This window comes from Crinia signifera, chromosome 4 (assembly GCF_055691185.1).
Source record: "Crinia signifera chromosome 4, ASM5569118v1, whole genome shotgun sequence".
NCBI classification, from domain to species: domain Eukaryota; kingdom Metazoa; phylum Chordata; class Amphibia; order Anura; family Myobatrachidae; genus Crinia; species Crinia signifera.
The window spans coordinates 8,116,117-8,260,295 of NC_139220.1; the positions used below are offsets into that span (position 1 = coordinate 8,116,117).

General features: G+C 48.3%; 3 protein-coding genes across 6 annotated transcripts in view; all 3 read left to right on the forward strand.

Annotated features, from left to right (window-relative positions):
* The first annotated feature begins 10,073 nt into the window (after positions 1–10,073).
* On the forward strand, positions 10,074–61,281 carry LOC146072203 (uncharacterized). The gene is made up of 4 exons (XM_083179532.1): positions 10,074–10,157; positions 14,213–15,602; positions 59,654–59,926; positions 60,062–61,281. The coding sequence occupies exons 2-4, from the start codon at positions 14,285–14,287 to the stop codon at positions 61,279–61,281; spliced, it is 2,811 nt and encodes a 936-aa protein (XP_083035658.1). The 5' UTR covers positions 10,074–10,157; positions 14,213–14,284.
* Positions 61,282–82,827: 21,546 nt separating this feature from the next.
* On the forward strand, positions 82,828–86,382 carry LOC146072219 (E3 ubiquitin-protein ligase TRIM39-like). The gene has a single exon (XM_083179551.1). The coding sequence runs from the start codon at positions 82,828–82,830 to the stop codon at positions 84,391–84,393; it is 1,566 nt and encodes a 521-aa protein (XP_083035677.1). The 3' UTR covers positions 84,394–86,382.
* A 30,956-nt stretch (positions 86,383–117,338) lies between these two features.
* The window catches only part of ADIPOR2 (adiponectin receptor 2), a 54,269-nt gene continuing 27,428 nt past the window's right edge, over positions 117,339–144,179 (forward strand). For 2 of the 4 annotated variants that reach the window (XM_083180933.1, XM_083180934.1), the window contains exons 1-2: positions 128,566–128,884; positions 133,218–133,459. In XM_083180933.1, the coding sequence (XP_083037059.1) occupies positions 128,581–128,884; positions 133,218–133,459 (546 nt within the window). In that variant the 5' untranslated portion in view covers positions 128,566–128,580. Of the gene's footprint in view, positions 117,515–128,565; positions 128,885–129,062; positions 129,194–133,217; positions 133,460–144,179 lie in introns of those variants that run through there. The other 2 variants (XM_083180936.1, XM_083180935.1) reach the window with 2 other exon arrangements.

Sequence of the window (144,179 nt, forward strand, 5' to 3'; positions counted from 1 at the left end):
GGGCCCCCCCCGCCGCCGCCCTGCCAAGGCCCACCCCCCCCCCCCCCCCAATCCCCCGCAGCCTTACCTATCTCGCTGGTCCCGGCGGCTCCGTTCTTCTGCTGAGGACCACCACAAAATGGCCACCCCCATTCAGCAGACAGTTTCAGAGAACTGTGTGCTATGTGGGGGCGGCCATTTTGTGGTGGTCCTCAGCAGAAGAACGGAGCCGCCGGGACCAGCGAGATAGGTAAGTAAAAAAAAGAGGGTAGCAGCGCTGGCTAAAATAAAATGTAATCAAATTAAAATAACATAAAAATAGTAGGGATGTTCACCGGCCACTTTTCGGGTTTTGGGTTTTGGGTTTTGGGTTCTGATTACCTTGAGGTTTTGGGTTCTAATGGGTTTTGGCAAAACACCTCCTAAGTGTTTTGTGTTTGGATTTATTTGGGTTTTGGGTTCTGATTTTTTTGTTAAAAAAAGCCTAAAAACAGCTAAAATGGCAGAATTTGGTGGTTTTTTTGCTCCTACGCTATATTGACCTCAATAACATTCATTTACACTCATTTCCAGTGTATTCTGAACACCTCACACCTCACAATATTGTTTTTATTGCCAAAGTTTGCACTGAGGTAGCTGGATAACTATGCTAAGCCACACAAGTGTGCGGCACAAACACGTGGCTCATGTAAGAGTGGCACTGCAGCGGCAGACATGATGGCAGTTTAAAAAAATAGGCCCATAAAAGATACCTATCTGGCTTGATCATGCACTGTTTACCATGTGCAGCCAAGGAGCGGTGGGCATTTTGTGCAGCACAGAGTTTGTCTGCAAGTGTGTAACTGTTTCGATCACTTTAACATCCAACAAGACCCCTATCTGGCTTGATTGTGATTATGATTATTTATAATTAATTTCATCTGATTTTTAATTTGGTGATTAGTAATATTATTCATTTATTATTTATTATTACCATTCGTCTCGTCAATCATTGCCTAATGGGTGGAGGGGAGGGGGCTAATCAATGACTAGGTGGCAGCTGGAAGAGTTCTATCTGGCTGCGACTTCTGTAACTCTATTGATCGCTAGGGTGGATTCAGGTGATCTGGCTCGCTAGGCGGGTGTTCCCTTTGCTCACTGCTTCACATGCGTCCCTCGTGAAGCTGTGCGCTCTGTCGAGGAGGATGTCCTTTGCCGGTAGAGAAGTACTGATCTTCTCTCAAGGTGTTACGACTCGTAGCTGCACTCCCCTGCTACAACCTCAAAACAAGCACCAAGACCCCTATCTGGCTTGATTGTGCACTGTTTACACAGTGCAGCCGAGGAGCAGTGGGCGATTGGTGCAGCAATCAATTACTCTCATTAGTGGAATGCAATCAGTTGTATGCATTTAAAAGACAAGTCCCTCATACGAATGACTCTCAGCAGTGGGCACCAGACCAGACGGTACATACGGCAGTATAGCCAGTGAGCCCCAGACCACAAAGGTAGAGATATATGGCAGTATTTAATTATTTATTAGCCAGTGAGCCCCAGACCAGACGGTACATACGGCAGTATAGGCAGTGAGCCCCAGACCACAAAGGTAGAGATATACGGCAGTATTTAATTATTTATTAGGCAGGCAGTATTTAATTATTTATTAACCAGTGAGCCCCAGACCAGACGGTACATACGGCAGTATAGCCAGTGACCCCCAGACCACAAAGGTAGAGATATACGGCAGTATTTAATTATTTATTAGGCAGGCAGTATTTAATTATTTATTAGCCAGTGAGCCCCAGACCAGACGGTACATACGGCAGTATAGCCAGTGAGCCCCAGACCACAAAGGTAGAGATATACAGCAGTATTTAATTATTTATTAGCCAGTGAGCCCCAGACCAGACGGTACATACGGCAGTATAGGCAGTGAGCCCCAGACCACAAAGGTAGAGATATACGGCAGTATTTAATTATTTATTAGGCAGGCAGTATTTAATTATTTATTAGCCAGTGAGCCCCAGACCACAGACCGCCAGACTGGCAGATTCAGTGCAGGCAGCAGTGCAGCACCAGTGGACTATATATATATTTATATTTAATATAATTAATTAATAATTATATATATAATAAATGGCACAGCACAGCACCAGAGGTATGCCCCAGCACAGAGGAGACAGTACTACAGGCAGGTACACAGTTAGACTGTTCTCCTAAGCAGAGGAGAACATAGTACACAGCAGCACTGAGGGAGACAGCCCTAGCAAATAAAATAATTAATTACAGCACAGTTCACCAGAGGTAGACCGCACAGAGGAGACAGTAGTACTACAAGTACACAGTTAGACTGTTGTCCTAAGCTGAGAACAGAGTACACAGCAGCACTGAGGGAGACAGCCCCAGCAAATAAAATAATCAATTACAGGCAGCACAGCACACCAGAGGTAGACCGCACAGAGGAGACAGTAGTACTACAAGTACACAGTTAGACTACTACACAGCAGCACTGAGAGACAGCACCAGCGATTGCAAAAGCTCAAGGACAAGCTCAAGTTTAAGCCCCAGCAGCAGCACCAACACACCCTCTCCCAACCCACTACTTAACTGGAGTGAAGATGGCGGGGGCGCGGCAGCTGCTTATAAAGCCTCGCGAAATCCGACGCCGGGAGATGACGTTCTAATCACGCGGACGGACCGAGTCAGGCGGAAATCTCCGAGCGCTGCTCGGAATCGGGCTCGGAATGATGACGTCCGTGGGGGCTCGGATCTCTGATATCCGAGCCCGCACATCTCTAAAAAATAGTAAGGATTGGACTGATTGTACAGTTTAAAAGCAATACATTTTATTAAGTAGTGGGACCAAAAGAATGCTGGTAAAATATAGAGGGTTAGTCCTGGGGGATCAATTGCAATGTGGGACTGTCCGTTCCTATTATGCCTGGGATCAGGACCATATAAAGTGCAAGTGCAGTAAATGAAATAGGGTTACCGTCCACCTGTAGACACGTGGCTGGGGTGTATGTTGTTCTCTCCCTGGGACACCCGAAGCTGGGACTCCCAAAGATGGTACTGGGGTCCTTCAGGATGTTGTTAAGTGTCCACGGTTAGGTAGGTCCAAGGCTGGACTGGAACAGTCCAATTAAAATGGGGATGACGTAACAACTGACGCGTTTCGCCGTCTCAACGGCTTTATCAAAGGTGATATGCTGGTGTGGCTGAGGGCTTTTATACCAGACTAAACAGGAAGTGGGTTTGGTCACATGGTACACAATAAGCACATAATCAGTCCAATCCATATAAGAAACATAATAAAGGTATGTGGAGGAGGCAGAAAAAACATAGAATTCAATTCATAAAAGGCATTTTTGAAAAAGACATATTATAATACATAATAATAAAATAGGAAAATCGGGGGAATTAATTTATTGGTGCACAGTGGTCACATGGCTCAGAAAAGAGCCGTATTCCTATTGGTTGTATAGATGGTATTAACTTACTAACGTGTCCCCGTATTGGTTGGTGGTGAATGAATAGGAAGTAGGGCAAAAGTTCAGATAGTTGTGAGGGCGGAAGTGATGTGTCCATCTAGCTTGCTTGTATACTAGCGCTGGGCGGCTATAGGACACGGCCGGGCGTGTGCGTGATGACGTCATGCTTCCGGCTCTTTTAAAATAGATCGGTTGTGGAGCACGTCTAGTGAGGGCGGAAGTGGTGTATCCGTCTGGCTTATATAGCAGTACTGGGAGGTTATATGACACGGCCGGGCGTGTGCGTGATGACGTCACGCGTCCGACTCTTTTATCTGAACGTGCTGAGATAAATAGATGAATAAATGGAGTCGGCTGTGGAGCGTGTCTGGTCACATGGGCACGGAGTATACGTGCGTAGTGACGTCACACATCCATCCTTCTTGCATGGGAATGTAACCAGATGGTTATCTGTTGGGTCACGTGATCGGGCAAAAGAAATCACGTGATCAGAATCATTAAGTGTTTGTTGCTATGGCTATCCCTAACAAAGGGAATATGTACAGTATGTTTCTATAATAGACATGCAAGGAATATATGGAAAAAGGTATACACTTCTATGTTTATATTCAGCCAAGTTATACTTTAACTGATACTCTAATTATAACAGATGTATATTAATCACATATTCAGGAGAGACACACCCTGCAAAGAGAACATATAATGTCTTCATATACTTCAATTTGTCTAACAAAAAATTAAAAAATTAAAATTATAGATTTGTTCTTTTATATTGTTATTTTATATATGCATATACACATTATAGTAAAAATTATCCCTTGAATTTAGGCGGTATTAGTTCTGGATAGAATGTAATGGTTCCTTGATCATCAGTGGCTGTATTTTTATACTAGTCATCAATATAAATTCAGTACATAGTTTTTGACAGTATTGGACATAACATAAGGTATCATTAATAAAATATGGGTAAAAATAATTTTTGAGAGGAGAAACAAAAATTATTTTATATATATATATATATATATATATATATATATCCCAATTTTCTTAAGTCAAAACATTAAGCTCATGGAATGTCATAATATCAATAGGGTGAGGACGAGGGAATTTTTAGAAAAGGAGAGAGACAGTGAGGATATCAATTTTTGTTTAAATCAGAATGTTAAGCTCAACTGCCTCATTTAGGCCTTCCGGATGTATTGATCCAAACTGGTGCATCCAGACTACTTCCTGGAGGCAAAGACTTCTGTATCTATCACCACCTCTGGAGGTCGTATTAATATGTTCTATATAGAATTTTTAGACTCTGGGGTCTTTATTGTGGCAGGTAAAGAAGTGTTTAGACACACTGTGAGTCGCTAGGCCATTGATGATATTGCGTCTATGTTCTAAGAACCTTGTTCTCAGCTTTTGAGTTGTCCTGCCTACATAAAAGATGTTGCAGCTGCAGGTCAGGACATAGATGATATATTATGTATCACAGTTGATAAAGTTTTTAATCGTGTACACATTTTTAGTCGTTGGAATTGTATAGGTTTTGGTTTTAAGAATGTATGAGCAGGTTATGCACCTGTTCCCATTACAGCTAAAGCACCCTTTTGGTTTCTGGGATAGCCATGTATTACTGGCACCAGCGGTTAATTTTTCTTCTTTCAGAAAGCTTGGGGCTAGAATTTGCTTCAAGGAATTGCTTTTCTTAAAAATGAAAACAGGTTAGTTCGGGAGAGATTTAGCCAAAAGGGGATCTTGTTTTAAGATTGGAAAATTTTTCTTTATGATATTTCTGATTTCTTTGCTGGAACTATTGAAGGTTGAAATATACGCAACTTCTCTGTTGGGTGCTTCCTTTTGTTTGTTGGTATACACCAAAAGGTCTTTTCTCTCAACATTCATTACTTCATCGTAGGCTTTCTTCAATATATATTGTGGGTATCCTCTTTGTAGGAATGCGGATGACATATCTTGTGCTTGTTCCATAAAGTCATCAGTGTTAGAGCAATTTCGCCTTAACCTAGTAAACTGGCTTTTTAGAATTGCCCGCTTCCATGGGAAGTAGTGCTGGCTTTTGAAATGAAGGTAGGCATTTTTTCCTACTTCTTTTATATAATTTTTCGTGGTGATTTTATTATCAATTATCTCTAACGAGATGTCTAAAAAAGTGGTTTTGGTTGCGTGAAGGTGATGTGTAAAGGTTAAATTGAATTCATTGTGGTTTAGGTGATCAAAGAAAGATTGTGCTGAACATGCATTCCCATCCCAAATAATATAAAGATCGTCAATGTACCAACCGTAGAAGGACCAGGTTCGTGCCAAAGTCACTACCCCAAATTAGTTGTTCTTCTACCTGTCCCATATATAGGTTGGCGTAACTTGGCGCAAACCTGGTCCCCATGGCGGTACCCATGACTTGTAAATAAAAAGTGCCAAGAAATAGGAAATAATTGTGTTCTAAAAGAAATAAAATAGAATCCCGAATAATCTGTAATCACTTGGATACCTGTATGATGTGGAATATTTGAATAAAGGCTCTGTATGTCCAAAGTAAGAAATTGGTATGAATTTTTCCATGTGAAATCTGTAATCAAATTAAGAAAAGAAGTTGTGTCTTTGATATATGACCTGAGGGTGGGCACCCGTGTTTGTAAAAAATTATCAACATAAAAAGAAAGATTAGAGGTGAGTGAATTAATCCCCGAAATAATAGGTCTCCCAGAGGGTGCAGTGAGGGATTTGTGCACTTTGGGTAAATGATAATAAATAGGCACCACTGGGTGTTCAGAAAAAAGAAAGTGAAATTCATCTTTTGAGATGATTCCTTCAGTTTTTGCGTGTTCTAAAAGGGTGCGGAGTTCCGTGAGGAAGATGGTTGTCGGATTATTGGTCAGTTTCTTGTAGAATGTGGTGTCTCCGAGCTGTCTGAAGGCTTCGGACACGTAATCCTCTTGATTCTGGATCACGAGTCCTCCGCCTTTGTCGGCTTCTTTGATTACTATTGTTGTGTCGGATGTAAGTTTTTTGATGGCTTGTTTTTCCAGTTTTGATAGGTTAGGTTTGTTCTGAATCTGATGACCTTTTGAGGGGGGTTTGGTAAATAATGACCGAAAGTCCGATAGAGTAGTTTTATAGAATGTTTCGATAGTTGGACCTTTACATTTGATAGGGAAGAACTCGGAATTCAATTTAAATCTCCCTCTTGTAATATCGAAAATCTTCTCCATTGTTGGTTCTACTTCAGCTTAGGGGTTTGTTTGTTGGAGTTCTTCTAATATTCTCAAGGCCTGTTGGTCATCTAGGTCCAAGGTAATGGGGAAGGCTTGTTCATGTTCGTTCTGGATGTTCTTATTCGCAAAGAATCGGTTCCTACAAAGACTTCGTATGTACCTGTTTAGTTCCACAAACAATGTGAAAATATTGGTAGTGGAGGTGGGGGCAAATTTAAGACCGTGGCTTAGAAGAGAAATTTCGGGTTTAGTTAGTATCTTATTAGACAGATTTATGATATTAATTGTTTCTTTCTCATTTCGTTTATTTATTTGTTTCTTAAATGCCATTCTTCTTCCTCCTCTACATCCTCTATACTGTATCTTCTTTTTTTGGGGGGGGTCTGGTATTCTGTCCAGACGTGAGGTTCTCCTCTGGCTCTGCTCTAAAAAACCCAAGGGTTCGTTTGATCTAACTACATCCGAGTATAGTCTCTCCTTTCTCTTAGGTCTTGCTCCAAGCCTATTGGGGGTTTCGACTGTGTACAACGTTGATTCTATTCTCTGTCTGTGTGGTGGTGTTGGGTGATCAGGTCTTAGTGAATAGTTGTTTCTTCTTATAGGTTGTGGGTCTGGGTATACATTTTGTTGAAATCTGTCCCGATATTGTTTGGCATATTCATCTTCATTTCTTCTTTTATCATATACATTTTTATTATACTCTCTTGGATTTTGGTATTTCTTCTTTTATTCAAATTTTTTCTATTTATAAGTTTATATGTGCGTTCTTCTCCTCTTTTGTAATCCTCTAAGTCTCTCTTGAACTTTGAGCATTTGTTATTTAAAAGTTGTTGTTCGAATTTCTCTAGTTTCTCTGTAACTACTTTATCTCTCTCCTTAAATTCCTTATTGTTACTCAGTGGTTCCATTGAGATCTTGAGATCTACGATCTCTTTCGCTAGGGACTCTGCTCGTTCTTTTCTGTATTTTATCACCACCTCCATTAGGGAGAAGGAACAACGATCGAGGATGTTGTTCCATTCCTCCTGGAAGATGGTCTCCTCTTGAAACACAGAGGGCTTGAAGAGTCTCAGCCCTCTGGGTACCATTTTTTTGTCAACATACTTAAATTGGTACTGTCCAACCAATGTCTTAATTCAGATTTTAATAAATCCTCTCATTTAAAAAAAAACTCTCTTTAAGTCCATCATTCATATTTCCAATGGGGTCCTCTGTTGAGGGTTCCCATTGGGAAATATGGTTCTGCCTCCTCTTCATCCTATCTTAAAAAATGGGTGAAACAACTCATGTCAGCAGCCACCCAAAAACTAGCAAAGAGAAAAGAGTTCTACTCCTCCGCAAGGAAGGAGTATGGGGTGGGTGGCGCTGTGACTTGTGTTGGATCACTAGCAGCTGCTGGTTTATGTCGGGGTTGTCAGGCCCGAAAAATACACAAAAGGAAAAAAAGGGGGTAGCAGCGCTGGCTTAAATAAAATGTAATCAAATTAAAATAACATAAAAATAGTAATGATTGGACTGATTGTACAGTTTAAAAGCAATACATTTTATTAAGTAGTGGGACCAAAAGAATGCTGGTAAAATATAGAGGGTTAGTCCTGGGGGATTAATTGCAATGTGGGACTGTCCGTTCCTATTATGCCTGGGATCAGGACCATATAAAGTGCAAGTGCAGTAAATGAAATAGGGTTACCGTCCACCTGTAGGCACGTAGCTGGGGTGTATGTGGACGTGGATAGTGGGGGTGTGAAAAGGTCGTAGGACACGTACCGCCGCCCCTCGCTCCAAAATTGCCCGGGGATACAACCAATATCGTATACAGGTATTGTCCACTTATTGGTGAGTATCACTTTAAAGCAGCCTTTTTAGAAATATGTCACTTCCAAGTGGATATTCAATGAACCAATCTGTAGTTCAGGAAAATAATGTCTCCAGAATGATGCAGCATCTCTCTCTCTCGCTCTCTCTCTCTATATATATATATATATATGTATATATATTCTCTCCCCGTCTGAAATATAACAAAATAAAACAAAATCTACCGAGACAGTGGGCGACCACTGCACTTCTTACAGAAGTGTCTGAGGGAGATAACGGTGCCTATAAAACATAGTGTCCCAAACATTCGGGTACAAAGACACCTTAATAAAGATGGCCGCTTCACTGCATCCGCCCTCCCTGTGTATCTTATAACTAAAAACGGAAGCTCCATGCGTTCCATTGACAGGAAACACAGAGCTCCCGGAAGTCATGTGAATGCAAAAGGCGGACTTTTAAAATCTTTTGGGTTTTTAAAACATTTCTAACACTCGTTTTTAATTGTAATTATGTATGAATATTTCTCCACCGCCTCCTGCTCATGCTAAGTATGTTTGTGTTAGAAATGTATTTATTCTTTAGTTGATTGCATAATGAACATTGCAACTGGATGCGGTCAAAATCCCGGTGGTCGAAATCCCAACGCCGGAATGCCGGCACTTTGTCCCTCTATGGGTGTCCATGACACCCATAGAGGGAGAATAAAATAGTGTGCTACCGCCACCCCCCCCCCCCCTTATCGGCATTGCGGCGGTCGGTATTTCGACCGTCGGTATTCCGACCGCCGGGGTTTCATGCTGAATCCGTCGCAACCGGTGCACAACGTTATGTATATACCAGTGGTGATTAAACCCCAACTGTGGAACCAGCAAACACCACCTTGAAAAAGTTGCTGTTGCAACGAAACGCGTCGGTTTACATTGCAGGTGACCATCTCCACAATGACCCCCACAGCTCAGAGACTCCAGATGACCTAACCAGCCTCCTTGTGTAAGCATCTCTCTCCCGGGTGAGGATTCGGGAAGAAACTCATATACAGCACAGCGGAGTTTGACCAATTGTGTTGCTAAATTTTACCCCCGGGAAAATCGTTAAAATGGTCGAAAAACACTCAGTGAGTATGGATCTTGTGTTCCATGATTGACAGGAACAGGTGGAAGCAGTTTCAGAACCAACACTACTTTATACGAGCTCTCCTATGTTGCAGACAATACAATGTCCATGAAGTCACATCTTCTTCTTCTTCATATAAATAGTTAATCTTAACAATAGTCTATGTATATCTGTATGTCTGTATGTATGTGGTATTTAGTTTGTTTTATAGTGCAGCATATTCCATATTACCCCTAATCCCATAACATATAATGTAATCATTTGTGGTTAAAGTAAACATCTTAAAACTAAAAGCTGTGTTTTGCTATGTGACATAGTAATGTGATAGCAACATCATGTATAACTATAAATACATATGACTAGTAATACAAATACATAAATAGCTGCTGCTTGCAGAGGGTGTGGCGGCCGAATGTTCCAGGGGGAGGGGGACCCTGCAGTTCCAGACCATCATTTGGGAAGCACACCCCCCATGCTCCAGAGATCAATGTGTGGCCAGGGGACAGGTCCCATCAGGTCCTCTGCTGGATAGGGGATTGCAGTATTCCACAGCAGACTGGTAAGGTATTGTGAGCAGGTCACGGGTGGGAGGATGCAGTGCTGGTAACTACATTAGCAATAATTTGGTTTCTGTGCCTTTATATATAACAGTGTAACTGAGCCTGTGGGTCTAAATGATCTACTCAGCCTCTCCTCTCCCTGCCAGTGTGCCCAATGTGACCTCACTGGCATAGTTGCCAATTCCCTTTATAACAAGCAGAATTGGGTATCTTTTTTTTTCAAGTCGCGGGGAGCTTGTTTTCGGGCTTGTTCTTGCTGCATTATTTTCTGGGGGTTTATTTACGTGCCACAGCACCAGCCCCTACCCCCGGATACCCGTCTGCATGTAGTAGTACTGGCTGTCACTCATCTGCCACACAGCCAATCAGCAGGGATCACACAGCGCTCCAGCCACAAGGACTTCAGGTGAGCAGCTGCCAGGGGTATCGGATCACTTCCTGTGGCAGTGACATCCCGCTGTAGCTGGGGAAGAGGTGTGCCCTAGCTGTCACTAGTAAGGAGCTGGTAGTACTAGTCTGCGGGTGCAGGGGTGAGTGCTGTGCAGTGTCACTCTGCCCGCAGCTTATGCCTGGCTAATGTGTGTGTGTGTGTGCCATACTTGCCCACTTTAAGTGTCTTCTGTGGGAGAAGCCCGGAAAGAAGACTCTCTGCAGCCTTTCTCGGGGGCTGGGGTGGGACTTGCCATCATCAAGCCCTACCCCCTTTCCTGTAAATGATGTGATTTGCAGCTCTTTGGGGAGGGGAGGTAGTAAATGACCTGATTTGCATCATTATAGCCACGCCCCCTCCCCAAAGAGCTGCAAAAGCTGGTAACTGACTGGCAAAAGGAGGGGGTGTGGGGGCTGATGTGGGGGCCCCGCTAAATGTGGGAGGCTTACCCACCCTTCCAGGGGGCCTCCCACGCAGCCAGCTATGCACAGGCTGCACACATGGGTTATTTACACCAGGGGCAGGTCATGTGTGGGGCTGTCTGGAAAATTTGCTGTTAGAGGTGTAGATCATCAAAACAGATCATCAAAAAAGATAAGATAAGAACAATGAGCTAATTTGTGAGCCTTTGAGAAACCAGCATTGGTGGTTTTCGTCATATAAAAAGATTGTTCTCTATGGACCATCTTATCTTTTTTGATGATCTGTTTTGATGATCTACACCTCTGACAGCAAATTTGTGTAATCACTCAAACTGATTTATTTCTGCCCCTGATGAAGTCATGCTATTGACGAAACGCATTGGAATGCCTACACCAACTTGATGTATACCACTGTCAGTATCCTCAAAGGATTCCTTATTACTGTACCTTTTGATTTTATTGAAAGTTGTATACACAATTTGTTATTAAATACTTTTTTACTACAGTTGTTTTTCCATTAACTACTTCATAGTGCCCTCTGAACCTTTCTTTCTGTCATATATATATATATATATATATATATATATATATATATATATACACTAGGTGATTCATCGCGCCCTACGGGCACTCTTCACACCGGCGTAAGGGGCTGCGCGCCCTTAAATTGTGAACGTTTGTATATGAGAAATATGGTTAGAATTGCATGACAGATGCCTGTATTGCAACTTGAGTTATAGGTGAAATGTGTTAAATAGAGAGCATATGATGTGGAAGGGGGGTGTATTGTTTTGTTTAATTAAAAAGCGGTTACAGAGTAAGATGTACATTGATAGTGTGGATGGTACAGTGACATTTGTGTGTGGGGGGGGGCTGTGTGTGCGTGTTGTTTAGGTGTGTGTGTGCAATAGTATAGTTGGGTGTTTTTGAGTCAGCGGCTCCCCACTGGCGGAGGTCACGACACAGGCAAACAGGAGGCTGGTTAGTGATAGGGGTGTGTGGGCATTCGGGGGGACTAAAGAGGAGGGTGGGGGACACTGTGCAGCTTCTGCCAGTGGGTGAGGGTCCAGCGTGGCAGTACAGGAGTACAGGATTGTGCCCCTGAGTCAGTGTCTCCTCCTAGTGTGTGGGAGTTAGGGTGCATGAGAGCAGGAGGCTGGGTGGTAAAGCATGAGAGGAGAATGTGGGCAGCACAGGGTGAGTGGGTCCCCACTGGCGGAAGTTACGGGGCAGGAGAACAGGAGGCAGGGCAGTGATAGGGGTGTGTGGGCATTAGGGGGTAGTAAAGGTTTTTGCAGAGTAGGGATGGGCATTGGTGCAGACGCCATCAGTGGGGGAACCTGCAGCGCAGCAGCCAGGGCCGGATTTCCCACCTAGGGGCGGCACCTGCTTGTGGCGGTACAGGATACCCCATTCTCACGGGGGTACGTGCGGGTTCGCAGGGGTCCACTGGGGGGTGGAATTGCCAGAAGGTTGGGTTCGCAAATTGCGGGAGGGGGTTTGTGGGGGGTCAGTGAATTGTGGAAGGGGGGGTTGCGGGGGTCCGTGAATCGCGGGAGGTGGTGCGAGGGTGGCGTGAGTCACGGGAGGGGCACAGGGGGTGCTGTGAATCAATGGGGGGCGCAGGTGGGGATAGAATCGTGGGAGGGGGGCGCAGGGGTTTGCGAATCACTGGAGGGGGCAGGAGTTCGCGAATTGCGGGAGGGGGGCTCGGGGGGGGGGTTGGTGTGAATCGTGGGGCGTGAATCACGGATGGGGGCACGGGTGGGGGGGGTTATGGGGGGGTGCCGCGAATCACGGAAGGGGGGTAGCGGGGGGGGGGGTTGCCGGGAATTTCGGGAGGGGGTCGCGAATCGCGGGAGGGGGGTGGCGCGGGGCCCGCGATTCGCGGAGGGGGCGTGGGGGGACCGTGAATCGTGGGAGGGGGCCGCGAATCACGGGAGGGGGTTGCGGGGGTCCGGGGTGGGGTGCTGGCAGAGGGGGGGGTGCGGGCAGACCTGCCGCTCACCTGGTGGCTGTGGAGTAGCAGTGTCTTTGTCTGGCAGCATGGGGAGGCAGAGGGTGTCTGGCACTGTGGGCTGGTTCTCTGTCACTATGTGAGGCAGAGTCAGAGGCTCTGATAGGCTATTAGCCTATGACTCCACCCAGCATTATAGACACACTCACACATTGAGTGACAGATGTAGCCAAATATATAAGAGATACCCTCTCTAAAACATTCAATAGCAGTATCACTGGTTCCTGCTGTAGTGTGGCGATGTAAATCGGTACATATAAGTGGGGGTGTTGGAGTTCCTTTGAACTTGTAAAATAAATTTAGATTTGTGATAAATGATTCAACTAAAGCTGGGTGCTCCCTGTATCACGGGAGGGGGGGGGTCACGGTGGTGGGGTCGCGGGGGGGGGGGTGCCGCGAATCGCGGGAGGGTGGGGTCGCGGGGCTGCCGCGAATCATGCAGGGGTGGTGTTTTGACGGGAATCGCAGGTGGGGCGGTCGCGGGGGTGCCGCGAATCGTGGGAGGGGGGGTCTTTGGGGGGTGTTTTGCCGCGAATCGCGGGAGGGGGGGTCACGGAAGGGGGGGTTTGCCGCGAATCGCGGGAGGTGGGGTTTTTTTTTACGCGAATCGCTTGGGGGGGTGTGTTTTGCCGCGAATCGCGGGAGGGGGTGGCGCTCACCTGGTGGCTGTGGAGTAGCTGGGCAACATGGGGAGGCAGAGGGTGTCTGGCACTGTGGGCTCACTGGGCTGGTTCTCTGTCATGCGAGTCAGTCATGTGAGTCAGAGGCTCCACCCAGCGTTATACACACACTCACACACTTTGAGTGACAGAAATATATAAGAGATAAATAGGCTACTATCATTGACGATGTGTGCTCCCATGGGTTGCTAGCGAGATCACCTGTTAATGCAGCTAAATGTAATCAATGTCGTTGGCGATAAGGTTCAGTGTTTATGCTACAAACAAAAAATAGGGAAAAATTTACTAAGATGGGACTTCTATTTCACATGGGATGTTGCTACGGGCAACCAATCAGATCCTATCTATTATCTTCTAGAAGGTGCTAAATATATAAAAAGAAAATAAAACCTATTTGGTCATATTGGACGACTCCTGTGTATTGTTTTCCGTAGGTTTTTTGGGGGGCTTTTTAGGATTGGTTTTGGCTTGTTTTTCTCTGAATTGTTGTTTGTTTTTATTTCAGAGTTGGGAACACTGCTCACTGGTATCTGAGTGTTAGGGACGGTCACTTTCATTTCTCCCTCCTGCTGCAGCGATGGCGTCTGCTGATCTGAGACAGGAGCTGGTCTGTTCCATCTGCCTGAGCATTTATACAGATCCTGTAACCCTGAGATGTGGCCACAACTTCTGCCGGGTCTGTATTGATCGTGAGCTGGATGCACATGAAGAGTCTGGAGATTATACTTGTCCTGAGTGCAGAAAGGAATATCGGAGGCGTCCTGTACTGGAGAAAAACTGGACACTCTGCAACATAGTAGAACGCATCAGCTCAACTAACGAGGAGGGAACTGGGGTGTCCGGCAGGAAATGCTCCGTCCATAAGAAGGTCCTGGAGTATTACTGCACTGAAGATGCTGCCTGTATCTGTGCGTCCTGCTGCCTGATCGGGGAGCACAGAGGACATCAGGTGGAGTCGCTGGATGAGGCTTCTGAGAAGAAGAAGGAGAAGCTGAGGAATGTTCTGCAGAAACTGACCACAAAGAGAGCGGAGACTGAGAAAAGAGTCCAGAGACTGCAGGACCGCAGGAGTGAGGATCAGGGAAAAGCAGCGGGTGTAACAGAGACAGTCACTGCCCTGTTTAGAGACCTCAGGAGACAGCTGGAAGACCTGGAGAAGAGAGTTCTGAGTGAGATCTCCAGGCAGGAACAGCGCGTTTCACTCTCAGTCTCTGATCTGATCCAGCAGCTGGAAATAAAGAAGGACAAGCTGACCGGGAAGATGCGTCACATTGAGGAGCTGTGTAACATGTCTGACCCAGTGATTGTCTTACAGGAACCGGACACAGGGGACTTGTGTGACACTGAGGACACAGAGAGACATGATAACCAGGTCCGTGGTGCAGGAGATCTGGATGTGGGTCTCATCTCAGGGACATTACACACATTATCTGATGTAATAACAGGGATAAATACAGGGATCTATGTGCAGGAACCTACAGACCTATTACTGGATGTAGCCACAGCTGGTAATACAGAGTCTGATATAATAACAGGGATAAACACAGGGATCTATGTGCAGGAACCTACAGACCTATTACTGGATGTAGCCACAGCTGGTAATACAGAGTCTGATATAGTAACAGGGATAAATACAGGGATCTATGTGCAGGAACCTACAGACCTATTACTGGATGTAACCACAGCTGGTAATACAGAGTCTGATATAATAACAGGGATAAATTCAGGGATCACTGTGCAGGAACCTACAGAACAATTACAGAATATAGCCGCAGCTGATAATGCGTTAGATATGATGCTGAAGAATTTGTGGTTGCCGCCGCGTGTCGGGCGACGCGCCAGGGGCGCGCAAGGGCCTCGTGGACGAATGGGGCGCATGAGACGCCGTGGCAGGTTCTAAATAGTGCACCGGAAGCTGCTCAGATGAGCATGTCTCCATCTGTAATAACAGATATAACTACAGGGATCTATGTGCAGGAACCTACAGACCTATTACTGGATGTAGCTGGTCATTATATACAGATATTAGATGATAGGAAATCTGCACCTGGTCAGATATAAACACCCAGTAACACCAGAGAGATTTCAGTATAGTCAGGTAATAAGCACCAGGGGATTCTCCTCAGGGCGACATTACTGGGAGGTGGATGTCATTAAATCATTGTGCTGGAGGGTGTGGATGTGTTATCCAAGACAGACAGGAGAGGATGCCAGTCACACAATGGTGATAATAAAAAGTCTTGGGGTGACATGTAACAGGATGTGATTTTCTTACGTTTGTGAATTTTGGTAAAAAAAAACAGCTGAATTTGCCTGTTTTATGTAATTTGCAATAGTATATGAATTGCTGTATAAATTGCACATTTTGGCCTGTTGGATAATTTGCATACTTCAAATTGCATCCAGATGTTTTCCAATTATAAAGTATACAATTTGCAAATGTAATAGGATCCTATTTTTGGTCAACGTTACCAAAATGCGCAAACACAGTAGACCAGTTTCACTCTGTGCATGGTTGATAGCGTGAATAATTACCTTCGATATATTCAGTCACCTCTGCAACACCTTACCTTTACTGATCTGATCAGGAGAATACAAGAATAAGATACCACACAGTTGGATCATAATTGCAAGTATTCTAACGTTTATTTGCACGGACACATATATTTGTACAAAGTAAAAGAAGCATGTCCCTCCCTTCAGGGGTAGGGTCTTACAGGAAATTCATACATATTCATTATATGATCCTCCCCAATGGGGAGGATTTACAATCCAAAGTTAGGTTCAGACCATGATCTGCGTAACAAGCGTAAGCACGTTTGTCGTCCATCTTGTATCCTGGGGATGGGACTAAGTGATCTTGTGACACCCTGATGCTGACCTGTCTGGAATATTCCACTGAACTTGTTTACTGTCTCAAAGGAAGCTGCTCTAAGGGATTGATTCTGCTTTCTCAAACCACTAGGCCATAGCATCTGGACACACTTCCTCTTCCATACAGTTTGTGGTCGGCCATTTCCTTCGAGCACTCAGCTTGCTACTTCCTCAAACCTGGGTGTAACTCCTAATGTTTTAGCAAACGCTGCAGAAGCCAAATATCAGTTGACTGTCTTACAAATCACATTGTTTAACTTATTGTAAAACTCATTAGCTCATATGTGCTTTGTAATAATTCTTATCTATTACCCATATGAATATGCAGACCCCAGGGGGGTCTCTATCATTCCCTCATTTTGTACAATAATTAAACATGATGTCATGTTCATTCGCAAACTACATATTGCATACATGGTTTTAGCTGGACTAACTAGACCAGGAATACTCAGAATAGGTGATAACATCATACAGTAAAAATCTTCCTAACTGCAGAAGAAACAGTCTAACCTAATAGTGATAGTGGATATTTCTCTCACATCCATCAGGCCAGACTGATTCTCTGCTTTCTGTGCTCCACCATTCCTGAGTCTTCCAAACCGATCTGGTCATTGCTGATTTGCATTTCTTCTGGCAAACAGAGAACATACACATGAGTATATTGAAAGTGACATACTGTAAGCAAGTAACAATATTTCTATAATATTTAAAGCAAACATCGCTATACCTACTATATGTCCCATAATTCCTGTAATTCATGTTGCTGGATTTAGCTAAATTAACCATCCTGAATTCCCTTTTTTATGGTCTTTAATAATCTGCTTCTTCAAATCCTTGACTCTAGCTGTGTTCCTCTATAACAGGGCTCCTCAAACTATCTTTCTCTGGGATCCCATCAGGAAATAAAAATAATGACTGGACCCCAGCAAGTTACTGCAGAAGGTCATAACATCACATGTGTAGTCAGCAGACAGCACATGCATGTGCTTTGTAATAATTCTTATCTATTACCCATATGAATATGCAGACCCCAGGGGGGTCTTTATCATGGTTCAGTCCCAAAAAATGTGTGAAAGTTAAAATATAAACAAAATGGCGTGGGGTCCATTGGCATAAAAAGACAAAGTTTGAGATGCTTTGCGCTGCTGGAAAAAAATAAACTGCTGAATATATATCTGCTGAATAAACATGAGAACGGACACACTGCTTTAAATTATGACAACTTTATAACATTAAAATTAGATCACATATAAAACAATTATACATATAAATGAAAATAAGTAAATAAAAATATAAATTCTCTAAATATCATCAGTCCATATATATGGTATTTGAAGTATGGGGTCTCCGTTTATTTATAACGCAAGATGCGGCATCAGTTTAGCGGCAAATAATAATAGCAGTTCAGTGCATGGTACGAAGGTCCGCACAATCAAGGGTTATTAGACCAAAGTTAGTATGCCCAAATAGTAAAGTGTGCCAGTCCTTTAGCATGTAGGCATAACACGCAGGAAAATGTTGGTTGGCAGAAAGTCTGTTAGTATAAACAAAAATATAGATGGTTTGGACGGCCCTTGTAGAATAGAGCTAGGGAGCATAGAAGTTGGTAAAATGCTCACCCAATTTGTGCAGTAATTGGTCCCCGTTGGACAGAGGAGACCTCGCCGCTCGGCGGCTGCTCGTGTAGGAAAGCTGGCAATAGATGGTACGCACTGTCCGGTCCTGGAGTGACAAGCCGCAAGGTGCCGGGACGTGTGTGGAGACCGTGCGGCTGCTGTAATCTAGCAGATACTCCAATTGTGGGCACGGTCTGCGGCGTGGTCCGGCAGGGTTTGATTTGATCAAACAAACAGGAGACCACACGGAGGATGTAGTTTAACGTCAACGCGTTTCGTAACCAATTGTTTGCTGGAAGCTTTTTCAAGACGGATACAGCCTATCCATCAGGAGGCTATTTAAAGGCTGGTGTATCAGTCATGGCCCTTAATTACATAATTAATACAATAACACATAAAAAGAGAAAATCATATATATAAAAAGCAGTGTGTCCAATATACATAGAATATAACAATAGTCAGTTAAAAGTGGTAAATATAATTAGTTGGTATTATATAGATTATATATCTAGAATGATTATATATTTCATTATTTATTTAATTATGCAACAGATCGTCGAGTGTTCATTTAATTTATTAGCAATTAGCAGGGAAATGGTTGAAGACAATCATAGTGGAAGATGTAAGTGACACATTATATCAAACAACCATATCATAGGCCTTATTTTGGTTCATTCTTTCTGACAAAATCCTTCTTAGATGGGCAAAACCATGTGCACTGCAGGTGGGGCAGATGTAAAATGTGCAGAGAGAATTAGATTTGGGTGGGGTTTTACTTCAAAGTGAGATCTATATTGCAGTGTAAAAATAAAGCAGTCAGTATTTTCCCTGCACAGAAACAAAATTACTCACCCAAATCTAATTCTCTCTGCACATGTTACATCTGTCCCCCCTGCAGTGCATATTGTTTTGTCCATCTAAGAAGGATTTTGTCAGAAAGAATGAACCAAAATAAAGCCCCATATGATTTGTTTAGAATCGCTAGGCAGGAATTATCTTGCTGTAGTGGTTATCAGTATCTGATTTTCTTATGGAATTATTACATATAGATCAAAAAATTAATAGGTACTAAAAATAATAAATAGCATTAAGAGAGTCATAAGAAAAATGATAATCTAGTCAAATAAATATAAATACATATATATAAATACATATCACATAAAAGCAATCATATAACCAATACATTTATATAACTGAGGCAGGAATTTTCATTTTTAATTATAATAATTATTAAATATAAAGAAAGAAATGGGAATATATATTTATCAATAGATAACTGTAAGTCTATGTATAGATGTAAATAATAAAACGTCAATGCAATACTTGTTGAAGTAGTCGAGGCAAAAATAACATATATGCATATATATATATATATATATATACATAAATATATATACATACATGCACATATATATATATATATACATAATAAAAATAAATATATTTAAAATAAAAATAACATAATTGTAAAAAATAGTAAATCATCTAGAAAGTGGATATATGGTTCGCATCAGATCTACTAGAGGTCCATTGGGGGTGGGAGAGGAGGGAGCTGCAAACCATCGATGTCACTTAACTATGCATCGATGGTAGATCACAATTCCACCAACCCGCATGGAGTACAGAACTAATTCAACCCACAAGGCACTTTGTAATTAGATCAAAAAGGACAACATTCTTTTATATATATATAATAAAATGTTTACTTCTACAATAATAATAATTTTCATTAGTCCATGCCCACAAAGTCTAGGGGTTCATTAAGTCCCTGTGGTTTAAGGGTCTCTAGCCTGAAGATTCAGGATGTCTCAGCAGGGCCGCCGAGAGGGAGGGGGGGAGGGTACATTTTACCTGGGCCCGAACCTATCAGGGGGCCTGGGCCAGGGGACACAAAGACACACTTTAAAAAAAAAAAAAAAACTTTTTTAAAGGCAGCGGTTTAGCGGGGGTGCGGGTCAGCAGCGGCAGCCTGTGTCACACTCACTGTGTGCAGATCTGCAGTCTGGCATCCAGCTGCGGAGCGTCTGCAGAGAAACTGTGTCTGCTGCAGAGCACAGCTCTTGAGACGCGAGAGAGGAAGGTCAGAAGGTCAGGTGACGTGCAAGGACGCGCGGCATGTGACAGGGGAAGATGAAGTGCAGGCTGGAGCCAGAGGAGCTCCTGAAACTGGCTGCCTGCCTCCTGGTCATGCCCTGTAAGTACATTTTTTTCTGCCCTGCCTCTTAATACTTAATTATTCTCCTTATCTATCTCTCTCTCTCTCTCTCTCTCTCTCTATCTATCTATCTATCTATCTCTATAGATCTATCTATCTATATCTATCTTTCTATCTATCTCTATAGATCTATCTATCTATAGATCTATCTATCTATGTATCTCTATAGATCTATCTATCTATCTATCCATCTATCTATCTCTATAGATCAGGGGTGGGGAACCCCCGCACCCAGTATGTCCGGCCCGCCCACCTATATTACTTTTTAACCCCTTCCCGACATTGCCTTTTAAGGTAATTTTTTTTTTTTCCTCCTTGTGTTCAAATAAGCGTAACTTTTTTAATTTTCCGGCTATATAGACACATGAGGGCTTTTTTTTTGCGGGACAAGTTGTACTTTTTAATGGTACCATTTACTATACCGTATAATATTCTGGGGAATCAGGAAATAATTCAATGTGGGGTAAAAAAAAAAAAAAACGCCATTCCACAATTTTGCGCTGGTTACGTTTTTTTTGAAGTTCATATTTCGTTTAAAATGATGGGTTATCTTTATTCTATGGGTCGTTACGATTCCGGTGATACCAAACTTATATAGTTTTCGTTACATTTTACCACTAAAAAAAAAAATAGAAAATGTTACGGTTTTTCGAATTTGCGTCGCGTCGCCATGTTCTGCGGCTTATAACTTTTTTATTTTTCCACCTACGGACCTGGGTGAGGGCTCATTTTTTGCGGGCTGAAGTGTACTTTTTAATTAATACCATTATGGGATATGAGCGACTTTCTGATCTCTTTTAGCTATTTTTTTTTGGGTAGGCGATGCGACCAAAAAACGTAGTTTTGGCGTTGGGGATTATTTTCCGTTTACGCCTTTAACCGTGCGGGATAACTAATGTTATATTTTAATAGATCGGACTTTTAGGAAAGCGGCGATACCAAATATGTTTATTTTTTTTATTTTTTATTTATTTTTATTTGGGAAATGGGGAAAGGGGGGTGATTTGAACTTTTAATATTTTTTTATTTTTTTTTTATTTTTAAACTTTTTTTTTTTTTTTTTTTTTTACTTTTACTACAAGGCCCCCTAGTGTACTTGACCACTAGGGGGCGCGATCGCCTGTACTAGGTTCAGCCATAGAGCTCTATGGCTGAACGTAGTGATTTTATGCACTTCCTATTACATCCTGCCTGAGGCAGGATGTAATAGGTATGCATACACGGCCAGCACAGGGGTCTACATTAGACCCCTGGCTACCATGGCAACCGATCGGCACCCTCCGATCTCGCTGCAGGGGGCCCCGATCGGCGCCGGAGGGGGGCGCCCCCCCTCCGATCAGCTATTTAAGCACTGCGGTCGCTTTGCCCGCGGTGCTTAAAGGGTTAAACGGCCACGATGTATATGTCGCTGCCCGTGTGTATAATGCCCACATGTATATGCCACTGCCCGTGTGTATAATGCCCACATGTATATGCCGCTACCCTGTGTATAATGCCCACATGTATATGCCGCTGCCCTGTGTATAATTCCCACATGTATATGTCGCTGCCCGTGTGTATAATGCCCACATGTATATGCCGCTGCCCTGTGTATAATGCCCACATGTATATGCCGCTGCCCTGTGTATAATGCCCACATGTATATGCCGCTGCCAGTGTGTATAATGCCCACATGTATTTGTCGCTGTCAGTGTGTATAATGCCCACATGTATATGCCGCTGCCAGTGTGTATAATGCCCACATGTATATGCCGCTGCCAGTGTGTATAATGCCCACATGTATATGCCGCTGTCAGTGTGTATAATGCCCACATGTATATGCCGCTGCACTGTGTATAATGCCCACATTTATATACTGCTGCCCGTGTGTATAATGCCCACATGTATATGCCGCTGCCCTGTGTATAATGCCCACATGTATATGCCGCTGCCCTGTGTATAATGCCCACATGTATATGCCGCTGCCAGTGTGTATAATGCCCACATGTATTTGTCGCTGTCAGTGTGTATAATGCCCACATGTATATGCCGCTGCCAGTGTGTATAATGCCCACATGTATATGCCGCTGCCAGTGTGTATAATGCCCACATGTATATGCCGCTGTCAGTGTGTATAATGCCCACATGTATATGCCGCTGCACTGTGTATAATGCCCACATGTATATGCCGCTGCCCTGTGTATAATGCCCACATGTATATGCCGCTGCCCGTGTGTATAATGCCCACATGTATATGCCGCTGCCCTGTGTATAATGCCCACACGTATATGCCGCTGCCCGTGTGTATAATGCCCACATGTATATGCCGCTGCCCTGTGTATAATGCCCACACGTATATGCCGCTGCCCCTGTGTATAATGCCCACACGTATATGCCGCTGCCCGTGTGTATAATGCCCACATGTATATGCCGCTGCCCTGTGTATAATGCCCACATGTATATGCCGCTGCCCTGTGTATAATGCCCACATGTATATGCCGCTGCCCTGTGTATAATGCCCACATGTATATGCCGCTGCCCTGTGTATAATGCCCACATGTATATGCCGCTGCCCTGTGTATAATGCCCACATGTATATGCCGCTGCCCTGTGTATAATGCCCACATGTATATGCCGCTGCCAGTGTGTATAATGCCCACATGTATTTGCCACTGCCCTGTGTATAATTCCCACATGTATATGCCGCTGCCCGTGAGTATAATGCCCACATGTACATGCTGCTGCCAGTGCGTATAATGCCCACATGTATATGTCGCTGCCCGTGTGTATAATGCCCACATGTATATGCCGCTGCCCTGTGTATAATGGCCACATGTATATGCCGCTGCCAGTGTGTATAATGGCCACATGTATATGCCGCTGCTCTGTGTATAATGCCCACATGTATATGCCGCTACCCTGTGTATAATGTACACATGTATATGCCGCTGCCAGTGTGTATAATGCCCACATGTATATGCCGCTGCCCTGTGTATAATGCCCACATGTATATGCGCTACCCTGTGTATAATGCCCACATGTATATGTCGCTGCCAGTGTGTATAATGCCCACATGTATATGCCGCTGCCCGTGTGTATAATGCCCACATGTATATGCCGCTGCCCTGTGTATAATGCCCACATGTATATGCTGCTGCCCGTGTGTATAATGCCCACATGTATATGCCGCTGCCCTGTGTATAATGCTCACATGTATATGCCGCTGCCCTGTGTATAATGCCCACATGTATATGCTGCTGCCCGTGTGTATAATGCCCACATGTATATGCCGCTGCCCTGTGTATAATGCCCACATGTATATGCCGCTGCCCTGTGTATAATGCCCACACGTATATGCCGCTGCCCGTGTGTATAATGCCCACATGTATATGCCGCTGCCCTGTGTATAATGCCCACACGTATATGCCGCTGCCCCTGTGTATAATGCCCACACGTATATGCCGCTGCCCGTGTGTATAATGCCCACATGTATATGCCGCTGCCCTGTGTATAATGCCCACATGTATATGCCGCTGCCCTGTGTATAATGCCCACATGTATATGCCGCTGCCCTGTGTATAATGCCCACATGTATATGCCGCTGCCCTGTGTATAATGCCCACATGTATATGCCGCTGCCCTGTGTATAATGCCCACATGTATATGCCGCTGCCCTGTGTATAATGCCCACATGTATATGCCGCTGCCAGTGTGTATAATGCCCACATGTATTTGCCACTGCCCTGTGTATAATTCCCACATGTATATGCCGCTGCCCGTGTGTATAATGCCCACATGTACATGCTGCTGCCAGTGCGTATAATGCCCACATGTATATGTCGCTGCCCGTGTGTATAATGCCCACATGTATATGCCGCTGCCCTGTGTATAATGGCCACATGTATATGCCGCTGCCAGTGTGTATAATGGCCACATGTATATGCCGCTGCTCTGTGTATAATGCCCACATGTATATGCCGCTACCCTGTGTATAATGTACACATGTATATGCCGCTGCCAGTGTGTATAATGCCCACATGTATATGCCGCTGCCCTGTGTATAATGCCCACATGTATATGCGCTACCCTGTGTATAATGCCCACATGTATATGTCGCTGCCAGTGTGTATAATGCCCACATGTATATGCCGCTGCCCGTGTGTATAATGCCCACATGTATATGCCGCTGCCCTGTGTATAATGCCCACATGTATATGCTGCTGCCCGTGTGTATAATGCCCACATGTATATGCCGCTGCCCTGTGTATAATGCTCACATGTATATGCTGCTGCCCGTGTGTATAATGCCCACATGTATATGCCGCTGCCCTGTGTATAATGCCCACGCGTATATGCTGATAATTGATCATTTTTATATGGCCCCCGAAGGGTTTTCAAATTTTCCAAATGGCCCTCGGTAGAAAAAAGGTTCATACTTTTTGTACTGTACTTTTGTACTGTACTATGTGATGGGCGGGAGTGCTCATCGCATAGTACTAAACGGACGGCAGAAGAACGGAGCGTCTATGGGCTCCTTAACTCTGAACGGTCTTCTCCAAAGCATAAATATACACTCAAAAAGACATTCATTTTCCCATATAAATACCCCCACTGTAGTCACCGCCCGGATCCATCCTCCCAAAAGTGCTCGGCACCTTACTTCCCACTTATCCTGGAGCAGGATAAGTGGAACGCACGTGAGTGTGCCCTGACTTCCTACCGGAAGCCAAGCACCCGGCGGGGATGGAGAGATGGGTCTACAGTGGAGGTATTTATATGGGTAAGTGAATGTCTTTTTGTGTGTATATTTATGCTGCCATGCTCCTGGGAGTGGGTTCTTCTCATGTGCTAAACACGCCCTTAACATGCCGTGTCACCCCCATGGGGGCCCCTGGAAGTTGATGTACCGGGGCCCAGGATTTCTCTTGGCAGCCCTGTGTCTCAGCAAGGCAGAGTCTCCTGAATCGGTCCCCTCCTCTTTTTGTGTTGGTAATATGTTCAATTGCAGTAATTGATAGGCCACTAGGGTCACCATTATGTTTTTCAGAAAAGTGGCGCGGGATACTATGATTTTGTGCTTTTCTTAGTATGTTGTTCCTATGTTCCCTAAACCTTGTTTGGTACTCTTTACCTAGAACGGCGCCCACGATGTCCATCGCGGTCATCGGGGGTAAAAAATCGCGGGCATCGCATGCACAAAAAAACCGGGTGCGACGCGATGCCCGCGATTTTCCCATAGGGATCAATGTTAAAAGTGAGATTGGACGCGATTTTAGTGTTAAATGCCTCAATGCCCGCGATTTTTACATAGGATACAATGTTAAATGGGCCACAGAGCCCTAATAGTCCCCATGAAGTCTTAAATGGCCCCCACAATTTTTAACGCCACCCCACGTGGATAGTGGGGGTATTAAAAGGTCGGAGGACGCGTACCGCCGCCCCGCGGGCATTGAGGCATTGAACACTAAAACATTGATCCCTATGGGAAATCGCGGCCATCGCGGGCATCGCATCGCACCCGTTTTTTAGTGCATGCGATGGTCGCGATGGTCGCCGTTCTAGGTAAAGAGTACCCCTTGTTTTTATGCTTCGTGTTGTACGTCCAACATATTGTAGTTTGCAAGAACATTCTAAAACGTAAATACAATTAATTGTATCACAGTTCATGAACTGCTTTATGGAAAAAGATATTTTATTATGAGATGAAATTAATACACTCATCTTATTCTAAATATATTTACAGGTTAGGCAGATGTTTTTGTTACATTTAAAGCATCCACTCGGTTTTGGTGGGAGCCAAGTGGATTGTATTTCTGTTTTTAGTGATGGCAGTAAGCTTGGTGAAATCAAGTCTTTAATATTTGTATTCCTCCTAAATGTGATTTTGGTTTGTTAAGATGACCTTGAAGAATTTTATCATGATTAAGAATTTCAAAATTGTTAAGTATAATCCTTCTTATTTGGTTAGATTTTGTATTGAACTTAGATTCAAAATTAATTGTATTTTCTTTGACTGAAGTATCTCCTATGGATGGTTTTTTTGATCTCAATAGACTATTTCTTTGTATTTTTTCAACGGTATTTGCAGCTTCTGTCAAAATTATATCTGGGTAACCACGTCTTCTAAAATGGTCTATCATAGATTGTGATTGAGATTTGTAGTCTGTGTCTAGCGCACAGTTCCTACGTAATCTCAATAATTGATTTTTTGGTATGTTCTTAATCCATGGTTTATAATGACCACTATCGAAATGCAGGTAATTATTTGTACCTACCGGTTTTTGATAATTTGAAGATATTAGTAAGTCGTTCTGAATGGAGAATGCAATATCCAGGAAGTTAACAGTGGTATAACTAAAAGTGAGAGTGAATGTGAGATTGAAAGTGTTAGTGTTGAGGAAATTAACAAAATCCAGAGCTAATTCATGACCGCCTCTACATATGATGAAGAGGTCGTCAATGAAACGGCCATAGAGGACCAGATTCTCTCTATATGGACCGCCCCATATGAGTTGTTCTTCTAGGCGGCCCATATAGAGGTTTGCAAAGCTAGGTGCAAATCTGGTCCCCATGGCCGTTCCAAGTCGCTGTAAAAAGTGGGTGTCTTCAAAAAGAAAATAATTTTGAGTGAGTATAAAAAATATGGAATCCAAAATAAAGTGTTTTTTTTTGTAGGAGAAATATTTTCATCTGAATCTAAATAGTAATTGCTGGCTTCTAAGCCTTTGTCATGTGGGATATTTGTGTATAGTGCTTGGACATCGAGGGTGAGGAAACCCCACCCCTCTGTCCAAGATAAATCCAATGTCTTGTTCAAAATATGCGTAGTGTCTTTAATATGTGAGGGAAGTGAAGTGACAAATTTCTGAAGATGTGAATCAACAAAATGTGACAAATTGGAAGTAAGAGAACCAACACCAGAAATAATAGGTCTCCCAGGGTTCCACTCCATCCAAGATACAACACTTCTCTGTGTCCAGTGGCATAGCCTGAAATTTTGCGCCGCCCAATCAGCCTCCGACTCACTGAGCAGGTTCTAGTTCTAAAAATGTGGGGGACAAAAAGCATAGGGGTCCCCCATATTTCTGAAACCAGCCCTGGGCTCCAACAAATCCCCAAATCTATTTTTTATATGCATCAGGTGTCTGCCGCCCTGCAACGCCGGAGACAGCACCCGACTTCAGCTCTGGACGTTGGACTCCTTTTTAAGGGGGGTTCTGACTTCCCCACTCCAGGGTTGTCCAGCCACGGTGTTCATGGTACAGCCAGGGGAACTTGTTTAAAGTGTTCCCAGCTGTGGCATGACCCTGCTGACTGTTGGAGCTGGGAGTTGGTTCCAAAATACTTGGGACACCCAGTTTTTTGTCCCCAATATTTTTGGAACCAGGACCGGTCCACGAGCCTGGGGCTGTTTTCAGATATACAGGGGACCCGTACACTGTTTGTCCCCATATTGTTTGAACCAGGCACCAGCTCCATGAGTCCAGGGCTGGTTTGGCTCAGGAGGGGGAACATACGCCTTTTATTTTTTAAATTATGACACAAAAAAAATCGCACATCTCCATGAGCGCTTGAAATCGCATGCAAATTCAATTTCTACCCCTGAAACCGCATTGTATTACATTTGCATTTTCGGGGGGAAAAAACACAATTAATTAAACATGCGTTTTTTTATTTTTTATTATTGAGATCATTCAGTACGGCATGACATCAAACCCACTTGGAGAGACACATGCACTACACATCACAGATCTCTTTTTTTATTAGAAAAGAAAATTGAACAATTAAACTTTAAACTGTAAATGACACAAATTGAGTATCTCCAATAACCGCTACGCTTTTATGGGCAGGAAAAATGTGAAAATAACAATGCAGAATAGGGAAAAAAATTTTTTTGGGTTTAATAAACTTTTTTATTGAGACGTAGCTTTACACGGTAATCAGGGGTTAAAGTGAGGGGGAACTGGGTGGAACTGAGTTCCACCACCTCTAATGGTCAGGTGGAACATTTTAACCTACACATTGGCCCTGCACAGTAATTCTCACAAAAAAAGTATTCTAGTTTGATGGGGGATGCCAAATTCCCTACTTCTGGCCCTGTCTCTATCTAATGGGGCAGAGGGAAGGAGGGTAATTAGGTGGCATCGAGAAATGAGTTCCCCCACCTCTGCATGACCACTTAGGGGGCCTTATTCTGGTTGGAGCGGCCGGGCCGTACGCGTACGTCCCGGGGTTTTTTACGATCTGCGCATGTGCAGATACGCTAATGCGCCGGCGCGAACACTCCACAACGCTTACGGCCGGTGTCACAACGTGCGAAAAAACCTGTACGCGAGCGTACGGGTAATGGGGCGGCATAGGGGCGTGTTGATGGGAGCGGCCGAAATAATGAGGGAAAATGGGCGTAAATATGGGCGTACACGGGGGTGTGCACCCAAAATGAGCGGTGCTACTACCGCACGATCGACTAAGGCACCGTTCGTTTCGGACACCAAACAGGCGGCCGCCAACCGCCAGCTAAAACCACCCCTACAGATACCGCATGCCAGCGTGCGCCTGAGTTGGCTAATTAACGCTGATTAGTACTCAAACACATACACCTGAATGTAATAAGCAATGCTGCAGTCTATTAACTCCAAACCATGATTTCACTGCCTGCAAGCCACACATGCAGCACGCAAACACATTGGAAGCTTATGTTTCTATACTTCTCCACATTTAAAGGTTTGTTTAATTTAAGGTAAGAATCTTTTTATACGCTAAGGTAGGTATTTGCTAAACAGACACATTCACTACCTGCTTTCATAGACTTTACGCAGTAGCACACTCAATATAAACAAGTCGACATGTGTCAACGTGTTCACTCTAATACTAACATAGGTTTTGTATTTAGGATACAATAACATAAACCACATCTAACACCTACAAAGGATGTTTCAGCAATGTTTGAAGCCCATGACCACTATTTTCCACACAATCTTTGTATAGTACCCAAAATTATGACCTGTACCACTATCTCATCTGCTATGATTTGGATTTCACTACACTGGATGTAAGATGCCACCAATCACATTATTGCACTCTCATCTCTCTAACAAAGGATTCCTACATCTGCTTATGACACTGTCAAATCATATATATTTTAAAAGTTATGCATGTTTGTTCACAAGCTAATTTATCATGTTTGGCCCATTCACACATCTTTTTTTAGGGAGGACACATATGCATTCCTACACAAATGTACCTTTTGACCCTTGTTTGTCTGCCTCACCCACTCCATGAGGAAAGCATTGTTCTGGACCTGCTTTTACCTACTACTGTAGGAGCTACCTCACCTGCACACAAACTGCTTTCTCACCTATTAAGTTGCTCTGCACATGTGCTGACACAAACTAATTAGCAGGGAAAAGTTGGATAGGAACATGGGAATGGCCATGGAGAGGGTTACACATGGGAAACTTCCACCACACTTCCACAAATTTTCAAAAATACCCTGGTCAGTAAGTACACATAAATCTAGTATTTGTTTCACACAAGAAATTACACATACCACAATTTTGTTTTAATTTGGAAAATAAATTTATTTGCTGTTCAGCATCACAGCTTATTTCACACTTTAATGTCAGAAATCAAATAAACAAATAAAATAGACACACAAATAATAAAACAGCCAGAACAAGAGGTTGCATATCTCCAAACATGTGTTACCCTGCAAATGCAATGGTGAAAGAAATGGGGACACCAGAATACGTACTGCAACAACCAGGGTGAATACTAAGCAAGATACACACCACCAAAAAAAAAAATCCTGCATTTGTAGAGGTCAAAATACGAACTTTCATGCCCATGGCACGCAAATGGATCGATGGGCAACTCAGGAAGCGGATGTCCAGTGTAATTTAAACCTTTGGCCTCCAATCACAGAGGAAGTGAACCAGGTCTCATTTGGGCCCTTTTTTGCCCCTTTTAGATGGGGCCTTGGGGACAGGGGCCTTTGGCTCAGCTGGCTTTCGGCGTCTTCCCCTAGTCGACACAGGAGGGTCAGCCGAGGTGGAAGGTTGGGGAGCAGCTTGGGGTGGGGCAGCAGATGGGGGATTGTCCCTTAGGGACCTGGCGGTGGACAGCTGCTCCGCAATAAGTTCATTCTGGCGGCTGAGGTGTTGGCCAATGCTTAGCATGCCAGCCGCCAGAGTTTCATTAATGCGGTTCAACGCCTCAACCTGCATCTGGTTTGTGGCCTTCCACTCCGCCAGAAAATCCCCCACCTGCTGCTGACGGATCGCAGCATCCACCCCTTGCTGCTCGATCCTGTCCAGCGTCACCAACAGGCTCTCACTCAATGTCTCCTGTGGCTGGGGCTGGGGGCGACGTCTTGGTGGAGGCTGGACCACCTGCTCCACCTGTGGCTCTGCAGAGGAAGATGCTGCCGGTACATCCTGACTTTCTGCTTCTGCTAGGATAAGAATTGAAAACAATGTCACCATCACATACGCAATCAAAAATATCTTTCTAAATACAATGCATTACTGTGACTTACCATCAAAAGCAGCAGCAAAGACCTCCGCCGGGAGCTCACTGTCCATATTGGAGATCCCCCTGATCTCCCCCACATCGATGACATCACAGGAGTCCAGCTCCAGGGGGGTAAACTCCAAATGGTCAGGCATAGGACCGCTCCCGGTGGACATGCTGTGGTTGTACCGGTCAGTCATCTTCCTCTTCAGGCCACTTTTGAAGTCAGTCCACCTACAAGTTTAAAAATACAAATATCACCATGAGATATGTGCACCACTGTGCTACGTGTAGGGTTCCGGACACATGTTACTTACACAGGTTCTGTGGCAGTTTAAAATTAGGTGAAGTGGAGTCTTGAAGTCAGCCAGCCACAGAACCTGTGTAATTAATATGTGTCCGGAATTAAAGGGACTAGGTGGTACCCCTAGCTACGTGACATTTCCTAGTGTGGGTGATCTTCTGTTTTTTTGCCATGTGTGGCCAAATAATTCTTTGATGGACAAAACCATGTGCACTGCAGGTGAGGCAGGTGTAAAACCCCACCCAAATCGGATTATCTCTGCACAAGTAACACCTGCCTCACCTGCAGTGCACATGGTTTTGTCCATCTAAGAAATATTTGGGCAGAAAGAGTGAACTAGAATAAGGGCCTCAGTTCCTGCTGGAGACTGCTGAAAAATTGCCCTGACAAACACACTAACCTTTTCTTCACCGCGTCCCAAGTTCTGACCACTGGTGCCACCTGGTTCACTTCCTCTGTGATCTTGTCCCAAAGGTTTCTCCTTGCACTGGCACCCGGCCTCCTGGTTGCCAATTCAATCCATTTGCGTGCCCTGGGCACGAGAATTCGCATTTCGGCCTCTACAAATGCAGGGTTTCGCCTTCTGGTGGTGGTATCCTGCTCAGTCATCACCCTAGATGTTGCAGCACGTTTTCTGGTGGCCCCAGCTCTCTCACCATGCACCTGCTGGGTCACACCTGTTTGGAGAGATGCAACCTCTTGTTCTGGCTGGTTGCTTGGCCCTTGTGGAGCTGGTGGAGGTTCACCAGGGCCTGTTACTGAGGGGCCCGCTTGATCTTGCAGGCGACTCCTCTCTTGGGCCCTCCTTCTCCGCTCCTGTTCCCTCTTCTGTAATGCTTGAAGCAGGGATTCGGCTTGTGCTCTCTGCAGAGCGTCCTCTGCTGCTGAATCGTCAGAGTCAGACATGTTTGCAGCAATTGTGGGCTGCATCTGACTGAATATTTATATGTGAATCTCCCGCCACGAACAAGGGGGCGTATATTTTTCCCCGCAAGGTAGATGCAAATTTACGCCGATATTTCCCGCCGATAATTGCCGCTTAAATTACGCAGGTCTCAATGCACCTGATCAATCACCCGTATATGTATATACACAGGTTGTGGAGCATTGTGGGCTACATCGTGAAATGTGTTCACCTGTCATTCCAATGATGAGTGTTGTCAGCTGGTATCTGTTGGAGTTCGTGTATGCTTTGTGAGTCACATTTCAAAACATCACGTTATAATGCTTTCCTTACATATGTAATGTGTATGAAATTGTCATACAGCAACATGTTGCATTGTGGCCCTTTAGGCAGCGTAGTTATAAGTAGAGGGTTGCGTGTATTATTTTCCGCCTACTTCATATACAGTACTCCTCTCCATGCATATCGGTGTATCGTGCCCCCTTTAAGCAGCGTAGTTATAAGTAGAGGGTTGCGTGTATTATTTTCCGCACACTGTCAATACAGTACTTCTCTGTTCATTGAATGCATGCTGTTGGTTGTGGTGTGTGTGTGTATCGGAACGGTCCGCGTAAGTTTCTATTCGCATCCAGTTTGTTAATGTAAGAGGGATTAATAAAGTTAATACCAAACAAACAATTTTTACGACCAATCAGCAAGCACCAAAAGTGATATATGTACCTGCAATTAATAACTGCGCCATTGCCAATATGACTTTTCCAAGAGCTAGGCCCTTTTCCACGTCAGAGCTTTTGGCCCTGGTGGAAGTGATGGACCGTCACCTGGGGCCCAGGGGCCCTTATCTCAGTAATGGCGACAAGCGGCGGGCGTATACTGCTGCCCGCCGCCTCATCTTCTCTACGACCGGCGTCCGCAGAAGCCTGGGGCAGGTTCAGCGGCGCTGGTCAGACCTGCGCCGGCGGCAGCCGGTTTTACTCAGCAGCCTTCGCCGCCATATTGCCCGATGTAAGTTTTGATTACTAGTATGTCAGCGTTTTTTAGCAATGTTTTGTGTACTTTTTATAAATATGTTCCTGAGTATGGGGGTGTATATGGGGGGTATATGGGTGTATATGGGTGTATATGGGTGTATATGGGGGGTATATGGGTGTATATGGGTGTATATGGGTGTATATGGGGGGTATATGGGTGTATATGGGTGTATATGGGTGTATATGGGTGTATATGGGTGTATATGGGTGTATATGGGGGGTATATGGGTGTATATGGGTGTATATGGGTGTATATGGGGGGTATATGGGTGTATATGGGTGTATATGGGTGGTATATGGGTGTATATGGGTGTATATGGGGGGTATATGGGTGTATATGGGTGTATATGGGTGTATATGGTGTATATGGGGGGTATATGGGTGTATATGGGTGTATATGGGGGGTATATGGGTGTATATGGGTGTATATGGGGGGTATATGGGTGTATATGGGGGGTATATGGGTGTATATGGGGTGTATAGGGGGGGTTTAAGTAGTTGATCAGTTTTTGGGTGTAGGATATCAAATAGTTTGCATGATAAATGTCTGAAATTTCACAGCAATGATAATTTTGAAGGTTATGAGCATGACTAATGTGAATTTTTCTTTCACCCTTTTTTATGAAACCCAATCTTCGATTTCTATGCCATCAACATGAACATTTCAGCACGGGCAAGGGCACGCATTCAAGCCCGGGAGCAGGCAGCCCGGGACCAGGCAGCCGAGGAGGAGGAGGAAGAGGAGGAGGAAGAAGAGGAAGAGGAAGAGGAGGAGGAGGAAGAGGAGGAGGAGGAGGAGAAGAAAGAGGAGGAGGAAGAGGAGGATGAGGAAGAGGAGGAGGAGGAAGAAGAGGAGGAGGAAGAAGAGGAGGAGGAACAAGAGGAGACCCAGGGTGCAGTTTGGACCCACACAATTTCCCCATCCCCTTCCCCCTCCACAACCCCCACCCCCTCCACAACCCCCACCCCCTCCACAACCCCCACCCCCTCCACAACCCACACCCCCTCCCCAACACTGGAGACAATGGGTGCAGTTTGGACCCACACCATTTCCCCATCCCCTTCCACAACCCCCACCCCCTCCACAACCCCCACCCCCCCCTCCCCACCCCATTTCCTACCCCCCTACACCTCTCCACCACCCACCCCCAAACCTCTCCACTCCCCACTCACACCCACTACCTCGGGCCAAACTACAGGACCATCCACCTTGCTCCTGACCCCCCCAACCACTGCACAGCCAACCAACGGCAACCAGGATGGCTCAAGTAGCCGTAAGTAAATAATGTGTCTAATGTTGACCTACACATTTCTACACATAAACAATCACAACAACCACATATGTGTATCCAACATCAACATTAGTTGCAACATATCACTGCAGGCCGACCATGAGGTGTGTCCTATCCTTCTCCAGGAACAAGGCTCCCCTTGGTGGTTTTTTTGAGTGTGGCCATGCCTCACCCCTTGAATAATTGACATAACAGTACATCCAATGAGATATCCGACATTAGTGGTGTGGTAGTTATGTGGCTCCAGGTGTTGGGTAACTCCAGTTCCCAGCATGATGTGCAACACAGGGCCGGATTATAATGGAGGCGCAAGGGGTCAGTGCCCCTGGGCCCCCCTCTAGCTAGGGGCCCCCTGTGGTTGTCATGTATTTTTTAAAAATAACATGTTTAAGTTATGTTTTTTTTTTTAAGGTACATGTTTTGTGCATATATATATATATATCCCCTGCAGGTAACCATGGACCAAGTTTATTCTGCCTTTACTCTATGTTTGGACAGTATAATATTCGCCCATGCAGTGTGCGGCCAGTAATGACAAGTGCAAGGGGGCCCCCCGCTCTAAAGTACCCCGGGCCCCCCAAAGGCTTAATCTGCCACTGGTGCAACTTAAATGTAGAGATTGTTTTGGTAATAGTGTGTGAGGCCATGCGGATGCATGCTTTACAAACATAGCTGTAGGCCTATAATTTGTACAGCAATGTCCTAAATTTAAAATAGTAAGGAGTGCTTAAGCCACAACAATGTCATAACCCTTAAATAGCACAGGCTAATTGTGAGGTTAGAGGAGAGTCCCCCAAAACCAAAGTACCAATTGGGATACAGCATACATTCATTGATGAAGGAGTAATTGAATTAATGTTATTTACTATGTAGAGTATGTGTGTGTTAACATATTTTTTTTTAGTACTGTGTTTACAGCAGACCCATCTTCAATGTAGTTTCTAAATGTATGTGGCCTTCACACATAACTCTGAACTTTTTATTATGTACAAATACAACAAACATTTGTGTATATTAATTTTTTGTTTTATCCCTTCATTACAGACACTGAACAGCAGCAGGAGGAGGTGGCCGCAATAATGCGGGAAATAATGGTCACCATGGTGTACCTGCAGCTCCTTTTTGGGCTTCTGGTGGCCCGCCTTTAATTTTTTATTTATCCCCCCCCCCCTTTTTATTTTTGTATCCAATAAAAGTTTGATTACAGTTCGAAATTGCCTGTGTTTTTAATAATAAATATGTTAGAGGGCGTGTAAGGGTAGGTACATACAGATGTGTACTGTAAGTTATACTTGTCATTTGAGGTGAGGGGTAATGATTGATGTGTGAATGTGTGTGTTTTTGAGTAAAATAACACATAGTGAAAATGCATGAATGTTTAATGTTGTTCGATTAAAACATCACACATAACATCAGGGTAGGTATACATGTTACACATTTTGGACAAAGTAATTACGTACATAATTTAGTACATATCCAGAAACACCAACATAACTTGATTTAAAAGTAACAGCAATATGGGGACACATAGATAGTGATTAAAATGCCACATTAGAACATAACAAATATACATGTAATGTGGGTTCAAATGTAGTTTTATTAGGTCTTTATTAAGGTAGACAATTGAGTTAATAGAAAACAATAATTGAATAACAAATAGATTAATTAATCAATTGTCAGATTAGTAGTTGAGAGGCAAGATTTGCAGGTCCATATATGTGAAGGGTATGCCAGCGTGCACGGACGTACGCTCACTCTCACGAGCGGTGACATAAGCTGAGTTTTCCATTGAAAACAATAGGGACCCGTCCGTGCAAACTGGCGTACGCTCAGATCTCCGCAAGAAGTCGGTGGGGAGACGGAGGAAAGACGGCCGTACACGGCGCCGTACGCTCAGTTGTACGCCTGTTGTCGTGTGCAAGGGCTGGCCCGTCCGCGTACGTTGCCGTACGCTCATTTGTACGCCACTCCCCTTCTACGGTATTTCTGCCCGTACGTAAGCGGCTGATTTGTGGGTGGACCTAACCCTAACGGCCGCGTACGGCTAGCGTACGTTATTGGCGAACGTACGCACGTTTGGCCGCTCCGATCAGAATAACCTCCTAAGCCCTGACGGTAATAGATACATTTGAAGATGCAAAGTGTATAAACGGTATTTCAAGACTTAGGGCTATATTCTAGTTCACTCTTTCTGACAAAATCCTTCTTAGATGGACAAAACCATGTGCACTGCAGGGGGGCAGATGTAAAATGTGCAGAGAGAATTAGATTTGGGTGAGTTATTTTGTTTCTGTGCAGGGTAAATACTGGCTGCTTTATTTTTACACTGCAATATAGATCTCACTTTGAAGCAAAACCCCAACCAAATCTAATTCTCTCTGCACATTTTACATCTGCCCCCCTGCAGTGCACATGGTTTTGTCCATCTAAGAAGGATTTTGTCAGAACGAGTGAACTAGAATAAGGCCCTTAGTCTAAATGTTTTTTGAGTCCAGTCCAGTGTTGGACTCACCTGTACCCCAGCACAGATAAAGATCTGCAAAAATATAAATTAGAATGAAAGTAACAGGGAAATACATTCTCCCAGGAGCCTTAAAAGAAGAAGCTGGAAAATAAAGTACAGTAACAGGGCTTGTCCCTGTTCCTTTATTTTCCAACTTCTTTCATCAGCCTCGGCCATTACACTGACACAAAAGTGGTGCAGATACTAGGGGTGCTAGGTTACAACATTTATCAAACTTGTTTGTGCTCCAACAGTGGACTGTGGGTCCAGCGTAGCAGTCGGGAAGCTGATCTGGCAGCGTGTACCACGAGCCATCTGCTCCATGCTCACTGGGTAGCTAAGCGGGCGCAGGGCTGGTCTGGCATTTTACATCATGACGCCGCGGAGATCATGACAACGTGGGTCATGTGATGTCCGTCTGTCTGCCCGCTCGCTGTCCAGTGGTGTAGCTGGGTGCCACGGAGCAAGGGCATGTTTCGCGCGCCCCCCTCACATCTCAGTATATACCCCCGCATGCACATCCCAGGTCACGCACCCCAGTATATACCCCCGCACACAAATCTCGGGTCACGGGATATATACCCCAGCACGCACATCCCGGGTCACCCCAGTATATCCTCCTGCACGCACACCCTGGGTTGCCACATTACACACACCGCAGGGCAGTGGTCGAAGTGGAAATTTTGACGTGGGGGTATAGAAAAGGGAAGGGTTTAGTTATGTGCTTGCCGAAGGTGAAGGCGCACACTCTCTGAAAACAGGGGTGTGGCCTCTAGTGTAGTGTACCACCCCTTATACACATTATGCAACACATCAGTAGACCCCCTTATACTTGCCCATTAGACATTATGCCACATGGAATGAGCCAAAATGTACATTATGCCTACCCGGATTGAGACAAAATTTAGGTTATGCCACACTGATTGAGCCAAAATTCACATTATGCCACACGGAATAATGCAAAATTTACATTACGCCACCCAGAATAAGAAATTTACATTATGCCACCCTAAGCTAATATTTACGTTATGACCAGTGGTGGAAGTAGAAAAAATGTCTTAGTGCTATTGTGCCGCGCAAGCTGAAAATGGGCGTGGTCAGGGGCATGGTCATATGACACGGGGGAGTGGCTACATGACAAAAGTTTAAAACACAATGACATTTCTGTTTGGGCTTGTGCACATTTATGCCCCCACAGTGGCATATATCATTTACCCCCACGGTGCCACAAATATATGCCCCCAGTGCTAAGTATGCCCCCAGTGCCAGATATGCCCCCACAGTGCCACACATATGCCCCCAGTGCCAGATATATCCCCACAGTGCCACACATATGCCCACACAATGCCAGCCATATGCCCCTCACAGTGCCAGCCATATGCCCCCACAGTGCCAGCCATATGCCCCCACAGTACCAGCCATATGCCCCCCACAGTGCCAGGTATGGCCCCCACAGTGCCAGGCAGTACCAGATATGCCCCCACAGTGCCAAATATGCCCCCACAGTGCTAGGTATGCCCACACAGTGCCAGACATATGCCCCCACAGTGCCACAGATATGCCCCCACAGTGCCACACATATGCCCCCCACAGTGCCACACATATGCCCCCCATAGTGCCAGATATGCCCCCCACAGTGCCAGATATGACCCCCACAGTGCCAGCAGCAGCACAGCACAACTCACCGTTATCTCCTGCTGCAGCCTGGTCTCATTTTTGGGGAGTTGAGTTGCGCACTCGTGCAAAGATCAGTTGTCACAAACAATCCCTATTCGAAAAGAACTGTCGCCTCAGTTAGGTTTAAATGTTTGGAGATGCTTTGCGATAAGGTAGAGAGGGGTAAAGTGTCCTTAAAACGCTAAGCTGGTATTTATTGTGTGTGACACAAATTGTTTCTAACATGAAATTCCTATTTGCTGATACCAATGTGTTAAAGTGGGGAGAGATGCAGTATCCTAAAATTAATAAACTGTAATCAATTGTCTCCCAACCATGCAAAGTATATCACTGGTTATGGCATATGTGGGTGCATACAGAATGAAATGCATAGAGGTGAGAATATGCGCACATAAACATTTATTGTACACACTACAATGGCTTATGCATATACATGCAATGCTTGCAGTGTAGGGGGGGTGGGGTTACTGACATGGTGACCGCAGAGTATGGGATACAGATGGATATGTGCGCGGGGGAGGGGGGGATTTGGGGTTCGCACTCAGTACCGTTGGTGGTGACTGTGGGGAGCTTGGTTGTCTGGGCAAAAGTCATGGGCTGGAAGGGAAAATGTTAAAAGGTACAGGCTGGTGGTGCGGGGGGGGGTTGGCGTCCCGTCCCCTCCGCAGTGCACCTCTGACCTGTTTGCTGGGCGGTGATCCTCCAGTCGTTGCTGTAATGTTGCTGCTAGTGGCCTGGTCCTTTTTCAGCCGGGACTTGGTCGGTGTGGCGTCCGATTCCAAGACCGATCCACAGTGCTGGTGGTGCGCTACTTCCGGGTGTGCAGGATCGCGAGACCCTGCCGCCCGGTGCCACGCCCTCCGCTGGTTCTGTGGGATCCGTGGGCCTGGTCTCGCCTGGTCTCTCTCGCTCCAGCCGCACTGCCTCCCAACCGACACCACCACCGCTGCTGAGGGAGGGGAGAGATGCACTCCCCACCCCTCCATAAGGAATCTGCTGTGGCGGGGGACAGTAGACCTGTACAGGCCATGCCCCCCACCACTTCCGAATGCGCGCATGCGCAGAATGTTCCGGGGGGGGGGGGTAATTTGTTATGGCGGTATGGGGTACCGGCACACTATGTTTTAGTGGTACGCCATACCACCCCGTACCGCCTCACTTACAGCACTGGTTATGCCACACAGATTGAGCAAAATTCATGTTATGCCCCATGGATTGATCCATAAATCACGTTGTGTCACACAGATTGAGCTAAAATTCACATTATACCACCCGGAATAAGACATTTACATTATGCCACCCGGAATAACACAAAATTGACATTATGCCACCCAGATTTAGCAAATATTTACGTTATGCCACATGGATTGAGCCAAAATTCATGTTATGTCACATGGATTAAGATAAAATTCACATTATGCCACCTGTGTTGAGTTAAAAATTTACATTATGCCACACTAATTAAGCCTAAATTGACGTGTGGCAAACCGTGAATTTTGACACAGGGACAGAGATGGCAGGTGACAGAGAGGGCTGGGTGACACAGGGGCAGAGACAGCGGGAAGACGCAGGGACAGAGGCGGCTGGGTGATGCAGGGACAAGGGCAGGGGGAGACACAGGGACAGAGATGGCGGGGAGATGCAGGGACTAAGGCAGATGGGTGATGCAGGGACAAGGGCAGTCGGGGACAGGGACAGAGGCGGCGGGGCAATGCAGGGACAAGGGCAGGGAGAGATGCAGGGACAGAGGTGGAGGGATGACGCAGGGACAGAGGCAGAGGGGTGACACAGGGACAGAGATGGCGGGGAGATGCAGGGTCAGAGGCAGCAGGGAGATGCAGAGACAGAGGAGTCAGGGCAGCGCAGGGATAAGGGCGGGGGAGACGCAGGGACAGAGATGGCAGGGAGATGCAGGGACTAAGGCGGATGGGCGACGCAGGGACAGAGACTGCGGGGTGATGCAGGGACAAGGGCAGGGGGGGGGGACAGGGACAGTGGCGGCGGGGCAACGCAGGGACAAGGGCAGGGGGAGATGCAGGGACAGAGGTGGAGGGATGACGCAGGGACAGAGGCAGAGGGGTGATGCAGGGACAAGGGCAGGGGGGGACAGGGAGAGGCGGCGGGGCAACGCAGGGACAAGGGCAGGGAGAGATGCAGGGACAGAGGTGGAGGGATGACGCAGGGACAGAAGGGGAGGGGTGATGCAGGGACAGAGGCGGAGGGTGACACAGGGACAGAGGCGCGATGCAGGGACAGAGGCGCACTATAGTATATGTACTGTGCAAACCTACCTGGTGTGCAGGGGGTTCAGTGGTTCTCCAGCGGTGGTAGGGCTCTGGCAGCAACGGGGATAGTAGCCACGCGGCAGGTGTCCGGCGGCAGTGGGAAGAGAGCTGCACAGCAGGGATCTGGTGACAGAGATAGGAGCCAGGCAGGGGGCACTGTATTTCAATCATTCGCGATTACGAACGATTTGCGGTTAAAATCGGCTGATCGGCCCAAACATCACTGTAGTGTATGGGCACCTTAAGTCCTGTTGGTTGGCTATGCTATGGTCCTGTCCTGTGTCCTATCATAAGGACCTCTGTATGTCACAGCCAACTGGCATCATCCACTCCTGGAGATCAGCTAGATGCCATTTGGGGTTGTTAGTGGGTTCTTCTCAGTACACCGAGCACTGGACAGGTACAGTTGTTGTTGCTCTGCAGAGCAGCAGTAGACAAGACCATGATGTATAAATATGGGGCCCATTTAACCAACAATATTTGTCGGTGTTTTCGGGTGCTAGCTGCAAATATTATGTATCCCTAGAATGTAAGACAGAGGGATCACAGAAGGTATGTCCGATGCCTGCTGGGATTCCTCCACTGCAGCATCCCCATTAGGTGTCTATGGTGGATTTGATGCTGTCAGTTACCAATATCCGTCATTTGAAGCATTCCCGATATTGACCATCGCAGCCGATGTAGGTGTCTATGGGAATGCGATACTGCTAGATTTACCTATATTGGGAACGCAAAGCATTAAACCACTGAGTGCCTGATGCCTCTCACCACCTTGAACCCCATTACCTGTCTCCTCCCCTTCTTTCCCCTATTGTAACCTTCCCCTTGCACCTGAAATAACCAGTTGGAGTCGAGTAATTTTGGAGAATTAAATGGTCACAATTTATTAACTTGATTACAAATTTACTGTTACTTAATTTGGGTGGCAAAGATAGCACTGCGGTCCACCAGCCCTTATCAAAACTGAATCATGTAACCGCCTGGGGGGCCAGGATCCCCTTCTCGTAACTGACAACCTGTAACCGCGGGTGATCCCGTTTTGCCCCCCGACGCCAGGCCTGGCGCCCTACCTTTGCTGGCCCGCAGTACTTTCGCCAACGCTAGGTCCTAGAACTGTAGCCCGCCACCCTACCGTGACCCTGTCTCGCCCTGTACCCTAAACTATTCTGGTTTCCTGGCCCTGTTGTCTGCTGGTGTCCTAGTCCCCCGCTTACTCTCTGCCCATGCGTTTCTTGCTTGTTGCCGTGGTGACCCAGGTTGGGGGGGTGGGACCGGAAGGTTCGGTTATGAGATGCGCAGATGGGTGTTGTTCGTCCTTTGTTGATCGTATATACTTTTTGTAACTTGCCGATTGCCATCTGCCAATGTCTTTTATAGTTTTCTCCGAGCACCCTGCTTCGGATGCCGCAGTGGCTGCTCCAATTCTAAAAGAGTGCGTGCCATATTCCTTTTCTTTCCTGCCGCTTGCTACCACGCAGCGCTTGAACAATGTTCTGAACTGGTAAATGGTGAGTGGGGTTGTGTCTGCATGATCTAGGAATGATGTGCCCTCCCCCGTTCTGTGCGCCAAGAAATCTTTTACCCGGTTGACTGGGCATGTTGTTGGGTTGCTTCCTTCCTTCAGCATCACCCATTTTCCTTTCCCTTGCTGGTCCGTCTTGGACCTGTGAATCTTGCAGACCATCATTGTTTCGCTAATCAATACGTTGCTTGCTAACATGCCCGATGCCTTGCACCTATTTGACGCGGCCACCAGCTCGCTCACTCTAAAAGCCCTGTGAAAGGACATTGCAAAAGCCGCCCTCAGCAGCGCTGTTTCGTGTTCCCCCTTGCAAACTTCGCTCGCTGCCGTCATGAGCTGTTCTAACATGGGCTCCGTAATGGGCCATCTGGAGTCCGGTTCGGCTGGACTTCGCCTGCCCCATCCTTATGTCGGTTCTCCCTAACATCTTGGAGAAGAAGGCGATGCCTGCTAGTGCCACCCTTGCCTGCGCTCTGGATTTGCCGTCTTTATACATGTCCCTGTAGTTTCTCCATGTCACCGGCGCTAATGAATCCCTCACCATCTTGTTCACTCCATCTTCACAATCTGCCATAAGTGAGGAGGACAGGTTAGACCTTGCAGCTGAGCCTGTGGTGCCGCCTCCCTAAAGGCTTTGCATTTCCCCCTGGAGAGGGCATCGGCTATTGTGTTGTCTACCCCTGGCACGTGCTTGGCGCGAAAGTAAATGTTATGTTGCAGACATCTAAAAACAAGGTGCCTGATCAGGTTAATCGCTGGCGGGGAGGAGGCACTTTGCTTGTTTAGTGCATGCGATGGTCGCGATGGGCGCCGTTCGCGATGGGCGCCGTTCTAGGTAAAGAGTACCCCTTGTTTTTATGCTTCGTGTTGTACGTCCAACATATTGTAGTTTGCAAGAACATTCTAAAACGTAAATACAATAAATTGTATCACAGTTCATGAACTGCTTTATGGAAAAAGATCTTTTATTATGAGATGAAATTAATACACTCATCTTATTCTAAATATATTTACAGGTTAGGCAGATGTTTTTGTTACATTTAAAGCATCCACTTGGTTTTGGTGGGAGCCAAGTGGATTGTATTTCTGTTTTTAGCGATGGCAGTAAGCTTGGTGAAATCAAGTCTTTAATATTTCTATTCCTCCTAAATGTGATTTTTGGTTTGTTAAGATGACCTTGAAGAATTTTATCATGATAAAGAATTTCAAAATTGTTAAGTATAATCCTTCTTATTTGGTTAGATTTTGTATTGAATTTAGATACAAAATTAATTGTATTTTCTTTGACTGAAGTATCTCCTATGGATGGTTTTTTGATCTCAATAGACTATTTCTTTGTATTTTTTCAACGGTATTTGCAGCTTCTGTCAAAATTATATCTGGGTAACCACGTCTTCTAAAATGGTCTATCATAGATTGTGATTGAGATTTGTAGTCTGTGTCTAGCGCACAGTTCCTACGTAATCTCAATAATTGATTTTTTGGTATGTTCTTAATCCATGGTTTCTAATGACCACTATCGAAATGCAGGTAATTATTTGTACCTACCGGTTTTTGATAATTTGAAGATATTAGTAAGTCGTTCTGAATGGAGAATGCAATATCCAGGAAGTTAACAGTGGTATAACTAAAAGTGAGAGTGAATGTGAGATTGAAAGTGTTAGTGTTGAGGAAATTAACAAAATCCAGAGCTAATTCATGACCGCCTCTACATATGATGAAGAGGTCGTCAATGAAACGGCCATAGAGGACCAGATTCTCTCTATATGGACCGCCCCATATGAGTTGTTCTTCTAGGCGGCCCATATAGAGGTTTGCAAAGCTAGGTGCAAATCTGGTCCCCATGGCCGTTCCAAGTCGCTGTAAAAAGTGGGTGTCTTCAAAAAGAAAATAATTTTGAGTGAGTATAAAAAATATGGAATCCAAAATAAAGTGTTTTTTTTTGTAGGAGAAATATTTTCATCTGAATCTAAATAGTAATTGCTGGCTTCTAAGCCTTTGTCATGTGGGATATTTGTGTATAGTGCTTGGACATCGAGGGTGAGGAAACCCCACCCCTCTGTCCAAGATAAATCCAATGTCTTGTTCAAAATATGTGTAGTGTCTTTAATATGTGAGGGAAGTGAAGTGACAAATTTCTGAAGATGTGAATCAACAAAATGTGACAAATTGGAAGTAAGAGAACCAACACCAGAAATAATAGGTCTCCCAGGGTTCCACTCCATCCAAGATACAACACTTCTCTGTGTCCATGGTCCGCCACTCGCCCACTACTATGACCGCTGTACATGGCCCGCCGCCCGCACACTGCGTATCCTCCTGCTGGACTCTTGCACTGTCCTGTGTGCAGGGGCGCCAGTGAGCAGACACAGATACTGCTGTCTGTCTCCGGGTGAGCAGCCGCGGCGGCATTAGTTTAGATAAAGTCCTGAATGAGCAGGGCAGGGTACACTTGCTATGCTGTGCCCCACAGACCATGGCTCCTCCAAACGACCACAGTGGCTGGCACGGTGTAGTTACACCACTGGTGGGGTCCCTCCTCCTTAGCCAAATCAGCCTCCGACTCACTGAGCAGGTTCTAGTTCTAAAAATGTGGGGGACAAAAAGCATAGGGGTCCCCCATATTTCTGAAACCAGCCCTGGGCTCCAACAAATCCCCAAATCTATTTTTTATATGCATCAGGTGTCTGCCGCCCTGCAACACCGGGGACAGCACCCGACTTCAGCTCTGGACGTTGGACTCCTTTTTAAGGGGGGTTCTGACTTCCCCACTGACCCCGTCCAGGGTTGTCCAGCCACGGTGTTCATGGTACAGCCAGGGGAACTTGTTTAAAGTGTTCCCAGCTGTGGCATGACCCTGCTGACTGTTGGAGCTGGGTGTTGGTTCCAAAATACTTGGGACACCCAGTTTTTTGTCCCCAATATTTTTGGAACCAGGACCGGTCCACGAGCCCGGGGCTGTTTTCAGATATACAGGGGACCCCTACACTGTTTGTCCCCATATTGTTTGAACCAGGCACCAGCTCCATGAGTCCAGGGCTGGTTTGGCTCAGGAGGGGGAACATACGCCTTTTATTTTTTAAATTATGACACAAAAAAAATCGCACATCTCCATGAGCGCTTGAAATCGCATGCAAATTCAATTTCTACCCCTGAAACCGCATTGTATTACATTTGCATTTTCGGGGGGAAAAAACACAATTAATTAAACATGCGTTTTTTTTTTTTTAATTATTGAGATCATTCAGTACGGCATGACATCAAACCCACTTGGAGAGACACATGCACTACACATCACAGATCTCTTTTTTTATTAGAAAAGAAAATTGAACAATTAAACTTTAAACTGTAAATGACACAAATTGAGTATCTCCAATAACCGCTACACTTTTATGCGCAGGAAAAATGTGAAAATAACAATGCAGAATGGAAAAAAAAAAATAACTCACCCAAATCTAATTCTCTCTGCACATTTTACATCTGCCCCCCTGCAGTGCACATGGTTTTGTCCATCTAAGAAGGATTTTGTCAGAACGAGTGAACTAGAATAAGCATACCTCCCAACAGTCCCGATTTTATCGGGACAGTCCCGATTGTCAGGGGCTATCCCGCTGTCCCACCCGCGGGCGGCAGTGTCCCGCGGTGTGGGGGGGCTGTTGGGAGTCCCCCCTGTCAGCTGCTAAGCAGCGGGGAATAAACGCTGCGCGCATGCGCACAGCGTCTATTCCCGCAGCCAGGGGGCTGGGGGCATGGCTAGAGGCTCACAGAGCCTCTGGGTCATGCCCCCATAGCGGCAAAATGGGGGCGTGGCCTCGCGAAGGAGCCGCGAGTATAGGCCACGCCCCCAAATTAGGCCACGCCCGACTGATGAGCACCGCAAGTTGGGAGGTATGGAATAACGCCCTTAGTCTAAATGTTTTTTGAGTCCAGTCCAGTGTTGGACTCACCTGTACCCCAGCACAGATAAAGATCTGCAAAAATATAAATTAGAATGAAAGTAACAGGGAAATACATTCTTCCAGGAGCCTTAAAAGAAGAAGCTGGAAAATAAAGTACAGTAACAGGGCTTGTCCCTGTTCCTTTGTTTTCTAACTTCTTTCATCAGCCTCGGCCATTACACTGACACAAAAGTGGTGCAAATACTAGGGGTGCTAGGGTACAACATTTATCAAACTTGTTTGTGCTCCAACAGTGGACTGTGGGTCCAGCGTAGCAGCCGGGAAGCTGATCTGGCAGCGTGTACCACGAGCCATCTGCTCCATGCTCACTGGGTAGCTAAGCGGGCGCAGGGCTGGTCTGGCATTTTACATCATGACGCCGCGGAGATCGTGACAACGTGGGTCATGTGATGTCCGTCTGTCTGCCCGCTCGCTGTCCAGTGGTGTAGCTGGGTGCCACGGAGCAAGGGCATGTTTCACATCCCAGTATATACCCCCGCATGCACATCCCAGGTCACGCACCCCAGTATATACCCCCGCACACAAATCCCGGGTCAAGGGATATATACCCCAGCACGCACATCCCCAGTATATGCTCCTGCACGCACACCCTGGGTTGCCACATTACACACACCGCAGGGCAGTGGTCGAAGTGGAAATTTTGACGTGGGGGTATGGTGTAGTTATGTGCTTGCCGAAGGTGAAGGCGCACACGCTCTGAAAATGGGGGTGTGGCCTCTAGTGTAGTGTACCACCCCTTATACACATTATGCAACACATCAGTAGACCCCCTTATACTTGCCCATTAGACATTATGCCACATGGAATGAGCCAAAATGTACATTATGCCTACCCGGATTGAGCCAAAATTTAGGTTATGCCACACTGATTGAGCCAAAATTCACATTATGCCACACGGAATAATGCAAAATTTACATTACGCCACCCGGAATAAGACATTTACATAATGCCACCCAGACTGAGCTAATATTTACGTTATGACCAGTGGTGGAAGTAGAAAAAATGTCTTAGTGCTATTGTGCCGCACGAGCTGAAAATGGGCGTGGTCAGGGGCATGGTCATATGACACGGGGGAGTGGCTACATGACAAAAGTTTAAAACACAATAACATTTCTGTTTGGGCTTGTGCACATTTATGCCCCCACAGTGGCATATATCATTTACCCCCACAGTGCCACAAATATATGCCCCCAGTGCTAAGTATGCCCCCAGTGCCAGATATGCCCCCACAGTGCCACACATATGCCCCCAGTGCCAGATATACCCCCACAGTGCCACACATATGCCCACACAATGCCAGCCATATGCCCCTCACAGTGCCAGCCATATGCCCCCACAGTGCCAGCCATATGCCCCCACAGTACCAGCCATATGCCCCCCACAGTGCCAGGTATGGCCCCCACAGTGCCAGGCAGTACCAGATATGCCCCCACAGTGCCAAATATGCCCCCACAGTGCTAGGTATGCCCACACAGTGCCAGACATATGCCCCCACAGTGCCACAGATATGCCCCCACAGTGCCACACATATGCCCCCCACAGTGCCACACATATGCCCCCCATAGTGCCAGATATGCCCCCCACAGTGCTAGATATGACCCCCACAGTGCCAGCAGCAGCACAGCACAACTCACCGTTATCTCCTGCTGCAGCCTGGTCTCATTTTTGGGGAGTTGAGTTGCGCACTCGTGCAAAGATCAGTTGTCACAAACAATCCCTATTCGAAAAGAACTGTCGCCTCAGTTAGGTTTAAATGTTTGGAGATGCTTTGCGATAAGGTAGAGAGGGGTAAAGTGTCCTTAAAACGCTAAGCTGGTATTTATTGTGTGTGACACAAATTGTTTCTAACATGAAATTCCTATTTGCTGATACCAATGTGTTAAAGTGGGGAGAGATGCAGTATCCTAAAATTAATAAACTGTAATCAATTGTCTCCCAACCATGCAAAGTATATCACTGGTTATGGCATATGTGGGTGCATACAGAATGAAATGCATAGAGGTGAGAATATGCGCACATAAACATTTATTGTACACACTACAATGGCTTATGCATATACATGCAATGCTTGCAGTGTAGGGGGGGTGGGGTTACTGACATGGTGACCGCAGAGTATGGGATACAGATGGATATGTGCACGGGGGAGGGGGGGATTTGGGGTTCGCACTCAGTACCGTTGGTGGTGACTGTGGGGAGCTTGGTTGTCTGGGCAAAAGTCATGGGCTGGAAGGGAAAATGTTAAAAGGTACAGGCTGGTGGTGCGGGGGGGGGTTGGCGTCCCGTCCCCTCCGCAGTGCACCTCTGACCTGTTTGCTGGGCGGTGATCCTCCAGTCATTGCTGTAATGTTGCTGCTAGTGGCCTGGTCCTTTTTCAGCCGGGACTTGGTCGGTGTGGCGTCCGATTCCAAGACCGATCCACAGTGCTGGTGGTGCGCTACTTCCGGGTGTGCAGGATCGCGAGACCCTGCCGCCCGGTGCCACGCCCTCCGCTGGTTCTGTGGGATCCGTGGGCCTGGTCTCGCCTGGTCTCTCTCGCTCCAGCCGCACTGCCTCCCAACCGACACCACCACCGCTGCTGAGGGAGGGGAGAGATGCACTCCCCACCCCTCCATAAGGAATCTGCTGTGGCGGGGGACAGTAGACCTGTACAGGCCATGCCCCCCACCACTTCCGTATGCGCGCATGCGCAGAATGTTCCGGGGGGGGGGGTAATTTGTTATGGCGGTATGGGGTACCGGCACACTATGTTTTAGTGGTACGCCATACCACCCCGTACCGCCTCACTTACAGCACTGGTTATGCCACACAGATTGAGCAAAATTCATGTTATGCCCCATGGATTGATCCATAAATCACGTTGTGTCACACAGATTGAGCTAAAATTCACATTATACCACCCGGAATAAGACATTTACATTATGCCACCCGGAATAACACAAAATTGACATTATGCCACCCAGATTTAGCAAATATTTACGTTATGCCACATGGATTGAGCCAAAATTCATGTTATGTCACATGGATTAAGATAAAATTCACATTATGCCACCTGTGTTGAGTTAAAAATTTACATTATGCCACACTAATTAAGCCAAAATTGACGTGTGGCAAACCGTGAATTTTGACACAGGGACAGAGATGGCAGGTGACAGAGAGGGCTGGGTGACACAGGGGCAGAGACAGCGGGAAGACGCAGGGACAGAGGCGGCTGGGTGATGCAGGGACAAGGGCAGGGGGAGACACAGGGACAGAGATGGCGGGGAGATGCAGGGACTAAGGCAGATGGGTGATGCAGGGACAAGGGCAGTCGGGGACAGGGACAGAGGCGGCGGGGCAATGCAGGGACAAGGGCAGGGAGAGATGCAGGGACAGAGGTGGAGGGATGACGCAGGGACAGAGGCAGAGGGGTGACACAGGGACAGAGATGGCGGGGAGATGCAGGGTCAGAGGCAGCAGGGAGATGCAGAGACAGAGGAGTCAGGGCAGCGCAGGGATAAGGGCGGGGGAGACGCAGGGACAGAGATGGCAGGGAGATGCAGGGACTAAGGCGGATGGGCGACGCAGGGACAGAGACTGCGGGGTGATGCAGGGACAAGGGCAGGGGGGGGGGACAGGGACAGTGGCGGCGGGGCAACGCAGGGACAAGGGCAGGGGGAGATGCAGGGACAGAGGTGGAGGGATGACGCAGGGACAGAGGCAGAGGGGTGATGCAGGGACAAGGGCAGGGGGGGACAGGGAGAGGCGGCGGGGCAACGCAGGGACAAGGGCAGGGAGAGATGCAGGGACAGAGGTGGAGGGATGACGCAGGGACAGAGGGGGAGGGGTGATGCAGGGACAGAGGCGGAGGGTGACACAGGGACAGAGGCGCGATGCAGGGACAGAGGCACACTATAGTATATGTACTGTGCAAACCTACCTGGTGTGCAGGGGGTTCAGTGGTTCTCCAGCGGTGGTAGGGCTCTGGCAGCAACGGGGATAGTAGCCACGCGGCAGGTGTCCGGTGGCAGTGGGAAGAGAGCTGCACAGCAGGGATCTGGTGACAGAGATAGGAGCCAGGCAGGGGGCACTGTATTTCAATCATTCGCGATTGCGAACGATTTGCGGTTAAAATCGGCTGATCGGCCCAAACATCACTGTAGTGTATGGGCACCTTAAGTCCTGTTGGTTGGCTATGCTATGGTCCTGTCCTGTGTCCTATCATAAGGACCTCTGTATGTCACAGCCAACTGGCATCATCCACTCCTGGAGATCAGCTAGATGCCATTTGGGGTTGTTAGTGGGTTCTTCTCAGTACACCGAGCACTGGACAGGTACAGTTGTTGTTGCTCTGCAGAGCAGCAGTAGACAAGACCATGATGTATAAATATGGGGCCCATTTAACCAACAATATTTGTCGGTGTTTTCGGGTGCTAGCTGCAAATATTATGTATCCCTAGAATGTAAGACAGAGGGATCACAGAAGGTATGTCCGATGCCTGCTGGGATTCCTCCACTGCAGCATCCCCATTAGGTGTCTATGGTGGATTTGATGCTGTCAGTTACCAATATCCGTCATTTGAAGCATTCCCGATATTGACCATCGCAGCCGATGTAGGTGTCTATGGGAATGCGATACTGCTAGATTTACCTATATTGGGAACGCAAAGCATTAAACCACTGAGTGCCTGATGCCTCTCACCACCTTGAACCCCATTACCTGTCTCCTCCCCTTCTTTCCCCTATTGTAACCTTCCCCTTGCACCTGAAATAACCAGTTGGAGTCGAGTAATTTTGGAGAATTAAATGGTCACAATTTATTAACTTGATTACAAATTTACTGTTACTTAATTTGGGTGGCAAAGATAGCACTGCGGTCCACCAGCCCTTATCAAAACTGAATCATGTAACCGCCTGGGGGGCCAGGATCCCCTTCTCGTAACTGACAACCTGTAACCGCGGGTGATCCCGTTTTGCCCCCCGACGCCAGGCCTGGCGCCCTACCTTTGCTGGCCCACAGTACTTTCGCCAACGCTAGGTCCTAGACTGTAGCCCGCCACCCTACCGTGACCCTGTCTCGCCCTGTACCCTAAACTATTCTGGTTTCCTGGCCCTGTTGTCTGCTGGTGTCCTAGTCCCCCGCTTACTCTCTGCCCATGCGTTTCTTGCTTGTTGCCGTGGTGACCCAGGTTGGGGGGGTGGGACCGGAAGGTTCGGTTATGAGATGCACAGATGGGTGTTGTTCGTCCTTTGTTGATCGTATATACTTTTTGTAACTTGCCGATTGCCATCTGCCAATGTCTTTTATAGTTTTCTCCGAGCACCCTGCTTCGGATGCCGCAGTGGCTGCTCCAATTCTAAAAGAGTGCGTGCCATATTCCTTTTCTTTCCTGCCGCTTGCTACCACGCAGCGCTTGAACAATGTTCTGAACTGGTAAATGGTGAGTGGGGTTGTGTCTGCATGATCTAGGAATGATGTGCCCTCCCCCGTTCTGTGCGCCAAGAAATCTTTTACCCGGTTGACTGGGCATGTTGTTGGGTTGCTTCCTTCCTTCAGCATCACCCATTTTCCTTTCCCTTGCTGGTCCGTCTTGGACCTGTGAATCTTGCAGACCATCATTGTTTCGCTAATCAATACGTTGCTTGCTAACATGCCCGATGCCTTGCACCTATTTGACGCGGCCACCAGCTCGCTCACTCTAAAAGCCCTGTGAAAGGACATTGCAAAAGCCGCCCTCAGCAGCGCTGTTTCGTGTTCCCCCTTGCAAACTTCGCTCGCTGCCGTCATGAGCTGTTCTAACATGGGCTCCGTAATGGGCCATCTGGAGTCCGGTTCGGCTGGACTTCGCCTGCCCCATCCTTATGTCGGTTCTCCCTGACATCTTGGAGAAGAAGGCGATGCCTGCTAGTGCCACCCTTGCCTGCGCTCTGGATTTGCCGTCTTTATACATGTCCCTGTAGTTTCTCCATGTCACCGGCGCTAATGAATCCCTCACCATCTTGTTCACTCCATCTTCACAATCTGCCATAAGTGAGGAGGACAGGTTAGACCTTGCAGCTGAGCCTGTGGTGCCGCCTCCCTAAAGGCTTTGCATTTCCCCCTGGAGAGGGCATCGGCTATTGTGTTGTCTACCCCTGGCACGTGCTTGGCGCGAAAGTAAATGTTATGTTGCAGACATCTCAAAACAAGGTGCCTGATCAGGTTAATCGCTGGCGGGGAGGAGGCACTTTGCTTGTTGACTGCCTGCACCACCTGAGGTTGTCACACAAGAAATTTAGGTACTTGTTTCCTAGAACGGCGCCCACGATATTGATCTTAGGCATCGCAGGGGAAAAAATCGCGTTGGTCGCATCGCATGCGGCCAAAAAATCGCATGCGATGCGACCGACGCGATTCCCGCGATTTTACATAGGAAACAATGTTAAATGGCCCAAATACCCACCCTGAAGTGTGAAATGGCCCCCCCAATTGTTAACGCCACCGCACAATCAACGTCACAATCAACGTCAACCCGAAGCGTGGCGAACGCAGCGAGCCCGCGAGGGGCGGTGGTACGCGTCCTCCGACCTTTTCATACCCCCACTATCCACGCGGATACCTTCACAGCTATACGCGTCCCCTCGCGGGCTTCACAGGTATCCGCGTCCGCTCGCCACGCTTTGGGCTCAGTGGCTCGCTGCGATCGCCACACTTTCTATTCTCAACTCCACGCCAACGTGGATAGTGGGGGGTATGAAAAGGTCGGAGGACGCGTACCGCCGCCGCTCGCCACGCTTTGGGTTGACGTTGATGGTGGGGTGGCATTAATAATTGGGGGGGCCATTTCACACTTCAGGGTGGCTATTTGGGGTCTGTGGGCAATTTAACATTGTTCCCTATGTAAAATCGGGTCAATTGGGCCATTTAACATTGTTCCCTATATAAAATCGGTAATCGCGTCGGTCGCATCGCATTCGATTTTTTTGGCCGCATGCCATGCGACTGACGCGATTTACATTTGACCATGCATTTCTATGTAAAATCGCGGGCATCGCATGCCATTATAATGGCATGCGATGCCCGCGATGGGCGCCGTTCTAGGAAACAAGTACCAAAAGTTATCTCCCTGTTGGCTAACCTGCTGCCCCACAATTCCACTGCTACTATTATTGGGAACAGCTCTAATAGCAGCAAGTTCTTTGTCAGCCCCTCCTCAGCCCAGCTCTGGGGCCACAGCTCCGCACACCATTTTCCCTCTAGGTAAGCTCCGAAGCCCCATGACCCCGCTGCGTCCCTGTATAGTTGCAGCTTCTTGTTGGGCACTGGTGGTGCTGGCCAGTTCCTTACTCCATTGAATTTCTGCAAGAAGGTTTCCCACATGAGCATGTCTTCTCTAATTTCCGCCGTTAACGTAACCAAGTGATGCACCTTTTTCACCCCCGCTGTGGCCCTTTCCAGTTTGCGGCAGAAGATTCTGCCCATAGGGATCACTCTGCACGCAAAGTTTAGTGACCCCAGCATTGATTGGAGCTGTTTTAGTGTCAATTTCTTTGGCCTTGCTTGCTCGCTAATCTGCCCCAGGAGGTTGGACACCTTGTCCTCTGGTAACCTGCACAGCTTGTCTGAGGTGTCTATTTCTATACCTAGGTATGATAGCCTTGTTGTTGGTCCTTCCGTTTTCTCAGTTGCTATGGGTACCCCGAATGTGTGAAATAGTGCCTGGGTGGATTTGAGCAGCTGCTCGCATCTATCGGTATTAGCCTGGCCGACCAGTAGAAAGTCGTCCAAGTAGTATGCCATAGTCCTACTGCCTGTTCCGGCTTCCACACACCAGTGCAGGAACGTACTGAATTTTTCAAAGAAAGCGCATGAAATGGCGCAGCCCATTGGTAAGCATAAGTCAATGAAATAACTGCCTTCAAATTTGAGGCCCATGAATTTTTGACTCTGGGGATGTAGCGGAAGGAGCCGGAATGCCGATTCAATGTCTATCTTCCCCATGAGGGCCCCCTCCCCGCAGCTGCGCACTATTTTGAGCGCGTCCTCAAAAGATTGGTAAGCCACGCTGCACTGCTGTTTTTCTATAGCGTTGTTTACCAACCCTCCTGCGGGGTATGACATGTGCTGTATTAGCCTGAATTTTTGGTACTACCCCCAAGGGGGCCACTACTAGCTGCTGTAAAGGAGGTTCCTGGAAGGGGCCTGCTATGCGACCCGCTTCTATTTCTTTTAGCAATTTTTCTCTTACTATGTGGGGGAATTCTGTGACTGATTTTAAATTACGTGGTAATACTGCTCCTCTGACTGGTCCTTCAATGTATAACTTAAAACCATCTCTGAACCCCTTTTCTAGAAAGTCTGCATCTTCCTTGTTGTGGTACCATCCTAGCCATTTTTGCATGTTTTTTAGTTGTATCGGAGTCGCTGCCTTACTTATTGCGTCGTTCCCCTTCCTTTTTGGGCACGGTGAGACCTCCTGCTTTCTTGTAGCACTCCTTTGCTGGGTGCCCTTTGCCGCAGTGTGAGCATGTGTGCCTGAATTTGCATTACTGGCCCCTGGTGCAGTATGCGCTGTTGTATGCGAAGCATTTTCCTCCCGATTTTTCCTGTAAACTAGGCCTCCCCGCCCGACTCCCCCAATCGCTGGGCGGCACTTCTTCCTTGGGCTGTGTAACCACCAGCCATATTTCCACATCCTTTGCCCCCAATGTTAGCACTTTCCTCCCTCTGTGATTTCTATGGAAGGCTTCGTCGTACTCCCTCCAGGTGTTTACTTTACTGTTCTCCACCATGTCATGTATCATATTCATGTATTTTAACACATTTATGTTTTCCCCGGTCTGGTTTTAAGGTAACATGCTGCAAATTTGTACATCCCGCTTAACCTTCTGTTATATGTTCTATATGCTGCCTCCGCCCCTGGGCCTTTGGTAGCTGCCAGCTCGCTTGCCTTCCTGGTCTCCTATGTCATGGCGAAGATGTCCACGTATTTGCCAGTTTTTATATATTTTACTACTGCACTGCGAACCCCCGTGTCGATTGTGGTGGATGCGCATGACCCCTGTGCATCTAATTCCTTGCTCTTCCTCCTCTTCTCCCGTCCCTTACGGCTGCCCGTTTTCCCATTCCTGATCTGCCTGACAATTCTTAGGAGTTTGGCCTGGCTTTGGTTAGATGTGTTTGCATCGCTATCATTGTCCCCTGAATCAGAGTCGGAGTCCGAAGACCCTGCATTTGACTCACCATTACTCCCACTTGTATTTCCATCTTTGTGACGTGTTTGGGACTCTTCTCCTCTTTGCTGTATTATTGCTCCCATGTTCTCTCGGGCACTCTTTTGCCCCTCTGCGGGGGGAACGTTGCCATATGATGTCCCTTGATCGCCTGCCGGTGTCTGCAGGGTGTTGGTCACTGTGGTATTGCTGTCTGTTGATTTGCTTGTCTGTCCTGTGGCCAGATGCCCCTGCGCCCCCCCTTGGTTGTAGTCCTGTGGCTTGTCCTTGTTCTCCTTGTGGCAGGCGATCCGTGGTCATATTGTTCCTCTGAAGTGGGTACGCGCTGGGTGGCACTACTTGCTGTGCACAATGCTGCTGCTGGGCAAGTGATGGATGTGCTGACTGGTAATTTTGCCATGGCTGAGGGTAATACCACCGCCCTGGGTATATGTAGTGGGGCTGATGTTGATATGGGTAGCGTGGCTCAGAATGGGTTGGAACTGGGTAATGGTCCCTGGTAGTTGGCCGCCTGATACTGCGGGCCTGGGTGCTGCGAAAAGTGTCCGTACCCTTGCTGCCCATAATTGGGGAATCCTGGCTGGGGAGGGTAATTTGCTGCCGGTGCGGGGTATGGGAGGTTCCCCTGTGGGCATGGTGGGTGAGTGGGAGGGGGCCATACGTTTGCAGAACTGTGCCCTAAAGCTTTGATGGGTTGCTGCATGGGTAACGCCGGCATGGGCCATGTGTTGGGGTTGTGCCCATGTGCAATGGGAGCAGTCTGTGTTTGGGGGGCCCGCCCTTGACACTCGTAAGGAGTGGGTAAGGTTTGCTGTAGGGGCTCAGGATGCCCCAGCCCTAGGTGGCTGGGTGTGTTGGTAATGGGCTGTCGATATGTGGTTGCCATTGCCATGGATTCTCCTGGAGCCAAGACTGGCTGCAAAGTGCTTTGTGGGGCCTGTTGTTGGGGGTTGCCTAGCACCGGGTTGTTATTGATGTAAGGGGCGGGTTGATGGGCTGGTGTGTTGTAACCTCCCCCACTCCCTCCTGCCTGCACTGTGTGCAGATATTGCTGAATCTGGGGATAAGGTGTTAGTTGCTGCAGCTGGGTATATTGCTGCTGTCTCACATTGGGTTGGCTGCTGGGGGGGGGGGTTGGGTCCCAGTGAGTAAAAAGCTCTGGGGACCGCTGGCTAGGGGTGGGTAAAGCTTCCCGGGGGGGGGTAATCTGCGTGTGGGTCCCTAGTGTGCTGGGCTGGGGACGGGAGCTGGCGCTGTTGATTGCCAACCTCTCCCTCTGCCCAAGGTAATTGCGGGGTTTTGTACTGAAGCCCCCACTGATGGAGGAGTTCTGGCTGGCCGCCAGCGGGGGAGCTGTGGGGGACGTTAGGCCTCCCTGCTTGATTGCTATACTGCCGGAGCTCCGGCTGCTGCAGGGGTTTAGAGGGAGCGCTGTGGGACACGGAGGCTGTGTCCCGCTGTTGAAGCTCCGGCCGATGCAGGGGCTCAGTGCGGGCGCTCGGGGGGGGGTGGCGCCCGGGCTGGGGGGCCCCTCGGATCTTGTAACTCCGGCTGACTAAGGGGCTTGTGGAGGGGATGGCGGATGTATACTGTTGCCAGAGCTCCGGATGCTCAATGAGCTCTGGCTCCTTTTCCAGCGGGGTGATGGGAGGGGGGGCTTGATCCTGGGCTCGGCGGTAATTGTCAGTGGGGGAGCTGTGCGGAGCGGCAGCTTGCTCCTGACCGCTGCTGCTGGGTGTCGGGTAGAGCAGGGACGGGCTGGTAATTACCGGGCCTTGTGATGCTGCTTCTCCCCACCGCCGCTGGTCGCCGTCTTCCATTTCCCCGCCTCTCCTTCTCTTCGCCTCTTCTCTGCTGGCTTCTCTGGGTGCTTCGTCCTGTCCCAGTCCTGCCGCCGACCTCCGGGCTCCTGCTGCTGGCCTCTTCACCCTCTGCTGCTCTGCAGGTAAGCAGAATCTTGCTGGGGCTTCCCTGGATCTCTTAGGCCGGTCCATTGTAGTAATAGTATTTTGCCCAAACGACGCTGCTGCTTGATGATCCTTGCTGCTATCACTTATGAGTGTGGTGACCCCTGTCCTCCCCCCTCCTTAAGTATGGCCTATACCCTGGGGGGGGGGCACTTTCCTATTGTATTTTTCCTATCTCTCTCTTGACCTAATCTGGCCCCTTCCCCCCCTGCAGCACCTATGTCTCTATTTTGTGGGGCACAGGCTAAGTTTTTATCCTCATTCGCTGCTATTTGCAGCTCATTCTCCTTTCTGATATTGACCACTACAGCCTATAGGCTTTCAGAGCCAGATGGGCAGAAGGAGACCAGCTGGCAGTGGAATGCGGCAACATATGGGCCAGTTGGTCCTGCCCAGGTTAAAAATCCCTGGTGAGAGCTGTTTCTACAGCAGCACACCTGGGAAAGACCCGCTAAAAACCCTGCTTGTGACTATGGTTAAAATCCCGGGTCACTTTACCCTGGATTTTTAAATGCAACTGTTTCCCATGACAAAAATCCAGTGTAGGTGTGTGTCAGGGAAAAACTAGTATTCCATTAACTGTGCGTGTAGCCATAATCTAAATGATAAGCTCAGCCGCGCCCTGGGTGCAGAATTAGACCTTACTGATAACTGAATATCAGATACTGTCACGTTCATTTCGTGGGGCGTTAGGGTCACGTTGCTCTCATTGAGGCTGCCAGTCTGTGTGAGGATGCTCAGTGACCCGCCCCATGAACCGACGGATCACTGAGCATCCTGTCACAGACAGCTCCCTGTTCCACCTTGCGTTGCCCACCTCTCCCACCCGCAGCGGCTCCGGCAGCAAAGTGGAGGAGGGAGGACAGCTCTCATGCTGACCGAGAGCAGCAGCAGCAGGGGACGTTCCTGCACTTCCCTCACTGCGGTGCTAGCCCCTCCCCCCTCATCGTAACGTTTAGGAACACCTGAGCTCCCGAATAGACATGAATACCCGAGCGCACCTGAAGTGGCCTAACACCCGAGTCCCACAGATCTTTAGCTGCATCTTCTGATCTTCCATGCAGCAGGGAAGATCAGAAGATGCAGCTATACATCTGCAGGAGTGCGCACTGTATTTCGATCACTCGCGATTGCGCACAATTTGCGGTTAAAATCAGCTGATCGGCCCAAAAATCACTGTAGTGTATGGGCATCTTAAGTCCTGTTGGTTGGCTATGCTATGGTCCTCTCCTGTGTCCTATCATAAGGACCTCTGTATGTCACAGCCAACTGGCATCATCCACTCCTGGAGATCAGCTAGATGCTATTTGTGGTTGTTAGTGGGTTCTTCTCAGTACACCGAGCACTGGACAGGTACAGTTGTTGTTGCTCTGCAGAGCAGCAGTAGACAAGACAATGATGTATAAATATGGGGCCCATTTATCCACCAATATTTGTTGGTGTTTTCAGGTGCTAGCTGCAAATATTATGTATCCCTAGAATGTAAGACAGAGGGATCACAGCAGGTATGTCCGATGCCTGCTGGGATTCCTCCATTGCAGCATCCCCATTAGGTGTCTATGGTGGATTTGATGCTGCCAGATTTACCAATATCTGTAATTTGAAGCATTCCCAATATTGACCATCGCAGCCGCATCCCCCATAGGTGTCTATGGGAATGCGATACTGCTAGATTTACCGATATTGGGAACGCAAAGCATTTCTGATATTGACCACCACAGCCTATCGGCTTTCAGAGCCAGGTGGGCAGCGGGAGACCAGCTGGCAGTGGGATGCGGCTACGTATGGGCCAGTTGGCCCTGCCCAGGTTTGAAAATCCCTGGTGAGAGCTGTTTCCACTGCAGCTCACCCGTGAGAGACCCGCTAAAAACCCTGCTTGTGACTATGGTTAAAATCCCAGGTCACTTTACCCTGGATTTTTAACTGGATTTTTTGTAACTGTTTCCGATGACAACAATCCCGTGTAGGTGTGTGTCAGTGAAAAACTAGTAATCGAGTAACTATGCATGTAGCCATAATCTAAATGATAAGCTCAGCCGCACCCTGGGAGCAGAATTTGACCCTACTGATAGCTGAATATCAGATACTGTCACTGTCATTTCTCCCTCCTGCTGCAGCGATGGCGTTTGCTCATCTGAGACAGGAGCTGGTCTGTTCCATCTGCCTAAGCATTTATACAGATCCTGTAACCCTGAGATGTGGCCACAACTTCTGCCGGGTCTGTATTGGTCGTGAGCTGGATGCACATGAAGAGTCTGGAGATTACACCTGTCCTGAGTGCAGAAAGGAATATCGGAGGCGTCCTGTACTGGAGAAAAACTGGACACTCTGCAACATAGTAGAACGTATTCGCTCAACTCTCGAGGAGGGAACTGGGGTGTCCGGCAGTTACGAAGTTCACTCTCCAGGACATGATCTTAAACTGGGCCTAAATCGTGAGACTTCTCTATGGGATATGCATTGGGGCAAGCACAACCCATCAGCAGAACACGTCTTATGTGACCCCACCACTGCCCTGGGGAACAGGAAATGCTCCGTCCATAACAAGGTCCTGGAGTATTACTGCACTGAGGATGCTGCCTGTATCTGTGTGTCCTGCTGTCTGATCGGGGAGCACAGAGAACATCAGGTAGAGTCGCTGGATGAGGCCTCTGAGAATAAGAAGGAGAAGCTGAGGAATGTTCTGCAGAAACTGACCACAAAGAGATCGGAGACTGAGAAGAGAGTGCAGAGACTGCAGGATCGCAGGAGAGAAGATCAGGGAAAAGCAGTGGGTGTAACAGAGACAGTCACTGCCCTGTTTAGAGACATCAGGAGACAGCTGGAAGACCTGGAGAAGAGAGTCCTGAGTGAGATCTCCAGGCAGGAACAGCGCGTTTCACTCTCAGTCTCTGAGCTCATCCAGCAGCTGGAAATAAAGAAGGACGAGCTGACCGGGAAGATGCGTCACATTGAGGAGCTGTGTAACATGTCTGACCCAGTGATTGTCTTACAGGAACCGGACACAGGGGACTTGTGTGACACTGAGGACACAGAGAGACATGATCACCAGGTCCGTGGTGCAGGAGATCTGGATGTGGGTCTCATCTCAGAGACATTACAGACATTATCTGGTATAATAACAGGTATAAATACAGGGATCTATGTGCAGGAAGTTACAGACTTATTACTAGATGTATCCACAGCTGGTAATTATATACAGATATCAGGTGACAGGAAATCTGCATCCAGGTCAGATATAAACCAGAATCCTCCAGTAACACCAGAGAGATTTCAGTATTATCAGGTACTAAGCGCCAGAAGATTCTCCTCAGGACGACATTACTGGGAGGTGGATGTCAGTAAGTCAGAGAAGTGGAGGGTGGGGATGTGTTATCCCAGTATAGTGAGAAGAGGATGGCCGTCACACATTGGATGCAATAACAAATCCTGGTGTCTGTGGAGGAGGCATAAGAATCAGTATTTTATGGTACATAGCATGAAAGAGATCCAGTTACCTGACAATACCCCCTGTGACAGAGTGAGGATATACCTGGATTATGAGGCAGGACAGATCTCATTTTATTCTCTGTGTGACCCTATCAGACACTTACACACCTACACTGCCGCCCTCACTGAGCCCCTCCATGCAGCAATATGGGTGGGGGATGGGTGTATAACTATATCTGGGGGAGTCAGGAGCTGGGAGGAATTACCACAAGGAATTTGCCCAGAGACTGGTGACATCACAGGGAGAGGAAGATGATTTGAGGGATCGCAGCAGCTATCTGCTGCGATCCCTTCTTCTTACATTGCATTGATACATCATCTTTGTTTCTAGACCGCGAGACCGGGTGTTGTCAGCAACATAGCCACAAATGTTGTTTTATAAATGGGGCCCTTAGTGTTTAGTGTGTGTGTGACTTTGCTGGAATTTCCTTGTGCACATAGGGGCTGATGAAGGGCTACACATGTTACGTGTTACATTGCACATGTTTGGAGCATAGGGTGCACATACATGTGTAATACAGAGTTATATGGATGATGGGGTGTAACTGGGAGGTATAGAATGGTGCTGGATGTGCTGTCTGTGCAGTGTTCTGCATATATGGTAATTGTACAAGCATAGGGGATGACTGATAATGGCAGCTATATTCATCTGTATTTCTTGTGTGCTATGAACATATACTGTTTTATCATTTAATGGGCCAGAAGCACCAAGCTTTGAAAAGTGATAAAGTGGAGCGTGATAAACAACCAGCCAATGAGCTTCTAGCTGCCATGTTAAAGGCTGGGGTTGAAAATGATAGTAAGTAGCTGATTGGCTGGTTTAAAGCATGATTTATCTGGTCCAGTAAATCATCAAAGCATTGAAATAATTTTATTCAATAAAGATCACGCACCAGGGGACTGATTCAGTAAGGATTTTGTGATGATGCATGGGACCACCCAGCACAAGGCAAGGCCGCTTCACATACTAGGTCCCGCCCCACGATGGCATTACATCGCGATTAGGGAAGCTCTGGCATAATACCGGTATCCCCCTGGCTGCAGCCCTAGATACATGGAAAAAGTTGTGATAACAAGTTATCAACAGAGGCGCAAAAACTTAAGTTGCCCGGCCAAGCTGCCGTGTACTGATAAAGGTTGTCACAATCGTACAGAAAAAAAGAATACAAAGAAAAGGTGTACACTTATTGCAATAAGATGTGGGTAAACCTTTTCTTTGTAGCCCTAGATAACTTCCATATGAAATATGTTAAATAGAGAGCATATGATGTGGAAGGGGGGGTGTATTGTTTTGTTTAATTCAAAAGCGGTTAAAGAGTAAGATGTACATTGATAGTGTGGATGGTACAGTGACATTTGTGGGAGTGTGGGGGTGTGTGTGTTGTTTAGGTGTGTGTGTGCAATAGTATAGTAGGGTGTTTTTGAGTCAGCGGCTCCCCACTGGCGGAGGTCACGACACAGGAAAACAGGAGGCTGGGTAGTGATAGGATGTGTGGGCATAAGGGGGACTAAAGAGGAGGGTGGGAGATACTGTGCAGCTTCTGCCAGTGGGTGAGGGTCCAGCATGGGAGCACAGAAGTACAGGACGGTGGCCCTGAGTCAGTGTCTCCTCCTACTGGGTGGGAGTTAGGGTGCATGAGAGCAGGAGGCTGGGCTATGAGGCATGATATGGGTATGTGGGCAACACAGCGTCAGCGACTCCCCAGTGGTGGAAGTTACGGTTCAGGAGAGCAGGAGGCTGGGTAGTGATAGGGGTGTGGCTGGGCGGGAACGTCATACACACAGGGGATGAGTGACAGATCTGGCTAAATATATAAGATATATATATATATATATATATATATATATATACACAGTATATATGCAAGAAACTGTGAGAGACAAGTGTATTCATCTTTAACAAAGAGTTAAGATGGCCACCAAGTTAAGATGGCTGCTGCAATGCCTGGGCGGAGGTGTGTGTGTGTGTGTGTGTTTATTTGATGTACATTTATAGTTTATAGGGGAAATGTACTTCATGCATTAGAAATGTATCTCTGACATTTTTAAAAAGTGTCTCTTATTTACCATGTACTTGTCCTAATTTGCATTTGAACTGTAACTCACTATTTTCTTTTTTTGTTTGCTCATCTATGTATTGTCAGGCGCTACAGAACCCTTGTGGCGCAATATAAATAAATGATAATAATAATATTGGGTACTTGTTTCCTAGCACGGCGCCCGTCAGGGTTGAACGCATGCCTTAAGTTAAGGTACTTAAGGCATGCGATGGACGCGATGGACCCGATTTTCTGGCACTTAGAAGCTTTATTGCCGGTAAAAGTGAAAATCGCGTTGATCGCGTCCATCGACCGACATGATCAACGCGATTTTCCCATAGGGAACAATGTTAAATTATTTTTAAACTATAAATTGGGTTGATCACGTCCGTCGCGGCCCATTATAATGGGCCGCAATGTCATCAACGCGATGAACCCGATTTTACATAGCTGACAATGTGAAATGGGACAATATGGCCCATTTCACATTGAATCTGTTTAAAAAATGTTTGTTTAATCCCCCCCCCACATTTTTAACACCACCCCACTATTGACGCCAACCCGAAGCGTGCCGAGCGCAGCGAGCCCGCGAGGGGTGGCGGTACGCGTCCTCCGACCTTTTCATACCCCTACTATCCACGTCGGCGTGGAGTTGAGAATAGAAAGTGTGGCGAGCGCAGCGAGCCCCGCGAGGGGACGCAGATACCTGCGAAGGCCGCGAGGGGACGCGGATACCTGTCTATAGTTATCACATCGGAGAGGTGCAGATCCATAGTCTATAGTTATCACATCGGAGAGGTGCAGATCCATAGTCTATAGTTATCACATCGGAGAGGTGCTGATCCATAGTCTATAGTTATCACATCGGAGAGGTGCAGATCCATAGTCTATAGTTATCACATCGGAGAGGTGCGGATCCATAGTCTATAGTTATCACATCGGAGAGGTGCGGATCCATAGTCTATAGTTATCACATCGGAGAGGTGCAGATCCATAGTCTATAGTTATCACATCGGAGAGGTGCAGATCCATAGTCTATAGTTATCACATCGGAGAGGTGCAGATCCATAGTCTATAGTTATCACATCGGAGAGGTGTTGAGCCATAGTCGATAGTTATCACATCGGAGAGGTGCAGATCCATAGTTTATAGTTATCACATCGGAGAGGTGCAGATCCAAAGTCTATAGTTATCACATCGGAGAGGTGCTGATCCATGGTCTATAGTTATCACATCGGAGAGGTGCAGGTCCATAGTCTATAGTTATTACATCGGAGAGGTGCAGATCCATAGTCTATAGTTATCACATCGGAGAGGTGCAGATGCGTATTGTACGGTTATCACATCGGGCATCGGAGAGGTGCTGATGCGTATTGTACGTTTATCACATCGGAGTGGTGCAGATACGTATTGTACCATTATCACATCGGGCATCGGAGAGGTGCAGATCCATAGTCTATAGTTATCACATTGGAGAGGTGCAGATCCATAGTCTATAGTTATCACATCGGAGAGGTGCAGATGCGTATTGTACGGTTATCACATCGGGCATCGGAGAGGTGCAGATGTGTAGTCTATAGTTATCACATCGGAGAGGTGCAGATCCATAGTCTATAGTTATCACATTGGAGAGGTGCAGATCCATAGTCTATAGTTATCACATCGGAGAGGTGCAGATCCATAGTCTATAGTTATCACATCGGAGAGGTGCAGATCCATAGTCTATAGTTATCACATCGGAGAGGTGCGGATCCATAGTCTATAGTTATCACATCGGAGAGGTGCAGATCCGTAGTCTATAGTTATCACATCGGAGAGGTGCAGATCCATAGTCTATAGTTATCACATCGGAGAGGTGCTGAGCCATAGTCGATAGTTATCACATCGGAGAGGTGCAGATCCATAGTTTATAGTTATCACATCGGAGAGGTGCAGATCCATAGTTTATAGTTATCACATCGGAGAGGTGCTGATCCATGGTCTATAGTTATCACATCGGAGAGGTGCAGGTCCATAGTCTATAGTTATCACATCGGAGAGGTGCAGATCCATAGTCTATAGTTATCACATCGGAGAGGTGCAGATGCGTATTGTACGGTTATCACATCAGGCATCGGAGAGGTGCTGATGCGTATTGTACGTTTATCACATCGGAGTGGTGCAGATACGTATTGTACCATTATCACATCGGGCATCGGAGAGGTGCAGATCCATAGTCTATAGTTATCACATTGGAGAGGTGCAGATCCATAGTCTATAGTTATCACATCGGAGACGTGCAGATGCGTATTGTACGGTTATCACATCGGGCATCGGAGAGGTGCAGATGTGTAGTCTATAGTTATCACATCGGAGAGGTGCAGATCCATAGTCTATAGTTATCACATCGGAGAGGTGCAGATCTATAGTCTATAGTTATCACATCGGAGAGGTGCAGATCCATAGTCTATAGTTATCACATCGGAGAGGTGCAGATGCGTATTGTACGGTTATCACATCGGGCATCGGAGAGGTGCAGATGTGTAGTCTATAGTTATCACATCGGAGAGGTGCAGATCCATAGTCTATAGTTATCACATTGGAGAGGTGCAGATCCATAGTCTATAGTTATCACATCGGAGAGGTGCAGATCCATAGTCTATAGTTATCACATCGGAGAGGTGCAGATCCATAGTCTATAGTTATCACATCGGAGAGGTGCGGATCCATAGTCTATAGTTATCACATCGGAGAGGTGCAGATCCGTAGTCTATAGTTATCACATCGGAGAGGTGCAGATCCATAGTCTATAGTTATCACATCGGAGAGGTGCTGAGCCATAGTCGATAGTTATCACATCGGAGAGGTGCAGATCCATAGTTTATAGTTATCACATCGGAGAGGTGCAGATCCATAGTTTATAGTTATCACATCGGAGAGGTGCTGATCCATGGTCTATAGTTATCACATCGGAGAGGTGCAGGTCCATAGTCTATAGTTATCACATCGGAGAGGTGCAGATCCATAGTCTATAGTTATCACATCGGAGAGGTGCAGATGCGTATTGTACGGTTATCACATCAGGCATCGGAGAGGTGCTGATGCGTATTGTACGTTTATCACATCGGAGTGGTGCAGATACGTATTGTACCATTATCACATCGGGCATCGGAGAGGTGCAGATCCATAGTCTATAGTTATCACATTGGAGAGGTGCAGATCCATAGTCTATAGTTATCACATCGGAGACGTGCAGATGCGTATTGTACGGTTATCACATCGGGCATCGGAGAGGTGCAGATGTGTAGTCTATAGTTATCACATCGGAGAGGTGCAGATCCATAGTCTATAGTTATCACATCGGAGAGGTGCAGATCTATAGTCTATAGTTATCACATCGGAGAGGTGCAGATCCATAGTCTATAGTTATCACATCGGAGAGGTGCAGATCCATAGTCTATAGTTATCACATCTGAGAGGTGCGGATCCATAGTCTATAGTTATCACATCGGAGAGGTGCAGATCCGTAGTCTATAGTTATCACATCGGAGAGGTGCAGATCAATAGTCTATAGTTATCACATCGGAGAGGTGCAGATCCAAAGTCTATAGTTATCACATCGGAGAGGTGCTGAACCATAGTCTATAGTTATCACATCGGAGAGGTGCAGATCCATAGTCTATAGTTATCACATCGGAGAGGTGCTGATCCATGGTCTATAGTTATCACTTTGGAGAGGTGCAGGTCCATAGTCTATAGTTATCACATCGGAGAGGTGCAGATCCATAGTCTATAGTTATCACATCGGAGAGGTGCAGATGCGTATTGTACGGTTATCACATCGGGCATCGGAGAGGTGCTGATGCGTATTGTACGTTTATCACATCGGAGTGGTGCAGATACGTATTGTACCGTTATCACATCGGGCATCGGAGAGGTGCAGATCCATAGTCTATAGTTATCACATTGGAGAGGTGCAGATCCATAGTCTATAGTTATCACATCGGAGAGGTGCAGATGCGTATTGTACGGTTATCACATCGGGCATCGGAGAGGTGCAGATGTGTAGTCTATAGTTATCACATCGGAGAGGTGCAGATCCATAGTCTATAGCAGTGGTTCCCAAACTGTGTGCCGTGGCACCCTGGGGTGCCTTGGGGGACTTGCAGGGGTGCCCTGGGTTGATGGTCCAGGATCAATTCAAGTTATTTATATCCAATATAATAGTCAAATTATGGACAAACAGAAGTACATTTTGTCCATTACAACATAACTGATCCTAAGGATAAGATGCAAACATCATTTATTCAATTTAATATTTGTTTCTGACTTTCTCAATGAGAAACCTTTAGCCTAGGGGTGCCGCGAAAAAAATTCTGATGCTTCAGGGTGCCGTGAGTCAAAAAAGTTTGGGAACCCCTGGTCTATAGTTATCACATCGGAGAGGTGCAGATCCATAGTCTATAGTTATCACATCGGAGAGGTGCAGATCCATAGTCTATAGTTATCACATCGGAGAGGTGCAGATCCATAGTCTATAGTTATCACATCGGAGAGGTGCAGATCCATAGTCTATAGTTATCACATCGGAGAGGTGCAGATCCATAGTCTATAGTTATCACATCGGAGAGGTGCAGATCCATAGTCTATAGTTATCACATCGGAGAGGTGCAGATCCATAGTCTATAGTTATCACATCGGAGAGGTGCAGATGCGTATTGTACGGTTATCACATCGGAGAGGTGCAGATGCGTATTGTACGGTTATCACATCGGAGAGGTGCAGATGTGTAGTCTATAGTTATCACATCGGAGAGGACGTGGGGGACATGGCACAGGAGGGACACTTCCTCCATTTCCCAGATTCATATATAGATTGGAGGACTATTGTTTTGCAACTTGTTTTTTAGTATCCATAAAAGAGAATATGAACACATTCATGTATTATAGTAACTACTGCGATATGTTCAGTTCTGAAATCACAAATATTTCAATACTATAAGACAATCAGATATTGAAACATTAGCAAAAAAAAATCCCTAAAATTGCCAAAACCCCAAATTGGAGGACTTTAAAGAGTTTTTACCCAGGGGATTGTGACATTTTTTGAGATGATATGGACTACTGTTTACAGCAGTCCATTGTGTTCTGGGAACGTCAGAGCCTGCCATGCAGGGTCCATTAAATAACTAAAGGTCCATACACACTGGGCCCAGCGTGTATAGATAATGATGATGGGTACAATCGCTGGGCTGAGAAACTCTTAGTGCATACGCACTGAGCAGTTTTTTGCCCATTTTAGTGATTTTACCCCGGGTGGACAACTTTCCATAGCAGGACGATATAAGCAGATGAGCGGCCGGGCCAGCGATGATGCGGGAGCGCACACATACTGCACACTGGTTGACTTTCGATCTGAAAGCCACTCAAACGAGAAAACTGACTGGCTTTCAACTGAAAATTGCCCGGTGTGTACGGTCCTTAAGATTCAAGTTGTAACCAGAAAGTCAATGTGCAATATAAAACACTGCATGAGGCATTGATTGGAATTCCTGTCCCATCCTGAACCAGTGACGATACCTGGGGCAGACGGAGGCTGGATTATGGTTGGCGGTCCCAGGCTGCTGGGGTTACCAGGCCGGTCACCTACTGGCTACTAGTTCTAAATCATGGTGGCAGCAGAAATGTATCATTGGTATGTGGCCACTGGGTAGACATGCCTGGGTCGACCACTAATGGTTGACAGTGACTATACATTGTCTGCCGTTTACACGGTAACCCCAGCCATTAGGAACCCCCATATATGCACTACTACCTTATATACATTTCTGCAGCACCAGTAAAAGCATTGCTCAGATTTATATAGCGCTCTTCCTATTGGGCGGCTGGAGAGATGCCGACATTCACGGGAGCCGGGTGACCTCCCGAGAGTTGGGATTGCGACGGTCAGTACACGCCAGAGATCTGACTATAAAACTGATTGGAATAATACTAAGAAGATATCTATCATTTATAATGCCATGGCTATGATGGACACGTCTGGGGATCAGGTCATCGGTCCGGGCAGTGCTCAGGGGCCGGGGGCTATGATGGACACGTCTGGGGATCAGGCAGGGCCGGCGCCACCACTAGGCAAACCTAGGCATTTGCCTAGGGCGCCGGCCACTGGAGGGCGGAAAATGCCGCCCGGGTACCTGTCCTAGCTACGGCGCTGTCTATTTAAAGCTGGCGGCGGAGGCAGCGGGGGTCCCTGCAGTCTATTAAAAATCACGAGCGCTATCCGCCGGGCTATGCGGAAGCGCTTCTAGTGTGAAAACTCTGGCAGCCAATCAGCGTGCTGCCAGTGTTTTCACACTAGAAGCGCTTCCGCATAGCCCGGCGGATAGCGCTCGTGATTTTTAATAGACTGCAGGGACCCCCGCTGCCTCCGCCGCCAGCTTTAAATAGACAGCGCCGAACGCCAGGTACCACCACCCCACCCCACCCCCCCCCCCCCCCCCCCCCGGCACCGGGGCGCCCCCAGCCCGACTCGCCTGGGGCGCTCCGGTGCCTTGCACCGGCCCTGGGATCAGGTCATCGGTCCGGGCAGTGCTCAGGGGCCGGGGGCTATGATGGACACGTCTGGGGATCAGGTCATCGGTCCGGACAGTGCTCAGGGGCCGGGGCTCAGAAGCAGCACTGAGTGCACAAGCAGAGGAAACACATGAAGGTGAGGAGGGTACTGTGTGGGTAACAGGGCACTGTCTGGGGGCTTGTACATTACCGTGTAACAGGATAGGGGGTTTTCCTGTAGAATGTAGCACCCCGCTCCGAATCAGACCCTAAATCTTGTTCATAAATGTGTTTTAAACTTAAATCCTCTTAACGTAACGTACATTCCTGTAATCATGAACCCCCTTCTCGCTGTGTGTTGCTGCTCTATTGCCCACCTGGGGTTCCCAAACATCAAATTCTGGAAGATTTCTCTGCCTGGCTCCCCCATTTCTTATTTTCTGACATTTCAATCATCATCCTGGGTGACTTTAATATCGTTATTGATAACCCACTTTCTCCTCATATCTCTAAACGCCTCTCTCGGCCTCACCCAATGGTCTGACTCCACTACTCACAAGGAGGACCACACTGCCCTGTTCTTGTATTCACCAGGCTATGCTATGTTTCTGAATTCACTAAAGCCCCATTCCCTCTCTCAGATCACAACCTTATCACCTTCTCAACCAGAGGCAGGGACAGCTACACACCCATGTACCAGCAAGGCCTGAGGTAACACGGAGGAGAGAGCTACACACCCATGTACCAGCCAGGCCTGAGGTAACACGGAGGGGACAGCTACACACCCATGTACCAGCAAGGCCTGAGGTAACACGGAGGGGACAGCTACACACCCATGTACCAGCCAGGCCTGAGGTAACACGGAGGGGACAGCTACACACCCATGTACCAGCCAGACATGAGGTGACAAAGAGGGGACAGCTACACACCCATGTACCAGCAAGGCCTGAGGTAACACAGAGGGGACAGCTACACACCCATGTACCAGCAAGGCCTGAGGTAACACAGAGGGGACAGCTACACACCCATGTACCAGCCAGGCCTGAGGTAACACAGAGGGGACAGGTACACACCCATGTACCAGCAAGGCCTGAGGTAACACGGAGGGGACAGCTACACACCCATGTACCAGCCAGGCCTGAGGTAACACGGAGGGGACAGCTACACACCCATGTACCAGCCAGGCCTGAGGTAACACGGAGGGGACAGCTACACACCCATGTACCAGCAAGGCCTGAGGTAACACGGAGGGGACAGCTACACACCCATGTACCAGCCAGACATGAGGTGACAAAGAGGGGACAGCTACACACCCATGTACCAGCCAGGCCTGAGGTAACACGGAGGGGACAGCTACACACCCATGTACCAGCCAGGCCTGAGGTAACACGGAGGGGACAGCTACACACCCATGTACCAGCCAGACATGAGGTGACAAAGAGGGGACAGCTACACACCCATGTACCAGCCAGGACTGAGGTAACACGGAGGGGACAGCTACACACCCATGTACCAGCCAGGCCTGAGGTAACAAAGAGGGGACAGCTACACACCCATGTACCAGCCAGACATGAGGTGACAAAGAGGGGACAGCTACACACCCATGTACCAGCAAGGCCTGAGGTAACACAGAGGGGACAGCTACACACCCATGTACCAGCAAGGCCTGAGGTAACACAGAGGGGACAGCTACACACCCATGTACCAGCAAGGCCTGAGGTAACACAGAGGGGACAGCTACACACCCATGTACCAGCCAGGCCTGAGGTAACACAGAGGGGACAGCTACACACCCATGTACCAGCCAGGCCTGAGGTAACACAGAGGGGACAGCTACACACCCATGTACCAGCCAGGCCTGAGGTGACAAAGAGGGGACAGCTACACACCCATGTACCAGCCAGGACTGAGGTAACACGGAAAGGACAGCTACACACCCATGTACCAGCCAGGCCTGAGGTGACAAAGAGGGGACAGCTACACACCCATGTACCAGCAAGGCCTGAGGTAACACAGAGGGGACAGCTACACACCCATGTACCAGCCAGGCCTGAGGTAACACAGAGGGGACAGCTACACACCCATGTACCAGCCAGGCCTGAGGTAACACAGAGGGGACAGCTACACACCCATGTACCAACCAGGCCTGAGGTAACACAGAGGGGACAGCTACACACCCATGTACCAGCCAGGCCTGAGGTAACACGGAGGGGACAGCTACACACCCATGTACCAGCCAGGCCTGAGGTGACAAAGAGGGGACAGCTACACACCCATGTACCAGCCAGGCCTGAGGTAACAAAGAGGGGACAGCTACACACCCATGTACCAGCCAGGCCTGAGGTAACACGGAGGGGACAGCTACACACCCATGTACCAGCCAGGCCTGAGGTGACAAAGAGGGGACAGCTACACACCCATGTACCAGCCAGACATGAGGTGACAAAGAGGGGACAGCTACACACCCATGTACCAGCAAGGCCTGAGGTAACACAGAGGGGACAGCTACACACCCATGTACCAGCAAGGCCTGAGGTAACACAGAGGGGACAGCTACACACCCATGTACCAGCCAGGCCTGAGGTAACACAGAGGGGACAGCTACACACCCATGTACCAGCCAGACATGAGGTGACAAAGAGGGGACAGCTACACACCCATGTACCAGCCAGACATGAGGTGACAAAGAGGGGACAGCTACACACCCATGTACCAGCAAGGCCTGAGGTAACACGGAGGGGACAGCTACACACCCATGTACCAGCAAGGCCTGAGGTAACACGGAGGGGACAGCTACACACCCATGTACCAGCCAGGCCTGAGGTAACACGGAGGGGACAGCTACACACCCATGTACCAGCCAGGCCTGAGGTAACACGGAGGGGACAGCTACACACCCATGTACCAGCAAGGCCTGAGGTAACACGGAGGGGACAGCTACACACCCATGTACCAGCCAGACATGAGGTGACAAAGAGGGGACAGCTACACACCCATGTACCAGCCAGGCCTGAGGTAACACGGAGGGGACAGCTACACACCCATGTACCAGCCAGACATGAGGTGACAAAGAGGGGACAGCTACACACCCATGTACCAGCCAGGACTGAAGTAACACGGAGGGGACAGCTACACACCCATGTACCAGCCAGGCCTGAGGTGACAAAGAGGGGACAGCTACACACCCATGTACCAGCCAGACATGAGGTGACAAAGAGGGGACAGCTACACACCCATGTACCAGCAAGGCCTGAGGTAACACAGAGGGGACAGCTACACACCCATGTACCAGCAAGGCCTGAGGTAACACAGAGGGGACAGCTACACACCCATGTACCAGCAAGGCCTGAGGTAACACAGATGGGACAGCTACACACCCATGTACCAGCCAGGCCTGAGGTAACACAGAGGGGACAGCTACACACCCATGTACCAGCCAGGCCTGAGGTAACACAGAGGGGACAGCTACACACCCATGTACCAGCCAGGCCTGAGGTGACAAAGAGGGGACAGCTACACACCCATGTACCAGCCAGGCCTGAGGTAACACGGAGGGGACAGCTACACACCCATGTACCAGCCAGGCCTGAGGTAACACAGAGGGGACAGCTACACATCCATGTACCAGCCAGGCCTGAGGTAACACAGAGGGGACAGCTACACACCCATGTACCAGCCAGGCCTGAGGTAACACGGAGGGGACAGCTACACACCCATGTACCAGCCAGGCCTGAGGTGACAAAGAGGGGACAGCTACACACCCATGTACCAGCCAGACATGAGGTGACAAAGAGGGGACAGCTACACACCCATGTACCAGCAAGGCCTGAGGTAACACAGAGGGGACAGCTACACCCCCATGTACCAGCAAGGCCTGAGGTAACACAGAGGGGACAGCTACACACCCATGTACCAGCCAGGCCTGAGGTAACACAGAGGGGACAGCTACACACCCATGTACCAGCCAGGCCTGAGGTAACACAGAGGGGACAGCTACACACCCATGTACCAGCCAGGCCTGAGGTAACACGGAGGGGACAGCTACACACCCATGTACCAGCCAGGCCTGAGGTAACACAGAGGGGACAGCTACACACCCATGTACCAGCCAGACATGAGGTGACAAAGAGGGGACAGCTACACACCCATGTACCAGCAAGGCCTGAGGTAACACGGAGGGGACAGCTACACACCCATGTACCAGCAAGGCCTGAGGTAACACGGAGGGGACAGCTACACACCCATGTACCAGCCAGGCCTGAGGTAACACGGAGGGGACAGCTACACACCCATGTACCAGCCAGGCCTGAGGTAACACGGAGGGGACAGCTACACACCCATGTACCAGCAAGGCCTGAGGTAACACGGAGGGGACAGCTACACACCCATGTACCAGCCAGACATGAGGTGACAAAGAGGGGACAGCTACACACCCATGTACCAGCCAGGCCTGAGGTAACACGGAGGGGACAGCTACACACCCATGTACCAGCCAGACATGAGGTGACAAAGAGGGGACAGCTACACACCCATGTACCAGCCAGGACTGAAGTAACACGGAGGGGACAGCTACACACCCATGTACCAGCCAGGCCTGAGGTGACAAAGAGGGGACAGCTACACACCCATGTACCAGCCAGACATGAGGTGACAAAGAGGGGACAGCTACACACCCATGTACCAGCAAGGCCTGAGGTAACACAGAGGGGACAGCTACACACCCATGTACCAGCAAGGCCTGAGGTAACACAGAGGGGACAGCTACACACCCATGTACCAGCAAGGCCTGAGGTAACACAGATGGGACAGCTACACACCCATGTACCAGCCAGGCCTGAGGTAACACAGAGGGGACAGCTACACACCCATGTACCAGCCAGGCCTGAGGTAACACAGAGGGGACAGCTACACACCCATGTACCAGCCAGGCCTGAGGTGACAAAGAGGGGACAGCTACACACCCATGTACCAGCCAGGCCTGAGGTAACACGGAGGGGACAGCTACACACCCATGTACCAGCCAGGCCTGAGGTAACACAGAGGGGACAGCTACACATCCATGTACCAGCCAGGCCTGAGGTAACACAGAGGGGACAGCTACACACCCATGTACCAGCCAGGCCTGAGGTAACACGGAGGGGACAGCTACACACCCATGTACCAGCCAGGCCTGAGGTGACAAAGAGGGGACAGCTACACACCCATGTACCAGCCAGACATGAGGTGACAAAGAGGGGACAGCTACACACCCATGTACCAGCAAGGCCTGAGGTAACACAGAGGGGACAGCTACACCCCCATGTACCAGCAAGGCCTGAGGTAACACAGAGGGGACAGCTACACACCCATGTACCAGCCAGGCCTGAGGTAACACAGAGGGGACAGCTACACACCCATGTACCAGCCAGGCCTGAGGTAACACAGAGGGGACAGCTACACACCCATGTACCAGCCAGGCCTGAGGTAACACGGAGGGGACAGCTACACACCCATGTACCAGCCAGGCCTGAGGTAACACAGAGGGGACAGCTACACACCCATGTACCAGCCAGGCCTGAGGTGACAAAGAGGGGACAGCTACACACCCATGTACCAGCCAGGCCTGAGGTAACACGGAGGGGACAGCTACACACCCATGTACCAGCCAGGCCTGAGGTAACACGGAGGGGACAGCTACACACCCATGTACCAGCCAGGCCTGAGGTAACACGGAGGGGACAGCTACACACCCATGTACCAGCCAGGCCTGAGGTAACGCAGAGGGGACAGCTACACACCCATGTACCAGCCAGGCCTGAGGTAACACGGAGGGGACAGCTACACACCCATGTACCAGCCAGGCCTGAGGTAACGCAGAGGGGACAGCTACACACCCATGTACCAGCCAGGCCTGAGGTGACAAAGAGGGGACAGCTACACACCCATGTACCAGCCAGGCCTGAGGTGACAAAGAGGGGACAGCTACACACCCATGTACCAGCCAGGCCTGAGGTGACAAAGAGGGGACAGCAACACACCCATGTACCAGCCAGGCCTGAGGTGACAAAGAGGAGACAGCTACACACCCATGTACCAGCCAGGCCTGAGGTAACACGGAGGGGACAGCTACACACCCATGTACCAGCCAGGACTGAGGTAACACGGAGGGGACAGCTACACCCATGTACCAGCCAGGCCTGAGGTAACACAGAGGGGACAGCTACACACCCATGTTCGGGGTCTATGTGTGAGTACCGGAGCTGAGCCCCCTCCCTGTGTATAGTGTATAGGTCACCCTACTGCCCCTACCCCTGTATTCCATAATACCGGCCAGTAGCCCACACCTGTTGTCTCCTGTTTTCGACATGGGATGCGGTCAGTGTGAACGGGTAAGGATTAAAAAGGGTTGAGATTACCTGAAGGGTAATAAAGGGGCAGACTAGATGGGCCAAATGGTTCTTATCTGCTGTCACATTCTATGTTTCTAGCTGCCAAAGTTCAGCAACTGCTGGGTGATAACAGGTGCACATTTATTGTGTGTCTGCCTGCGCTGACTGCATTAACCCCTGCACGGCCAGGGATAGAGGTGATGGGAGCACTCGGTACAGACAGGATGCATTGCCGGCAGTGGTAGGATAAAGGCTGCACAGCTGCTTCATGTACTGCATCCCCCATGCGATACAGCTGGCAGCAGGATAAAGGCTGCACAACTGCCCCAATAACTGCACAGCCGCTTCATGTACTGCACCCCCCATGCGATACAGCCGGCAGCAGGATAAAGGCTGCACAACTGCCCCAATAACTGAACAGCTGCTGCATGTACTGCACCCCCCATGTGATACAGCTGGCAGCAGGATAAAGGCTGCACAACTGCCCCAATAACTGCACAGCTGCTGCATGTACTGCACCCCCCATGCGATACAGCGGGCAGCAGGATAAAGGCTGCACAGCTGCCCCAATAACACTGCACAGCTGCTGCATGTACTGCACCCCCCATGTGATACAGCTGGCACTAGGATAAAGGCTGCACAGCTGCCCCAATAACAATGCACAGCTGCTGCATGTACTGCACCCCCCATGTGATACAGCTGGCACTAGGATAAAGGCTGCACAGCTGCCCCAATAACACTGCACAGCTGCTGCATGTACTGCACCCCCCATGTGATACAGCTGGCACTAGGATAAAGGCTGCACAGCTGCCCCAATAACAATGCACAGCTGCTGCATGTACTGCACCCCCCATGTGATACAGCTGGCACTAGGATAAAGGCTGCACAGCTGCCCCAATAACACTGCACAGCTGCTGCATGTACTGCACCCCCCATGTGATACAGCTGGCACTAGGATAAAGGCTGCACAGCTGCCCCAATAACTGCACAGCTGCTGCATGTACTGCACCCCCCATGCGATACAGCCGGCTGCAGGATAAAGGCTGCACAACTGCCCCAATAACTGCACAGCTGCTGCATGTACTGCACCCCCCATGTGATACAGCTGGCAGCAGGATAAAGGCTGCACAGCTGCCCCAATAACTGCACAGCTGCTGCATGTACTGCACCCCCCATGCGATACAGCCGGCAGCAGGATAAAGGCTGCACAGCTGCCCCAATAACACTGCACAGCTGCTGCATGTACTGCACCCCCCATGCGATACAGCTGGCAGCAGGATAAAGGCTGCACAACTGCCCCAATAACTGAACATCTGCTGCATGTACTGCACCCCCCATGTGATACAGCTGGCACTAGGATAAAGGCTGTTCAGCTGCCCCAATAACACTGCACAGCTGCTGCATGTACTGCACCCCCCATGTAATACAGCCGGCAGCAGGATAAAGGCTGCACAGCTGCTGCATGTACTGCACCCCCCATGTGATACAGCTGGCACTAGGATAAAGGCTGCACAGCTGCCCCAATAACTGCACAGCTGCTGCATGCACGGCAACCCCCCCCCATGTGATACAGCTGGCACTAGGATAAAGGCTGCATAGCTGCCCCAATAACACTGCACAGCTACTGCATGTACTGCACCCCCCCCATGTGATACAGCTGGCACTAGGATAAAGGCTGCACAGCTGCCCCAATAACATTGCACAGCTGCTGCATGTACTGCACCCCCCCATGTGATACAGCTGGCACTAGGATAAAGGCTGCACAGCTGCCCCAATAACACTGCACAGCTGCTGCATGTACTGCACCCCCCATGCGATACAGCTGGCAGCAGGATAAAGGCTGCACAACTGCCCCAATAACTGAACATCTGCTGCATGTACTGCACCCCCCATGTGATACAGCTGACACTAGGATAAAGGCTGTTCAGCTGCCCCAATAACACTGCACAGCTGCTGCATGTACTGCACCCCCCATGTAATACAGCCGGCAGCAGGATAAAGGCTGCACAGCTGCTGCATGTACTGCACCCCCCATGTGATACAGCTGGCACTAGGATAAAGGCTGCACAGCTGCCCCAATAACTGCACAGCTGCTGCATGCACGGCAAACCCCCCCCCCATGTGATACAGCTGGCACTAGGATAAAGGCTGCATAGCTGCCCCAATAACACTGCACAGCTACTGCATGTACTGCACCCCCCCCCCCCCATGTGATACAGCTGGCACTAGGATAAAGGCTGCACAGCTGCCCCAATAACATTGCACAGCTGCTGCATGTACTGCACCCCCCATGTGATACAGCTGGCACTAGGATAAAGGCTGCATAGCTGCCCCAATAACTCTACTGCTGCTGCATGCACTGCCCCCCCCCCCCAATGTGGTACAGCTGGCAGCAGGATAAAGGCTGCACAGCTGCCCCAATAACTGCACAGCTGCTGCATGTACTGCACCCCCCATGCGATACAGCCGGCAGCAGGATAAAGGCTGCACAACTGCCCCAATAACTGCACAGCTGCTGCATGTACTGCACCCCCCATGTGATACAGCTGGCACTAGGATAAAAGCTGCACAGCTGCCCCAATAACACTGCACAGCTGCTGCATGTACTGCACCCCCCATGCGATACAGCCGGCAGCAGGATAAAGGCTGCACAACTGCCCCAATAACTGAACAGCTGCTGCATGTACTGCACCCCCCATGTGATACAGCTGGCACTAGGATAAAGGCTGTACAGCTGCCCCAATAACACTGCACAGCTGCTGCATGTACTGCACCCCCCCATGTGATACAGCCGGCAGCAGGATAAAGGCTGCACAGCTGCTGCATGTACTGCACCCCCCCATGTGATACAGCTGGCACTAGGATAAAGGCTGCACAGCTGCCCCAATAACTGCACAGCTGCTGCATGCACGGCAACCCCCCCCCCCCATGTGATACAGCTGGCACTAGGATAAAGGCTGCATAGCTGCCCCAATAACACTGCACAGCTACTGCATGTACTGCACCCCCCCCCCATGTGATACAGCTGGCACTAGGATAAAGGCTGCACAGCTGCCCCAATAACATTGCACAGCTGCTGCATGTACTGCACCCCCCATGTGATACAGCTGGCACTAGGATAAAGGCTGCATAGCTGCCCCAATAACTGCACAGCTGCTGCATACACTGCACCCCCCCCCCCCCCCCAATGTGGTACAGCTGGCACTAGGTTAAAGGCTGCACAGCTGCCCCAATAACTGCACAGCTGCTTCATGTACTGCACCCCCCATGCGATACAGCCGGCAGCAGGATAAAGGCTGCACAACTGCCCCAATAACACTGCACAGCTGCTGCATGTACTGCACCCCCTATGTGATACAGCCGGCACTAGGATAAAGGCTGCACAGCTGCCCCAATAACTGCACAGCTGCTGCATGTACTGCACCCCCCATGCGATACAGCCGGCAGCAGGATAAAGGCTGCACAACAGCCCCAATAACTGCACAACCGCTTCATGTACTGCACCCCCCATGCGATACAGCCGGCACTAGGATAAGGGCTGCACAGCTGCTGCATGTACTGCACCCCCCATGCGATACAGCCGGCAGCAGGATAAAGGCTGCACAGCTGCTGCATGTACTGCACCCCCCATGTGATACAGCTGGCACTAGGATAAAGGCTGCACAGCTGCCCCAATAACATTGCACAGCTGCTGCATGTACTGCACCCCCCCATGTGATACAGCTGGCACTAGGATAAAGGCTGCATAGCTGCCCCAATCATTGCACAGCTGCTGCATGCACTGCACCCCCCCCCCCATGTGATACAGCTGGCACTAGGTTAAAGGCTGCACAGCTGCCCCAATAACACTGCACAGCTGCTGCATGTACTGCACCCCCCATGTGATACAGCTGGCACTAGGATAAAGGCTGCACAGCTGCTGCATGTACTGCACCCCCCATGTGATACAGCTGGCACTAGGATAAAGGCTGCACAGCTGCCCCAATAACATTGCACAGCTGCTGCATGTACTGCACCCCCCATGTGATACAGCTGGCACTAGGATAAAGGCTGCATAGCTGCCCCAATAACTGCACAGCTGCTGCATGTACTGCACCCCCCCATGTGATACAGCTGGCACTAGGATAAAGGCTGCATAGCTGCCCCAATCATTGCACAGCTGCTGCATGCACTGCAACCCCCCCCCCCATGTGATGCAGCTGGCACTAGGTTAAAGGCTGCACAGCTGCCCCAATAACACTGCACAGCTGCTGCATGCACTGCACCCCCCATGTGATACAGCCGGCACTAGGATAAAGGCTGCACAGCTGCCCAATAACACTGCACAGCTGCTGCATGTACTGCACCCCCCATGTGATACAGCCGGCAGTAGCAGATATGGGGTTACATGGAGACACTGCCATAGACAGAGACAGCACCACCATCACCTCCCCCTCCCAGACCTGATCACTGACTGAGCACCATGTACACCCGCTGTAGGGCCATGGTCCAGGTACATTACACAGACATGGAAGATCATGGTGCCACCCTAGGGGATGCCGTACCCACCCCTGCCATGCAGCCACAACCCCCTGCTGCCATGCAGCCACAACCCCCTGCACCCACACCATGCCCATTTCTAACAGCACTCACGCATGGGGTTCATGACTAGGGGCAATACCTGGCCGAGACAGCAGGTGGCAGAGGCTACTCACCAGCATGACGCGAGTCCTAGTACAATATGGCAGTGGCACCAGCAGAATTGGCAGGCCGCCTGCCCGCCATTGGCTGCTGTTATAGACTGCTGCCTTGTTGTTAATAAGTACCTGGAGGCGGTGGTGAGTGAGAGGCTCTGTAGCGGCTTATGGCGTGAGCTGCGGCGGCCGGGAAGTTAGTCATCTTTATTTTGATTCAGTGAGATTTTGCCCAATAGGAGCTGAACTCTGATTGTGGTAAATGACCAGCTGGTGGAAGGGTAATGAAGGTCCGCTGAAAGGACATTACTGATCCAGCGTAGACCATCCCGGTGGGTCAATCTGCTCCTGGATTCTAGAGTGGAGGCCTATTGCATTGTGTGGGTCCGCTGAAAGGACATTACTGATCCAGCGTAGACCATCCCGGTGGGTCAATCTGCTCTTGGATTCTAGAGTGGAGGCCTATTGCATTGTGTGGGGAAGCGAGTTCCATACAGTCATAGCTGCAAACCCCAGATGAATCCAAGGAGATTCTAGGTACTGCTAATAGTCCATCACCTGCAGTAAGTGAGTGGGGCAGTAAGGAATCAGAAGCTGCGTCAGGTACCTTGGGCCTCGGCCATGTAGGGCTGGGAAAGTCACTGAGCCAATCTGGAAATAGCTTCCACATCTTACAGGCAGCCAGTGAAGGGAGCAGAGAATGGGTGTTATGTGGCTGGTATGGTAATCGCCTGGCAGCTGCATTTTGTACCAAGGTAGAGGGCATTGTAGTAATCTAATTGAGCTAACACAGATTGATGTATGACTGTAGGAAGATCTGAGGGGATTAAGGGCCGCATTTATCAAACACCCGTTTTAGGGGGTTAGCTGCAAATATTAATTATACCTCCAATGTACCCTGCTGCGATCCCCCCTGCAGCACCGCCGGAAGGATCCCCCATAGATTTCTATGGGGGATGCGAAGTTGTCCGATGTATCAACATTGGGCAGCAGAGCTTCACATCCCTGAGTTATTGCCATTCTGAGATAGCGATAGCCCATTGTACCCTATGGGCTATTAATCGCACTGCTGCCGGGGCAGTGCGGTCAGCGGGGGGGACAGCACTAACCGCACATGTGCAGACCCCCCGGCTTCCGGGTCAGCACATTGCACTCTTTTTGGAGCACTGTCCCTGCGCCTCCGGCATCATGCATTCCACTGATGGGATCACATTGTACAATGCGATCCTGGGCGGTAACATTCTGCACAGATCACAGTGTCAATGCGATCCATGATAAATGGGCCCCTAAGTGCATCATTTTGGCTATGTTCCTCAGATGACATAATGAGGATTTGATTGTGGCAGATATCTGACGTATGCAGACATATCTGAAGCTTTCCCTTGAACTCTGCTGGGAGCTTCCCACACATCTGATCTGACCCTGTGACCTATCAGGGTTATGTCACGGCCAACTGGCATCATCCACTCCTGGAGATCAGCTAGATGCCATTTGGGGTTGTTAGTGGGTTCTTCTCCGTACACCGAGCACTGGACAGGTACAGTTGTTTTTGCTCTGCATAGCAGCAGTAGACAAGACCATGATTTGTCGGTTTTTTCAGGTGCTAGCTGCAAATATTATGTATCCCTAGAATGTAAGACAGAGGAATCACAGCAGGTATGTCTGCCTGATGCCTCTATTGCTGCATCCCCAATAGGTGTCTATGGTGGATGTGTTGCTGTCAGATTTACCAATATCTGTAATTTGAAGCAGTCCATATTGACCATCGCAGCCTATGGGCTTTCAGAGCCCTTGTTCCCAGCGGGTGGGTAGCGGGAGACACCAGCCGGTGTGCATCTGGAGACACTGGCAGACAGGCATTGGGAGACCAGCGGGTGGTGGCTGCATATGGCCCAGCCAGGTAAGAACTGTTTCCACTGCAGCACACCTGGGAAAAACCCGGTAAAAACCCTGCTTGTGACTATGGTAAAAATCCCGGGTCATTTTACCTAGGATTTTTTACTGTTAATTGTTTCCAATGACAAAAATCCCGTGTAGGTGTGTGTCAGTGAAAAAAAAGAGTATTCGAGTAACTGTGTATGTAGCCATAATCTGTCTGATAAAGTCGGCCGCGCCCTGGGTGCAATATGTGACCCCATTGATATCTGAGTATAAGACACTATCAAGTTCATTTCTCCCTCCTGCTGCCAGCGATGGCGTTTGCTCATCTGAGACAGGAGCTGGTCTGTTCCATCTGCCTAAGCATTTATACAGATCCTGTAACCCTGAGATGTGGCCACAACTTCTGCCGGGTCTGTATTGATCGTGAGCTGGATGCACAGGAGGAGACTGGAGATTTTAGCTGTCCTGAGTGCAGAAAAGAGTTTAGAAGGCGTCCTGTTCTGGAGAAAAACAGGAAGCTCTGCAACATAGCAGAACATGTCCGCTCTATTCCAGAGGAGGGAACTGTAGTGTTCAGCAGCTATGATGTCCACTCTCCAGTATATGATCTTAAACTGGGCCTAAACTGTGAGACTTCTCTATGTGATATGCATTGGGGGGAACAGAACCCATCAGCAGAACACGTCTTATGTGACCCCACCACTGCCCTGGGGAACAGGAAATGCTCCGTCCATAAGAAGGTCCTGGAGTATTACTGCACTGAGGATGCTGCCTGTATCTGTGTGTCCTGCTGTCTGATTGTGGAACACAGAGGACATAAGGTGGAATCCTTGGATGAGGCCTCTGAGAAGAAGAAGGAGAAGCTGAGGAATGTTCTGCAGAAACTGACCACAAAGAGATCGGAGACTGAGCAAAGAGTCCAGAGACTGCAGGAGCGCAGGAGAGAGGATCAGGGAAAAGCAGTGGGTGTAATAGAGACAGTCACTGCCCTGTTTAGAGACATCAGGAGACAACTAGAAGACCTTGAGGAGAGAGTCCTGAGTGAGATCTCCAGGCAGGAACAGAGCGTTTCACTCTCAGTCTCTGATCTGATCCAGCAGCTGGAAATAAAGAAGGACGAGCTGTCTGGGAAGATGCGTCACATTGAGGAGCTGTATAACATGTCTGACCCAGTGACTGTCTTACAGGAACCGGACACAGGGGACTTGTGTGACACCGACGACACAGAGAGACATGATAACCAGGTCCGTGGTGCAGGAGATCTGGATGTGGGTCTCATCTTGGGAAAATTACACACATTATCTGATATAATAACTGGGATCTATGTGCAGGAACCTACAGACCTATTACTGGATGTAACTACAGCTGGTAATAATATACAGATATCAGATGATAGGAAAACGGCATCCTGGTCACCAAACCAGAATCACCCAGTAACACCAGAGAGATTTCAGTATAATCAGGTAATAAGCACCAGGGGATTCTCCTCAGGGCGACATTACTGGGAGGTGGATGTCAGTAAGTTATGGAGCTGGAGGGTGGGGATGTGTTATCCCAGTATAGACAGGAGAGGAGACCAGTCATACACTGGATATAATGACAAGTCCTGGTGTCTGTGTAGGAGGAGGTATAATCAGTACTCATTGATACATGACAGTACAGAGATCCAGTTACCTGACGATATCCCCTGTGACAGAGTGAGGATATATCTGGATTATGAGGCAGGACAGATGTCCTTTTATTCTCTGTGTGACCCCATCAGACACTTACACACCTACACTGCCGCCCTCACTGAGCCCCTTCATGCTGCATTATGGGTAGGGGATGGGTGTATAACTATATTTGGGGGAGTCAGGAGCTGGGAGAAATTACCATAGGGAATTCGCCCAGAGACTATTGCTGCTTTCAGGCTGCCAAAACGGCATTGACCCGGTATTTTTAAACATTTCTAAAAACACCCTATGCCCTCCGTGCAGGGCCGGATTAAGGTCTGGGGGTCCCTCCCCCCCCCCCCCCTGGATGGAGGCATTTCCAAACCCCCACCTGCGGCGGATCTCTTCCCTGCGCTTTTCCCGGTTTGGAAATGCCTGGGGGGGGGGAACCCCAGACCTCGGTTCCTATCTAATGATCTTTTTTTCTTTTTTTTTCTAAACTCGTGCCCTCGTGTCCTAGACTCCTTTCTAGCAGAAAAAAGGGTGTTTGACAGTTCTTTATATTGGCCCCTGATATATTTGTACATGTTGAGCATGTCCCCCCTTAAACGTCTCTTCTCTAGTGTAAATAGTCCCAGGTTGCTTAATCTCTCCTCGTAGCTTAAATTCTCCATTCCCCTAATAAGCTTAGTTGCTCTTATTTGGATTTTTTCTAATTCTATTATGTCCTTTTTATAGTGTGGGGCCCAGAATTGTACTCCGTATTCAAGGTGCGGTCTAACCAATGATTTGTACAGTGGCATAATTACTTTTCAGTCCCTAGTTTCCATGCCCCTTTTAATACATGCTAGAATTTTGTTGGCCTTTTTTAATGCAATATTACATGCGATATTATCTCTTCGGCCGTGAAATCAATAATGAGATCCGGCTTGTTCATCCCATTTGTGGTACGTGTGCGTTCCACAGTCTGCTCTCCCTTAGTAAACACTGATGAGAAGAACTCATTTAACAGTTCTGCTTTTCCCTTATCCTCCGTAAAACTTTTATCATTGATATCGGTTAATGGGCCTATGTTCTCTTTAATTATTTGCTTACTATTGATGTATTTGAGAAACTTCTTGGGGTTGGTTTTGCTCTCAGTGGCTATGCGCTCCTCATACGCCCTTTTGGTTACTTTGATTACCCCTTTACAAGTTTTGTTTGATTCTATGTACTTGTTGAACGCCTCCTCATTAAAGTTTTGTTTATAGAATTTAAATGCTCATGTTTTATTGTTGATTGCTGACCTTACTTTTTTGTCCAACCATGGTGGCTTTTTTTGAATTTACCCTTATTTACTTTAGGAATGTATTGAACAGTTAGTGATTCTAGCACATTTTTTTTAGAGTATCCCACATTTCCTCTGCATTTTTACCCTCAAAAACCGTTTCCCACACAATTCCTTTTAGGGCTTCCCTGAATAATTCGAAGTTAGCTTTTCTGAAGTTTAGTATTTTTGCCGATCCTTTATGATGAAGTTTGCTGAAGTTGATTTCTAGTGAAACCATGTTGTGGCCACTGTTCCCTAGATGTTCAATTACTTTGGTGTTTGAGACTAAATCTATGTTATTTGTTAATACTAAAATCAATAGTGCCTTATTACGGGTTGGAGCTTCTACTGTTTGAGCGATAAACTGGTCTTTGAGTAAGTTAGCAACACACTGCTTCTTGCTGCTTTACATGTTTCGTTTTTCCAATCAATGTCCGGTAAATTAAAATCCCCCATAATTAATGTCTGTCCCTGATCTGACGATTGTTTGGGTCCAAAAAAAGAGAGTTGGGTGGGAGGAGCCTGCACTAGGAATTGGAAATAATTATTAAAGAAATAAGAGAAATTGGGGAAAAAAACTGACTATAATTTACAATGACTATTCTAGTCTAGCATCACCTACCAGCCTATGCACAGGGCTGTAGCTTTAAGAAATGTGATGGTCAGGGGTGCACCCCCGAGTATAAATACGTTTTATTGAAAACAAAAGAAGAAAAAGAAACTCGGGTGGGGTGCACTCTTAATCCCCAATCTAAGATTGCTCAGCTGCTCGAATAAAGTTTTTACATTTTTATAGATATTTTTTATATGCCAAGTGAAATAGTTTTTATTTATATTATGTATTTTAAAATCCTAATGTGCAAAGAAATACATTTTTCACAAATTAATGAATATATTAATTTATGCTGTGCAAGCAATTTTTTATGAATAAATAAAATAAAAAACATTTTTGTGTTTTTATTTTACAAATTACTCCAATAGGAATATTTAATGGAAAGCACCGATATTATTGCCTCTGTTTGCAAATTATCTATAGACAATTATGATGGGGCTGGTACAAAAAGATTGGTGCAATAGACTCCCGTATGTGTATCCCTACATAGAATGCACCAAATCTATGTAAGGCTGACCTTCATAAATCCTCAAAGCCTTTACCACATTGGCATTATGTAAGCCGCATCTGCCTCAGTGCAGAGCGGCATGCGACTATGAATCCTTCAATCAATTATTATATCCTGCAAAGACTTGATTAAATATGAGAGATAAAAAAGACACCCGCTGTTGTCACTATTATTGTATGCAGGGTTCACCCATGAACAGTCTGAAAAAAGCTAGAGAAAAACTTCAAAGGTGAACACTGAGGCGGAATAATAAAGCAAAATCAATGGATACAATAGTGTTTAAAATAAGTATCAAATTACACCATGTAAGGGAAAAAAATCAAGTGCACAATTTTAGGCTTGAAATAAGAAAAAGGGAGAGACCAATTTGCCTGTAGCCAAAGCTAAGCCGGCACCAATGGCGCACAGCCGCTTTACAGGGAAAGGTCTACGTTACCAGCCCCGAATCTCTTGGGCGCAGGGACACGCAGGAGCGCTTGTCTCTTGTTGTATCTCCGACCTGGAAGCCACTCCAGCGGTCACATGTGCACACGTGAGCACGTCCTTGTCTGTCTAGGGGACGTACGTTTCGCAAAGCTTGATCACCTGGCAGCGTTTTTGTGTCCAGATTGTTTGGGTCCAAAATACCATTTCAGACCCATTCAGACTGCAAAAATAATGAGTCCAAAACGTTTTTTTTTTTTTTACCGTTTCCAAATACCGTTTTTTTTTGGAAACGGTAAATTCACTGTGGATCAATTCAGACCACACATATTACCGTTTTGAAACGGTAAAAAAAAAAACAACAGCAAAATACCGGGTAATATGTGCGGTCTGAAAGGGGCATACATGTTACGTGCTTTGGAGCATAGGGTGCACATTCATGTGCAATACAGAGTTATATGGTTGAGGGGGTGTAACTGAGAGGTATTGGAATGGCAACAAATATACTGCCTGTGCCCCCTCTCGTTCCTTAGACTGCAGTTGCTCTTTTCTTTGTTCAAGCATTCACTTATTACTCCCATTCTGCAGGGATTACCCACATTCTGCACTTATTACACCCATTATGCATGTACTACTCCCATTCTGCACTTATTACCCCATTCTAAACAAAAAAAAACACAATTCTGATCCAAACTGTCTCTCTAACTACCCTCCTATCTCTCTGCTCCCATGCACCTCCAAGCTACTTGAGAGACTTTCCTATGCTCGCCTCACACACATTCTTAACTCCTACAACTTATTGGACCCACTTCAGTCAGGCTTTCGCACTCAACACTCCACAAAGACAAGATGAATGTTTGGTGTCACCTCCCTTGAGCACGCCACTTGGTTGAGTTGCCCTGGTATCCTACTAAGTATGCCTTACACCTCAAGATTTGTGGCAAAACAAAAAGGTTGTAGGTCTGTAACTCCACAGAGACAGCACTGACTAAAGTAGTCAATGATCTGGCCACTGTTAAATCTAAAGGCCATTTCTCACTTCTAAGTCTTCTAGATCTCTCAGCTGCCTTTGTCACTGTTGACCACTCTCTTCTCATACAAATACTACAATCCCTAGGTCTTCAGAACACAGCTCTTTCTTGGTTCTCTTCCTACCTATCTAATCGCTCTTTCAGTGTTCACTTCCCTGGTCCTACCTCCTCCTCACTACCTCTGTCCGTTGGAGTACCACAAGGCTCAGTCTAAGGTCCTCTGCTTTTCTCAATCTATACCTCCTGACTTGGGAAACTAATCAGCTGTTTTGGATTTCAGTATCATCTGTACGCTGATGATACTCAAATCTATCTATCCTCCCCGGAATTGTCACCATCAGTGTTGCTCCGTGTCTCTGTATGTCTTTCTGCCATCTCATCTTGGATGTCATCTCACCACCTCAAACTCAACATTTCCAAAACAGAATTAATTATATTCCCACCAGCCGAGAGTAGTTACCAACATGATATCTCTATCACTGTTGAGAACACAACAATTAATCCTACCCCACAAGCTCACTGCCTAGGGGTCATCCTTGACTCTGAACTGTCCTTCATTCCTCACATTCAATCTGTCGCTAAATCGTGTTACATACATCGAAAAAACATATCCATAATTTGTCCGTACCTTATACAAGACACTGCAAAAACTCTAATCCATGCACTCATTATATCACGCATTGATTATTGCAATGGCGTTCATCGTCTGATGATCCGCTCTGTCAGTCCCCCCATTGGTTGCCTGTATATTACCGCATTTAATATAAAATACTTCTACTTACATACAAAGCCATCACTCTGACTACACCGACTTCTATCTCTTCCCTTATCTCAAAATATATCCCCACCCGACCCCTCCGCTCTGCACAAGATCTGCATCTCTCTTCCACACTCAATACTTGCTCCCACTTAAGGTCCATACACACTGGGCGACTATGCCCAGCGTGTATGGACAGTGATGATTGCAATCACACTGAGCGACTTTCCCCCTGCTCAGCACCGACGGAGGGGGGAATGGACTGCATTGCATAGCGTATCGCTATGCAACGCCGTCCTGAAAGCTGGCATAACCAGCAGATGAATGACTTTCCCGGTGATGTTGCGGGAGCGCGCAGCAGCGCTCATTGCCGAGCCATACACAGTGGGTGGCTTTGAGCTGAAAGTCACCCAGTGTTTATGGGCCTTTACACTTGCAGGATTTTTGTCGGGCAGCACCCACCCTATGGAATGCCCTCCCATGCACATTAAGACTCTCCACTAGCCTCCAAACCTTCAAGCGTTCCCTGAAAACTCACCTCTTCAGGCAAGCCTATCATATTCAGGAACCCCACACAACATCCAGTAGCATTCATATCTAGTTGCATCCCATCACGTCTGTCCTGTAATCTGATGGGACTGCCATGCTATTGAATCCTATCCTTATGAATCCCTATAGATTGTAAGCTTGTGAGCAGGGCCCTCCTACCTCTCTGTTGGTTTGTAGCTACCCAGTCTGTTTAATCACTGTTGTTTCCAAATGTAAAGCACAACAAAATATGCTGCGCTATATAAGACGCTGTAACGGAATCTGCTGCGCTATATAAGACGCTGTAACGGAATCTGCTGCGCTATATAAGACGCTGTAACGGAATCTGCTGCGCTATATAAGACGCTGTAACGGAATCTGCTGCGATATATAAGACGCTGTAACAGATTCTGCTGCGCTATATAAGACGCTGTAACGGAATCTGCTGCACTATATAAGACACTGTAACGGAATCTGCTGCGCTATATAAGACGCTGTAACGGAATCTGCTGCGCTATAGAAGACGCTGTAACGGAATCTGCTGTGCTATATAAGACACTGTAACGGAATCTGCTGCACTATATAGGACACTGTAACGCAATCTGCTGCGCTATATAAGACACTGTAACGGAATCTGCTGCGCTATATAAGACGCTGTAACGGAATCTGCTGCGCTATATAAGACGCTGTAACAGAATCTGCTGCACTATATAAGACACTGTAACGGAATCTGCTGCGCTATATAAGACGCTGTAACGGAATCTGCTGCGCTATATAAGACGCTGTAACGGAATCTGCTGCGATATATAAGACGCTGTAACAGAATCTGCTGCGCTATATAAGACGCTGTAACGGAATCTGCTGCACTATATAAGACACTGTAACGGAATCTGCTGCGCTATATAAGACGCTGTAACGGAATCTGCTGCGCTATATAAGACGCTGTAACGGAATCTGCTGTGCTATATAAGACACTGTAACGGAATCTGCTGCACTATATAGGACACTGTAACGGAATCTGCTGCGCTATATAAGACACTGTAACGGAATCTGCTGCACTATAGAACACACTGTAACGAATCTGCTGCGCTATATAAGACACTGTAACGGAATCTGCTGCACTATAGAACACACTGTAACGAATCTGCTGCGCTATATAAGACAAGGTAACGGAATCTGCTGCGCTATATAAGATGCTGTAACAGAATCTGCTGCGCTATATAAGACACTGTAACGGAATCTGCTGCGCTATATAAGATGCTGTAACAGAATCTGCTGCGCTATATAAGTCACTGTCACGGAATCTGCTGCGCTATATAAGATGCTGTAACAGAATCTGCTGCGCTATATAAGATGCTGTAACGGAATCTGCTGCGCTATATAATTCACTGTAACAGAATCTGCTGCGCTATATAAGACACTGTAACGGAATCTGCTGCGCTATATAAGACGCTGTAACGGAATCTGCTGCTATATAAGACGCTGTAACGGAATCTGCTGCGCTATATAAGACACTGTAACGGAATCTGCTGCGCTATATAAGACGCTGTAACGGAAGCTGCTGCCCTATATAAGACACTGTAACGGAATCTGCTGCGCTATATAAGACACTGTAACGGAATCTGCTGCGCTATATTAGACGCTGTAACGGAATCTGCTGCGCTATATAAGACACTGTAACGGAATCTGCTGCGCTATATAAGACACTGTAACGGAATCTGCTGCGCTATATAAGACACTGTAACGGAATCTGCTGCGCTATATAAGATGCTGTAACGGAAGCTGCTGCGCTATATAAGATGCTGTAACGGAATCTGCTGCGCTATATAAGACAGTGTAACGGAATCTGCTGCACTATATAAGACGCTGTAACGGAATCTGCTGCGCTATATAAGACGCTGTAACGGAATCTGCTGCGCTATATAAGATGCTGTAACGGGATCTGCTGCGCTATATAAGACGCTGTAACGGAAGCTGCTGCGCTATATAACACACTGTAACGGAATCTGCTGCGCTATATAAGACGCTGTAACGGAATCTGCTGCGCTATATAAGATGCTGTAACGGGATCTGCTGCGCTATATAACACACTGTAACGGAATCTGCTGCGCTATATAAGACGCTGTAACGGTATCTGCTGCACTATATAAGACACTGTAACGGAATCTGTTGCGCTATATAAGACACTGTAACGGAATCTGCTGCGCTATATAAGACGCTGTAACGGAATCTGCTGCGCTATATAAGACACTGTAACGGAAGCTGCTGCGCTATATAAGACACTGTAACGGAATCTGCTGCGCTATATAAGACACTGTAACGGAATCTGCTGCGCTATATAAGACGCTGTAACGGAATCTGCTGCGCTATATAAGACACTGTAACGGAATCTGCTGCGCTATATAAGACACTGTAACGGAATCTGCTGCGCTATATAAGACACTGTAACGGAATCTGCTGCGCTATATAAGATGCTGTAACGGAAGCTGCTGCGCTATATAAGATGCTGTAACGGAATCTGCTGCGCTATATAAGACAGTGTAACGGAATCTGCTGCACTATATAAGACGCTGTAACGGAATCTGCTGCGCTATATAAGACGCTGTAACGGAATCTGCTGCGCTATATAAGATGCTGTAACGGGATCTGCTGCGCTATATAAGACGCTGTAACGGAAGCTGCTGCGCTATATAACACACTGTAACGGGATCTGCTGCGCTATATAAGACACTGTAACGGAAGCTGCTGCGCTATATAACACACTGTAACGGAAGCTGCTGCTCTATATAACACGCTGTAACGGAATCTGCTGCGCTATATAAGACACTGTAACGGAATCTGCTGCGCTATATAAGACACTGTAACGGAATCTGCTGCGCTACATAAGACACTGTAACGGAATCTGCTGCGCTATATAAGACACTGTAACGGAATCTGCTGCGCTATATAAGATGCTGTAACGGAATCTGCTACGCTATATAAGACGCTGTAACGGAATCTGCTGCGCTATATAAGATGCTGTAACGGAATCTGCTGCGCTATATAAGACGCTGTAACGGAATCTGCTGCGCTATATAAGACACTGTAACGGAATCTGCTGCGCTATATAAGACACTGTAACGGAATCTGCTGCGCTATATAAGACACTGTAACGGAATCTGCTGCGCTATATAAGACACTGTAACGGAATCTGCTGCGCTATATAATACACTGTAACGGAATCTGCTGCACTATATAAGACGCTGTAACGGAATCTGCTGCTATATAAGACACTGTAACGGAATCTGCTGCACTATATAAGACGCTGTAACGGAATCTGCTGCGCTATATAAGACACTGTAACGGAATCTGCTGCGCTATATAAGACAATGTAACGGAATCTGCTGCGCTATATAAGACGCTGTAACGGAATCTGCTGCGCTATATAAGACGCTGTAACGGAATCTGCTGCGCTATATAAGACGCTGTAACGGAATCTGCTGCGCTATATAAGACGCTGTAACCGAATCTGCTGCGCTATAGAAGACACTGTAACAGAATCTGCTGCGCTATGTAAGACACTGTAACGGAATCTGTTGCGCTATATAAGACGCTGTAACGGAATCTGTTGCGCTATATAAGACGCTGTAACAGAATCTGCTGCGCTATATAATACACTGTAACGGAATCTGCTGCGCTATATAAGACGCTGTAACGGAATCTGCTGCGCTATATAAGACACTAACGGAATCTGCTGCACTATATAAGACGCTGTAACGGAATCTGCTGCGCTATATAAGACGCTGTAACGGAATCTGCTGCGCTATATAAGACGCTGTAACGGAATCTGCTGCGCTATATAAGACACTGTAACGGAATCTGCTGCGCTATATAAGACACTGTAACGGAATCTGCTGCGCTATATAAGTCACTGAAAATAAATAAATAAATGAACCAAAATACATTCCATTACTGTACCCACAAATAGTGTATGTAGTGTATACTTTTAAAATAATTTATGTTTTATAAACAAACCACAAACATATTTTGGTTAAATCCCTTTACTGTGTAATGTGTGTGTGTGTGTGTGTGTGTGTGTGTGTGTGTGTGTGTGTGTGTGTGTGTGTGTGTGTGTGTGTGTGTGTGTGGTAGCTCACTTACCTGCCTCCTCTGTGTCTGTCTCTTGCAGCAGCCTCTGGTGAAGCCGTCCGCTGGAGCACAACTGCTGTGGTGACTCAGGGTGAATTTAACAAGCTTGGAGAAGTGTTATCTATACCCATAAAGAACGTTATGAGCAAGGTGATAATGGTTCAGCCAATCAGCTCTTACCTGTCAATTTACATATTGTAGCTGATTGGCTGAACCATTATCACCTTGCTCATAACGTTCTTTATGGGGATAGATAACACTTCTCCAAGCTTCATAAATTCACCCCTCAGGCCCTTATTTTGGTTCACTTGCAAAGCCAAATTCCTTCTCAAATGGATATAGATATCACTATGAAGTGAAACCCCACCCAAATCTAACTCTCTCTGCACAAGTTACATCTGCCCCACCTGCAGTGCAAATTGTTTTGTCCATTTGAGAAGGAATTTGCCTTTGTGAGTGAACCAGAATAACCCCACATTACATAGTCATGTGGCAAAAGTATCATTCTGTCCAAGCACATTCTCCATGATGCATTATACAGTCAGAATTATAAAAATGATGTACAAATGGCGTTCCCAACACAAAGCAAGTGGTCAAATCCGCACATAGCGCACAACATAGATTGTTCCAGTTACAAGGGAACATTTTTACATGTACTCACCAGGATGAGGTGGAGAATCTGGGCAGTCTGTGTCCACTACATGGACTCCTGGGCGCACCTCTGGAGGAACCGTCTGCTTTAGCTCCTCCTTGTACACCATGTCTTCCTCCTGCCCTGCGCCTCTTGTGTCGCCATCTTGGACTTTAGGACATGTTTGATGCTGCCGTACCTCTTTGTGTTCCTGAGATCCTGAAGACAGAAGCTGACCACATTGACTACAACCAGGACCCTCCTCCATGTGGCCTGCATCTGGGAACCAGGGGTTCTGTGCGTCTGGGCACCCAGCAGGCTTGGGTAAACCTGCACCATGGCACGGACCAGGGCACAGTTTTCTTGGTATAAAAACCGCACATTGTGGCCTCACCTGGCCTTGCCAGGTGCAGATACAGCCGTCTCCTCATCAGTGTCCTCCACACCCCTCTCCAGCACCTCCTACTATCTCCTGGGTGCCATGTCTGCTCCAAATCTCTCCATCTCCAAATTATACACCAACCTCTCTCTCTCTCTCTCTATATATATAACAAACCACCATCTTCTCCTCACAAAAATGCCTATTACCTTTCAGAGGACAAAACGGTGGCCTGGGCTGTATGTAGGGTCCGTGATGTTACTTTTGGGTGACTTTCTCTCACACTGGGTAGCTGTTATATTAAAGATGCATTCTGATTGGTCAACATTTTTTAATGCTTCCTGGTTTAAAAATCGCAAATCTAATTTGCAAAGGGAGTGTTAAAGTCACACACTTCAGGGGGGGGGGGGGGGGGGGGCGGCAGAAGATTCCGCAGCAGCTTTTACTGGTGGTCATCCACCTTTATGTACATCCATATGTATACCTGTGCAAGGACTGGGGCGCCCACTGGCTGTATCTGTTGACACGGCAGTACGGATTGGTGCGTTAGACGCCATCACTGGTCGCACTATCTACACGTGCAGCATTGCTATGGCAGGTGTTCAGTCACTGGCTTACTCTGGTCTTCTATGTCTGCCTCTGTGTATGGACCATTTTCCTGTGCACCACCAGTCACCGCCCAGGAACACCCAGCACTGATACTGTGTCTGCATGGCACAGCGCCTTTGTGCATGCTCGGTGTAACGCTGGCGCTGTATGATTTTACTGAAATGTTGGTGCATGTTTAATAAATCTCTCCTCTAAGTGACCAACGGCACGGCGTGCGGCCCTGAATCAGACATTGTATTAGTTGTGTGTGAATTCACCATCCTGTAGTAATATACATCTCACCACAAGATGGCAGTGCTGCTCCAGTATCATTGCAATATAGCAAAGTAAGGGGCTCAATTATCATATAATATTTGTGGCTAATTCCCTGAAAACAGTTAGCCTCAAATATTAAGTATCACCAGAATGTATGTAGGAGGGACCGCAGCAGGAATCTCCGACCCCTCCTTCCCCGCTCGCAGCTGCATCCCCCACTATTACTACTACTATGGTGGATGCAAAGTTGCCCGATGTATCAACATCGCTTTGCATTGCAGTGGGTCCTGGGGATACCGCCATTCTGACATGTCCCTACAGGCTACAGACCACACTACTGGGTGGGCAGTACAGTCAGCGGGGGTTCAGCGCCAACCATGCAAGAGCCGACCCCCAGCAAAGCCGAACACAGGTGCCAGTGTCCCTGCAGGGTGATATATTCAACAGAAAGGATCGCATACAGCAATGCAGTAAATGCCGCCCAGATCCCCCTAACAGTGATGTCTCTGGATGGATAGGAATCGCACTCTCTGAGGGGTGACACCAGAATGGCGCCTACTCTCCAGTGACGGGTGCAGTACTGTAACATTACGTGCAGCACTGGGCTCCTGTCACAGAGTAGGAGCCGGCTTTAGGTAATGTACAATTATGTGACGCTCACATACAGAGCTGGCGCAGCAGAAGTGTTATAGGCGGCTGGTCAGGGGCATATATCACTAATGATTGTCATCTGCCAGTTTGGCAGCCACCCGCTCACACTGACTGCTGCACCCTTCATCTCACAAGCGCACAATATGTATATGTGAATGCAGAATCTGGGATGTTTCTGCAAAGTTCAACATCCAAAGCGATGCCAAGATGATTTGTGCCGTGAGGTGAAACGGGCACATCTGCTTCCCATATAAGGAGGACCATATCTTGGCCATGGCTGGTAGTGGGCATGTTGGAGAAAATACAACCACTGTGGGCATTTTTCTTTTCATTTAGGTGTAACATATACCCAGTAAGCAGCACTCTCAGCATAAATCCCAATGCCATCATGCAGTACCAAGCCTTTACCACCAGGTGTCTCTGCTCTGTAAATCATATCAGACTGGAAAGCAGTTACATGAACTGCCCAGCAGATGTCAGCAGCAGATCATTTATAAGGGCGCTGCAACTAAAGTGTTTGGAACACAGGAAGTTCTCTTTCAGCCATCTTAGAGCCTGGCAATTTTGATTTTCCCAAAGCATTTTATTCTTTATTTATTATCAGTTTCTTATACAGTGCACACATATTCCGCAGCACTGTACATCAAATATTATTACCAGTTACTTATATAGCGCACACATATTCCGCAGCGCTGTACAGAGAATATTATTACCAGTTATTTATATTGCGCATACATATTCCGCAGCGCTGTACAGAGAATATTATTACCAGTTACTTATATAGTGCACACATATTCCGCAGCGCTGTACAGAGATTATTATTACCAGTTATTTATATAGCGCACACATATTCCGCACCGCTGTACAGAGACTACTATTACCAGTTATTATATAGCGCACACATATTCTGCAGCACTGTACAGAGACTATTACCAGTTATTATATAGCACACACATATTCCGCAGCGCTGTACAGAGACTATTATTACCAGTTATTATATAGTGCACACATATACCGCAGCGATGTACAGAGACTATTATTACCAGTTATTATATAGCACACACATATTCCGCAGGGCTGTACAGAGAATATTATTACCAGTTATTATATAGTGCACACATATTCCGCAGCGCAGTACATAGAATATTATTACCAGTTATTTATATAGCGCATACATATTCCGCAGCACTGTACAGAGAATATTTGAACATTCACATCAGTCCCTGCCCCAGTGGAGCTTACACTCTATATTCCCTACCACATGTACACGCACACACACTTCTTATTATTGCCATAATTTATTTATTTATTTTATTTACAATTTCTTATATAGCGCAGCAGATTCCGTTACAGCGTCTTATATAGTGCAGCAGATTCCGTTACAGCGTCTTATATAGCGCAGCAGATTCTGTTACAGTGTCTTATATAGCGCAGCAGATTCCGTTACAGCGTCTTATATAGCGCAGCAGATTCCGTTACAGCGTCTTATATAGCGCAGCAGATTCCGTTACAGCGTCTTATATAGCGCAGAAGATTCCGTTACAGTGTCTTATATAGCGCAGCAGATTCCGTTACAGTGTCTTATATAGCGCAGCAGATTCCGTTACAGCGTCTTATATAGCGCAGCAGATTCCGTTACAGCGTCTTATATAGCGCAGCAGATTCCGTTACAGCGTCTTATATAGCGCAGAAGATTCCGTTACAGCGTCTTATATAGCGCAGCAGATTCCGTTACAGCGTCTTTTATAGAGCAGCAGATTCCGTTACAGCGTCTTATATAGCGCAGCAGATTCCGTTACAGCGTCTTATATAGCGCAGCAGATTCCGTTACAGCGTCTTATATAGCGCAGCAGATTCCGTTACAGCGTCTTATATAGCGCAGCAGATTCCGTTACAGCGTCTTATATATCGCAGCAGATTCCGTTACAGCGTCTTATATAGCGCAGCAGATTCCGTTACAGCGTCTTATATAGCGCAGCAGATTCCGTTACAGTGTCTTATATAACGCAGAAGATTCCGTTACAGTGTCTTATATAGAGCAGCAGATTCCGTTACAGTGTCTTATATAGCGCAGAAGATTCCGTTACAGTGTCTTATATAGAGCAGCAGATTCCGTTACAGCGTCTTATATAGCGCAGCAGATTCCGTTACAGCGTCTTATATAGCGCAGCAGATTCCGTTACAGCGTCTTATATAGCGCAGCAGATTCCGTTACAGCGTCTTATATAGCGCAGCAGATTCCGTTACAGCGTCTTATATAGCGCAGCAGATTCCGTTACAGCGTCTTATATAGCGCAGCAGATTCCGTTACAGCGTCTTATATAGCGCAGCAGATTCCGTTACAGCGTCTTATATAGCGCAGCAGATTCCGTTACAGCGTCTTATATAGCGCAGCAGATTCCGTTACAGCGTCTTATATTCCGTTACAGCGTCTTATATAGCGCAGCAGATTCCGTTACAGTGTCTTATATAGCGCAGCAGATTCCGTTACAGCGTCTTATATAGCGCAGCAGATTCCGTTACAGCGTCTTATATAGCGCAGCAGATTCCGTTACAGCGTCTTATTTAGCGCAGCAGATTCCGTTAGTGTCTTATATAGCGCAGCAGATTCCGTTACAGCGTCTTATTTAGCGCAGCAGATTCCGTTACAGCGTCTTATATAGCGCAGCAGATTCCGTTACAGCGTCTTATATAGCGCAGCAGATTCCGTTACAGTGTCTTATATAGCGCAGCAGATTCCGTTACAGTGTCTTATATAGAGCAGCAGATTCCGTTACAGTGTCTTATATAGCGCAGAAGATTCCGTTACAGTGTCTTATATAGAGCAGCAGATTCCGTTACAGTGTCTTATATAGAGCAGCAGATTCCGTTACAGCGTCTTATATAGCGCAGCAGATTCCGTTACAGCGTCTTATATAGCGCAGCAGATTCCGTTACAGCGTCTTATATATCGCAGCAGATTCCGTTACAGCGTCTTATATAGCGCAGCAGATTCCGTTACAGCGTCTTATATAGCGCAGCAGATTCCGTTACAGTGTCTTATATAACGCAGAAGATTCCGTTACAGTGTCTTATATAGAGCAGCAGATTCCGTTACAGTGTCTTATATAGCGCAGAAGATTCCGTTACAGTGTCTTATATAGAGCAGCAGATTCCGTTACAGCGTCTTATATAGCGCAGCAGATTCCGTTACAGCGTCTTATATAGCGCAGCAGATTCCGTTACAGCGTCTTATATAGCGCAGCAGATTCCGTTACAGCGTCTTATATAGCGCAGCAGATTCCGTTACAGCGTCTTATATAGCGCAGCAGATTCCGTTACAGCGTCTTATATAGCGCAGCAGATTCCGTTACAGCGTCTTATATAGCGCAGCAGATTCCGTTACAGCGTCTTATATAGCGCAGCAGATTCCGTTACAGCGTCTTATATAGCGCAGCAGATTCCGTTACAGCGTCTTATATTCCGTTACAGCGTCTTATATAGCGCAGCAGATTCCGTTACAGTGTCTTATATAGCGCAGCAGATTCCGTTACAGCGTCTTATATAGCGCGGCAGATTCCGTTACAGTGTCTTATATAGAGCAGCAGATTCCGTTACAGCGTCTTATATAGCGCGGCAGATTCCGTTACAGCGTCTTATATAGCGCAGCAGATTCCGTTACAGCGTCTTATACAGCGCAGTAGATTCCGTTACAGCGTCTTATATAGCGCAGCAGATTCCGTTACAGCGTCTTATATAGCGCAGCAGATTCCGTTACAGCGTCTTATATAGCGCAGCAGATTCCGTTACAGCGTCTTATATAGCGCAGCAGATTCCGTTACAGCGTCTTATATAGCGCAGCAGATTCCGTTACAGCGTCTTATATAGCGCAGCAGATTCCGTTACAGTGTCTTATATAGAGCAGCAGATTCCGTTACAGCGTCTTATATAGCGCGGCAGATTCCGTTACAGCGTCTTATATAGCGCGGCAGATTCCGTTACAGCGTCTTATATAGCGCAGCAGATTCCGTTACAGTGTCTTATATAGAGCGGTAGATTCCGTTACAGCGTCTTATATAGAGCAGCAGATTCCGTTACAGTGTCTTATATAGCGCAGCAGATTCCCTTACAGTGTCTTATATAGCGCAGCAGATTCCGTTACAGCGTCTTATATAGCGCAGCAGATTCCGTTACAGCGTCTTATATAGCGCAGCAGATTCCGTTACAGCGTCTTATATAGCGCAGCAGATTCCGTTACAGCGTCTTATATAGCGCAGCAGATTCCGTTACAGCGTCTTATATAGCGCAGCAGATTCCGTTACAGCGTCTTATATAGCGCAGCAGATTCCGTTACAGCGTCTTATATAGCGCAGCAGATTCCGTTACAGCGTCTTATATAGCGCAGCAGATTCCGTTACAGCTTCTTATATAGCGCAGCAGATTCCGTTACAGCGTCTTATATAGTGCAGCAGATTCCGTTACAGCGTCTTATATAGCGCAGCAGATTCCGTTACAGTGTCTTATATAGAGCGGTAGATTCCGTTACAGCGTCTTATATAGCGCAGCAGATTCCGTTACAGTGTCTTATATAGAGCGGTAGATTCCGTTACAGCGTCTTATATAGTGCAGCAGATTCCGTTACAGTGTCTTATATAGCGCAGCAGATTCCGTTACAGCGTCTTATATAGAGCGGTAGATTCCGTTACAGCGTCTTATATAGCGCAGCAGATTCCGTTACAGTGTCTTATATAGAGCGGTAGATTCCGTTACAGCGTCTTATATAGCGCAGCAGATTCCGTTACAGTGTCTTATATAGCGCAGCAGATTCCGTTACAGTGTCTTATATAGTGCAGCAGATTCCGTTACAGTGTCTTATATATCGCAGCAGATTCCGTTACAGCGTCTTATATAGCGCAGCAGATTCCGTTACAGCGTCTTATATAGTGCAGCAGATTCCGTTACAGTGTCTTATATAGCGCAGCAGATTCCGTTACAGCGTCTTATATAGCGCAGCAGATTCCGTTACAGTGTCTTATATAGCGCAGCAGATTCCGTTACAGTGTCTTATATAGCGCAGCAGATTCCGTTACAGTGTCTTAGAGGTAGGAGGGCCCTGCTGCAAGCTTACAATCTATAGGGACATAGGAGGGAAACACAAGGACAGGCACCAGTAATAGCAGAGGATCCGATACGATTTGCCGGCGGTCGGGATCCCGGCGGTCGGAATCCCGACACTGGAATCCCGACCGCCGAAATCCCGACAAGGGGGGGACATGGATCGCCCCCCCTTGCGGGCTCGCTGCGCTCGCCACGCAGCGGGCCCGGTGCCTCGCTACGCTCGGCACGCTATTTTATTCTCCCTCTATGGGTGTCGTGGACACCCACGGAGGGAGAAAGTTTCGGGATTTCGGCGGTCGGGATTCCAGTGTCGGGATTCCGACCGCCGGGATCCCCACCGCCGGTAAATTAACTGCATCCCATAGCAGAGCAGGTCCAGAAGGGAAGCTATATAATACATAAGTGCCTCAGAGGGTTATGTGTGTGGTATATAAATATTATAGGCTTGCCTGCAGAGATGAGTTTTCAGGGAACGCTTGGAAGGTTGGAGGCTAGTGGAGAGTCTGACTGTGCGTGGAAGGGCATTCCATAGGATGGGAGCAGCCCGATGACAGTCCTGTAATAGTGAGTGGGAGCTAGTGATCCGCTCAGATGAGAGACGCAGATCTTTTGCAGAGCGGACTGGTCGGGATGGGAGATATTTGGTGATGATTTCGCCATAATTACTACTATTATCATATTGTCACATGTCTGATCCAGGTTATGAGTTAGAATATTAGCGTGTCTATCTCCAGGGGCTGGCTGGCAACTTTTAGCCTGGGGGGCAAGTCCAGAGCACCGTCCCATAAGTAACAGCGCATCGTTAAATGGAGGTTTTTAGTTTTAAAAATATGTATTAATAAAAAAAAAACCACAATAATAGGACACCACAGGCTGCTCCCCTGTATAATACCAGGACACCACAGGCTGCTCCCCCTGTAAATAATGCCATGACACCACAGGCCACTCTCCCTGTATAGTAAAATCAATGCCATGACACCACAGGCTGCTCTCCCTGTATAATAATAATAATGCCATGACACTACAGGCCGCTCTCCCTGTATAATAAAATGAATGCCATGACACCACAGGCTGCTCCCCCTGTATAATAATAATGCCATGACACCAAAGGCCGCTCCCTCTGTATAATAATAATGCCATGATGCCACAGGCTGCAGGCTGCTCCCTCTGTATAATAATAATGCAATGACACCACAGGCTGCTCCCTCTGTATAATAATAATAATAATGCCATGACACCACAGGCTGCTCCCTCTGTATAATAATAATTATGACACCACAGGCTGCTCCCTCTGTATAATAATAATAATAATGCCATGACACCACAGGCTGCTCCCGCTGTACAATAATAATTATGACACCACAGGCTGCTCCCTCTGTATAATAATAATGCAATGACACCACAGGCTGCTCCCGCTGTATAATATAATAATAGTAATGCCATGACACCACAGGCTGCTCCCTCTGTATAATAATAATGCAATGACACCACTGGCTGCTCCCGCTGTATAATAATAATGCAATGACACCACAGGCTGCTCCCGCTGTATAATATAATAATAGTAATGCCATGACACCACAGGCTGCTCCCTCTGTATAATAATAATGCAATGGCACCACAGGCTGCTCCCGTAATGCCATGACACAAATTATTATACAGAGGGAGCAGCCTGTGGTGTCATTGCATTATTATTATACAGAGGGAGCAGCCTGTGGTGTCATGACATTATTATTATACAGCGGGAGCAGCCTGTGGCGTCATGACATTATTATTATACAGGGGGAGCAGCCTGTGGTGTCATGGCATTATTATTATACAGGGGGAGCAGCCTGTGGTGTCATGGCATTATTATTATACAGGGGGAGCAGCCTGTGGCATCATGGCATTATTATTATACAGGGGGAGCAGCCTGTGGTGTCATGGCATAATGCCATGACACCACAGGCTGCTCCCCCTGTACAATAATAATTATGACACCACAGGCTGCTCACTTATGACACCACATGGCATAATGCCATGACACCACAGGCTGCTCCCCCTGTACAATAATAATTATGACACCACAGGCTGCTCACTTATGACACCACATGGCATAATGCCATGACACCACAGGCTGCTCCCCCTGTACAATAATAATTATGACACCACAGGCTATTATTATTATACAAGAAACAGCAGAAATATTGTTTTATTTGTGAGTTTAATTCACTTACAGTTACTGTATTTTTCTTCCTCCTGTCCTGCTGCTGCTGCTGCTCCCAGAATTTCACTTTTGCTTGCTGCGGCCTGTCCTGCTGCGGCTGCGCCCCCCCCCCCCCCTTGTCCAGCCTTCCTCTGCAGACGCGTGGGTGGGAGGCGTCATTGTCATGACGTCCACACCCAGCGTCTGCCACTGCCGCCCGGGGATCAGAGGGAACAGGCAGCCGGGGCCTCCTCCACGTAGCCGTGGAGGCCGGCGGCCATGTTCCTATGGCCGCAGACTCAGACATCTTTTAAAAGACTACAGGAACATGGCCGCTGGCAGCAGTGGCGTAACGGGCGGATCGAGAAAAAAATGACAGTGGGGGCACTACAATAAATAAGGGGGGGGGTTGCGTGCAGGTTCCTAGAAAAGTGAGTATGGCGTAATAAAACGAGTCATGGACTCAAAGAAAACACTGTGCCCAGGAGCACAGTTTGGGATGTTTGTATGGTTACAGTTAGGGTGGGATTGTGTGTATAGTTACAGTTAGGCTGGGGGGGTGCATAGTTGGTGTATAGTTTGTTAGTCAAGGGGGTGTAATATCAGTTAGGCTTGGGGTGTATAATTACAGTGAGGCTGGGGGTGGTGTATAGTTTGTTAGTCAGGGGATTGTATAGTTGCAGTTAGGCTGGGTGGTGTATAGTTACAGTGAGTCAGGGGGGTGTAAAATCAATTTAATGGTTACAGTGAGGCTTAGGGGTTTGTAGGTGAGGGGTTTAATAGGGCCAGGCTGTGAGGCGGTGTGTAGTGGTTTCTAACCTGGCACTGATGTGCTTGAAAGGAGGTGCTCCAGCTGTGGATACCACCAGTGGTGTCCTTTAGTTCCTGAGATCCCTCTCATGCAGCCTTTGCACCTTCCCCAGCTTCCTAACGTGAGGTGGTGCCAGATGACAGGACCAGCTGCACATGCTACATCAACTCCGAGTCCCCGCAATAGTGGCACATACACTGCTGCTCCCAGCCTGCAGAAGTAACGTAGATCTCAGCCATGAGCTGTGAGTGAGTGACAGTGTCACCCATGCGCTCCGTAATAGCGCACGGAGGAGCTGCGGGAGCTGTGTATTGGCAGCAGCCTCCTGTGGCCATCTTAACTCCTGGCAAAGGAGGCGCTGGCGGCTGTGTTGCAATGCCCCCAATAGGCTCTGTATACAGTTCAGCCTATGGGAGCCAGCGGCAGTGCCACGTCTTGACGTGCACCGCCGCTAGGCATTTCCTTGATGATGCAGCAGTGCTTCGGGCGCCCACCGCAGCCGGCTCCCCCCAGCTGCCGCGGGGGCTGCCACATTATAGATACACCACTGGCCCGGCAGTGCAAAAACAGTAAGATGGCCGCGGACACGGCCGCGGCCCGCAGCACACCAGCCAGAGCGGCCTGGGGGGCAGATGGCACCCTGCCCCCCGGCCCAGCCCGCCCCTGCCTACCTCCGAACCTCCCAATAGCCAAAGTATCTAAAGAGGGAAACTGTGCGCGCCGTAGATGCACGGATACATTTTTGGGGCAGGGACTAGAGGTAAGGGGGTGTGATCTATACTTGAGGTGCTCTCGTGAGGCCACGCCCCCATTTCCGCCACTGTAGGGGCATGGCCAGCGGCTCTGTGTATCTGCTTAGTGCCGGGAAGAGGGGACTCCCAACTGTTGCCCCACCGCGGGACACTGCTGGCCTCGGGCCTGATGTGGGACACGGTTGGGAGGTATATACCTCATATTATATCAGTTCTAGTGGTAAAATTACTAAAGCAACGTCACATTCTGTCCATCATTTCTATGTTGCGGACTAGAGAATGCTATACAGAATGTAACATCACCTGTTTTAATTTTTAGAAGTATTAGTAAATTTACCTAGTCTCAATCACTGTATTAAAATGATCTCACCCACCGAGCCTTGAGTGTCCTGCCCCCACATCTCCGCTGGGTTCTTATACTGCCGCTACTTATATACCTACAGGGCCAGATTCACCTACCGGGAAACCGGGCCATTTCCTGGTGGGCCGGCCCAAAACTCATTTAAAAGGGGCAGGCCGCCCTCCCCTCTGGGCTGGCTGGGCCGCGGGCAGTGGCCGCAGCACTTTGCCCAAATCCAAAATGGCCGCGGGAGGGCTGCTGCGCATGCGCGTACAGCACCCTCCATGGCTCCCAGCTCCCGTTCCCCCTCAGCCCGGCCAGCAGGAAAAAGAAGAAGCAACAGGTGAGCCGTCCTTCTCCCCCTGCCCCCCCCCCCCCCCCCGGGCGCGCATTACATACCGCCGCTGCCATCCAATAACCCCCCACGCAGCATTACATACTGCCGCCGCGCCCCCGGGGCGCATTACATACCGCCCCCCCCCCGGCGCGCATTACATACCCCCCTTTGTTTGGGCTCCCCCTAGTGGACCAGTGCTGAGTAGCACCCATCTCTTGAACACTGTAAACCGTGTAGACAGTAGTGATGGTGTCCTCTCACAAGTGAATGAAGTGCTCCTGCAGCAGACGCGGCTTTGTGAAGGTTATATAATAGGGACACTGGATGGATCATTTGCTGAGGAAATGGCTGCTTGAGTTAACGGAGTTTGAAAAGAAGCTCATCATGGGCTGCTGGAGCGGAGGTATGAGTGTGACAAGCATTAGGAAGGACCCGAAATCCACGGCGTCTTCTGTCATTAACATGGAGGAAGAACGGCCATTGTGCCCTGGAAGACCCCAAAACAACAACCCGGGGGCCTGGAGAGTGCTGAGCTGTGGAAGAACAAGGGACGTCTCATGCGTCCACTGCACAACAATGTCCAGTGACAACTAATGAGTTGGTTTCAACACTTGGTAGGGGCCCATGAGCTTGGATATTATGGGTGAGCTGCTGCTCAGAAACCTCTTATCACAAAGAAAAAGCCAGCCCCGCGCTTACGACGGTGAACAGAGCGCAAGAACTGAACAATGATGGCGAGTGCTATGGATGAATCACCATTTATATTCCTCAGATCAGGGGGATGTGCCAGGAGAACCGCCGGCTGCTGTCCGGGGACTTGTGGACAGTTTGCCAAGAAGGGCGTCTGTGGTAATCGCTGCACGTGAAGGACCTACAGTGGTCACCTCAATAACATCTCACGGATCTACTTGCTGTCAGTGTCCAATCACTTCTGTATACACAGTGTATGTATCCGTGCATTAAGGGTTCGGAAACCACCACACATTGGATATGTTCCCAGTTGTCAGACTCCAAAGCGCAGGACAGTAAATCCTGTGGTCTGGCTCTGACATCGTGGGTGATGCGTGGTGGACATATCTGCCCACACTCAGTCTTTTCAATTGTGTCTTGAGCAGGTATCCGGTGGGGGCCGAGGATGGTCGCATACACATGGAGCTCCCCATCCTCGGCCCCCGGAGAAGCGTGGCGGAGAAGGCAGCAGGGGACAGACGGAGAGGGCGAGTAGAGGCGAGGAGGCTGGAGGACGGAGCGTGCAAGTGTGAGGACGTGGCAGCCGGAAGCACAGAGATCCAGGGAGCACCACCGGCCAGAGGACCCCCTACCCCGACAGAGACCACAAGGTACACCCTGGCCAGAAGAAGGAAAGCCCCCTGGCTGCAACTGAAACCCCCGGCAGTGGTGCGGAGACATCGGAGATTCCCATTCCCAGCCTGCAGGCCACCCTCCCAGTGCAATGCAGAAGGACTGCTAGAGCTCCAGGCTGCCCAGGTGAACTAAGCGCCCCCCCCCCCTTCCCGGTAGGAGGTAATGGCGTCTGTAATGTTGGGCAGTGGACCTCAGACCAGAGAGGTCCCAACTATCGCCCCTGGCCTCACTGACTCTCCCCCCCATGATGGCTCTCCCTCCAGCCGCAGCTACAGCCAGGGCCCCTGACACGCTGGCCCACCCCCCAGCCCCACAGCAACAGGCCAGCCACTGGATCCATCCATGCTGGCCGTGGCGTGCTGAAGGGGAGATGGCCTTTTTTGAGCTCATTCACTGCTGTCCTGGACGTAGCGAAGTCAAGATGGCACCACTGATGCCTGCCTAGGATCTGTGCCACCCAGCCAAAACATGCACCTCTTGTGTCCCCTGTAGTGTTCCATATCTGTACTGTTTTTGACTTGCTACCTATCTGGCTGTTGCAATCACCAAGTGGTGCCGCTGAATGGCTGCCAGGGTGCTGCGCAGCTCAGTAATTATATGTTCCCCATGTCCGTGTCCCTCATTAGAATACATCTAGTATATATATATATCTGTACTGTTACTGGCTACCTATCTGGCTGTGCAATCACCATGTGGAGCCGCTGAATGGCTGCCTGGGTGCTGCGCAGCTCAGTAATTATATGTTCCCCATGTCCGTGTCCCTCATTAGAGTACATCTAGTATATATAGATCTGTACTGTTACTGGCTACCTATCTGGCTGTGCAATCACCATGTGGTGCCGCTGAATGGCTGCCAGGGTGCTGCGCAGCTCAGTAATTATATGTTCCCCATGTCCGTGTCCCTCATCAAAATACATCTAGTGCTGTACGTGTGATATATATCTGTACTGTCACTGCTCCTTGTTCCCACCCTGGCTGTTGCACAGCAATCCAAACCAAATTCCTGGCCAATAAAGCTGATTCTGATCACATGTGCAAACGCAGAGTCAGCCTGTTACTTTGTTGTAGTAGATAATACGCAGCTTTCTCAGCGCTCTCCATGCGGAGCAGTTAGCGTCTGATGAGATCTTGGGGGGGGGAGAGACTTTCTGGAGCTGCAAATTAATGTGGGAGCTCCTCCTGGTTTCAAGATTCTCCCTTTGTAATTTAGGAGCTGCTGTAATGAGAAGGCCTCTTATTGCCGGACTGACGGGAATTCTACATCATCAGTGCTGTCTGTTACGTCTTTTTGCATTTCGTTAAAGTCTCTTCAGTCTCCAGGAGATATGGAGGTGATCTGTGCGCCATCCGTGTAGCGAGTCTTCATTCCTGCTGCGACCAGGCCATGTACTTGGGTATATTGTTATTATGGTGCCGGTAAAGTGGATCTGATGTTGGTGCGGCCTGATTCAGTTTTGCACGCAAATCCAAATTCAGACAGTTTGTAAGCAATGATTCATCATGACCCGAGCAGAGTGATTCTGAGTGCGGCTGGGAGAGTCTCAGACTCAGCACAGACAGAAGTTTGCTGGAAGCAGACAGAATTATGACCGTGCTATGCGCTACTGGGCCTGATTCAAATTCGCAATCAAAGCAAAAAAGCAAGCAACTGGGCAAAGCCATGCTGTGCTGCACTGCAGGGCGGCAGATGTAACATGTGCAGAGAGACCTGGGTAACACAATGCTGCACTGAAGAAGGGCAGATTTAACATGTGCAGAGAGACCTGAGTAACACCATGCTGCACTGCAGGGCGGCAGATGTAACATGTGCAGAGAGACCTGGGTAACACAATGCTGCACTGAAGGGGGCAGATGTAACATGTGCAGAGAGACCTGGGTAACACCATGCTGCACTGCAGGGGAACAGATGTAACATGTGTAGAGAGAGTTAGATTTGGTGGGTTGTGTTCAATACAATGATCTACAATTTGTACTCATCATGGTAAAGTGCTACATATTCAGACAGTTTTTAGTTTTTAAGTGCTACGTACTCATCATGGTGAAAGTGCTACGTACTCATCATGGTGAAAGTGTTACGTACTCATCATGGTGAAAGTGTTACGTACTCATCATGGTAAAAGTGCTACATACTCATCATGGTAAAGTTCTACATACTCATCATGGTAAAAGTGCTACATACTCATCATGGTAAAAGTGCTACATACTCCTCATGGTAAAAGTGCTACATACTCCTCATGGTAAAGTGCTACGTACTCCTCATGGTAAAAGTGCTACGTACTCCTCATGGTAAAAGTGCTACGTACTCCTCATGGTAAAAGTGCTACATACTCCTCATGGTAAAGTGCTACATACTCCTCATGGTAAAGTGCTACGTACTCATCATGGTAAAAGTGTTACATATTCAAATATTCAAGTGCTACATACTCATCATGGTAAAAGTGCTACATACTCATAATTGTAAAAGTGCTACATACACATCATGGTAAAAGTGCTACTTACGCATCATGGTAAAAGTGCTACATACGCATCATGGTAAAAGTGCTACATACGCATCATGGTAAAAGTGCTACATACTCATCATGGTAAAAGTGCTACGTACTCATGATAAAAGTGCTACGTACTCATCATGGTAAAAGTGCTACATACGCATCATGGTAAAAGTGCTACATACTCATCATGGTAAAAGTGCTACATACTCCTCATGGTAAAGTTCTACATACTCATCATGGTAAAGTTCTACATACTCATCATGGTAAAGTTCTACATACTCATCATGGTAAAAGTGCTACATACTCATCATGGTAAAAGTGCTACATACTCCTCATGGTAAAGTGCTACATACTCATCATGGTAAAGTTCTACATACTCATCATGGTAAAGTTCTACATACTCATCATGGTAAAAGTGCTACATACTCATCATGGTAAAAGTGCTACATACTCCTCATGGTAAAAGTGCTACGTACTCCTCATGGTAAAAGTGCTACGTACTCCTCATGGTAAAAGTGCTACGTACTCCTCATGGTAAAAGTGCTATGTACTCCTCATGGTAAAAGTGCTACGTACTCCTCATGGTAAAAGTGCTACATACTCCACATGGTAAAGTGCTACGTACTCCTCATGGTAAAAGTGCTACGTACTCATCATGGTAAAAGTGCTACATACTCATCATGGTAAAAGTGTTACATATTCAAATATTCAAGTGCTACATACTCATCATGGTAAAAGTGCTACATACTCATAATTGTAAAAGTGCTACATACTCATCATGGTAAAAGTGCTACATACTCATCATGGTAAAAGTGCTACATACTCATCATGATAAAAGTGCTACATACTCACCATGGTAAAAGTGCTTCATACTCATCATGGTAAAAGTGCTACATACACATCATGGTAAAAGTGCTCATACACATCATGGTAAAAGTGCTACATACGCATCATGGTAAAAGTGCTACATACACATCATGGTAAAAGTGCTACATACTCATCATGGTAAAAGTGCTACGTACTCATGATAAAAGTGCTACGTACTCATCATGGTAAAAGTGCTACATACACATCATGGTAAAAGTGCTACATACACATCATGGTAAAAGTGCTACATACGCATCATGGTAAAAGTGCTACATACTCATCATTTTAAAAGTGCTACATACTCATCATGGTAAAAGTGCTACGTACTCATCATGATAAAAGTGCTACATACTCACCATGGTAAAAGTGCTACATACTCACCATGGTAAAAGTGCTACATACACATCATGGTAAAAGTGCTACATACGCATCATGGTAAAAGTGCTACATGTTGCTCTAATTTAAGCTCCAACAATGCTGCATAGGAACTGCAGTTTCTAATAGGGGACATTCTCTACTTTTAATGGCATATAACAAAGCACATGGAGGGGTTTGATGGCATATAATGTGGCACATGGATGGGTTTGATGGCATATAATGGGGCACATGTAGGGGTTTTATGGCTTATAATGGAGTACATGGAGGGGTTTGATGTAGGGTTACCACCTCATCCCTTTATTTCTGCAAACATATTAATTACACAGGTTATGTGGCTGATTAAAACCAGGTGAAATGGAGTCTTGAAGTCAGCCAGCCACAGAACCTGTGTAATTAATATGTGTCCAGAATTAAAGGGATGAGGTGATAACCCTAGTCTGATGGTGTATAACGGGGCACATGGAGGGGTTTGATGGCATATAACGGGGCACTTTGAGGGGTTGATGGCGTATAACGGGGCACATTGAGGGGTTGATGGCGTATAACAGGGCACATGGAGGGGTTTGATGGCATATAACAGGACACATAGAGGGGTTTAACAGCATATAACGGGGCACATGAAGGGGTTGATGGTGTATAACGGGGCACATGGAGGGGTTTGATGGCGTATAACGGGGCACATGGAGGGGTTTGATGGCATATAACGGGGCACATGGAGGGGTTTGATGGCGTATAACGGGGCACATGGAGGGGTTTGATGGCATATAACAGGACATGTGGAGGGGTTTGATGGTGAATAACAGGACACGTGGAGGGGTTTGATGGCGTATAACGGGGCACATGGAGGGGTTTGATGGCGTATAACGGGGCACATGGAGGGGTTTGATGGCGTATAACAGGACACGTGGAGGGGTTTGATGGCGTATAACAGGGCACATGGAGGGGTTTGATGGCGTATAACGGGGCACATGGAGGGGTTTGATGGCGTATAACAGGACACGTGGAGGGGTTTGACAGCGTATAACGGGGCACATGAAGGGGTTGATTGCGTATAACAGGACACGTGGAGGGGTTTGATGGCGTATAACGGGGCACATGGAGGGGTTTGATGGCGTATAACAGGACACGTGGAGGGGTTTGATGGCGTATAACGGGGCACATGGAGGGGTTTGATGGCGTATAACGGGGCACATGGAGAGGTTTGATGGATTATAACTGGGCACATGGAGGGGTTGATGGCGTATAATGGGGCATGTGGAGGGGATTGATGGCGTATAACGGGGCACATGGAGGGGTTTGATGGCGTATAACGGGGCACGTGGAGGGGTTTGATGGCGTATAACAGGACACGTGGAGGGGTTTGATGGCGTATAACGGGGCACATGGAGGGGTTTGATGGCGTATAACGGGGCACATGGAAGGGTTTGGTGGCGTATAACGGGGCACATGGAGGGGTTTGATGGCGTATAACAGGGCACATGGATGGGTTTGATGGCGTATAACAGGGCACATGGATGGGTTTGATGGCGTATAACGGGGCACATGGAGGGGTTTGATGGCGTATAACGGGGCACATGGAGGGGTTTGATGGCATATAACAGGACACGTGGAGGGGTTTGATGGCGTATAACAGGGCACATGGAGGGGTTTGATGGCGTATAACGGGGCACATGGAGGGGTTTGATGGCGTATAACGGAGCACATGGAGGGGTTTGATGGCGTATAACGGGGCACATGGAAGGGTTTGGTGGCGTATAACAGGGCACATGGAGGGGTTTGATGGCGTATAACAGGGCACATGGATGGGTTTGATGGCGTATAACAGGGCACATGGATGGGTTTGATGGCGTATAACGGGGCACATGGAGGGGTTTGATGGCGTATAACGGGGCACATGGAGGGGTTTGATGGCATATAACAGGACACGTGGAGGGGTTTGATGGCGTATAACAGGGCACATGGAGGGGTTTGATGGCGTATAACGGGGCACATGGAGGGGTTTGATGGCGTATAACGGAGCACATGGAGGGGTTTGATGGCGTATAACGGGGCACATGGAAGGGTTTGGTGGCGTATAACAGGGCACATGGAGGGGTTTGATGGCGTATAACAGGGCACATGGATGGGTTTGATGGTGTATAACGGGGCACATGGATGGGTTTGATGGCGTATAACGGGGCACATGGAGGGGTTTGATGGCGTATAACGGGGCACATGGATGGGTTTGATGGTGTATAACAGGGCACATGGATGGGTTTGATGGCGTATAACAGGGCACATGGAAGGGGTTGATAGCGTATAACGGGGCACATGGAAGGGTTTGATGGCATATAACGGGGCACATGGAGGGGTTTGGTGGCGTATAACGGGGCACATGGATGGGTTTGATGGCGTATAACAGGGCACATGGATGGGTTTGATGGCGTATAACTGGGCACATGGATGGGTTTGATGGCGTATAACGGGGCACATGGAGGGGTTTGATGGCGTATAACAGGGAACATGGAAGGGTTTGATGGCGTATAACGGGGCACATGAAGGGGTTTGATGGCGTATAACGGGGCACATGGAAGGGTTTGATGGCGTATAACAGGGCACATGGAGGGGTTTGATGGCGTATAACGGGGCACATGGAGGGGTTTGATGGCGTATAACGGGGCACATGGAGGGGTTTGATGGCGTATAACGGGGCACATGGAAGGGTTTGATGGCGTATAATGGGGCACATGAAGGGGTTTGATGGCGTATAACAGGGCACATGGAAGGGTTTGATGGCGTATAACAGGGCACATGGAAGGGTTTGATGGCGCATAACGGAGCACATGGAGGGGTTTGATGGCGTATAACGGGACACGTGAAGGGTTTGATGGCGTATAACGGGGCACATGGTGGATATTCTGAGGTAATTCTCTGTCACTGAGCGAGGTATTATAGGTATTATATACATGACTTTCTTTGTAGGCCTGTCAGTAACTTTCCTGACGCGATGCATCCTGCGCGGAACGACCACCAACTGCTATCGCGGTAATTGCACATCCTCACTCAGCGCCATCAGCCAGCGCTGAGGGGATGAGTCTCGCTATCCATAGCAACGAGGCCACGTGACGCGGAAGTGACTGGAAGGGGCCGGTGATTGGCTGCCAAGAAGCGCGCGAGAGCGGACGAGAGCTGCGACCTTGGCTGGATATAAACAAACAGGGAGGCGGAGCCTAGGCGGACTACAGCTCCCGGCGTGCAACTCGGCCTGTGTCATGTTATCGTGCACGTCTCCCTCATGCATGCTCGCGGCGAGCTCCGTAATTGGCTGCCGCCGCCTCGTGCGATGAGCGTCATGGTGACGCTGCCAGGCAACCTGGGGAGGAGGTGACAATAAGAGACAGCGGCCGGGGCGGGCGGAGGAGCTGAGCGGCGGCCGGACACCAACAACGGGAGCGGGAGAAGGTGAGGTGACAACCAAGGTCCTTGGTGGGGGGTGAGGAAGTGTGCTGGTTACTCGCCGCCCGATACGTCCGCACCGTCTCCCACCGCGCTGCCTCTGACCCGGTATAGTAAGTGTCACCCGGTGCAGCGGCTCACACACTCTCCTTGTCAACACGGGCACCTGTGTGACGCCTGGCACCTGCTGCACCCTGTATAGTACCTGTCACCAGCTCTCATGTCACCAGTGTGCGGCCTGACACCTGGACCTGCACCCTGTATAGTACCTGTCACCAGCTCTTCTGTCACCTATGTGCGGCCTGACACCTGGTGCACCCTGTATAGTACCTCACACCAGCTCTTCTGTCACCGGTTTGTCGCCTGGCACCTGGTGCACCCTGTATAGTACCTGTCACCTCTCATGTCACCTGTGTGGCACCTGCTGCACCCTGTATAGTACCTGTCACCAGCTTTCATGTCACCTGTGTGCCGTCGGACACCTGGTGCACTCTGTATAGTATTGGTCACCAGCTCTCATGTCACCTGTGTGCCGCGTGGCACCTGGTGCACCCTGTATAGTACCTGTCCTCACCTCTCATGTCACCTGTGTGTCGCCTGACACCTGGTGCACCCTGTATAGTACCTGTCACCTGTGTGCGACCTGGTGCCGGCACGTATAGTACCTGTCACCCTGTATAATGCGGTACACTCTTTGGGCCCTGTATAGTACCTGTCACCTCTCATGTCACCTGTGCGCCACCTGCTGCACCCTGTATAGTACCCGTCATCACCTCTCATGTCACCTGTGGTGCCGCCTGACACCTGGTGGGCTCCTATAGTATTGGTCACCACCTCTCATGTTACCCCGTGCGCATGTGTGCTGCCTGACACCTGATGCCGGCAGATATAGTACCTGTCACAACCTCTCGCGTCATCCAGTGTGCCTGTGTAATGCCGGACACTCTTTGCACCCTATATAGTACCTGTCACCCCCTCTCCCACCACTATGTGCCCCCCATATTGTACCTGGTATCCTTTGTACCTGTGCAGCGCCACAGGTACAACCGCTCCCTGTCACCCTCGGCACCTGTATCGTACATGTCATCCAGTTCTTCTGTGTAGAGCCACATACCCTCTCCCTTCACACTGCGCACCAATATAGTACCTGACACCCCCTCTCCTGTCGTCTTGTGCACCAATATAGTACCTGGCACCTGCTTTCCTGTCATCTTGTGCACCACTATAGTACCTGAGACCCCCTCTCCTGTCGTCTTGTGCACCAATATAGTACCTGGCACCTGCTTTCCTGACATCTTGTGCACCACTATAGTACCTGACACCCCCTCTCCTGTCATCTTGTGCACCACTATAGTACCTGACACCCCCTCTCCTGTCATCTTGTGCACCACTATAGTACCTGACACCCCCTCTCCTGTCATCTTGTGCACCACTATCTTACCTGACACCATCTCCTGTAACTCGATACGTGCATAGTTTATGGTATAGGAGTGCGACAATGTCTAGGCCGACCAGTAATGGTCGACACCTTAAAATGGTCGACATTGACGAAAGGTCAATGTGGGCATGGTCGACACTCAAAAGGTCGACATACTGTTTTTGTGTCTATGCCGACATGGGCACCGTATAAGTGTACAGCGTCCCCTCTCATTGGCACACTATCATATCCTCACTATATGCCCGCTGGGATAGTGACATATGAACAAAGTCAGTATAAACACAAAATGTCCACCTTAAGCTTTGTGTTGACCTAAGGTATGTTGACCATACTTGGGTGTCAACCTAGTCACTGTCGACTAGTAGTGGTCAACCTAGAAATTGCTGGCCCAGGGACCGGGTCCCTGTGTCTGTTTTTGCTGCCATATCGTTGTGCCATTGGTCAGGGCATCAGCCTCCTCTTGTGCTACCAGTATATACATATGCCACTTCCTGTTACGTTGTGCCCCTTCCGTGGCATCTCTGTTGGTATATCCTCACCGGTTTCCTCTCGCTAGATGCCTGACATCAGTTTGTCATCCCTCGCCCTGATTATATGCCTGCAATCCTAAAGCCAGGATGCCACGTGGTGCCCCCTGACTAGATGGGTGGTGTATGCCGCTGCTGGTCGGGCACATAGGCCCTCTCATCTCTGCAGACTTCTGTCTATATTACACTAGTTCCCATGGCATCAATTGCCTGTTGTGCAAACTCCCCCCCCCCCCCCCCCCCCCCCGGTCACTGATCTACTGACCCCCCCCCCGTTCATGCCATGTGCTTGACTTCCAGCATGTGTTCCCTCTCTGCCATCCTTGCCCTGCTTCCCCTGGACGTCAGCTGCTCTCCGTATGGCCATTACCTTATGCCCACCAGCCTATCTGATCTGATGATAGTAGCACCAGCTTGCCGCTAGAGAATCACCATCGCATGTAGGACCCTTCAATCATATCCCACCTTGCGCTTTGGCACGTACTTTGCCAGACATTGGCTCTTATATTTTTCTTGATGTGTTTCAGTAGCTATGGCAACCATGCCACCGCTGGTACAGTGTAATGTGCCTGCTGCTGGGCACAGTGATTCTGTGTAACTTCATTTTAACACTGGTGGGTTTGTTATTTACAATATTCAGTCATTATTTGCACCCCGTCCCCCTGAGAATACTGATGCGGGAGCGCGACTGTATAAACCTGAGCTTGCCATCACCCCTGTGTCCGAGATACTCCAGACGAGTCAATGGATGGAGCTCTGACCGAGATGTACAATGTGACTGATACAGGACCCACAGATTGAGGAAGGAGACACTGGTTGGGTGTTCTGCGTCATCTTTGCGACTACAGACATTAATGTGCGACCCCCCCCCCCCCCCCCCCCCCCCCGATATCCTCTGCCACTCCTCAACACAGCGAGACCTTGACATTAATATCTCTGTAAGGATTTAAGGAATTAAAACATGTTCAAGCCAATTAAACCCCAGCAGCGGTGATTGCCTGAGCCGCATCTGCATGTATGGGGATGGCAGGGAGCGTTACAGATGGGTGCCCCCATTTCCTGTACCGCATTACGCTTTTCTGCCCCTGTATTCCGAGGCTGAATCGCTGGTAATTATTGTACAATGCTTCGAGAGCGCAGCATGTTTCTAGACAGTGTTGTGTAAAACATCCCGAGGAAAAGATCCCTTTCAACTTGTGTTGTGTTGGCAGAACACCAGTCTGTACGTTACTGAGAAACGCCTGCATTCCTCCACGGGGGAGTGAGTGTACGCTGAATGTTGTTACACAATCCCTCATTACTCGTCTGTTCTTCCCGGGCACCTCCTACTGTATGGGGATTTATTTTGGGATCTGGTTTATCAGACAAGGCTGAAATAGACCTGGCGGCACAGGGGTTGTTCTTCTGGATGGTCAGGAGAGGCTGCGGGGCCTCATGTGATTGGTGACACTAGAAGAGGAACAAGAACTTGTCACGTGATTTCAAATATGAGTTTTTGGGGATACCGTAAGTGCGACTGTTCTAATAATAGTGAATTTAGTATGTGGGGTCATGTTTGAGGTTACAATTCCTCCAGCACTGATGGATCTATACGTCGGTGATTTTAACTGTAATTTGTGACGGTTGCTTGCGAGTTTTGGAAGATCTGTGGCAGGGCATGCTGGGACTTGTGGTTTTACAGCAGCTAGCAAGTTGGCCAGGCCTGTACTAGGTGGTGGTGCAGTATGAGACTGTATAATATCTGAAGTCTTGAGTGAATGTACCCATCCTTTCTGCCTGAAGGTCCTAAAGATTGTCGGATTATGTACCTACTACATAGCGGTCAGGATCATTACTCCTCGTTTCCGGCAAGCTCCTTGCAGCAGCCGGGTCAGATGAGCAGTTCCCGCTGGGTTCTGGGTACACCCTACCATAAGCATGGGCTGTGTATAACCTAGTGCGTACTCCGCGTAAGGAGGATCCTACATCTACAGCCCGATCCTCTGTTCTGCTAATGTCGATTCATCGATCGGTTATCAGTGACTACCGACTCGCCAATCCCAATGACATTTCATATGGAATCAGCGAATCGTGAGGGATTCCCAAATCCTCTGACCCAGGCAGTTGATTTGTTTATTCGCACCCAATAGAAATCCTACATTTCAGTGATTGTTTCTTACTGTTCTACCCACCCGAAAGTGGGGTGTGTTATATTGGGTCGACACTGGAAAAGGGTTGACATGAGTTTCTTTTTTGGTATAATGTTGACATCTGGGCAGTTGGACCCCTAATTAGTACGTCCCCTTGCATGGCTCTTTTGTGGGCATGGTGCCTCACTATGCTGTGCCCGGTCGCTCCGCTGCACTCAGGCACCCAATCAGAGTCCAAATGGATGTCGGTTTTCTTGTGTCAACCTTTTGACAATACCAGCCTATGGACTTTCTAGCTAGATGGTGTCTGTCAGGCTTCTGGATACCCGTAAAGTGACTGAAGGACAAATAGCCTCAATATAGCAGCAATCGGTCACTGCTAGCATCTCTATACTACCAAGCAGTAACTTTGTAACCGATGTGGAGATTTGTGACCTCATTCCCAATTGCCGTCTGCCAGGCAGAGCTGGACCTCTGTTGGGTAATGCTCTGGCTGCAGGTACTGATGTTAGTATGTAATACATTCTTACTGCCCGTTCCCTCCTGGCGGGCGTACGCCCTATGTTGGGGCCCATCAGCTGCTGCGGTTCCGTAGAGATCGCTGTTCTATGTAGCCACAGAGTTGCAGCACAGGCAGATTTTCCTGTTCTGTGAATCCTGCGTTCCCACCCTGCTGAGGAGTTTGCACCTGTCCTGTCCCACCTGTTTCTGTTCCTCCATAGGGTGGTAACGGTGAGTGTGGGAAAGACACAGACTTCTTTGTTATTCAGAAACCTGTAGGTACAGAAAGTCAGGATACGGCCGGCAGGCGGGGTAATCACCAGAGACACCTAGCATGGCGCTGTAAATATTATCTTGGCACAGGCGCTGCTGGTGTCCTGACTTCTTCATAATTTAACATACATGTGTAATCTGCCCCCCCCCCCCATTCCTGCTGCACCTCCCCAAACAACCTGTCTCCGTCACAGATTTCCTACCCGTGGAACACTGTCCCTGAGTCAGCCAATCACAATCTTACTTGCACATTGAAATCTGTCGCTATTGTATACATATGTTAGTGCTAGTAAGCTTGCTCGATGCAAAAGCTTCGAGAGCTAGTCTGCTACCTTCTTTGTGCATGTGTGAGATAGAGATGTAATCTCACTCTCTGCCAGCAGATGGCAGTATTTCGGAGACTCACGGACACTACACCTATATATAAATGTGTTGCAGTCCCCCTACAAGGACTGAACAGGCTAATGTGTATTTGTTGGCTAAACGCGCTGTTCAGTGACACCCGGACTTCCCATTGCAGCTTGGTTATTAAGCCAAGCATACTATCAGTCGTTACTTGTTCTGTAGCCCACTTGATATAAATCGCGGCCCGCACAGAGTTCCACAGGCCGTTACTTCTCACCTGTGAAACCTGCTTGAACCTCCCCAGATTTTGCTCCTGACCGTCACAGAACCTCTGAGAAGGGCTTCCTGCAGTTCTGGGGAGAGTTCTGCATTTCCCCATATTTACTTACTCCTGTGTGTAATGTGTGAAAGCTCCTTTCCATGTTACAGGAGTAAGAATTTCCATCCGTCACACGTACGTACTACAAATGCACTGCTTGTCTGTCACATTCCTGGGAACTTACATCAGACACCTCTCGCTTTTGCTGTGCAGTGATACCCTGTGCATCCGCTCTACCTTCCCAGGAATTGGGTATCTTAAACCCCCTGGCTGCAATCGATTGTTGCTATTGGTCCTGGTCTGGTAACTCTCAAAGGACCCATTTCTTTATCCTCTGTGTATTCGAGTTTGCTACAGAAATATAAGACGGTACCAGACTATTAAGTTTACGCTGTGATTAGTGTACACTCTGTACAGTGTTATTAATGTTTGTAGCTCCACTCACCAGGTCTGTTCTCTATACCTGTATGATTTACCAGGTAAGAACAGTACAGCACCTGTACACAAAAGGCCTAATTCATGTTTGTACACAATGCTGACGTTCACGTAACTGAGCGATTTATGGTCAGACTCCACACGCGCCAAGGTACCTTCCAGAGTTATCGCGGAGTATTGGCCCAGAAGGCAGCTCTAGGGGTTGGGCGGAGGGAGCGTGGAGTGACGACAAAATGGGCTTGTCACCGCCTCTTCCAGGGTGTGCATCTGTCGCCCGCTGCGGTCATGTACGTAGAGAAACACGGTGCCAATGTCATTACTGCTGCAAGCCGTCTACGCCACCGTAGGTCCACTTAAGTGGCTATTCCGCCTCCTCAGTGCTGCGTATGTGTAAGCAGTTGCTGAGGTCTTTGCGGTATATGGTAACTGCATAGACATAAATTAGTTCCTAAGCTAGATATCGCCCCTGGGGTTTTCTTCATGGGGGGGGTTTGTGTGAAATTAAGCAGTTACCTGCCCCTTCTACTGAGTTGTCTCTTGCTCGACACCTTGTGTATCCCAATACATGGCGGACGACTACATTTCCATGTAGGCCGAGAATATTATAAGGGTGTAATCTCCTGGAACGACCAGCTTCTAGGTAATGGTCCTTCTGCTCCCAGCCGCGCAGCATTGTCAGCAGGTGATAAGCAGTCACTGACCGGTCCTGGTAGTGATGTCAGTGACTGGTCCTGGTAGTGATGTCAGTGATGCAGGTAGATTGTGGCTTTTACCTATCAGTCTGGTTTTGGGTGGTTGCAGGTGAGTTCTGTCCATGATTTAGTGTCCCGGCAGGTGATTGTTCCCCAGAAATTGGTGTCTTGCATGAGAATGATTCAGCAGCTGGAGCACAGTGCCGTGTAATTAGCAGGGAGTGGTCCCCGTCCCTGTAGAGTCGCCCCTCTGTTAGTTATTGGGCGTTGCGTGTTCAGGGTATTAATACTAAGGTGTAAGCTCATCCAATCAGTATCAGTGACGCACGAGTTCATTCCTGTACCATGACCATACGGTTGTTTGGCCTCTCGCTCATTAGCAAAGTTGTTTTATTCTCTCCTGTAAATGAGCTTTTTAAGTGGTTAATTGCAGAGTTATTCCACAGGGCTCCCTGCTGCAATGCTCACACACTGAGGGTAACTGGTTCTCCTGCACATCAGTGATCCCCCCTCCCCATACACTCATAATGGAAGCAGTCATTGTGCCGGCTGAACCAGCATACTGGCGGTGTTGACAAGGAACTAGTGATGTAACTAGGCTGCCTAGTGGCTGATGGATGGATCGGCTGGTTCTCCTCTGCATACACAGTGCATGGGACATACCTGTTACACTCCCAGTTTACAGCGCCATTATATACGGATTCTAGGTCGAGCGTAAAACCAACGTAATTATGGGCTCTTCCTGCTATGGTTATGTGCCCTGTACTTGTCCTCTATTGTATACAGCTGTACGTCACGGTCTCCTGGGTTATATACTGTGTAATAGGGCGCTGCGTATCCCTTGTTCTCTGCCTCCTGATACTTATGTCAGTGCCGCCTGCTGATGCAGCTATGGTTATGTGCCCTGTACTTGTCCTCTATTGTATACAGCTGTAAGTCACTGTCTCCTGGGTTATATACTGTGTAATAGGGAGCTGCGGATCCCTTGTTCTCTGCCCCCTGATACTTATGTCAGTGTCCTCTGCTGATGCAGCTATGGTTATGTGCCCTGTACTTGTCCTCTATTGTATTCAGCTGTAAGTCACTGTCTCCTGGGTTATATACTGTGTAATAGGGCGCTGCGTATCCCTTGTTCTCTGCCTCCTGATACTTATGTCAGTGCCGCCTGCTGATGCAGCTATGGTTATGTGCCCTGTACTTGTCCTCTATTGTATACAGCTGTACGTCACTGTCTCCTGGGTTATATACTCTGTAATAGGGCGCTGCGGATCCCTTGTTCTCTGCCCCCTGATACTTATGTCAGTGTCCTCTGCTGATGCAGCTATGGTTATGTGCCCTGTACTTGTCCTCTATTGTATACAGCTGTAAGTCACTGTCTCCTGGGTTATATACTGTGTAATAGGGAGCTGCGGATCCCTTGTTCTCTGCCCCCTGATACTTATGTCAGTGTCCTCTGCTGATGCAGCTATGGTTATGTGCGCTGTACTTGTCCTCTATTGTATACAGCTGTAAGTCACTGTCTCCTGGGTTATATACTATGTAATAGGGTGCTGCTGATCCCTTGTTCTCTGCCCCCTGATACTTATGTCAGTGTCCTCTGCTGATGCAGCTATGGTTATGTGCCCTGTACTTGTCCTCTATGGTATACAGCTGTAAGTCACTGTCTCCTGGGTTATATACTGTGTAATAGGGTGCTGCGGATCCCTTGTTCTCTGCCCCCTGATACTTATGTCAGTGTCCTCTGCTGATGCAGCTATGGTTATGTGCCCTGTACTTGTCCTCTATGGTATACAGCTGTAAGTCACTGTCTCCTGGGTTATATACTGTGTAATAGGGAGCTGCGGATCCCTTGTTCTCTGCCCCCTGATACTTATGTCAGTGTCCTCTGCTGATGCAGCTATGGTTATGTGCCCTGTACTTGTCCTCTATTGTATACAGCTGTAAGTCACGGTCTCCTGGGTTATATACTGTGTAATAGGGAGCTGCGGATCCCTTGTTCTCTGCCCCCTGATACTTATGTCAGTGCCGCCTGCTGATGCAGCTATGGTTATGTGCCCTATAGTTGTTCTCTATTGTATACAGCTGTAAGTCACTGTCTCCTGGGTTATATACTCTGTAATAGGGCGCTGCGGATCCCTTGTTCTCTGCCCCCTGATACTTATGTCAGTGTCCTCTGCTGATGCAGCTATGGTTATGTGCCCTGTACTTGTCCTCTATTGTATACAGCTGTAAGTCACTGTCTCCTGGGTTATATACTGTGTAATAGGGTGCTGCGGATCCCTTGTTCTCTGCCCCCTGATACTTATGTCAGTGCCCTCTGCTGATGCAGCTATGGTTATGTGTCCTGTACTTGTCCTCTATTGTATTCAGCTGAAAGTCACTGTCTCCTGGGTTATATACTCTGTAATAGGGCGCTGCGGATCCCTTGTTCTCTGCCCCCTGATACTTATGTCAGTGTCCTCTGCTGATGCAGCTATGGTTATGTGCCCTGTACTTGTCCTCTATTGTATACAGCTGTAAGTCACTGTCTCCTGGGTTATATACTGTGTAATAGGGTGCTGCGGATCCCTTGTTCTCTGCCCCCTGATACTTATGTCAGTGCCCTCTGCTGATGCAGCTATGGTTATGTACCCTGTACTTGTCCTCTATTGTATACAGCTGTAAGTCACTGTCTCCTGGGTTATATACTGTGTAATAGGGTGCTGCGGATCCCTTGTTCTCTGCCCCCTGATACTTATGTCAGTGTCCTCTGCTGATGCAGCTATGGTTATGTGCCCTGTACTTGTCCTCTATTGTATACAGCTGTAAGTCACTGTCTCCTGGGTTATATACTGTGTAATAGGGTGCTGCGGATCCCTTGTTCTCTGCCCCCTGATACTTATGTCAGTGCCCTCTGCTGATGCAGCTATGGTTATGTGTCCTGTACTTGTCCTCTATTGTATTCAGCTGAAAGTCACTGTCTCCTGGGTTATATACTCTGTAATAGGGCGCTGCGGATCCCTTGTTCTCTGCCCCCTGATACTTATGTCAGTGTCCTCTGCTGATGCAGCTATGGTTATGTGCCCTGTACTTGTCCTCTATTGTATTCAGCTGTAAGTCACTGTCTCCTGGGTTATATACTGTGTAATAGGGTGCTGCGGATCCATTGTTCTCTGCCCCCTGATACTTATGTCAGTGTCCTCTGCTGATGCAGCTATGGTTATGTGCCCTGTACTTGTCCTCTATTGTATACAGCTGTAAGTCACTGTCTCCTGGGTTATATACTGTGTAATAGGGTGCTGCGGATCCCTTGTTCTCTGCCCCCTGATACTTATGTCAGTGCCCTCTGCTGATGCAGCTATGGTTATGTACCCTGTACTTGTCCTCTATTGTACTCAGCTGTCAGTCACTGTCTCCTGGGTTATATACTATGTAATAGGGTGCTGCTGATCCCTTGTTCTCTGCCCCCTGATACTTATGTCAGTGTCCTCTGCTGATGCAGCTATGGTTATGTGCCCTGTACTTGTCCTCTATTGTATACAGCTGTAAGTCACTGTCTCCTGGGTTATATACTGTGTAATAGGGTGCTGCGGATCCCTTGTTCTCTGCCCCCTGATACTTATGTCAGTGCCCTCTGCTGATGCAGCTATGGTTATGTGTCCTGTACTTGTCCTCTATTGTATTCAGCTGAAAGTCACTGTCTCCTGGGTTATATACTCTGTAATAGGGCGCTGCGGATCCATTGTTCTCTGCCCCCTGATACTTATGTCAGTGCCGCCTGCTGATGCAGCTATGGTTATATACCCTGTACTTGTCCTCTATTGTATACAGCTGTACGTCACTGTCTCCTGGGTTATATACTCTGTAATAGGGTGCTGCGGATCCCTTGTTCTCTGCCCCCTGATACTTATGTCAGTGTCCCCTGCTGATGCAGCTATGGTTATATACCCTGTACTTGTCCTCTATTGTATACAGCTGTAAGTCACTGATCTGCTTACTTATGTACTGTATAACTGGGCGCTGCGGATCCCTTGTTCTCTGCCCCCTGATACTTATGTCAGTGTCCTCTGCTGATGCAGCTATGGTTATGTGCCCTGTACTTGTCCTCTATTGTATACAGCTGTAAGTCACTGTCTCCTGGGTTATATACTCTGTAATAGGGCGCTGAGGATCCCTTGTTCTCTGCCCCCTTATACTTATGTCAGTGTCCCCTGCTGATGCAGCTATGGTTATATACCCTGTACTTGTCCTCTATTGTATACAGCTGTACGTCACTGTCTCCTGGGTTATATACTCTGTAATAGGGTGCTGCGGATCCCTTGTTCTCTGCCCCCTGATACTTATGTCAGTGTCCCCTGCTGATGCAGCTATGGTTATATACCCTGTACTTGTCCTCTATTGTATACAGCTGTAAGTCACTGATCTGCTTACTTATGTACTGTATAACTGGGCGCTGCGGATCCCTTGTTCTCTGCCCCTGATACTTATGTCAGTGCCACCTGCTGATACAGCTATGGTTATGTGCCCTGTACTTGTCCTCTATTGTATACAGCTGTAAGTCACTGTCTCCTGGGTTATATACTCTGTAATAGGGCGCTGCGGATCCCTTGTTCTCTGCCCCTGATACTTATGTGAGTGCCACCTGCTGATACAGCTATGGTTATGTGCCCTGTACTTGTCCTCTATTGTTTACAGCTGTAAGTCACTGTCTCCTAGGTTATATACTGTGTAATAGGGTTCTGCGGATCCCTTGTTCTCTGCCCTGATACTTATGTCAGTGTCCTCTGCTGATGCAGCTATGGTTATGTGCCCTGTACTTGTCCTCTATTGTATACAGCTGTAAGTCACTGTCTCCTGGGATATATACTGTGTAATAGGGCGCTGCGGATCCCTTGTTCTCTGCCCCGATACTTATGTCAGTGTCCTCTGCTGATGCAGCTATGGTTATGTGCCCTGTACTTGTCCTCTATTGTATACAGCTGTAAGTCACTGTCTCCAGGGTTATATACTCTGTAATAGGGTGCTGCGGATCCCTTGTTCTCTGCCCCCTGATACATATGTCAGTGTCCTCTGCTGATGCAGCTATGGTTATGTGCCCTGTACTTGTCCTCTATTGTATACAGCGGTAAGTCACTGTCTCCTGGGTTATATACTGTGTAATAGGGCGCTGCGGATCCCTTGTTCTCTGCCCCGATACTTATGTCAGTGTCCTCTGCTGATGCAGCTATGGTTATGTGCCCTGTACTTGTCCTCTATTGTATACAGCTGTAAGTCACTGTCTCCAGGGTTATATACTCTGTAATAGGGTGCTGCGGATCCCTTGTTCTCTGCCCCCTGATACATATGTCAGTGTCCCCTGCTGATGCAGCTACTATGGTTATGTGCCCTGTACTTGTCCTCTATTGTATACAGCTGTAAGTCACGGTTTTGCTTATTGGTTTGTGTGCCCTGTAATTGGGTGTGTGATCCCTTGTGGCGCCATCTAAATAATGATGAATAATATGACTTCACCTGTGTGTATTCTCCTTCCTCCAGAGGAAAGCCTGTACTGTCTCTACGTTCTCTCTCTGTGTACAGGTGATCAGAGTTCTCCTGTACAGTAGGAAGAGGGAGTGTCCCTAGGGGCACCTAGGAGCGCTGGGGGTATTCAACCTGGTGATTTGGATCACAAATAAGACTTAATGTACCAGGCAAGGCTGCTGCTGCTTTTTAGAAGAGGATGTGTTGCCTCTTACAAAATACTAGGAAAAACAGGAAGTGACTTTGTCCCAATATAGGACGCTGTCGCTTTAAGAAGCGCAGTCTTGTCGAGATCAAACAATATTATAATCAATTGTTGAACAATAAATTGTATTTATTTAAAAATAGTTGTACATATAAATGAATGAAGTGCACTTCACAATAACATTAATGAATAAACACATACCAGACAAACAACATAAAACATATAGTGCTGGCTATAGATTTGAGGCAAATAGCAGGCTTGGAATTCATATGGCATTATGTTAGTTCCTTTAATGGCAATTTGTAATCCATTATAGTTACCAGTCCTGACACAGTCAATGGTCTCCAACAGCGATTGTAAAGTGGGTAGACCTCCTCACACAGGTGCAAATTCTGTGGGTGGTACGTTTCTCTCCTCCTTTACCAGTGATGTAACCGGATATTGCTGTCCACTGTAGGGGTGACCCGGCTGGGGAGGCCTTGAAAGGACTGGTATCTTGGTAAAGCTCAACGCGTTTCACCGCCTTGTGTGCTTATCGGCAGCTTCCTCAGTTTCTCCTGTACAGTACGGACCCTGTTCCTGCCCAGGTGAGGGGTTGGGGAGATGGCACCGTCCTTTGTTATGGGCACATGGGTTTATTTGGACAGGTTTCCATGATCTGCAGTGTCAGAGTGCTGCGTCAGTGTCTGAGGTCGCCTCTGGGTTATATTGGAGTGCACACGTCTATCAGACCACAGACTTTCCATCTGGGCCTCCTGTGGGGTCTCTGTCTGTCTGAGCCGGAGTATGATCCCTTATCCAGCAGCTGTGCGGGTTTATATCTGACAGATGGGTCTGTGGACTGCACGTGGTGGTCTGTAGTTCACAACATACCCAATGGTCTGTATGGTCCATAGCCTGGTTACAGCTAGGCTGCACTTGCCTACAGATCTACGATCACGGATCTCTAGTAGACTTCTCATTCCGATTGGTGATTGGTGCACATTCCTTTATCCCGGAGACGTCCTGTTTTTATTGCTTCTTGCTCCTATTGGCACAGTAAAAAGTGCGCACTTCATATTCACGGATCGCAGCTTATTTATACCCCAAACCTTATAACCCGGGGCGAGCATCCCGGAAATTCGACTTGGGTTATAAGGAGGGTTGAACTCTGGTCGCCCTCTGTGTAATGAGCAGTCTGGGTTCAGTGTGAAAGCACCGGACCCGGGACCCAGCTTTTGAGATGTGAAAGGAGTATTTTAGTCCCATCCTCTATTAATGCTGATGTGTGACTTAATTCAGTGAGATTGTGACTGTGTATTTGTCCAATGACTGCCCTTTGTAGGCTAGAATGAAACACCCTCCATAAGTGCCCGAAATCTGGATGTCCTTTTATTTAATTGTTGAGAGACCCCGCTGGCACGGAGTGCGGCCTCTTGGATTGTTTGGGACACTTCTCCCGCCGGTCACTGAGTGCTCGGACCCTGACTGTGACCTTTTTAGTGAATTGTAACTGTATGTAATTAGTGTTCCTGCTCCTGAGCGGTGACTGGGAAAATGAAGTCCAGTTTGATTATTGGTTCATTCAGTTTGCTAATACTAATTACTTCCTATTTCCGAGGCCTGTCTAGTCTGTGACATGAGTCTGGACGCTGAGGGGAAGTCTGTTTCCAGTAAGAGCACAGTTATATAAAGCTTTGTGTTATGCTGATGTGCTGTTACATATAATCTACAATGCTGATATAACGGGCCTGGCGTACAGCGGTCACACCCTCTGCTCCCATTTTACTGCCCCTGAACAATATTAATAATGGTACAGATTGGACGGCTTACACTTTCCTGACGTGATGCTCCCAGGAAATGTCTAACACCCCCCTTGGAATTTGGGCATTACTGTGACATAATAATCTCCGGTCCCCCCTGAGAACACTGTTGCAGACCTGCGATGTTGTTTGGTGCCAGAACCTTTGCTGTATGTGGAAGCGTGCAGCATATGCCCCCAGAATTACTGGCAACTGGTTCATTTATATTATAAGTGGCTGTCTACCCAGTTCTTCTCTAAGCCCTGCCCTGCTCTGCCAGTTGGTTAATCAGCCTTGAGCGCCTTTCCTCGTTAATGCTGAGCACCGTTTTGCATATTAAGCTCCTAATTATGGGAGCATGTGACCGTGTCCCTCTGGCAGTGTGTTTTGGATATGTCCTTTCCTGCCACCTCGGCAGAAACGTCTCGAGGTCAGGACTTCCACTATAGAAGCGGCAGGACCCAGATGGGCGATCTGTGCGTTATCTCGGAGACGCAGCTCCATGTGTGCGGCCTGGAGCAGCTGTGTACAGCGCCGAGGACACTGCTCGGAACCTGCAGTTCCCAGGAGTCAGCTGATGAAGTTTATGACATGAAAAGCCTTCTACTACTTAATACTGCACCTCATTCTCTGCCCCCTCTCCCCTCCCCCATTTCCCTTCACATCTGCAGGCTCCCTAAATACTTCCTTCCACACAGTACGTATTGTACGCCGATGTTTGCTTGGCTTGCATTTGTGCATGTGGCTGCTGGGATGACGTGTATGTATAAAATAAAACTATCTGAGTTTATGACAACAAGTAATCGCTGTGCCCAGAAGTTTTATATTGCAATGATTAACCAGGAGGAACCTGATGTTACCCTGTATCTTATCGTCCAAGCATGTGCTAAATGAGTAACTTATATGATCCTAATAGATAGTTATTAGCTGTATGGGGCATTGAGTAACGCTCTATGCTCGGAAGGTGTCAGGCCTCACAGAATGTTCCGCCACCCCGGACAGAATGGTAACCGGCTCTGCTTTTGTCCTGTGTCGCGTGGCTTTTGTTAACCCTTTTATTTCATTTCAGTTGTTGTAGTGTTGGCTGTGGAGAACCTGCATGTGATGTTTCTGTAGTTGTAGTGCTGGCTGTGGAGGAGAACCAGCGTGTGATGTTACCATAGTTGTAGCGTTATCTGTGGAGGAGACCCTGCGTGAGATGTTACCATAGTTGTAGTGTTGGCTGTGGAGGAGAACCAGCGTGTGATGTTTCCGTACTTGTAGTGTTAGCTTTGGAGGAGAACCTGCGTGTGATCTTACCGTAGTTGTAGCGTTGGCTGTGGAGGAGAACCTGCGTGTGATGTTACCGTAGTTGTAGCGTTGGCTGTGGAGGAGAACCTGCGTGTGATGTTACCGTAGTTGTAGCGTTGGCTGTGGAGAACCTGCGTGTGATGTTACCGTAGTTGTAGCGTTGGCTGTGGAGGAGAACCTGCGTGTAATGTGACCGTAGTTGTAGCGTTGGCTGTGGAGGAGAACCAGCGTGTGATGTAGTTGTAGCGTTGGCTGTGGAGGAGAACCTGCGTGTGATGTAGTTGTAGCGTTGGCTGTGGAGGAGAACCTGCGTGTGATGTAGTTGTAGCGTTGGCTGTGGAGGAGAACCTGCGTGTGATGTAGTTGTAGCGTTGGCTGTGGAGGAGAACCTGCGTGTGATGTAGTTGTAGCGTTGGCTGTGGAGGAGAACCAGCGTGTGATGTTTCCGTACTTGTAGTGTTGGCTGTGGAGGAGAACCTGCGTGTGATGTTACCGTAGTTGTAGCGTTGGCTGTGAAGGAGAACCAGCGTGTGATGTTACCATAGTTGTAGCGTTGGCTGGGGAGGAGACCCTGCGTGAGATGTTTCCGTACTTGTAGTGTTGGCTGTGGAGGAGAACCTGCGTGTGATGTTACCATAGTTGTAGCGTTGGCTGTGGAGGAGACCCTGCGTGTGATGTTACCATAGTTGTAGCGTTGGCTGTGGAGAACCTGCGTGTGATGTTACCGTAGTTGTAGCGTTGGCTGTGGAGGAGAACCAGCGTGTGATGTTTCCGTACTTGTAGTGTTGGCTGTGGAGGAGAACCTGCGTGAGATGTTTCCGTACTTGTAGCGTTGGCTGTGGAGGAGAACCTGCGTGTGATGTTACCGTAGTTGTAGCGTTGGCTGTGGAGAACCTGCGTGTGATGTTACCGTAGTTGTAGCGTTGGCTGTGGAGGAGAACCAGCGTGTGATGTTTCCGTACTTGTAGTGTTGGCTGTGGAGGAGAACCTGCGTGAGATGTTTCCGTACTTGTAGTGTTGGCTGTGGAGGAGAACCTGCGTGTGATGTTACCATAGTTGTAGCGTTGGCTGTGGAGGAGACCCTGCGTGAGATGTTACCATAGTTGTAGTGTTGGCTGTGGAGGAGAACCAGCGTGTGATGTTTCCGTACTTGTAGTGTTAGCTTTGGAGGAGAACCTGCGTGTGATCTTACCGTAGTTGTAGCGTTGGCTGTGGAGGAGAACCTGCGTGTGATGTTACCGTAGTTGTAGCGTTGGCTGTGGAGGAGAACCTGCGTGTGATGTTACCGTAGTTGTAGCGTTGGCTGTGGAGAACCTGCGTGTGATGTTACCGTAGTTGTAGCGTTGGCTGTGGAGGAGAACCTGCGTGTAATGTGACCGTAGTTGTAGCGTTGGCTGTGGAGGAGAACCAGCGTGTGATGTTTCCGTACTTGTAGTGTTGGCTGTGGAGGAGAACCTGCGTGAGATGTTTCCGTACTTGTAGTGTTGGCTGTGGAGGAGAACCTGCGTGTGATGTTACCATAGTTGTAGCGTTGGCTGTGGAGGAGACCCTGCGTGAGATGTTACCATAGTTGTAGTGTTGGCTGTGGAGGAGAACCAGCGTGTGATGTTTCCGTACTTGTAGTGTTAGCTTTGGAGGAGAACCTGCGTGTGATCTTACCGTAGTTGTAGCGTTGGCTGTGGAGGAGAACCTGCGTGTGATGTTACCGTAGTTGTAGCGTTGGCTGTGGAGGAGAACCTGCGTGTGATGTTACCGTAGTTGTAGCGTTGGCTGTGGAGAACCTGCGTGTGATGTTACCGTAGTTGTAGCGTTGGCTGTGGAGGAGAACCTGCGTGTAATGTGACCGTAGTTGTAGCGTTGGCTGTGGAGGAGAACCAGCGTGTGATGTAGTTGTAGCGTTGGCTGTGGAGGAGAACCTGCGTGTGATGTAGTTGTAGCGTTGGCTGTGGAGGAGAACCTGCGTGTGATGTAGTTGTAGCGTTGGCTGTGGAGGAGAACCTGCGTGTGATGTAGTTGTAGCGTTGGCTGTGGAGGAGAACCTGCGTGTAATGTGACCGTAGTTGTAGTGTTGGCTGTGGAGGAGAACCTGCGTGTAATGTGACCGTAGTTGTAGCGTTGGCTGTGGAGGAGAACCAGCGTGTGATGTAGTTGTAGCGTTGACTGTGGAGGAGAACCTGCGTGTGATGTAGTTGTAGCGTTGGCTGTGGAGGAGAACCAGCGTGTGATGTGACCGTAGTTGTAGCGTTGGCTGTGGAGGAGAACCTGCGTGTGATGTGACCGTAGTTGTAGCGTTGGCTGTGGAGGAGAACCAGCGCGTGATGTGACCGTAGTTGTAGCGTTGGCTGTGGAGGAGAACCAGCGCGTGATGTGACCGTAGTTGTAGTGTTGGCTGTGGAGGAGAACCAGCGTGTAATGTGACCGTAGTTGTAGCGTTGGCTGTGGAGGAGAACCAGCGTGTGATGTAGTTGTAGCGTTGGCTGTGGAGGAGAACCAGCGTGTGATGTGACCGTAGTTGTAGCGTTGGCTGTGGAGGAGAACCTGCGTGTGATGTAGTTGTAGCGTTGGCTGTGGAGGAGAACCTGTGTGTGATGTAGTTGTAGCGTTGGCTGTGGAGGAGAACCAGCGTGTAATGTGACCGTAGTTGTAGCGTTGGCTGTGGAGGAGAACCAGCGTGTGATGTAGTTGTAGCGTTGGCTGTGGAGGAGAACCAGCGTGTGATGTGACCGTAGTTGTAGCGTTGGCTGTGGAGGAGAACCTGCGTGTGATGTAGTTGTAGCGTTGGCTGTGGAGGAGAACCTGTGTGTGATGTAGTTGTAGCGTTGGCTGTGGAGGAGAACCTGCGTGTAATGTGACCGTAGTTGTAGCGTTGGCTGTGGAGGAGAACCTGCGTGTAATGTGACCGTAGTTGTAGTGTTGGCTGTGGAGGAGAACTTGCGTGTGATGTAGTTGTAGCGTTGGCTCTGGAGGAGAACCTGCGTGTAATGTGACCGTAGTTGTAGTGTTGGCTGTGGAGGAGAACTTGCGTGTGATGTAGTTGTAGTGTTGGCTGTGGAGGAGAACCAGCGTGTGATGTGACCGTAGTTGTAGCGTTGGCTGCGGAGGAGACCCTGCGTGTGATGTGACCGTAGTTGTAGCGTTGGCTGTGGAGGAGAACCTGCGTGTGATGTGACCGTAGTTGTAGCGTTGGCTGTGGAGGAGAACCAGCGTGTGATGTAGTTGTAGTGTTGGCTGTGGAGGAGAACCTGCGTGTGATGTGACCGTAGTTGTAGCGTTGGCTGTGGAGGAGAACCTGCGTGTGATGTGACCGTAGTTGTAGCGTTGGCTGTGGAGGAGAACCGGTGTGTGATGTGACCGTAGTTGTAGCGTTGGCTGTGGAGGAGAACCGGTGTGTGATGTGACCGTAGTTGTAGCGTTGGCTGCGGAGGAGACCCTGCGTGTGATGTGACCGTAGTTGTAGCGTTGGCTGTGGAGGAGAACCTGCGTGTGATGTGACCGTAGTTGTAGCGTTGGCTGTGGAGGAGAACCAGCGTGTGATGTAGTTGTAGTGTTGGCTGTGGAGGAGAACCTGCGTGTGATGTGACCGTAGTTGTAGCGTTGGCTGTGGAGGAGAACCTGCGTGTGATGTGACCGTAGTTGTAGCGTTGGCTGTGGAGGAGAACCGGTGTGTGATGTGACCGTAGTTGTAGCGTTGGCTGTGGAGGAGAACCTGCGTGTAATGTGACCTGTCCTTTTTGTTGCAGATCATCCCAGTGCCGCTGGCTGTGTGTGCAGAGAGGGGACTAATAACGAGGGGCTCCCACATCCCATGAACAAACAAGAACGTGAACAGGAGGGGTGCAGCGTCAGTCCGGAGTCTGTCCTGAGGCTGCGCAGAGGACACATGCCAGTCACCTCAGAGGGTACAGACTCCCAGAATGACCAGTACGATGATGATATGTGTGCCCTCCTGGCAGACCCCCCTCCGTCTCCTGCCAAGGATAAAGTAAGTAACGGCATGCTGGATGTATGTACTGGTGGGTACAGCAGCTTATTGGTCAAATGTCTCATCCAAATGTAATGTCTAAAGCTGGCCATACACTTATACGATTTGGGCCCTTTTGATCGGATTCTGACGCATTGGGCTGAGAAATAGGGGGGTGGGGGTAAGGTAAAGTGCCCAAAGTGTATGTACTTATCCTCTGATCCAGTGCGTGGTCCTTTGCGCTTCGGATACAGAGGTCGTGAGTCCGAGCAGTGACCGGCCTGGTGTTCCCATTAGGAGCCGCAGACTGGAGAGCGTGTTAAGTACATTTCAATCATGGCAAAAGTTTTTGTCGCACTTTTAATGTCTCTTCCCGTGTGCATCACATGAGAAACGGCTGACAACGTACAGCATTCATACACTGTGTACTTAGCCTACCGGCAAACCCGGGAACATGTATGTCATGTGCATTATATATATTCCCATCCTGATGCAGCCGGCGTGGATGTGACAGCAGCTGTCTCTATAGTGTCCTGTTCTCCTGCTGGGTAGGAGAGAACGTCTGGCCTGTGTCGGCCAGTTAGACTTGTGTGCTCATTTGGCTGCCTCTTATCCATCACGCGTTCTCCCGGCTGGACGCACTGTACTTCCTATTGTTGCTGGGGACAAACACTGCTCCTACAGTTCCCTGTTTACAACAAGCAGCGTTATACAACATAAACTAGAGTTCTGAGAGCACGTGTCCTGCTGGGACAACAAGTTACGGGATGTTAGAGACGCTGGTTATTCAGAGCAGGACACTGGGTGGGGCTAATGTTCTCCTCTACCAGCTGTGACGTAAGGGCCACACATATCCGTCAGCCAAATAAGTACTGTGTGGCCTCCACTCACAGTGAGTAATCACTGGGCAGGTTGGCAAAGGTCTCTGGTCAGCCCGAGTCTGGCATCACCTTGGCACGGATCGGCATCAGGTTCCTGATGGAGTGTCTCTGTATAGTCCCCTGGGTGGTTGTGAGATTCAGGTGCAAGTTACCCACTTGGCATAACACTTAGAATTTCCTGAATGATGGGTTTACAGCCTGTGCCCGTATATCTGCCCACGGGTTGTTCAGTGTGTTAGGGACCCAAATATATAAGAAGAGATCTAACTTGTGTATTAAGCTGATTATGTAAATGACAGTGAGGGACGTTGCCAGTAGACGCCGGGTGACACACCCTAGATGTCTGTTCCTCTAGTTATGAAATATGTGACCAGAGACCGGCAGGATTTTTTTTTTTTTTTTTGTTAAAATGTTTCTTAAATAGTCATTCTGGTCGTAAGCGGTTTAATCTGCATGTACAGTATACCGCTGCGGGTAACTGTCTTTGTCTGTGGGAGTAACATGCACAATATATAAGCACAGATGTGCATGGGACAGTGACCTGGGAGTGGGGGGGGGGTGGGGGGGGCAGAGATCTGGTGCCTCTATTGCATAAGCACAGCATTAGATTTGATGACCTCTTCGAAGAATATAATAAGTGAAAGAAGGTTTGGAAGCTTCTTTTTAGATGGGGAAGTGTCTTAATAAAAGGTTGAGTGGCAGAAAGTCACACAGTTATATAGTGGGAGGAGCTAGGTCCCCAGCAGCACAGAGTATATCAGGATAGGAGAGATGCATGTGACCGGGGCAGTGACATGATGTGAGGAGGGGAATGGAGGCAGCAGCAAGCCACAGACTGAGAGTTATATAGTGAGAGGAGCAGGGTCCCCAGCAGCACAGAGTAGATCAGGAGACAAGTGATGTGTCAGTGAGGACAGGGCTGCATGTGACGGGCAGTGACATGATGTGAAGAGGGGAATGGAGGCAGCAGAAAGCCACAGACTGAGAGTTATATAGTGAGAGGAGCAGGGTCCCCCAGCAGCACAGAGTAGATCAGGAGAGGAGGGACATGTCAGTGAGGACAGGGCTGCATGTGACAGGGGCAGTGACATGATGTGAGGAGGGGAATGGAGGCAACAGGAAGTCACAGACTGAGAGTTATATAGTGGGAGGAGCAGGGTCCCAAGCAGCACAGAGTATATCAGGAGATGAGTGATGTGTCGGTGAGGACAGGGCTGCATGTGACAGGGGCAGTGACATGATCTAAGGAGGGGAATGGAGGCAGCAGGAAGCCACAGACTGAGAGTTATATAGTGGGAGGAGCAGGGTCCCCAGCAGCACAGAGTATATCAGGAGAGGAGTGATGTGTCAGTGAGGACAGGCTGCATGTGACAGGGGCAGTGACATGATGTGAGGAGGGGAAGGGAGGCAGCAGAAAGCCACAGACTGAGAGTTATATAGTGGGAGGAGCAGGGTCCCCAGCAGCACAGAGTATATCAGGAGAGGAGTGATGTCAGTGAGGACAGGCTGCATGTGACATGATGTGAGGAGGGGAATTGGGGCAGCAGAAAGCCACAGGCTGAGAGTTATATGGTGGGAGGAGCAGGGTCCCCATCAGCACAGAGTATATCAGGGTCCTCCCAACAGCACCAGCAGCATTTGACGCCGGCATCCCGAAGGAGGGAATCTGAACAGGGGTTAGGTAGCATTTACTACCTAAACCTATGACCCCCCCCCCCCCCCTTCTTCTTGATGCCATCAGTCGCTGGGCCAGCGTTAATGACTGCTATCAGGATGCCGATGTTGGTATAGTTATCACTGGCACCCTTAGTACAGATATGAGATACTACTTTTCTTTAAAGCCGAATTCTTCTGCTCACCTGCCGGAATGTGAATTGGGTTTGGGCTAATTATAGGTTCCATGGATTTTGTGATCATTCCTCCCTGATGGTGTAGGGGTAGATGATGCTGACGCAGCTCTGATCTATGCCAGGTAGAACAATAAACTTCTTGTACATAAATTAAATTCCACCAAGCGTTTACTATCCAATTATTCTGCTTTGTCCTCTGGGCCTTTACCTGCTGCTGCAGCAGCCGTGTGCGGTCAGTGTACTGTTACCGGGTCCTCTGCCTGTATACCTGCAGCCTGTGTATATAGTACCTCTGCCGTGTGCGGTCAGTGTACTGTTACCGGGTCCTCTGCCTGTATACCCTGCAGCCTGTGTATATAGTACCACTGCCGTGTGCGGTCAGTGTACTGTTATCGGGTCCTCTGCCTGTATACCCTGCAGCCTGTGTATATAGTACCACTGCCACGTGCGGTCAGTGTACTGTTACCGGGTCCTCTGCCTGTATACCTGCAGCCTGTGTATATAGTACCTCTGCCATGTGCGGTCAGTGTACTGTTACCGGGTCCTCTGCCTGTATACCTGCAGCCTGTGTATATAGTACCGCTGCCATGTGTGCGGTCAGTGTACTGTTACCGGGTCCTCTGTCTGTATACCCTGCAGCCTGTGTATATAGTACCACTGCCGTGTGCGGTCAGTGTACTGTTACCGGGTCCTCTGCCTGTATACCTGCAGCCTGTGTATATAGTACCTCTGCCGTGTGCGGTCAGTGTACTGTTACTGGGTCCTCTGCCTGTATACCTGCAGCCTGTGTATATAGTACCCCTGCCGTGTGCGGTCAGTGTACTGTTACCGGGTCCTCTGCCTGTATACCTGCAGCCTGTGTATATAGTACCTCTGCCGTGTGCGGTCAGTGTACTGTTACCGGGTCCTCTGCCTGTATACCCTGCAGCCTGTGTATATAGTACCACTGCCGTGTGCGGTCAGTGTACTGTTATCGGGTCCTCTGCCTGTATACCCTGCAGCCTGTGTATATAGTACCACTGCCACGTGCGGTCAGTGTACTGTTACCGGGTCCTCTGCCTGTATACCTGCAGCCTGTGTATATAGTACCTCTGCCATGTGCGGTCAGTGTACTGTTACCGGGTCCTCTGCCTGTATACCTGCAGCCTGTGTATATAGTACCGCTGCCATGTGTGCGGTCAGTGTACTGTTACCGGGTCCTCTGCCTGTATACCCTGCAGCCTGTGTATATAGTACCGCTGCCATGTGTGCGGTCAGTGTACTGTTACCGGGTCCTCTGCCTGTATACCTGCAGCCTGTGTATATAGTACCACTGCCGTGTGCGGTCAGTGTACTGTTACCGGGTCCTCTGCCTGTATACCCTGCAGCCTGTGTATATAGTACCGCTGCCATGTGTGCGGTCAGTGTACTGTTACCGGGTCCTCTGCCTGTATACCTGCAGCCTGTGTATATAGTACCACTGCAGCGTGCGGTCAGTGTACTGTTACCGAGTCCTCTGCCTGTATACCTGCAGCCTGTGTATATAGTACCACTGCCGCGTGCGGTCAGTGTACTGTTACCGGGTCCTCTGCCTGTATACCTGCAGCCTGTGTATATAGCACCGCTGCCACGTGCGGTCAGTGTACTGTTACCGGGTCCTCTGCCTGTATACCTGCAGCCTGTGTATATAGTACCTCTGCCATGTGCGGTCAGTGTACTGTTATCGGGTCCTCTGCCTGTATACCTGCAGCCTGTGTATATAGTCCCTCTGCCGTGTGCGGTCAGTGTACTGTTACCGGGTCCTCTGCCTGTATACCTGCAGCCTGTATATATAGTACCTCTGCCGTGTGCGGTCAGTGTACTGTTATCGGGTCCTCTGCCTGTATACCTGCAGCCTGTGTATATAGTCCCTCTGCCGTGTGCGGTCAGTGTACTGTTACCGGGTCCTCTGCCTGTATACCTGCAGCCTGTGTATATAGCACCGCTGCCACGTGCGGTCAGTGTACTGTTACTGGGTCCTCTGCCTGTATACCTGCAGCCTGTGTATATAGTCCCTCTGCCGTGTGCGGTCAGTGTACTGTTACCGGGTCCTCTGCCTGTATACCTGCAGCCTGTGTATATAGTCCCTCTGCCACGTGCGGTCAGTGTACTGTTACCGGGTCCTCTGCCTGTATACCTGCAGCCTGTGTATATAGTACCTCTGCCGTGTGCGGTCAGTGTACTGTTACCGGGTCCTCTGCCTGTATACCCTGCAGCCTGTGTATATAGTACCACTGCCGTGTGCGGTCAGTGTACTGTTATCGGGTCCTCTGCCTGTATACCCTGCAGCCTGTGTATATAGTCCCTCTGCCGTGTGCGTCAGTGTACTGTTACCGGGTCCTCTGCCTGTATACCCTGCAGCCTGTGTATATAGTCCCTCTGCCACGTGCGGTCAGTGTACTGTTACCGGGTCCTCTGCCTGTATACCCTGCAGCCTGTGTATATAGTACCTCTGCCTGTATACCTGCAGCCTGTGTATATAGTACCTCTGCCGTGTGCGGTCAGTGTACTGTTACCGGGTCCTCTGCCTGTATACCCTGCAGCCTGTGTATATAGTACCCCTGCCATGTGCGGTCAGTGTACTGTTACCGGGTCCTCTGCCTGTATACCCTGCAGCCTGTGTATATAGTACCACTGACATGTTCGGTCAGTGTACTGTTACCGGGTCCTCTGCCTGTATACCCTGCAGCCTGTGTATATAGTACCTCTGCCGTGTGCGGTCCGTGTACTGTTACCGGGTCCTCTGCCTGTATACCCTGAAGCCTGTGTATATAGTACCTCTGCCATGTGTGCGGTCAGTGTACTGTTACCGGGTCCTCTGCCTGTATACCTGCAGCCTGTGTATATAGTACCCCTGCCGTGTGTGGTCAGTGTACTGTTACTGGGTCCTCTGCCTGTATACCTGCAGCCTGTATATATAGTACCTCTGCCATGTGCGGTCAGTGTACTGTTACTGGGTCCTCTGCCTGTATACCCTGCAGCCTGTGTATATAGTACCCCTGCCGTGTGCGGTCAGTGTACTGTTACCGGGTCCTCTGCCTGTATACCTGCAGCCTGTGTATATAGTACCACTGCCACGTGCGGTCAGTGTACTGTTACCGGGTCCTCTGCCTGTATACCTGCAGCCTGTGTATATAGTACCTCTGCCATGTGCGGTCAGTGTACTGTTACCGGGTCCTCTGCCTGTATACCTGCAGCCTGTGTATATAGTACCTCTGCCGTGTGTGGTCAGTGTACTGTTACCGGGTCCTCTGCCTGTATACCTGCAGCCTGTGTATATAGTACCTCTGCCGTGTGTGCGGTCAGTGTACTGTTACCGGGTCCTCTGCCTGTATACCTGCAGCCTGTGTATATAGCACCGCTGCCGTGTGCGGTCAGTGTACTGTTACCGGGTCCTCTGCCTGTATACCTGCAGCCTGTGTATATAGTACCTCTGCCGTGTGTGGTCAGTGTACTGTTACCGGGTCCTCTGCCTGTATACCTGCAGCCTGTGTATATAGTACCTCTGCCGTGTGCGGTCAGTGTACTGTTAACGGGTCCTCTGCCTGTATACCTGCAGCCTGTGTATATAGTACCTCTGCCGTGTGTGGTCAGTGTACTGTTACCGGGTCCTCTGCCTGTATACCTGCAGCCTGTGTATATAGTACCTCTGCCGTGTGCGGTCAGTGTACTGTTACCGGGTCCTCTGCCTGTATACCCTGCAGCTGTGTATATAGTACCTCTGCCGTGTGCGGTCAGTGTACTGTTATCGGGTCCTCTGCCTGTATACCTGCAGCCTTTGTATATAGTACCTCTGCCGTGTGCGGTCAGTGTACTGTTACCGGGTCCTCTGCCTGTATACCTGCAGCCTGTGTATATAGTACCTCTGCTGTGTGCGGTCAGTGTACTGTTACCGGGTCCTCTGCCTGTATACCTGCAGCCTGTGTATATAGTACCTCTGCCGTGTGCGATCAGTGTACTGTTACCGGGTCCTCTGCCTGTATACCTGCAGCCTGTGTATATAGTACCTCTGCCGTGTGTGCGGTCAGTGTACTGTTACCGGGTCCTCTGCCTGTATACCTGCAGCCTGTGTATATAGCACCGCTGCCACGTGCGGTCAGTGTACTGTTACCGGGTCCTCTGTCTGTATACCCTGCAGCCTGTGTATATAGTACCACTGCCGTGTGCGGTCAGTGTACTGTTACCGGGTCCTCTGCCTGTATACCTGCAGCCTGTGTATATAGTACCTCTGCCGTGTGTGGTCAGTGTACTGTTACCGGGTCCTCTGCCTGTATACCTGCAGCCTGTGTATATAGTACCTCTGCCGTGTGCGGTCAGTGTACTGTTAACGGGTCCTCTGCCTGTATACCTGCAGCCTGTGTATATAGTACCTCTGCCGTGTGCGGTCAGTGTACTGTTATCGGGTCCTCTGCCTGTATACCTGCAGCCTTTGTATATAGTACCTCTGCCGTGTGCGGTCAGTGTACTGTTACCGGGTCCTCTGCCTGTATACCCTGCAGCCTGTGTATATAGTACCTCTGCCGTGTGCGGTCAGTGTACTGTTACCGGGTCCTCTGCCTGTATACCTGCAGCCTGTGTATATAGTACCTCTGCCGTGTGCGGTCAGTGTACTGTTATCGGGTCCTCTGCCTGTATACCCTGCAGCCTGTGTATATAGTACCTCTGCCGTGTGTGGTCAGTGTACTGTTACCGGGTCCTCTGCCTGTATACCTGCAGCCTGTGTATATAGTACCTCTGCCACGTGCGGTCAGTGTACTGTTACCGGGTCCTCTGCCTGTATACCCTGCAGCCTGTGTATATATAGTACCCCTGCCATGTGCGGTCAGTGTACTGTTACCGGGGTCCTCCGGCTATATACCCTGCAGCCTATATATATATATATATATTACCGCTGCCATGTGCGGTCAGTGTACTGTTACCGGGTCCTCCGGCTATATACCCTGCAGCCTGTGTATATAGCACCTCTGCCATGTGCAGTCAGTGTACGGTTACCTGGTCCTCCAGTAGTAGTAGGAGGTAGTCCTATCCTACCTGTATACCCCGCAGCCCGTGCATGCTCCTGAAATCCTTGCCATGCCTTTTATTCGCTTGGCGTCTAATGTCGCTATTGTCTATGTGGATGGCTGTGCCGGGCGACTCTTCCCTGATCTCACTTGCCCTGGGCTAGAACACAACCCTCTAATGATGTGACCATAGAGTCTGAACCACGTTGTATTGTGCACACAGATGCCGCCATATGCCGGGCTCTGGGAACGGAACCTGAAGGCTACCGGCAGGAACGAGGCAGCGATCTGCGACATAGAAAGATCGTTTTTCTTCTCGCTCCGCTTCTGCATTGAACTTAATATAGATTGGTAGCCGGGGGTTGATTCCTGGCTAATGTGGCCCTAGGCGCCCCTAACCAGCACTAATATGGGAATACTGGCTCTGTCTGCGCAATTCTATTGGCACTTAAGATTGTTGTGGGAGTGCGTATGGGGGGGGGGGGGGGATATATAGGGGGGATATGGCGGTTTGTGCAGCCCAGAGAAACCCTCTTGCATTGGATAGTTTAGAATTGCTGAGACAGCCGGCCGCTGTATTCTGTAATCGGTTCTGTCTGAGGTGTATATAGCAGTGTTACGGAACGTACACAGGACAGGCACTGACGCAGCTCCCTGGGGGGGCCATGTACCTGCTTATGAAAGGTTTGTTCCTGTCCTTGGGAATGTTCTGTCAGTGCACCCGCCCCCCCCCCCCCCCACCCTATCTCCCCACGCTCTCAGTAACAGGCCAAGGTGACCTTCCTCTGCCCTTGTGATGTTACCAGCAGCAATAAACGTGTCCTGGAAGAACCCAGCGCTCTCGCAGGCAGATGCGCTGATCTCGGGTAATACAATTATTTGTACTTTAATTCTCCGAGTCTGAGTCAGAACTGGGATCAGCTGTCACTTGTTTGCTCTTTTCTCAGTTTATTGTTTGGTTTTTATTAATATTAGATTCACTTCTTGATCGCAGAACACTGAGAGGGTACGTAGCTTAGCCTGATATGCCCTCCGCGCACTCCGCCATCAGCCGCTGCTGACGTCTGCTCCTCCGCAAACAGGGTGACCCACCCAGACAGATCGGGGCGTGTGCGCCATTAGCGAAAGCTTCCGTCTTTCTGCGCTGACGGAACACAACCTAACTGTACCCGCGATACACAAGCCACACTGACTGCTGTTGTCTGCAGTTGTCACCCTCTGATCTCCCCGGGGCACATTGCCTGTTGCCCCCGCAGCTGGTAGGAAATATAGAATTTGGAGCCATGTTAGATTTGACGTTCCATATTCTCATTACCATGATAACAAGTTGTGGCCACGTTGCTCCAGTCCGCAGCCAGGTAGTCGTTTATCCCAGCAGTAGTACCAGCGACGGCTGACTCTCTGCCCTGCTAAACTCCCAGGGCACTGGAGTCATCCGTCTCTCCCAGGGCACTGGAGTCATCCGTCTCTCCCAGGGCACTGGAGTCATCCGTCTGCTGACTGCTACCCTCCAGAGAGCAGGATTACGGTTTATGAAGTGTGAATCATTTCTGGGTAAGTCTCGGTGACTGGCGCTGCCTGGCACACAAGTCCTGCGATAAGCGTTATAAAGGTAATCTCTGCATAGTCCGGCATTGTGTCTGGCTGACTCCGGACTTCTTGGCCAGCAGAGGATTCATGTGATCTTGCAAAAGAGCCGTTGCTGCAACTTTGTTCCTAAATGATCTCTCATATCTGATGGTCCAGGAAGTTTCTGCTCTAGGCTGAACTTGGAATTAAAGGGACCAATCGAGACCTTTAAATGACTGCAATAGAGAACAATGGGGGTTATTCTAGTTCATTCTTTCTGACAAAACCATGTGCACTGCAGGTGGGGCAGATGTAACTTGTGCAGAGAGAATTAGATTTGGGTGGGGTTTTTCTACAAAGTGAGATCTATATTGCAGTGTAAAATCATGCAGTCAGTATTTTCCCTGCACAGAAACAAAAAAACTCACCCAAATCTAATTCTTTCTGCACATGTTACATCTGCCCCCCTGCAGTGCACATGGTTTTGTCCATCTAAGAAGGATTTTGTCAGAAAGAATGAACTAGAATAAACCCCAATGTTATTGTGATTTATGGCTCGCATTCAGGAACAAAAATATTCAAGTACAAATTGTTTTATGTGTCACTATAACGATCAGGAGACAACTAAACTCCCAGAAAGCTGTTGGCCAAAACTGCGAATAATCAGAATCCTGGTAACCTGCGCAGGAAGCGGGACTCCTCCTACATGTGCCGACGGACCGCGCATAGTCGGTGACATAGGGCCCGTATACTCGCTGCCATATGAGCAGGTGAACGCTGAGTAACCATCAGGGCGGCAGACATGGTGACACAGGTGCTGGGGTATGGATTAGGTCAGGGATGGGGAACCTGCGGCCCTCCAGCTGTTGTTGGACTACACATCCCAGCATGCCCTGCAACCGTTTTAGCCAAAAATAGCAGAACTGTAGCAGGGCATGCTGGGATAGTTCAACAGCTGGAGGGGCATAGTTTGGACATGCCTGGATTCTAAGGTGATAGTCTAAGACCGGCATGGCCAAACTATGGCCTTCCAGCTGTTGTGAAACTACAAGTACCATCATGCCTTGACACAGTTTTGCTCTTAGGGTTATGGCAAGGCATGCTGGATGTATAGTTTCACAACAGCTGGAGGGCCACAGTTTGGATATACCTGGTCTAAGAAGGAAAAGCACATGAGGGGAGAGGGCCCTGCCTGTCGGAGCTTACGTTCTAGAACACCTCATTTATGTGCTAAGAAAACCAATGTACGCCCACTCCCCCGAGCAGACTGGGTTATTACCCTGCACAATCAAGCATGAATCTCACGAGTGCCAGCTTTCATTTACCACTTCCCCGTAATGATCCGCTATGTGTTGCTGTGGGCGATGAAATCCACTCGGTGCTCCTTTTGTGCAGCATCCTCATCAAACTTCCACACTCA

Coding starts and splice junctions, on each gene's coding strand:
- LOC146072203 (XM_083179532.1), top strand. CDS start 14,285: ATGGCGTCTGCTGATCTGAGACAGGAGCTGGTCTGTTCCATCTGCCTG. Junction 15,603..59,653: donor CATGAGACGCCGTGGCAGGT/TCTAAATAGTGC, acceptor CTCCTGCTGCAG/CGATGGCGTTTGCTCATCTG. Junction 59,927..60,061: donor AACTGGGGTGTCCGGCAGTT/ACGAAGTTCACT, acceptor CCCTGGGGAACA/GGAAATGCTCCGTCCATAAC.
- LOC146072219 (XM_083179551.1), top strand. CDS start 82,828: ATGGCGTTTGCTCATCTGAGACAGGAGCTGGTCTGTTCCATCTGCCTA.